General features: G+C 38.3%; 2 long non-coding RNA genes across 2 annotated transcripts; one reads left to right on the top strand and one right to left on the bottom strand.

The window, feature by feature from the left end:
* Positions 1–53173: 53173 nt before the first annotated feature.
* LOC140501713 (uncharacterized) lies at positions 53174–94290 on the top strand. Its single transcript, XR_011966330.1, has 3 exons — positions 53174–53350; positions 76106–76216; positions 93085–94290. It is a non-coding gene; the product is annotated as an uncharacterized lncRNA (long non-coding RNA).
* On the bottom strand, positions 93504–109810 carry LOC140501712 (uncharacterized). The gene is made up of 3 exons (XR_011966329.1): positions 109419–109810; positions 107371–107449; positions 93504–93588 (listed from the first exon to the last, which is right to left on the bottom strand). It is a non-coding gene; the product is annotated as an uncharacterized lncRNA (long non-coding RNA).
* Positions 109811–144179: the final 34369 nt, after the last annotated feature.

Here is a 144179-nt window from a genome sequence, read left to right as displayed (position 1 = left end):
TATTTTACCTATCAGATTTATAGATCAGGGAAGGATTTATGGTCAAATGATAGCGTTACAGGATAGAAAATGAATAATTTTTATGACATCAAATTGAAAAGTTTTTGCACAAACCAAACCAATGCAACCAAGATTAAAAGAAAAGCAGTAAACCTGGGGGGGTGGGGGTGGAGAGGGGGATTTACAGCAAGTTTCTCTGATAAAGGCTTTTTTTCTCAAATATGTAGAGAACTGAGTCAAAATTATAAGAATACAAGTCATTCCCCAATTAATAAACAGTTAAAGGATATGAACAGGTAATTTTCAGAAGATATCAAGCTACCTACAGTCATACAAAAAAATGCTTTAAATCACTATTGATTAGAGAAATGCAAATTAAAACAATTCCTAGGTACTACTTCACACCTGTCAGGTTGGCTAATATGACAGAAAGGGAAAATGACAAATGTTGGAAGGGATGTGAAAAACTTGGGATACTAATGCATTGTTAATGGAGTTGTAAACTGATCCAATCATTCTAGAGAGCAATTTGAAACTATGCCCAAAGGGCTATAAAACTGTGCATAACTTTTGACCCAGAAATACCACTAATAGGTCTACATTCGAAAGAGATAAGAAACAAAAAGGAAAATCTACAAAAATATTGATAGCAGTTCTTTTTGTGGTAGCAAAGAATTGGAAAGTGAGGGGATGTCTTGCTGTATCATGAGGTCATTGACGTCTATGATGTCTATTCTAGTTTTCATGGAGTCTATTATTTAGTTTACTACTTTCTATTCTAATCAATTTATTCTCCTTCTAATTCTTCCCTCCAGAGCTTTTTTTTTTTATCTATTGTATCATGTCTTCTAGGTTTTCATGTACTCCTTGCGGAAATTCCATTCTTTTTCTTTGACTATCCACTTTCATTTGTTATAGCTATTTATTTCTTCTTTGGAAGGAACTCTAGAGCTACAATGATGTTTCAGCAGGTTTGTGTTTTCACTAACTTACTCTTCTCAGCTTGACTTCCTGAAGACTCTGTGCTTAGAACAGGTTCTACTTCTTTCTGAGCTTTTGTGTGGAGTTGTCAACACAGCCAAGTCTTGCCTTGGGTTTCTGTGCTGACCTCCACCTATATGAGCAAGACCCTCATGGATTTTGGGGGTTCAAAGTGGTGGATTTTCAATACACAGATCCAGGTATCTCAGGGCCTCTGGGCCTGGACTGCTTCAGTCTTAGTGCTACCAAACTGCTTTGGGGATTCTAAAGTCTCTGCCCCATATCTTTCTGACCACCTTGGTCTTTCTGTACTCCCTGGGTAATTCCTGGGATGGGGATGGAGAGGCTCCACTTTGATGCCTCTGAACACAGAGCTTTCCATGTGTTTCTGTATTGTCTCAGGTCACACAGGGAGTTCAGGATTATTTCTCTGTGCTGATACTGGCTTTGCTGGCAGTTCTGTTTCCTATTGCCTGTCAACCTCTGCTTGATTTTGCACCCAATCCAGAGACAGAAGGAATCATTGACTATAGTTTCTCATTGGATTTCTTGATCATTATTTTTTGTGGTGAATTTCACATTTTTGCTAGAGTAGGTGTGTGGGAGTCGGATTGTCTGCCTCCTATTCAGACAGCCATTTGGCCAAAAGTCCTATTAATGAAATTTTCTGATCAATTTATAATTTTTTTAAATGAGAGAGAAACTCTTCCTTTGTTTGAAATCCTTGTTTCTCAAAGTTTAAGGGACTAGACCAGTCATTTTATTAGTGTAGGGAAATCCCAGATGAAGAAACATACTTTACCAGAGCAGGATGGCACATTTTAAGCAACACAGTCTTAGAGAATTGCTTATAGCACTGAGAGCTTGAATGAGTCCTCCAAGATCACATGGCTAGTACTTATCAGAAATGGGAGTTGAACGTAGGCCTTCCTGACTTTGAGGCTTGTTCTTTATCCACTATACCATCCAGTCTCTTTGTTATTGAAGGGTGAAAAAAAAACACTTTAAAATGTACTTATTCACTTATCTTCCCATATGTAGAAATAATTATCCTTTTTTTGATGATTCAAGTGCCTTATTGTAAGTACTGTGTATGTAAGAAGTTGGGAGATGGCCTAAGTGATACAAAGAAACACAGAATTTCAGAGTTGGAAAGGATATCATCTAGTCCAGGGGTGGGGAACCTGCTGCCTTACATCCTTGAGGCCACATGTGGCCCTCTGGGTCCTCAAATACAGCCCTTTGACTAAATCCAGACTTCACAGAACAAATCCCCTCAATAAAAGAATTTTTTCTGTAAAACTTGTACTCAGTCAAAAGACTGCACCCCAGGACCTAGAAGAACTATTATAGTATAGATATAGTATAGTAGATATAATATATAATATAATAGATATAATAAAACATAGTATAATAGAATTATTCTAGTCTAACATATACCTGAATGAGAATTACCTCTGTAATATTCCAGAGAAGTAGTCAATCAGTTTTTTCTTGGAACAGAAAGAATGTTAAGTTGTCCAAAAATAAGTTCCCTAGGATACATTCTAAAAGGGAAAGGAAGGAAGGAAGGAAGGAAGGAAGGAAGGAAGGAAGGAAGGAAGGAAGGAAGGAAGGAAGGAAGGAAGGAAGGAAGGAAGGAAGGAAGGAAAGGGGCAAGGAAGGAAAGGGGCAAGGAAGGAAGGAAGAAAAGGAGGGAGATAAGGGAAGGAGGGAGAAAGGGAGGGAGGGAGAAAGATCACATAGAATTCATTAGAGAAAAAACTTCTGGTTAATTGCTAACACTAGTTAATCAAGGTTTTATAGTACTGAGTTTTCAGATTCATATGAAATGCTAAATTACAACTTAGTAAAGATTCTTTGGCTTCTCAGATTACCTCTAGCTATGTATCAAACATTCTAAGTTTTACTTCAACCCATATGCTCTTGGACATGAACTCTTCTTAATTAAAAAAGAAAACAGCACAGAAATGATGGAACATTTTTAACCCATATCTACAATTTAGTTTGTGTTAAATGATACAGGCCATCTACATACTGGTAGCAATACTCATATTAAGTGCTCTGTATAATTAAAGCTATCTCCCTATAAAGCCACTCACAACAGACCCTGACTGGACAGAAATAGTGCCTCTTGGGTTATTGCTATAAAGTACCAGGAAAAAAATGGATGTTCAACATTGAGAACATAACAATTACAAAGGACAGTAGCAGTGGAAAGAGCACTTACTTTGCACTTTCAGGAGATCGGTTCAGATAGACCAGATTTTATTCTTAGATTTTCCTGCCTCTCTCTTATTGACATGAGAATTTGTATTACCTTTGATAAACACTGTTCATGAATCGGTAGGAATTCTATCCCCATGGCTTTATGCAAATAGTCATAAGTAATATGTCTAAGGAAAAAGAGTTTAGAACAAAGAAAGTTGAGAAACTACATTGTCTACTCTCAGCTGTTTTTTCTTGCTGTCTACAAATACCTAATGAGAGGAAGGGAAGTCATAAGCATTTACATAGGGACTGCCATGAGCTAGGCACTTTACAAATATTATCTCTTTTGGACAGCGAAGTTGTCTCTTCTCTTCAGCTACCTAGCCACAAGCAATAAGGCCACATCACAGAACCTTGCTCAGTGCCGCCTGACATGAATGATAGGAATAAGCAGGCTTGTTTCTCTTTCTTTTAACTTCAGGTGGAGTCATCAAACTTTAAGCAAACCTGGACTCCCCACAAAGAGGAAGTCCTGGGTATAAATTTCATCACAGGCTTCCACATGACATGCGAAGCTCAGCAGAGAGGGGCCAGGGATAGGAGGCATGTTCCTTGTGCAGCAGAGCCCAAAACTAGACAGCTGTTCACTGATGTCAAGCAGAGAGTCTGGGAAATTGCCAGAGGGAGTTCCATCCTGCGGGACCTTGGCTGAAAAATGTCTTACGTCAGTGTCCGAGGAAAAAAGAAAAGACTGAAAATGGCCAGCAAAAGGAACTAGACTAATTCAAAACATCTATTGGAGAGTTGGAAAAGCAACATTTTTCCTGTGGAATGAATACAATGTCAGTCCTATGAAACTTCTAATAAAGAGTGGCTTTGATCATTTTTCCTCTTTCCTTTTTTGTTTTTTTTTAAAGAAAACCAGAAAAATGATTTTCTAGCCAATTTACATCTATTGTAGATCACAGAATCATAAATCTAGAGCTGGAAGGAACCTCATAGATCTCCTACTTTACAAATGAGGAAACTGAGGCAGGTAAGTGCAATGATCTGTCCAAGGTCATACAGGTAGCAATATAGGTAGCATACAGGTAGCTGAGATATTTGAAAAGGATATTTCTTTTTCTGATAATTCATGAGGAAAAAGGGTCAGGGGGAGGGAGGGATGGGAGGTCCTGAAAGGTCACATTGCCATCGCAACCCAACAGTCTCACAGGTGACTCATACTACTAAGCCAGTTCTCTGCTCCCCATCAGGGACTGCTTTTGTAGACTTCTGATAGGACTTTTGAAGGAGCCCTGCCATCTTAAGAAGGGTTCCTTCAGTCCTAGAAAAATATGGAAATTATTCTTTGTGAAGGTTGGAAGTTCAATTCCGTGTGGACGGTCTCGGGCGGGTAAAGGTGGGAGCTTCTAAATCTTAGAGTTCTTACGAGGCCCCCCAGGAAAACAGCAGGGAATCGAGAAGGTCAGACAGAGCTAGCTCGGCTAGCTCGGGTATTTCCGCCTCTTCCCGGGAGATACGTGATGGGTGGAGCCTCCCTGCTCTTGAGGCTGTCCCGGATTGGACACACCTGTTGTCTCCTAACAGGCTCGATATTGTTATGTAAACTACGCGACAGAGGGCTTAAGTAGGTCCAGGAAAGCCCGAAAAAGCCTCTTAGCACGTGAGGAGCCAAAGAGGACACAAGGCTCCGCTTTTCCTCTTCTCCTTCTCTCCCCTCCCCCTCTCTCCCCGCTTGTACTTCTACTTCCAATCTCTTATTGTAAGATCTTTGCCTCCTTGGGAGATTCTTCTCTCCCTCCTAAGGAAGAATTCCCCTGCACTTGTAACTAGACCCTGAAATAAAGCTCAACCCTTGTTCGACTCTGGAACGTCCTTTCTCTCATACAAGCATCCGGTTTGGCCAACCGAAGACCTCGGGAGGTGAGGTAAGAAGACTCGGGTAGCCCACAGGCCTCTAGGTCTGGCAATTCTTAGTCCAGGACCTTCTTACAGAAGAGGAAAGATGGGCTCCCTAAGAGAACACTTACAGCCTAATTACATTACATCCTGTTAGATGCAGTTTCTTCCCCTGAGACACAATGGTTCTTAAGAGGTGCTCTGTGTGTTCCAGTTGCTAGGCTAGTCTGCGATCTTGTCTTTTAAGGCATTCTTATTCACTTTAGACATATCTAAATAAATCTAACACATGAAAATCTAGAATTACCCAAAAGATAAATTGGCAAGCAAAGTGAAATCACCTTTTTTGGAGTTCAATGATATTTATTTTTGTTAATCTCAACTTGACAAATATCAACAAACATGACCATTTCCATATGCCAAGAGGAATAGAAAAAAGAGAATTATAAATGAAATTGCAAATCCCTATCACACAGAGCTTGATTTTTTCAAAGTGTATATTAAATTCAGCATGCTAGATCCCAAGCTGATTTGCTTGCCCTGTCTCTCTCTGAACTTCCTTCTGTCTTCTGTTTATTAGAAATAATAATAAATACTTCATTGTTACTTTTTCCCTTTCTTTACCTTTGTCATCACCATAACCTCCATGTCCCCTATTCTTCTTCTGCCTCACCTGACACAAAGAAAACTTCTTTTGCAATAAATAAGTATAATCAAGCAAAATAAACCAGTATACTAGAAACATCTGAGAATGTCTGCCTTGTTATGCACTTCTAGGCAATCACTTCCTTGTCAGGAAGTGGGAAGGATGCTTCATTATAGATCCTCTGATGTCATGATTGGTCATTCATTCATCAGAGATCTTTAAAGACTGAGCTTTGTTTTCCTTTACCAAGTTGGAGTTGTACTATTCTCTCACCTCTGTTCACTTGACTCGGCATCAGTTCAAAGGCTCGTAGATTTCAGAGCTGTAAGGGTCCTTCCAAGTCACGTAATTTAACTCCAGTTCATAGAAGTTTAGAGAAGAATAATTTTTATAAAATATTATTTTATATAAAATAATATGTATTTACTAATATAAATATAAATATTTAATATAATATAAATTTATATTTACACAAATACAAATATTTACATAAAATATTCTTTTATAAAAGAATTTGACATAGAACTTTAAAAATCAAAGCTCTCAAAGTGAATTCAAAATATGGCTCACTTAACACTCAACTTTCAATCAAAATGATCAATAAAATACTATATGGAAAGCACTGCCTTTATACCTTATATTTTATACCATTTTGTAAAATGATGTACACCTTCATGAAATCAAACATCTCTGCCAGCAGTTTACAAGGCAAGAAATGGGACAGCAAATATCATTGCATTCAAAATGTTATTTTGCATAGAAGTAAGTGCAATAAAAAATAGCATTAGCTCTTTAGACAAGATATTGTCTTTGCCTTGATTTGTGGGCTTCCCTGCAGAACACCAGGAGTACATGGGTGTGTAATAAGTACTACTTGATGATGGATGACGTATTTGCTCACTGAAAGTACAGGAAAAAGATCTGTGTCTTATTGAACAGGGTTTCTCCATTGTTGGTATTACATCACAAACTCTGGGAAGAGTTGCCCACAAGGAAATCCTTCTGATGGAAAGAACACTCTCCTGGGAACACACAGAGGAAACTATGAGTGATAAAGCAGAACCAGCTAAGGAAACATAATGGATACTGGAAGCTGTTAGTGGAAGACAGGAAGATATGTAAGTGGCCAAGGAAGAACTAGAAAAACAAGACTGTTTAGATGGTATCAGTGGGAAGACAATTAAACCGGGAAATAAACATCAAATAAGAAGGGAGAGAATTTCACATCCCATCTCTGCTACAAGAATCCTAGCTAAAACAACCATATAGATTTTCTAGAAAATTCACCCTGTATACTACCATAGACTCTGTAGGAAGAGAACAATATCCTCCTCTAATCATATAAGCTACAGATTTCATTAATTAATTGATCAATCAATCAATGAACAAACATTTCCAACAGACCCTTGGATGTCCAAGGTGTAGAAGGCAGTCCTACTTTGAGTGGGGGGTTGCTTGGTTAGACGAGATGACATTTAAAGTTTCTCTAAGATGCAGAGTTTCTAAGTGTGGCAAAGTTGTTGTTGATTTTGCTGATTAATACAAGTAGAGATAACATGTTGTTGTGTTCTTCCTTCATTGCCAAAGAAGACCATGCCATCAGATAAAGGATGACATGACTTGCACTTGACTTTGTTTTGAGTGAGGGAGGGCTGTGCAAGGTCACCAGTCTCACTTTCTCCTCCTGTGCCATCTGGATCCAGTGACCAGATATTCATCAGGATGACTGGAGATGGCCCAGGATGCAATGGGAGACCTTGGCCCCTTTAGCCCAAAGTCTATTCAGGAACTCACTTAGGGTGAGGCAATGCCCATTCAGTGAATAGGCCTCTTTAAGAAGTAGCCAGTAGATGACCCCTTTAATGAGGCTTAGAAAAAAAAGGACATCAGGCTCAGAGGGAAACAGCCACTGTTACTACTGATAATCACTCTTAATCCAGGAGGGACCAGAAGAGAGCCCTTAGGCAGGAGCCTACTGTCCTCCTATGTATGAGCTTCAGAGTGCAGTAGGTTTAAGGTTTTCAGAAAAGAAAGGAAAAATGGAATGGAAAAAAGAAAGAGAAAAGCAAAAGAAAGGGAGGGGAGGGGAGGAAAGGGAAGGGAAGGGAAGGGAAGGGAAGGGAAGGGAAGGGAAGGGAAGGGAAGGGAAGGGAAGGGAAGGAAAGGGAAGGGAAGGGAAGGGAAGGGAAGGGAAGCCAGAGGTGCCTGAATGGGGATGCTAGCTGGGTAACTCAGCTCTTCCTCTGCTGTCTGTCTGACCCTTTTCTTCCTCCTCTTCTCCAAAGGAAGGCAAATTTGGATGGCCAGAAGATCTCCAGTTAACTTGGGTTTTACTGCCTAGATTCCCTTTCCTTTCCTCTCGTCTCCTCTCTTCTCTCCTCTCCTCTCTCTTCTCACCTCTCCTTTCCCTTTCCTTTGCTTTCCTCTTTCTTTTTTCCATTCCTTCTTTCCTTTCCTTTCTAAAAACCTTAAACCTACTGCACTCTGAAGCTCACACATTGGAGGACATTAGGCCCCTGCCTAAGGGCTCTCTTCTGGACCCTCCTGGTTTAACAGGGATTATCAATAGTAACCATGGCTGTTTCCCTCCCAGTCTGATGTCCTTTTTTTCCTATGCCTCATTAAAGAGGCCATCCTCTGGCTACTTCTCAAAGAGGCCTATTCACTGAATAGGTGTTACCTCACCCTAAGTTACCTCACCCTAAGTGAGTACCTGCATAGACCTTGGCCTAAAGGGCCCAAGGTCTCCCAGTGCATCCTGGGTCATCTCCAGTCATACTGATGAATATCTGGTCACTGGATTCAGATGGCTCTGGAGAAGTGAGGCTAGTGACTTGCACGGCCCTCTCTCACTCAAAACAAAGTCAAGTGCAAGTCATGTCATCCTTTCTCCGATGGCACGGTCTTCTTTGGCAACGAAGGATGAACACAACAAGCAGAGATATTTTTGGTTCATTTAGTTGTACTTTATTCACACAGGAGCCCATGATGAAATGGAAAGCTCGCTAGGTTTGAAGCCAAAAGACCTGGGTTCAAAAACGTTGCTCTTTAGCTAGCATAGTATCTTTCACACACTGTTGTTGTTGCTGCTCAGCCATGTCCAACATTTCATAATAACCCCATAGGATTTTCTTGGCAAAGATACTGGAGCAGTTTGCCATTTCTTTCTCCAGTTCATTTTACAGATGAAGAAACTAAGGCAAACAGGGTTAAGTGACTCGCCCAGGGTCACACAGCTAGTAAGTGTCTGAGGTCAGATTTGAACTCAGGTGTTCCTGACCCTAGGCCTGGCACCTAGCTGCCCACATCTCACTTCACTCATCCTTAAAAAAGAGAGGGATGGACTAGATGACCCAACCTCTCTTTCAACTATGGTCCTATGAAGTTCTGAGCCCCTACAGCATGCAAGGTACCCTTGGCTCTGTGAAGGACATAAAAATACTCCAGTCACTGAGTAAGCATTTATTAAATGTTGACTACATGCCAGGGAGCAATAGTAGGTACTAGGCATAAAAAACAAAAATTAGAGTCCCTACCCTCGAGAAGCTTACAGTTCTATAAAAAGAAGAATTAAAACAAGGCTGGTGTCCTCATATTAATTGGGGAAATAGGGCATCTATCTCATGAAAGTCTAAATCCAAAACTCATTTGCAAAATCTAAAATAATCTTCTAGGAAATGGAAAAAGCAAATCCTTCCATTACACCTTCGCTCACTTCCATTCATCCTTTTTCCTATGAACTCTTATCATTATTCAGGGATGTTTCAGTCATACATCTTCCACCAAAATCCTCTCTGGTACCCTATTGTGCCACTGGATTTGGGGTAATTAAAGTCTGTTCTAAGAGAATGCAAGACCCAGCAGGGACAAACTACCCCGAAAATTTTCTAGTGTAGATCCAACACCAGACTGTATATCTGTCATCCAAAGACCAAAGTCTACAAGCTCTGAGAGGCTTATCACCAGAAGGCTGGCCATCACATGATCACTTTTAGGAGGAGAATGAGGAGGTCACAGTGACTCATGCTGTCTCCATCATCTACCTCAGTGGAGAGAGTTCCTAAAATGGATGCAACCATAGATTTTATTTTTTTTAATATTGAAGTAAAGCATTTCTCCCATGTTTCTCCATGGAACATACAATTTTCTTTCTTTTTTGTCTAAGGCTCTTCAAAGTTTAAACTCAGTAGGATTTCATATGATTTGGATCTGGTTTGGTTAGGATTACATATAGTTTTACATTGAGGGAGGAGGACCTCTTGCCATTGTCACAGGTTTCAGTATTGAACGAGCCAGATCAGGACAGTCTGTCATATCAAACCAATGTCCTTTCCAAGCGCATTTTCTCCTTTCTTTTGGTTTTTAGTAAACATGTCAATCTGTTCCAGAGATCTGCTTTGCCTTAAGATTGTTACTGTCCAAATGGGAAAGCAATATGAAATCAAAGAATGAGAAAATTGTCCATTCTATCCTCACCCATCCTCTTCATTGCTCCCTGCCACCATCTACCTCCAGTTTATATAGCATATATTGTTGTGATCACAATGAGAAGCTTGATTAATAAGCAGAACCCATTGGAAACCTTACTAATGAGCAGAACCTGCTGGAGTATACTTAAGTTAGTGCACTTAAGATTTCTTTGGCTGCAAATGATTCAATGTTCTTAGTAACTCAATCAGTCACAAGTAGAAATTAGTTATTTCTGAAAAACACATGACATTTTCATATATTCTACCTCTCATATTCAATGACAAACTATCCTTAACAGGAAAAGGGAATGCCAGTCAAGTCTTATAAAGGAATCCACATGACCTTCCCAGATAGTGCTCACTACACTAAGGGTATCATGAATGAGATCACACAGCTTTGTGGGTGCTCTCTTGTTTGGCTTAAAGACTCCTCTTGAGGAATGTTTTGCACATGTTATTCGTGTATAACTTTGAAGGAAACAATTCCCAGATTTCTAATGACTTTCATTCTGACCCCTCTCAGGAGAGGTCAATAGTCCTAATGCACTTGCAAATGCCAGACAGTGCTTCTCTGGGACCAGAATGCTAGACAGCTCCTTTTCCAGATTGTGCAGGACAGACTCTGGAGAATTACAAACATGTTTGAGAATGTTTTCGTGTGGCCTAATCAGAAGGAAAATCAAGAATGATCAAAATAATCAAAAACTGCAGAAATTTAAATCTTGATATGAGTGGAATTAAAAAAAACATTTGTAGCATGTATATGCTTGTTAAAAGGAGATAGACATGTAGAAAGACAGACAGACAGACATAGCAATTATTCAGCTCTTACTATGTGCCAGGCATGGTATTAAGAGCTGGGAAGGCAATACAAGACAGTCCCTGACCTCAAGGAGTTTACAATCTAAAGGGGAGCTAGAAGGTAGGGGAGTGAAAGGTAGCCCATCAGATACCAGGCAACTGATGAGGAGCTAGGGAAATCATCAAAGTAGTTTTAAAAAACAGGCAGTTTTCCAATAGAGAAATCAAAACAGTTTATAGTCATATGAAAAAAATGCTCTAAATCATTATTGATTAGAGAAATGCAAATTAAAACTACTTTGAGATTAAAACTACCTCATTTTACACCTAGGAGATTAGCTAAAATGATTGAAGGGGAAAGTGACAAATGTAGGTGATGTGGAAAAATTGGGACACTAATTCACTGCTGGCAGAACTATGAACTGATCCAACCATTTTGGAGAACAATATAGAATTATGCCCAGAGACTTATTAAACTGCCTATACCCCTTGATCCATATTGTTTCTCTTTTACCTAGGAACCCTGGGGGTCTTCCCCTCCCAGTTTGAATTTTTTTTTTTTTTAATCAAAGGGGCCAACCCTTGAGTAACTACTTAAAGAAGCCCATTCATTGAATGGGTGTTTCTCATTCAAAGTGAGAATGTGACAAGACCTTAGCCTACAAGGGCCAGGGTCTCACATTGTATCCTGGGCCATCTCCAGTAGTCCTGATGAATATCAGACCACTGGACCCAGATGACTCAGGGGTAAGAAAATGAGGTTGGTGACTTACATAGCCCTCTCTCACTCAAATCAAGTCAACTGCAAGTCATGTCATCATCTAGATGTCATGTTCCTCTTCAAAAACGAAGGACAAACACAACAACCACTACTAGGTCTATTTCCAAAGATGATTAGGGAAAAGGAAAAGAACTGATATGGTCTAAAATATTTACAACAGCTCTCTTTGTAGTGGCAAAAAATTGGAAATTACAAGGATACCTGTCAATTGGGGAATGGCTGAACAAGTTGTGGTGTATGATTGCAATAGAATATTATTGTACTATAAGAAATGATGAGTTCATTGATTTTTAAAAAGCATAGAAAGACTTGCACAAAATAAAAAAGAACAAAATTAGCAGAACCAAATAACACTGAATATAATTAAAGCCATAAGAACAATAAGAACAACTTTGAATGAATAAGTTCTTTTGAGCTATTACAAATACCCAAATTAACTACAAAGGATGTATGTATAAAATAATATATATATATATGTGTGTGCGTGTGTGTGTGTACGTGTGTGTGTATGTATATATGTGTATATGTATATATGTGTGTGATTTTTTATGTATATGTGTTTGTGTATATGTGCATATATATACATATATATACGTATATATATATATGTATATATATGTGCATATATATACATATATATATACGTATACACATGTATACACACATATCCACACACACATTTTTGTCTAACGGTCTCTATCTCTAGGGTGGGAAAAGGAGGAGGGAAGGAAAAATAGGAAAAAATAAGAAATTTACATGATAATGTTAACATATATTTAAAAGGAATAGAAAGTTGTACATGATAGATTTGAAGTTTCATGTTCAATAATCTTTTTTATTCTATTCTGTTACAGAAAATCTTGTTTTATTTCTTAAATTAAGAATAAAATAAATAAAATTTTTAAAACAAAAGAAACTAATTAAGCCAGGAATGAAATGAGCATAGCTGAGTCCCCTTCAGAAATGGAGAGAGAAATAACATGTCCTTAACCAGAAGAACATACTTCAGGAAGAAGTTTCTTCAGTGTAGGAAAGCTGTTGAGTAGAGAAGTCCTGAGTCTGTGTCAGATTAGGAGCGAGTGATAGAATGAGCACAACAGAGACAGAGAACAAATGCAAAACAAATCTGCTGAGGGATATAACTGTGAATAGCACCTTTTTGGGTCTCCTTTAGCAAGCTGTTGACTCATTTTTCATGACTTTCTTGCTTCACTCTCATTTCTCTTCCCTATTTTCCCTCCACCTCTCTTACTTTACTTTCAAAATCCTTTTTGAGTTCTTCCACGGCCTGAGACCATTGCATATTTTTTTTGGAGGCTTTGGATATAAGAGTCTTGACCTCGCTGTCTTCCTCCAGTTGCAGACTTTGAGCTTCCTCTGATGGTATGCTTAGCTCTTACTCTTCCAAAAAGATGGAAGAAAATACCTTTATACCAAGATAGCAACCTTCTATAGTCTTATTTTTTCCCCTTTTGGGGGCATTTTCCCAGTCAATCACTTGAATTATGAGTCCTTTGTCAAGTGGAGGATATACTCCACTTGGTTTCAAAGGTTTTGTGCAGCTGTTGTCTGAGATATCTCTAGAGACCTGTAAGTTCTCAGTTCCTTCAAAGTGGCATAGTCAAGAGAGAGGCATTTATTCCTCTCCTGGCCTGTGCTCTGGTCTATGAGCAACCAAAAGCACTCTTTTCTGCCCTGGAATGGTGAGTAGAATTCCCTCTCCACAGCCGCCACCAGCTCCACCATGCCAGAGCTCCTCCTCACCCCAGGACCACTACTCAGGACTGAGACCCAGCTCAACCACTCAATTCTCCCACCGTCTGTAGGTCAAGAGCTCCAGAAGTGGCCAGCCGCTATGGCAGTGGTTGCCGCAGCCCTGGAGCCAGGGCTGGGGCCAGACTGTGCTCTTCTCTCACCCAGGTGAAAGAGCTTTCTCTCTGACATTTGAAGCTGACATTTGTGGGTTGAGAAATCTGAAAACCACAGCAGCTGCCCTTGATTCCCAGGCCCTGAAGCCTGCTCCAGTCCTATCTGTGCTTGTGTTGCCCATGCTAGGCTGGGCTGGGCTCTACCCCGAGCCCAGTGCAATAGACCCTTCTTGTTGGCTTTCCAGACTGTCTTGGGCTGGAAATCTCTTTCACTCTGTCATTTTGTGGATTCTGAGGCTCTAGAATTTGTTTAGAGTCATTTTTTATAGATATTTTAAGGACTTTGGGGAAGAACTCAAGCAAGTCTGTGCTTCTACTCCACCATCTTCAAAAGGAACATGTCTTAATGGAATGTGTAGTAACAAACATTTATTGAGTATCCCTACCACCACCACTGCGTGTAAAGCAAATTATTAGTAATAATGCCTTATATTTGTATAATTATAGTGAAGCTACATAATCATTTCAAGAGCACGGACTGGATTTCACACCAGATGACCTGGGTTCAAATTCTAGCTCCACTATTTAGCCTTTGTATGATTCTGACCTTCAGTCTCTTCATCAGTTCAATGAGGAAAATGAGGAAAATTGACCTTCGGAGTACCTTCCCATTCTACATTTTTGACCCTAAGCTCCTCGGGGTTCATGTCTATAGGCTACCTTAGAGTTTGCACAGAACTCTGGATGTATTATTTCATTTTATCCTCATAACAGCTCTGTGGATGAAGAATTATTACTATTATCCCCATTTCACATGTACAAAATCTGGTTCACAAAGGTGAAGAGATTTGTTCAGGACCAAGCAGCTGGGAAGTTTGCAAGAGAGGACTTCACTGTTTACAAGACCCTTTAGAATGTCCGAGGTGGTCATTTCTTTACTTGTCACCAGGCTGTACTCAGGACCCATGCTCCAGCATGGGGTACCTTCTTCCCCATCCCTTTTCCTGCTTCCTTGGTATATTTTCTTCCTCCATTAGAATGTAAGGTCCTTAAGGGCAAAGATTATCTTTCTTTTTTGGCTTGTATTTGTGTACTCAGTCCTAGCACAGTGCCTAAGGCAGCTTGATGACTCAGTGGAGAGAGCTCTGACCCTAGATGTAGGAAGACTGTTCAAATGCAGCCTCAGACACTTACTCCGTAACCCTGGACAAGTCACTTAATGCTATTTTCCTCAGTTTCCTCATTTGTAAAATAAACAAGAGAAGGTAATGGCAAACCAACACATGTCTTTGCCAAGAAAACTCCAAATGGAGTCACAAAGAGTCAGACACAAATGAAATGACTAAACAACAACAACAAAAAAAACCCCATGCTTGGCACAGAGCAGTTAAAAAATGCTTGGTGACTACGTAGTTCATTTTCCCACCTGTCTTCTCCTTTGATGCTCACAGTAACCCAGAGAAGTATGAAAGACTTGGAGTCAGGAAGATTTAGGTTTAAATCTTGTCTTAAATATTTACTAGTTTTTGTAAACTTTCCATGCCTCAGTTTCTTTATCTGTAAAATGGAAATGTTAACAATAGCTCCTGCTTACAAGGGCTTTTGCCAAGTTCAAATTAAATAACGAAGGAGAGTATTTTGCAAATCTTAAAGCACTATTATAAATATGAGCTATGTTACAGACGAAGACACAGGCTGAGATTAAGGGATTTGTCCCAGGCCACAAGTCAGGGCTAAAGCAAGGATTTGAAAGCAAATATGCTCAGTCTGATGCACTTTCCATTAGGGCATAAACATCTCATCTACTTCAGAGGCAGGGGTTAGCAATAAAAATTAAAGAATACACCTTCTACAGAGAAGGAGGGAAAAGGACAGTGGAATGGCACCTGACGCTATTAGAATGGTCTTTTTTTTCCCCTTTTTTTAGGAACATAGTTTTTAACCACAGCTAACTTATCTCTAGCATACAAGCAAACTCATTTGCCTTTTTTTTTTTTATCCAGGAGTGAATTTCAAAGTCCATTTAGCACAGCTGTTAGGAGTCTGTGACAAGACCATCTGGAAAACAATCTCCTCAGTAATTCTATTTAAAATGAAAATCCTGCGGTGTTAAATAGTCCCAAAGATTTTAGTAAGAAGGGGATTAGAAACTTTGTGTTCCTTAAGACATTCATTTGGAACGAATAGGACATTGTGATTGCTTTGAGTTATGTCCCCACACTGTAAATCCTGGGTTAGAAAGACAAAATTAAACAAGCATTTGTGTTTACACTCTAACCATCAATAATTTTATTTTCCACTGCAAGCCTTCTAGGGTCTGCGTCATGGGCAGAATTCAGTTTGTTAATACAGTGAAAATGCTTTATGGCTGCCTCCTTTTTTAACACCAAGTCCTTAATACAGGAAACCCTCCCCACATGCATGAGTGCACATGCTCACATTCATGTGTAGGCACACACAGAAGACATAGTGCTATTCTGTAGACAGGCCACTCCAGAAGACTGGAGAATGCCTGAATCTCCCAAATGATGTCAGTCATTTTAGCTGAATCCAAGATTTCTTTAGGAATAAGTGTATAGTGGTGATGGTAGAAACGTAAAATACTGACATAATTGACAATGGCCAGGTCAATCTTCACCTGGAATGAGGAAGCCATAGTTTGTTGCCTCCATAACTCTTTTCATTGTGGGAGCAGTGCAAAGTACCATAGAGAAGACGTGCCTCTTCATCCTCTGCAGTGCTTCTGTGAAAGCTTGACCCAATACCGGCAGTGAGGCTGGACAAGAATGACCTTGCTCAAAAAACATGGGCCCAGACCAAAAAAAGTGTGGTTTTTACCCTGACCTCTGACCTTCTTCCTGCTGAAGCTGCAGGCATAATGGATCTCTTTCAACATGGCTAGAATCCCTCCCTGAGCATCAAGTCAGGTCAAGATAGAGAGATGTGTGGGGTTTGTGACTCTCTTTTGCTGATGGCCACGTGAAATGAATTGGGCAGCTCAAGGACATCTGAAATCCATTGAAGTAAAGAGAAAAAAGGAGCACAGAGAAACACCACAATTCCATGATAAGCTTCACATTTCCTTTAGTTACAGAAAAGAGTTAGCCTTGGAACTGATCTGATTGGATGTGAAAGAAAAACATCCACCTGTGTGGAGATAATGGAAATGAACCAGCTGCCATGTGTGTGCCCTGTTTTGTTTGCTTCTCCAATGTTATTCAATGTTGGAGGAGATAGACTGTCACCAGATCTTATTTAGATTTCATCTAAGGGGCATACAAAGCAATGAGTGGAGCTATCTGGATAAAATAGGATTTGAATAGGATGTTGGAAACTCTCTGGCACTTACTTAACAGAATCTAAACAATCTCTCCTTAGACTGGCATTCTGTAGTATCCAGATAATAGTTTTCCTCATTCTGAGTCTCAGACAGGGAGAAATCTGATCTCCTAACACTCTGCAGCTTCCTTATGTGCATATCCTCTTCTAATTTGCATTCCTTTTGCCTGTGTTCAGGTCTTTTCACCTCCCCAAAAATTCTTTGAGATTTTCTTTTTTGCAACTCCTCCATCTCTTAGAGTAGGAGCAAGAAGTAGCTTGGCATAATAATGGGACAATACACTTGGGGTTAGGAAGTTCTGGATTCAAATTCTGGCTCAAAGCAGCGCTTGATGTTGGTTGTTGTCCTTTGTCTTTGAAGAGGACCAAAATGACATCACCATTGTAAAGTGAAATTTCGGTGTGTCTGACTGTGGCTGATCAGACCAACATGAGCTCAGAATGCTCTACCACAGGCTGGGCACAGATAGTCTGTGTGAATATTTGGGATGGTTACTCCAAATCTGCACATCCTGTGCCTACTTTGTGCTGTCTCAATTCTGCTTTGCTCAAAGGACATGGCACCTTTTCTTCTGTGGGCATATCATGCTGAGCGGTTCTGTGCCAGTGTCTCCCATGTTGCACAATCAAATCCAGAGTTCTTGAGAGAGACCTTGAGAGTGTCCTTGTATCATTTCTTCTGGCCACCATGTGATCACCTGCCCCATGCAAGTTCTCCATAAAATAGTCTTTTTGGCAAGCGTACATTTTGCGTTCTAATAACGTGGCCAGCCCATCAGAGTTGTGCTCTCTGAAGCATCATTTGAATACTTAGCAGTTCAGCTCAAGCAAGGACTTCAGTGTCTGGTACTTTATCCTGTCACGTGATCCTCAGAATCTTCCTAAGACAGTTAAAATGAAAGCAATTCAGTTTCCTGGCATGGCGCTAGTAGACTGTCCATGTTTCACAAGCGTATAACAATGAGGTCAGCACAATGGCTCTGTAGACCTTCAGTTTGGTAGTCAGTCTAATGCCTCTTCTCTCCCAAACCTTTCTTCAGAGCCTCCCAAACACTGACCTCACTCTGGTAATGCATGCATCAACCTCATTGCCAATGTGCACATCCCTGGAAAGTACACTACCAAGGTAAGTGAACTTATCCACAGCATTCAAAACTTCTCCATTTGTTGTAACTGATAGTTCCACATGTGGATGGTGTGGTGGTGGCTGATGGAGCACCTGTGTTTTCTTGGTGTTAATTATTAGGCCAAAATTAGCACAGGCAGCAGAGAATTGATCCATACTTTGTTGCATCTCAGCTTCAGAGGCTGCATTGAGTGCACAATCATCTGCAAACAGAAAATCATGCACCAACACTCCCTCCACTTTAGTCTTGGCTTGTAACCTTTTCAAATTAAAGAACTTACCCGCAGTACAGTAGTTGACCTTGATGCCATGTTCATCCTCATTGAAAGTATTTGCCAATATGGCTGAAAACATCATGCTAAAAAGCATGGGAGCAAGCACATGGCCCTGTTTCACTCCATCGGTGACCGGGAAGGCACAAGAGCTTTGTCCATTATCCAGAACCCAGGCAAACATGCCATCATGAAATTGACGTACAATATTGATGAACTTCTCCAGGCAGTGAAATTTTGACAAGTCACTAACTCTCTAAGCTTTAGTCTCTTCCTCTGTACAAGGAGGGTAAGAAGAACATCTGACCTAGGAGGGTTACTATGAGAATCCAATGAGATAAGGTACACAAAGTGCTTAGAGCATGTTAAAGCACTATAAATACCAAGGAAAGGGGGCTGAATAGTACCTTGAACAGAGTAGATGTTAAACAAATGTTTGTTGAGTTGAATGACCATATATGCATAATATACATTTGTCTATATGTGTATGTATAAGTATATATAGTGTATATGTGTGTATAGTGGGTGTATGTGCATATACATATGTGTGTATATATACATATATATGTGGGGTTGTTCTTGTAATTGCATGAAAATTCTTTAGGCTGATTACAAAACTGCCTCAGTTTGTATTATTATTATTTTAAACCTATTCTATAGCAAATTTTAACCAATATATATATATACATATATATTTGTGTGTATACATAAATATGCATATGTATATGTGTGTGTGTGTGTGTGTGTGTGTGTGTATACCATCATGCAAGTGGAAAATTAGCAGCAGCAGATGATGCAGTGACTAGAGAGCCAACCCTGGAGTCAGGAGGGTCTGAGTTCAAATCCAGCCTTAGACACTTGGCACTTAATAGCTGTGTGACTTAGTAGCTGTGGATAAGTTATTTACCCCCAACTGTGGAAAGAAGGAAAGAAGGAAGGAAGGAAGGAAGGAAGGAAGGAAGGAAGGAAGGAAGGAAGGAAGGAAGGAAGGAAGGAAGGAAGGAAGGAAGGAAAGGAGGGAGGGAGGGGGGAGAGAGAGAAAGAGAGAGAGAGAGAGAGAGAGAGAGAGAGAGAAAGGAAGGAAGAAAGAAAGAGAAAGAAAGAAAGAAAAAGAAAAAGAAAGAAAGAAAGAAAGAAAGGAGGAAGGAAGGAAGGAAGGAAGGAAGGAAGGAAGGAAGGAAGGAAGGAAGGAAGGAAGGAAGGAAAGAAAAAAAGAAAGAGAGAAAGAAAGAAAGAAAGAAAGAAAGAAAGAAAGAGAAAGAGAAAACTGATAAATAAAGAGATGGAATTAGGTTATCTGTGACCCTTTCAGCCCTCACACCCTATATATTCTAATGATAAGGTCAAGGCTGGATGACAATTATCGTGATCAGTAGAATGGCCAGGTCATGCAGCTAACATGCAAAGTCCAGCTGGGCACAAACATTTGGTACTGCTCTTTATGCCTAATAAATTGCAAAAAACTACTCTATAGCCCCTAGACCTAGATACAGTGAAAACCCAAAACAGCCTCTGAAGTCTGGCTGACGTTGGCCAACATCTGCCATAAATTCATCTGCAAACCTTCTTAAAGACAAGCAGGAGGAACACTGAGCTCAGTAAGCTTCCTGCCTTCAAAAGTCACACTAGGTAGCCAGGATATATCAGAAAAAAATGGATAAATAGACAGCAGGCCATTTCTATTTTTCTGAGGCAAAACACATGCCTCAAAATACTCATGTGTCTGTCTGGTGGTCTCTGATACCATAACTTTTCTTCAGCTTCATATTTTGTTTTTATTTCATTCATTTACCTCGTTTGGCCTTAGCTAATGGGTTGTGGAGATTCTATCTAGTCTACTTTGCCTATAATGTCCATTTAATCCCTCAGTAAATATTTCTGGAGTAGGGAGGTTAGGAGGAGAATGCATTATGTCTATAAAGCCACATTTTCGGAGTTTAAAAAGCACAAAGAAAAAAAAAATAGTGAAGCACACTTCATTGTAAAGATAGAGAGCCAGATAAAGTTCACTCAAGTGTAGAGATAAGTGATTTAACCTCATTGAATTTCTGATGTTTATTCAAAGCTTTTGTAGTCCCTGATCCAGATACGGCTCTATCTTCTTAAGGTCATGTATCCCCTACCCTTGAATTTTACTTAACATGTTCCTAGGACATCAAAAGCCTACCTTTCTCATGTTAAATGAATAGATTATAGAATATCACAAAATTTAGAGCTTAATAGCACTTTAAAGTCATCTAGTCTAACCGCATAGTGAGGGGAAAAGTTCTCCTAAAAGAACCATTGTACAATGAATGCACAAGAAGAGTTGTGGGTTCTTATTATATATTTCAGAGAGATAATTTCCTCAGTGTGTAAGCTTTCTCACTGATGAGATCACAACCCCACCACACCTTTTGTGGATGGTTTCCTGAGCCAATGTGGCCAAACAGTCATGCTTTGATTGTTGAGCATTTGACTATTAACCTCTTTGAAAGAACAAAACTGGTCCTAGTATGATGGTGACATAAGATTGGTCCATAATGCATTGATAAGTTCATCTGCTAATCATACTTATCAACATGCAGAAACCTTTTAATAATTTGTTTTATTATATGCTCGGCATAAGACAGTGAACACCAGAGAGCAATATCAGCAACCTTATTTGTCTTAGTTACATAGGTAGGATGGAGATGATTAAGTTTTACAGGGGGTTGAAAGAGAAGGTAAAGATTTACACATCAAAGAACAGAGAGCAGAAGGGGAAGATCTATATTAGGTAAAATAATAAACTGCCCAGTAAACACTAGGGATATAGCTGGAATTTGCAGACTAACCATTAACGCCAGAACTCTATCTTGTTACTTGATGTGCTCATCTTAAGTAAATAGAGGTAATAAGGCTGAGCTGAATTCTCTTATCACCAGCCAGAGCTAAAGTTTGACATTAACTAAATTCTCCAAGTTCTAACTTACTAAGACAGCCAGGTGCTGTCTTAAGGAAATGACAGTCATAGAGTCACTACAGAAAAGTGCTTTTATGACAGGAGACACATAGTCTATAAATGGGCCTATACTTAAAGCCTTTTTACCTTGCAGTACCTTGAGCTTGGCTGGCATAGCCTTTGAGAAACCAGTATGACAGTATAATCAATCAAATGTATTTATTTAACACCTACTATGTGCCAGACCCTGTGTTAGAGACTGGGTATACAAAAATAAAACAATCCTCACCCTCAAAGAAACATGTGCCTATAAAGGTGTATAGAAATACAAAATAAATACAAGGTAATAATCTTGTTGATGGGGCAAAGGAAAGCACTAGTAGCTGTCTGGATAGTCAACAAGCAATTATAAGTACCTACTGTATACTTGGCAAAATGAATGGTAAATGCTAGGAATACAAAAAAGAAAAAAAAAGGCAAACTCAGTCCCTGTACTCAAGGCACTCACAGTCTAAATCCGAATACTTATGCACTTAGAAGCTATATACCACATAGGCAGGTAGAAAGTAATCTCAGGAAAGAGGAATTGAGTGAGGGGAGGTCACAGGGAAAAGTCTTCTGTTTAAGGTTTTCTGCAGCGAGTCTTGAAGGAAGCTAGGGAAACTAGAAGGTAGCAGTAGAGAAGGAAATCATTCCATACATGAAAGACAGTCAATACAGAGAAACAGAGTCAAGATATACAGCATTTCTTGCGAGAAAGAGAGAATTTTATATTTGAATGAAGAGGTAATGTAGAGCCATTGGAGTTACTGAGGAGGGTGGGCAGCCAGATCTGCCCTGCAAATGAGTGTAGGATGAACAGGAGTAGGGAAAGACTTAAAGTTAGGAAACTAATTAAAAGATTATTGCAATAATTCAGGTAAGAGAAAATGAGGGTCTATCCTACGATAGTGAGGGTATAGGTAGAGAAAAGAGATTTACAAGAGATGTTAGAAAGATAGAAATAAGACCTGACAACAGTTTAGTTGTGACTGTGAGAGAAAACTAAGAGTTACACCAAGATTTCAAGTCAAAACAAGTGGAAGTTGGGAGTTTGGTCCAGGAGTAATAGGAGGATAGTGGAAAGGGAGAAGAAGTCTTGTGAGTGAGGAAGAAAAAGGTTAATATGGATAGACGGAAAGGAATGAATGCATAACGAGGCTGGAAAAGTAGGATGGGGCCAGTTTCTAGAGAAATTTAATGTCAAACAGTTTATATTTGACAATACCAGGCAATCAACTGGGGTCTGCATAATAGGGTTGTATTGATGACGAATTGGAGAAAGGAGAGACTGGAGAAAAAAAGGCCAATTAGGAAGTTATCATGATATTGCAAATGACAGGTAATGAGGGTGATGGCTGTTTGAGAGAAGAGAAGAAAATGGAGGCAAGAAATAACGTGGAAATCGATCAAATTGACAAGATTTGGCAACTGCTAGCATCTATCTCATGAAACGTCCCTTCTACAGGACTGTCATTCTCTGAATAATCATTATTGAAAGACAATCAAAAGTTTCCTTTGCTTTTGCCGCTCAGCTCAAGGTTCCAGAAACTTTTCACATAGTATGCCAAATAATCATTTGTACAATCCACCATCTTGTGCAGAAATGGCTGCCATCATCGTCATGTCCACTTGACAATCTAATTCAGACTAGGGAGAGTACTGATTCTAATAGAGAATATTAATAATGATAATGATTAATAATATTAGCTAACATCTATATAGTATTACTCTATGCCAGACATTGTACTAAACCCTTTACAATTAGTATTTCGTTTGATCCTGATAGCAACCTTGGGAAGCAAGTGTTCTTCTTATCCCCACTTTACAGATGATGAAACCGAGGTAAACATAATTCAGTGACTTGCCCAGAGTCATACAGCTAGGAAGTATCTGAAGAAGGATTTGAACTCAGAGCTTCCTGACTCTAGGCCCAATGCTCTATCCATTGAGAAGAATCTATAATTTCTTTAGCATGGGGAATTCCAAATGTGGAGATTTCCTTTACCCATCCATTTAGTAGATAAGTTCCCTAGGGAAGGTCACACTGCTAGTTAATGTCAAAGGACATTTGGATCTGGTCTTCTCGACCTCAAACTGAACCCTCACCCTGAGTTCAGGTTATTCACCCTTCTGCCTCTTTATTTAATTTAGTTAGATAACAACTATTTGTTAGTTATCTGCTGTGTCCAGAGCAATGCCCTGAGGAGGTACTTTGCCCTTATCTACACATCTACTACATGCACAGGGTTAGGTGGGTGCTCAACAGAGAACTGTAAATATCTTCTCTCTCTGGTTACAGGAGGGAGGATTAAGTGGAAAACGTAATATTGTTTCTTTGTTGTTGTTGAAATTGATGCGGATGTTGGTGATGATGATGGAATGGACCTCTGCTTTCTTTAATGGAGGTGTCTTCTGGTAAGGAATTCAAGGCAGATTGGCAAATCTCCATGATTTAGAGACTTAAGAAGTCTTCTGGAGCATTGAGAAGTCAAGTCATTTGCCTGAGTCACTTCTCCACTTAACCCAGGTCTTCCTGACTTCAAGGACAACTCTCAAACCACAGCCACATTGCATCTCTTCACAGATTGTAATTTTGCTTTGCTAGACATATAAAATAAAATAAATCAAATCACAGCAGTGGTATTTTGTAAAGGAAAAAGCAGTCCAGAGAAATGCAGGGAACTCATGACTTTAAAAGGTCACTGAGACTTATAATAATCATGCCTCAGGCAACCAGAATTTCATCTGTTTTCTTCCTAAAATAAATTAACCAGCCCTATTAAAAGTTAATAAATAAGAAAATAATAGAACCTTCATTTTATGTTGCTGTTCAGCCATTTCACTTGTGTCCAAGTCTCCATGACTCATCTGTGGTTTTCTTGGCAGGGATAATGGAGTGGTTTGCCATTTCCTTCTCCAGCTCATTTTATAGAAAAGGAAACTGAGGCAAACAGAATAAATTGGTTTGCCCAGAGTCACACAACCAGTAAGTGTCTGAGGTCCAATTTGAACTCACAAAGATGGGTCTTCCTGATTCCATGCCCAGCACTCTATCCACTACATCACCTATGAATGTTGGCAGCCTACAGCAGGCCCATGGCTTCATCTCCCCTTGCCACCAGTAGCCAGAGTACTGCTCTCCCTTTCATTTTATGGCATTCCTAAACTGGGCTGTGTGAGATGGGGTGTGGAGAGGAGAGGAGAACTCATCCACTCTTAACTCTTCCTTTTATCTTCCCCAGTGTGTAACTAGTCTTGTCTCATCAATAATGCTAAAATTCAGTCCCATGACTAAAGCAATGATAACCTTTTGTGAGATTTCTCCATTGCAGTGTGGTGGTTATTTCCACATTAGACATCATGTTTTTAAGACAGAGGAGTTTGGGGGATAAGATGGTGGTGAGGAGGAACAGAGAAAATGTAATGATTAGAGTTCTAAGGGACCTTCAGAAACATCCCATTCAGCTACCTCATTTTATAGATTTAATAGGATTATATAGACTGACAGCTGAAAGAGTTGTTAGAGGTCATTTACTCTAAACAACTACTACTACTACTACTACTGCTACTACTACTACTACTACTACTACTACTACTACTACTACTACTACTACTACCACTAGTACTACTACTACTGCTACTACCACTACTGCTGTTGCTGCTGCTACTGTTCAACATACACAAGGGACCAAGCAATACTAATGCACTTGGGGGTGGCAATACAGACAAAAAAAGGATCCCTGTCCTTGACAAGCTTACTGTTTTTAATAATCACTTATGAAGTCTCTACTCTACATAAAGTGCTATGCTAAGCATTTTGCAAATACCTCGTTTTGATGCTCACAACAACCCTGGGAGGAAAATACTACTATTACCCCCATTTTAAACTTGAGGGAACTGAGGCAAATACAGGTTGAGTGTCTTGTCCAGGGTCACACAGTTAGTAAGTATCTGAGGCTGGGTTAAAGTTTAAAGTTTAAAACTTGGGTCATCTTGACTTCAAGTCAATTTCAATAAAGACAAAGCACTAACAAGTGGGAGAAGCTCTGGAAAGCCTTGTTTAGGAGGCAATCCCAGTGATGAGCCTTGAAGGAAGAGGCAGAATTACATAAGAAAGGAGTGCCTTCCAAGTATGGGAGACAGCCATCTGAAAGGCATGAATGATGGAGTGTCTTCTACTTAGGAGAGCAAATTGGTTAATTTGGCTGGAACATGGTGAATGAGCACAGAATTTTAGGTACTAGCAGGACGTGAAGGAATATGTATGTGCGTACTATACATACATACGTATAGTACATAGTAACATTTAGAAGTATGAGAATGAAGCTAAAGACAGATAATGTGTGTAAATATGATTTGAGAGACCTCCATACGGAGGAGATAAAGTCATGGGAGTGGGTGAGAGCCCACTGTAAGAGACTATAGAGAGGAAGAGGCTAAGGAAAGAAATTTGAAGGATTCTAATGGAGAAGTAAAAAAGAAAAATGACTACATAATTCAATGAAATGGCTGTCAGACAGCTGGGATGGAAACCAGGAAAAAGGAATTTTATAAAAGCTGAGAGAAAGAGAGAGAGAAAGAGTATAACAAAGAGGGGTCAATAGTGAGAAATGTTCCAGAAAGGGAGAAGAGAATATATTAGATTTGATCATTTAGAGGTCATTGCTGATCTTGGAGAGAGCAGTTTTCAGTAGAATCATGGAGACAGAAGTCAAACTGCAAGGTGGGATGAGCACAAGGCAAGCATGGGGAGGCAGTGAAGAGAAACTGATTTTTAAAAGTTTATCTGGAAAGGAGAAGAAAAAGTGAAGATCATAGAGAAACTATTGAAGGAACTAGCAGGGTAAAATAAGACCCTGTAGAATGGGAAAGATAGAGGCAGTATGTTATAGCGAATCACGGATGACCTCAACTTGGAGGCAGGAAGGCCTGGGTTTGAATCTTGCATTAGTAACTATGTGATCCTGTGCACTATCCTGTGTCTCAGTGTCCTTATCTGTAAAATGACAGGGGTGGAGCTGATGACATTTAAGTTAAATTTTTGAGTCCATTATATACACTAGGAAACAGAAAGTGACAGAATCAAGGCATAGCTTGGGTAATAAAGATAAGGAAGAATATTCATTCCTTCATTTTCTAAAATTAGCTATAGCTACTGATGCAGCAGATAGAGGACAGGGTACTGAATTAAATATAACCTCAGACATTTACTAGTAGTATAACCCTGGGCAAGTCACTCAATGACTTGTTTTCTCAACCGTAAAATGGGAAGAATAACGGCATTTTCCTTGCAGGGTTATAAAGATCAAAGCTTAGCATGGCATCTGGCACATAGTATAAATCTTCATTCATCTCCCCTCTCCCCCATTCTGAAACCTGAAGAAATATAAGTGAAGATATTTGTAACATTTATTTATATTTTACAGCTGTAACTTTAATTTTTTTAGAAAAACTTTCCTATTTTATGTCCACCACCCCCAATCACTCAGTTTTGTTCCTCTCACTTATCAAGAGTTATTGTGTATTATAGTTATCTGACTTTTCGCCTTATCTCTCCACTAGAGTCTAGGGTTTTTTTATCTAAACTTGCAACTACCCAAGGGCCCCAGGATTCCTTACCTGTTAAGGATTTAAGAAATATTTCTTGGAGGAGGGGAAGGGAAAGGAAGAGAAAAGAAAGAAAGGAAAGGAGAAGAAGAGGGGAGAAAGGGAAAGGAAGACTTTTAAAGAAAGCTTATGAAGGGTTCTTTTTGCTGAACTTATTTTTTGTTTCGTTTTCTCTTTTAATCTTTCTTACAAGGGAAAGTACTCTTGGTAGGGAAAGAAAATGGATACACTAGAAAATGGATAATACAAAATCCAGTTATCCATTTTTTTAAAGGCTATGAAGGAAGGGAGAAATGTAATTAAGTTATATAGTGGAAAGACCAGCTGGAAGAGACTCAAGAGACCTGTGTTCTAGTCCTGATTCTGCCACTAAATTTATGTTTTTCTTTGACCAAGCAAATCAGCAGCATCTCTCTGAACCTTAGCTATTTTTCTCTAAAAAAAAAAAAAAAAAAAAAAACCAAAGTTGAATTAAATGATCTCTGAGGGTCTCTTCTAATTTTAATGCTCCATGATTTTGTGATTCTCAATGTAAATGGTTTATTAAGGTAATAAATGTAATAAATGCCAAGTTTGCACCTTTATTTTGCTATTCTAAAACATACAAATCTAATTTTTGTGTTCTCTTCTGTATTCAAAAGATCCTACCAAAATAAAAGTGGAGAATGTTAAGAGTGTAAGCAGGGAAACACATCATACATAAGGATGAGAGAAATCACAAAGAAGTTGAAAGCAATATTGTTGTACCTGGCCTGGGGAAAATTGAATTCAGATCTTTCCTCTGACACTTAATAGCTATATGACCACTAAACTTCTCTGAACCTTAATTTCTCTCTCTGTAAAATGGACATCATAATATCTGTAATGCCTCCCTCCAAGGTCTAGTCTAAAGAATATGTGGCATTATGTATATAAAGGACTTTGAAAATCTTAAAATGTTTTAAATATCAGTTATCATGATGATGATGAACAATCCTATATTATCCCAAATGACTCCCTGATTGGAAGAGTGAATGCTCCTTCCAATTCAATTAATTTGATTGCTTGACTTCCCATCCTACAGTCTTCCCCCCTCCCCTCATCTCCTTATCATCTGTCTCACCATATCCCTGGATCCCTCTCCTACTTCTTTCTCTGGAAACAATAATGATATAAATACTACTACTACTTTTGAAGGCTGAATGCCAACGATTCTCCAGTGGTTCTACAACCTTGTGACTTCCCAAACCAAAACAGCATCCCCAGAGCAATACTACCTAAGATATGTTTTCTTCCTCCACTAGAAGATAAGCTCATTGAGAACAGGAACAATCCTGCTTTTGTATTTGTATCCTGAAGGCTTAGCATGGGGCTTGGAATGCTGGGAGCATTTCCTTAGCTGCTGTGGCCTTGGGCTCAGAGCCCTCTTGGCTATGGACCTCTCAGAACTTGACTAAGCTAATACTTGGAGAACGTGCAGTTAAGCAAAATAACACTCAAAAAAATTAGTGCTTAAAACTGAAAATAGTGTGATCAAGCATACCAGCTTAGGAGATGCTGTTTGTACGGTTACTTTGAGGTTTTTTTCCTATTTTCTCACCCTAAAAGAGAAAAAGAATTGCTATGCAAAATTGGAAACCTCTCCAGCCGAGTCCCCTACATAATGAGCTTATTCCTTACTTGTCCACATGCCTTGAAAGGGGGGTAGGGTGCAGAGGAGAGAGACAGACACCGCTATAGATTAGGTGGTAGCTTTTTGTTGTTGTTGGCATAAATAGCATTTCTTTAACCAGAGCAATATTATCTGCTTTCTCAACTGATGCTATTGGCCACGGTATTTTCAGTGTTGTGCCAACCATGTCAACAGGTTGGGATGGATTTGCTCTTGGCAAACTTCAATAAGCAGAAGGCTTCCAACCCTACATGCTTTGATAGCTTATCTTTTCCTTTAGACAGAGACAAGCAAAAGTATTCAAGCAGAAATCCTCTTTTACCGTGTCCAAGTTTATATCTACAATCTGACCTGATTAAGGAGGCAAGGTCAGTAGAAAATACCATTTGGAAAGGAATACAAGGTTAGAAATAGAAATGAAACTTCAATGCAATCCAAACAGTATTCATTGAGCATCCTTAGAGCTTTATGCATGATCTTATTTTCATTAAACAAAGCATCATTTAACTCTTATTAGACATTAGAAAAAGCCCCATTTATTTTTATTTGTGAATATGTGGCCACAGTATACAAAACTACACAATAATTTGCATTGGCAACTTCATTTTTATTCATAAAACATAAAGCTAAAACAATCTTAGGTTGCATCAACAGAAGTAGAATGTCTAGACAAGAGAGCTAATAACCTCACCATATTTCACCCTGGTCAGATCATATTTGGAATACTCTATTTACTTCTGGGAATCACACTTTTAAGGGAATGTTGACAAGCTGGAGCACAGAATAAGGGAAGTAACCTCTCTGCACTCCCTTCTGGTCACATTACACATGGAGTCCTGAGCTGAGTTCTGGGAATCAGACTTTAAGAGGATGTTGACAAATTGAAGCATACCCAGAGGTATTTGGTCTACATCATAAAGACTCAAAACCATCTTATCTAAAGAAGAGTTGAAAGAATTGGGGTTAGTTAGCCTAAAAAAGAGAAGCAGACTAGGTATTTGTCCTAACATACTTGAAGAAAGAGTAAGTATACTTTTTTTTTTTTCAAATGATTCCAGAATGGAGAAGCAGAAGAAATAGGTAGATATTTTAAGGAGATAGATTTTGTCTCTATGCAAAAGAACTTCGAAACAATTAAAGCTTTCCAAAAATGCAATGAATTGGCTGTTTTGAGAAGGAGAGAATTCCTAGTTCCTGGAGCTGTTCCAGCAGAGGGGAACTGACCACTTGTAAGAAATATCATAGAAGAAATTCATGCTTTAGGTAGAAACTACACTAGATATCTGAGGTTCCTTCCTACTGAGATTCTGTGATCCTATGAACATTTCTTGTATCTGCTTAGACAAGCTGAAGTCAAAAGGCCAGAGAGATTTAATTTGAGGAGGTAAAAAGATGCAGCATAAAGAACACTAGGTTAGTGTAAGAGGCCTTGGATTCAAATCCCATCTTGGCCACTTATTACCTAAATGACCTAAAGAAATTGACTTAAATTTTCTTATCCTTAGTTTTCTCATCTGTTAGTCAGTCAGTAAATATCTGTTAATCAACTGCTATGTGCTAGGCATTGTGCTAATTTCTAGAGATACAAAAAGAGGCAAAAAGACAGTCCCTGACCTCAGGGAACTCACAATCGAATGGGTAAGACAATTAAGTAAATATATAGAAACAAGTTTTTTGCAGGATAAATGATAATTAGAAGAGGAAGAAAATAGAATTAAGAGGGGTTAGTTGCAAAATGATAAGCTCTTTCTTCAACTTTACTGGAAAACTTCCAAATTCAGACAGTAGAAAAAAAACAAATCTTTATATTCTGAAGTTATGTTAAATCTATAATATATTAACAATTGCATTCTTTTCATGATGTTTAAAAGCTGAAGTCAGATTGTGTGACTTTTATCATGTCCCTGCCTTCAATGGAGGGTGTTAATGACTAGAAGTCTTAGAGGGATAGATAAAGATAGGTAGATAAATAGATAGATAGATAGATAGATAGATAGATAGATAGATAAATGGGATTTAACGGAAGCCACACAAACCAATAGGAAGAGATGAGGAGGGAGAACATTACAGACATGGGGGACAGTGAGACAAAATACCCAGAGCTGAGAGATAGAGATGTTCATGGAACAGAAAGGATTTTGTATTTGATCCTAGAGGCAATAAGAAACCACCAGAATTTATTAACAAGAAGGAGTTGTTATTGTCAGACCTGAACTTTAGGAAAATCACTTTGATGGCTGAATAAAAGTTGGATTGGAGTAGGGAGAGACTTGAAGCAGGTACACTCACCAGGAGGTTATTGCAACAGTTCAGGTGATGAGGGGATTTGGGCCTGTACTAGGTTGGTAGTAGCATCAGAAGAGGGAAAGGGGCATGTGGGAGATGTTGTAAAGGTGAAATCATTGAACATGCATAATCTATATTAAATTTCTTATCATCTTAGGGAGAGGAGAGGGAAGGTAGAGAGGCAACAAATTTGGAACTAAAACTTTAAGAAAGAATAGTGTAAAAATTGTTTTTACATGTAATTGAGAAAAATAAAACATTTTTTTAAAATGTGAAATCATCAGGCCTTGGTAACATATTGACTATAGGCACTGAGAGATAGTGAGGAGTTCAGGATGACACCTGGGTTGTGAGGAGTTGAGGATGATTGCCAGGTTGTGAACCTATGGGACTGGAAGAATGGTGTTGCCTCCTACAGGAATAGGAAAGTTGGCTGGGGGCAGGATCTGGTGGTGGAGGGAGGGAAGGAACAGGGTTTAGGAGGAAAGACAATGAGTTCAGTTTTGGATGTGTCGTTTAAGAGGCTTACAGTGATGAGGGAGCATTAGTGTTTGGCTAGATGACCCTTGAGTTGCTTCCAGGTCCTCAAAATATGATAATATTGTAGCCCTCACAATTGTATCATATTGTAGCCCTCGATCTCTCAGCTTCTACATGAAATCTTGAGTTGAGTGTTCAGTGAAGTACCTATTACTCTAGGGGTAACCCACTGGATGGCTACACTGGTTAATACAGTTCATGAGTCCCTACTTGTCTGTTTCACATTGGCAATCAGCCAGTTTTCTTAATTAGGTTTCAGCAAAGGCATTTACAAGGGTGACTCAATGAGAACTGTTGGTACCAAAAATTTTCCCCAAATACCTGGGGTTTACTCTTCCACAAATACACACAGTATGCAAGGAATGGGCTCCGACTTGGAGTGCAATGGTAGTGAGTCATACATGCAAGATACAGGTGTGGCAAAGGTAACTCCTGGGGCTGCTTTGCTGGATTAGGTCACAGCTAGGCTCCAAGAGTCTATGTCTTTCTTCACTCCATATTTGGTATTCTTCTTTCCTCTGAAGGGGGTCCACACTCCTTGAAGTATCTTAGTGACTGTTCCTCTCTACCTCTGTTTGTCTTTGATTATATGTCTCAGCTCCTAATTGGACTCATTGTCTTCTATTAGCCCTGACATGGTTGTTGAGATGGAGGTTATTGTTCATCCTTGGCTCTTGAAGAGGATCAAATGATGTCAAGGTCAAATGGGGTCAAGGTACAGTGTGTTCCACTGCAGCCCATCAGTTCAATATGAGTTCAGAAGGTTCTACCACAGGTTGGGTACAAATAGTCGGTTTGAACTTTTGGGGATGGAGATGTCTCTAGATTTGTGCATCTCAGGTTTCTTTTATGCTACTGAGGTTCTGTTTTGCTCAGAGAACGTAGCACTTTCCTTGATGTAGCTGGATAGTCCTGTGCCAACATCTCCCATGTCTCACAATCAGTATTAAAGTTCTTCAGATGGCTCTTGAGAATGTCCTAGTATCACTTCTGTCCTCCCTGTGAGTGTATGGGGACAAGAGAGAGGAGAGAAAATCTCCTCCTCTCCACTTTAGGGAAATCTCCCCACAAAATATCCATGAGATAGTACTACCTAAATGTTGACTGGCTTTTTGTTCTTATAGATAAGCCCAAAGTACATGACTGATTCCCTGAGTCAACCACCAAATATTTCCTCTATGGTAACAGTTACCTTTTTCCCTATAATCCTTTCAAAATGATTAAGGATTTTATTAACACAGTGTTGTGAAACTGTAGGAAAAGTCTCCCATATCTACTTTATACTTTATGATTACATTCTGGACTCACTGATGGAATGATTGATTGATTCCCTAACTACATAGATGGCAGTGGGTAAAAGAGAGGAAACCCTTTCCCTCACACTATGAAAGAATAATGAAATACATTTCTAAAAGTAACCTGAAATTTTCCTTTAGTCTCACCAACTGACCTAGATTTTTTTTTTATTAGAGCTGTGATTTCTTCCATACTGAGGCGCTACATTCAGGACAGCTGAGGCAACTAACTGGTTGGATAGAATGCTGGGCCTGGAGTCAGGAAGACCTGAGTTAAATCTAGCCTCATCACTTACTAACTGTGTGACCCTATACAAGTCACTTAACCTTTGTCTTACTTTCTTCAACTATAAAATGGGAATGATAATATCATCTACTTCACAGGACTATTGAGAGAAACAAATGAGATAATATTTGTAAACACACTGCCTGGTGTACAGTAGACACTGTATAAATGCTCGTTCTTTTCCGTTCTTCCACTCTTGATGATGAAAATTATTTTTACCAATGCATACTGGCATGGCTCTGCAATTTACAATTCTAGGGAATTACTTTGGCTTCTGAAAGATTAAGTGGCTGCTGGGGAACTCTCAGTCAGTATGTATCAGAGGCAGGACCCAACCTCTAACCTTTCTGAACCTGAGGCTGGCCAGCATTATGCCTCTGTCACACAGATTGAACTGTATGGGACCCCATGTTATTTTGTGCTATCAGCACAATTTAAAATTGGAGCATCATCATAATTTGTTGCAAAATTACAAGCTCTTTCTTCAACTTAATTGGAAAACTTCCAAATTCAGGTAGTAAAAAAGAAGCAAATCTTTAGATACTGAAGTTATGTTAAACCTGTAACATATGTATCAAAAAATAATTGCATTTTTTCATGATGTTTAAAAGTTGAAGAAGTCAGATTGTATGACTTTTATCATGTCCCTGCCTCAGTGGACGGTGTTGATAACTACCACTTCTAGATAGATAGATAGATAGATAGATAGATAGATAGATAGATAGATAGATAGATAGATAGATAGATAGATGATGGATAGATAGATCATAGATAGATATGACATGATATGATAGATATGATATGATATATGATATGATTCAGAAAGACAATAGATAGAAAGAGAGAAAGAAAAAGAAAAATAGGCAGAGAGATAAATGGGTAGACAAGTAGATAGGTAGAGAGAGAGATATCAATAAAGATAAATAGGTAGACAGGGAGAAAGAGAGAGGTAGATAAAAGAGAAAGATAGGTAGACGGAGAGACAAATAGATATAGAGAAAGATAAATAGGTATACATGTAGATAGGAAGAGAGAGAGATAGGGAAAGATAAATAGGTAGACAAAGGGAGAAACACGTAGATATCAACAGAGAAAGAGAAAGATAGGTAGACAGACAGAGAAACAGAGAAAGATAAATAGGTAGACTGATGTTAGATAGATAAACAGACAGACAGATAGATGATAGATAGACAGACAGATAGATAGACAGACAGATAGATAGATAGACAGACAGACAGATAGATGATAGATAGACAGACAGACAGATAGATAGACAGACAGACAGATAGATGATAGATAGACAGACAGACAGATAGATAGACAGACAGACAGATAGATAGATAGACAGACAGACAGATAGATAGATAAACAGACAGATAGATGATAGATAGACAGACAGACAGATAGATAGACAGACAGACAGACAGATAGATGATAGACAGACAGACAGACAGAGACAGACAGATAGATAGATCTCTACTTTTTTATTTTGCAAACGCTTGGCTGTCGTTAGCTACTGCCGCTGGGAAGCTTTGATTTTGTCCATCAGTTCCCTAAACAACCAGTTGATAGGGTCGGCAAGTAAAATAATTTGTCACTTGACTGGGAGAACAGTTAGGACTTTTTGATCTTTTTTATTCTTTAGAATTTTGCTCCAGTTGTTATTCCCACATTTTATACTTTTCACCCAGTTATATTAGAATCCTGTCAACATGGCTTTAATGTTATATAATATATATATATACATATAACTATGTATATGTGTGTATGTGTATATGTATATTACATATAATACAAAACATATTATATATGTTTTGGAAGAAACAAAAACATTAATTTAGCTGAGTTCATTCTATGTCATTAAGTGGGAAGCTCCACATTTCTAGCCTCTGGTTTAGCCGTCTATGAATTCATAGAATTAGATCAGGAAGGCTCTCTAGTCTTCCTCCTCTTCCTCATTTTACACATGAGAAAACTGAGGTCCATGACACGTAAGTGACGTAGAATTGAAACTCATATTTGTGAGGAAATTGAATCTCTTGGTAAATTCCTGTCTTTCACTCTTACTCCAACACACAAAACATAGGAAATGCATTCCGGGCCAACCTTACACTAGAAGACTCAGGAGAGTCATGCTTTCTTTCCACTGAAGTCTTATTTTCTTAATAGTTTTTGAGGACACTATCAGCCTGTAATCTCTGTTTCTCTCTAGGGTGAGGGCATGTAAAAGGAATTGCAGGGGAATACTAATGTCATGTTTCAGAGGTTTCACTCTTTCCTCTTAGGATGAGTGGGTCATGATAGATATGTCTGTTGTCTGGGAGCATTGCCAAATTCAATGTGGCTAACTCTTAAAACACATGTAAGAAATTGGCTCTAGCTCCTTCTCTCAGAGACGGAACCTACATCTGCCCTTCAGTATTCCACAACATAAGCCCTCAGGGTTCCACAGGATAACCCTGATGGGCTGAGGGGTTGGGGTATCTCTACTTCCAGCAGCTCCATCCCCCACTAACTTTATTTTCTCCGTTGTTACGGGCCTCCTGAGTAGCCTCAGTTTTATTTAACCACTTAAATTAGCTTTTACAGAGGGATAGTTGCTTCAAATATATAACAAAAATAATTTAAAACATTTCTCCCAATAGTTCCAGGGCATACTCTCCCCTACACCACCTAGGGCTGGAGAGTAAACTCAAAACTTAGCTTAGTTCCTACGAAGCACTGGTCTGACCAAATTCATGTCTAGATACAGCATAACTTTCAGATGAATCCTTATCTTAGCTTCCACTGGCTTGGGTCCAGAGGGTCACTCTTTGCTCTTTAAGTCACTAATATAGGGCTGGCTGCAACATCTGCCCTGGAATTCAAGCTCAGAAATGCTGAAACACCAGAGTGCCCTCATGATGGCTTTTCCAACTCTCAAGGATGTGAGAATTCACTCCCTTAGTCTAGAAAAAAGTAAATGGAAAGACCAAGAACCATGGCCTGTTTCTCAGGGTCACATGGCCTCAGAGATGAGAGGACCCTGAGGCCTTTCCCCTTACATAGTTTCTCATCAGACTTTAAAAGGAGTCATTGGGATTTCCCCCAAAAGAGTGACTGAGTCAAAAGAGGTGGTTAAAGCTGAAAGATTTTTTTAATGCCTCTGTAGCCAGTCAAAGAGTCTCCCTTTTACCACATGATTAGTCAACCAGAAACTGCCACAGAATATCTTATGTGTGCTCTTTAATCTGTCCAAGGCACTTTTCTTGCATAGCATCGCAATTCTTCCAGAAGCAAGTTCCCCAGCATCCTCCACATGGAAAGACTTCCTGAGCCAAGCAAGATGGTGGGGTCTACACACACACCAGACCTCCCCTTCCCCCCACCCCCCACTACACTCAAATAAGGCTGCTCTCAATGTTTTTCTTTTTTTGCTATAAATATATATTAATATAAATTATAGGCATTTTTTCACTTTAACATTAGACAAGGACAGATTAGCAAATATTGAAAACAAAATTTCAAAATGAAAGCCAAGTTATTAAGTGAATATATTAGAAACATGACAGCTATAAATGAATTAAGTGTTATCAGTCATTTAATTTATAACATTTATGTAATAAACATAATGCTAACATTTTTATAGAACTTACTATGTGCCAAACATTGTGCAAAGCACTATTCAATTATCATTTCATTTGATCCTCACAACAGTCCTGGGAGGTGATATTATTAACTTCATTTTACAGATGAGGCAAATGGATGTTAAGTGACTTGCCCATACAGCTAGAAATTGCCTGAGTCCAGATTTGAACTCAAGTTTTCCTGATTCCAATCCTGGCTCTACCCACTGTGCTTCCTATACACTCAAAAAAAATTTATTTTATTTTTTATTGATCAAGTATTTATTTCCTCTTCCCCCCAACACTTTCCCACAATTTAAAAGGGGAAAAATAACTTGCAAAATTATGAATGCTAATAATGTAGATGATTTGTCCCTTATTAATATTGTTTGAACCTAATTTCATGGAACTAAAAATTGTTTGAACCCAGAAGGATACCCTGACTTCAGTAACTTTCTAGGAATGATAGAAATGGCTATTTTTATTTTATTTCTATCTCATTAGGAATTTTGAGTTCCCTGGGTCCTGGAACCACTCAAAACATTCACATTTTGGATCTCCATACTCATGTCCTCTTTTGGGTCCACCCAAGCTTGGGTCTTGGTTCTCTTTTGTTTTGGCTTTGCCCAAATGTTACTGAAAGTTTACATTTACTAATGGTTATCTCAATTTACCTTCCTTTCATGGTGCCCTCTCATCAAAATTGCTTAGCTACACGCATGTGATTTGTGTGTGACTCATATTGGGGTATACTTGTCAAAATTCTGTATAATGTAAATCTTCCAGAACCTGGAGAGAGGAAGCCACATTTCTTTTCCAGCTCACTTTCCTCTACTACCAAATGACCTAAGAAATTTCTTTCTAAAAGTATTTGAGATTTTGGGGTTTGTACTTATGAAAAACAATATAGTGTCAGAAGTAGAATAAGTTGGAAGTTGAATAAGTCTCTATGAGTTTAGGATTGAGCATTGGTCACACCTGACCAACAAGGGATCACATTGAACACAGCAACTACCTGGTAGTTCCATTGGGTTCAGGTTGGGAAAAGTCCAGGCCCTGACTCCAGTTATTCAGAAAGTTAAGAGGCTATGATTGGCCATACCCTAGGGAAAGACTCAGGCAGGGTTGGAATTAGCCCAGGTTGTCCTAATGGGTCAAAGGAGTTGACTTGATAAGTGTCCTGACTTGAACACTCAAGGGCCTGGTAAGCAGCTGCTAAAATCTTCAAATCTGGTTTAAAAAAAAAAAAAGAGACTGGTAGTGCTTTTGTCTTTCTTTATTTCTTTCTCTTGCCATCTTTTTTCTCAACTCTCCCAAGAGACCTGGTCTAGACTGGCCAGTAGTGGTCTGGATATCCTGGTGAACCTGGGCAGTAGTTCTACACTCATTCATTTAGAATGACTAGGTTAGTGAGAGAAACATATATTTCAGGCAGAACAGTGAGTTTTAATGGAGCTTCTACTTCCAAAATTCTCTAGCTAGTATAAGATCTTGTTTATCTTGGAGACCTTTGAAGGGGAACACTTAGTCAACCCAAAAAGTGCTGTGAGATGCATAGAAAGGGAACTTTGAAGCATGGGATAGACTAATGCAGTCTCAGACCTAAGACAGCTCTCCAAGCAGGAAATTGCTCTCTTACTGACTTTGATTTTCAATGGAAGATAAGGAGGGAAAACTGCAAGATTCTTTCTGTCTGCCTTCACAGTCTCTACCATGCTGGAAATTGTAGAGATAAAGACAAAAAAAAAGAAGATAATCTTTTTTTCTGGTTTTTAGGAATTTACAGCTTTATAGGACACCAGTGTGGCACAGTAGATAAGGTGCTGGGCCTGAAGTCAGGAAGACTCACCTTCCTGAGCTCAAATTTGGCCTCAAATACTTATTAGCTGTGTGACCCTACGCATGTTACTTGACCCTGGTTGCCTTAGTTTCCTCACCTGTAAAATGAGCTAGGGAAAGAATTAGCAAACCACTTTGCCATTTCTTGGCAAAGAAAGCCCCAAATGGGGTTATGAGGAGTCAGACATGCCTGAAATGATTGAACACCAATACTAACAATAGTATGTGAAAGATACTATGCTAAGTGCCAATGATACAAACATGGAAAATAGGATAATCATTGACTTCAAGAATATTATAGACTTCCCTAGTTGATAAATGGTCAAAGGATATGAAGAGGCAGTTTTAGATGAAGAAATTAAAGCTATATTTGGTCATATGAAAAAATGCTCTAAATCAGTATTGATTAGAGAAATGCAAATTAAAACAACTCTGAGTTACCACATTACACTTATCAGACTGGTTAACATGACAAAACAGGAAAATGTTAAATGTTGGAGAAGATGTGGAAAAATTGGAGCACTAATGCATTGTTGGTGGAGTAGTAAATTGATCAAACCATTCTGGAGAGCAATTTGGAACTATGCCCAAAGGGCTATAACACTGTGACCCCTTGACCCAGCAATAGCACTTCTAGGTGTATTTCCCAAAGAGATCATAAAAATGGGTAACGGACCCACAAGTACAAAAGTTTTTAAATCAGCTCTTTTTGTGGGTAGCCAAGAACTGGAAATTGAGGGGATACCCATCCATTGGGGAGTGGCTGAACAAATTGTGATATACATCAGAAAAACCTGGAAAGACTTGCATGAACGGATGCTGAGTGAAATGAGCAGAACCAGGAAAACGTTGTACACAGTAACAGTAACACTACGTAATGACTAGCTTTGACAGGCTTAGCTCTTCTCAGCAATGCAATGATCTTTCTAAGGAAATTCCAAAAGACTCATGATGGAAAATGCTATCCACATTCAGAGAAAGAACTATGGAATCTGAATGCAGACTCTTTGCTCTCTCTCACTCTCTTTTTTTGCTTTCTCAGTTTTTTCCCCCTTTGGTTCTAATTCTTCTTTACAACATGACTAATGTGGAAATATGTTTAATATGATTGCACATATGTAGCCCATATCAGATTACTCATCATCTTGGAGGGGAGAGAGAAAGGAGGGGGAGAAAATTTAAAACTCAAAATTTTATAAAAGTGAATGTTGAAAACTAAAAAAGAATATTTTTAAAAAGAATCTTACAGACTTAGAATTTTATCTAGGATTCTTGCTCCTGGGGCAAATGTATTTGTGAGGGTCAAATGAGATATTAATTGTGAAATGCTTAGCACAGTGCCTGGCACATGGTAAGTACTATATAAATGTTCACTGTTACTATTTTTTTTAAGTATAATGACTCTATGCTGGTATTTTAAGGTGATTGGCATAAAAATGCCAAATTAACAAATCAAGATTTTCTATATAGGAGAATTCTGGCAGATTTTAAAGTTTACTGTTTGAGAAAGGAATGTTTGAGCATCCGAAAGTAATTTCACTTTTTGTCTGCTATCCTTGCTGACTGGTGATACATAAATACATAATGGTACATACCTGGTGATACATAAATCTCTCCCCCAAATCTCCATTGAGAGATTCTAAAAAGTTTAATCTATAACCTCCTTTACTTTACCTGTAGAATCTGTTTAATGAGATTTCCTTAAGGGATGTATGATATTATAATGGTATAACTAAATTTGTTCAACTTTTATGACATTGAAGAAAATATGGAATTATGTTTTTGTGATAGTCATGGCCAGAGTGCATTTGTCTTTTAGTGTAAGTTTAATTCCTCTGATTTACAGTCCCTCAGACTAATTGATCCCCCCAGCTGTGAGACACTTGAAAAAGTCTGTCACTAACCTGGCCCCATCCATCCTTAAATGAATTATATCAAACTTTGGACAAGATAAGTAATGAGAAGGATGCTTTCATCGATTCAGGTTATTTTAATGAAGTCTCATTGAAATCATAAGACAGCTTTCTGCTTCTGTAATTCTGCTTTTGCTAGTATGCAAATGTTGGGCTTGAGCACCAAATAGGGGATTTGTGGATTACTATTTACCTCTCGTTAACCTTGTTGGAAATTAACTTCATGTAACTAGAAATCATTTGAACCCAGAATGCTGCCCTGATTTCAATAACTCTCTAGGAATGCCAGAGATGGCTATTTTTATCTTATTTTATTAGGAACTTTGCATTCCCCCTGGTCCTAAATCTACTCAAAACATTCTTCTTTGGGTCTCTATACCCATGTCTTTTTCTTAGTCCACCCAAGTAGCTCCCGTCTCTTCAGAAGCCATAGCAACAGGTCTCAGAAAAGAAAGGTATTTCAAAGTCCTTGGCTTTGTCAGAGGGTTCAGCATCTGAAATGTATATGGTTTTACCAATGGAAATAACACTCAGTAAAAGGTGTTACCATCTGCTTTACAGCTTCAACCAAAGAACCATAAGATCCTTTCATTTTCTTTGAAGCTGAAACTTTCTCTATGTGTTGTCTCTGTCTAGTAGAATGTGAGATCCCTGAAAGCACAGACTTGTCTTGCTATTTTCTATTGATATCCTAGTATTTAGCACAATGCTTTGCAAAGAATAAGCCCCTAATAAATGTTGCATTCATCTATTCATTCATCCATTCCTCAAGAATCAATTTAACTTGAAGCAAAGTAAGAGTGATGGACCACAAGCTGGTCATGCAACACTCCCTCTCTACCTCTTCTCCCTTATGTTGTTTGTGAGAAGTTCAGAGAGGACCAGCACCTCTGGTGTGAAGGTTTGCCAAGTCCTTTTCAGGGCTACTTATCCACCTTTGGTGTCCATTCATCACCCAACTCCCACCTGAGATTCCAGGAAGCTGTAGCATGCACAGTGGCCACACCCCAGGAAAACTGTCTCAGCAGATGGATTGAGGGTTACTGACTGGCCTCAAACCTCTTGGTGAATTAGGGAGATGCCTGCTCCAAGTATGTGAAGTTTTCCCTTAGTGGAATGGGCAGATAAGAATGATTTGTTCCAATGGCCATGAAGGAAGCTGAAGCAATCACTAAGGAGCACTTAGAGCTTTGTCAGATGTCAAAGATACCAAGGTCGTCTACTGCATCCTAGGTCCTCACCGGTCATCTTGACTTTTGTCATGCTGCTGGACTTTGATGAAAAGAGAGTGAGGCTGATGACTTTGTGCAGCTCTGTCTCAATGAAGTCCAATTCATGACCAACTCAAGACATCACCCCATGATGTCTTTGGCACTCTTCAAAACAGAAGGATAAACACCAACACCACCCCTACAATGAAAAATTACACACACAGGGTAAGAATCACAGGAAAATTCATCTCCAAAATCAGAAAATAATATTTTAAAATATTTAATATTCTCTAAATTCCAAAATGAACATCTGCCCAACTACTGTTTGTTTGTTTTTTTAATTTCTCTTTTCTAATGAGGTTTAGTCTAAATCAAGTAACTTTCAGTCACAAAACAATCACAAATGCATGTTTCTTCCCCTGGATCTTATTATTTTTCCATCTTTCCTCCTCTTGCCCCAGTGAAATAAACTTGCAGTGAAAAACCTATCACACTCCACACCTAGAGAAAGAATGTCTCTTAATCCTTTAGCAAGACTGAATAAAGGATCATTTAACCACTCCTCAGGTATAAAGAGTTCTCATTTCTCTCAGTTCTATGAAGGAACATGTACTCAGTGACTTCTCTGATGAGCAGTCAAGCATGTGCTGGAGCCAGCCTGAGTAGGTTGAGGAGAGTCAATTCTAAATTTTTACTATAAGCATTTATGTCTTGGAAATAAGGAAGTGGCTACAAATTATGACTCAATTTACCATTTTGCTGATTGTCTAGATTAAATAAAGTGATAAAGAAAATGTTACTAATGCAGATTAAATTTTAAAAATGTGTCCTGAATATAGGGTTTTTTCCCCTACAGAGGCAGTTGTTAAATATTCACCACCACACCCCTCTTAATATCCCATTCCTCACTCCCCAGGAATAACTGATAGATACAAACTCAAATGAAAATGCAAGTCAAAAGGACCTCTGTGTGGTCCATGTAATATACAGTAGTAGTTAGATGGCAGAGCAGATAAGAGTACTAGACTGACTCCAGTCTGGAAGACCTGAATTTGAACTTGCTTCAAGATGCTTCTTAGCTATATGACCCTAAGCAAATTGTTTAACCTTTGTTTGCCTTAGTTTCCTGATCTGTAAAATAGGGATAGTAATAGCATCTGCCTTCTAGAATTACTGAAAAATTATGTTGTATAAAATAATATAATATTTGTGAAGTCTTTTACAAACCTTAAAGTACTGTATAAATTCTGTTAATATTATCAATAATGAAACAACCTGGAGAGAAGATCATAAGCTCATAGGATTTACATCTGGAAGGGACCTTCGAAATAATCTAGTCCAACTCTCTCATTTTACAGAATGGGATGTAACTTAGACTGAAAGAGTAAAGATAATTTGCCCAAGATTTCACAGGTAATAAGTAGAAAAGCTAAGATTTGAACTCAAGTCCAGTGACTCCACTAAAACCACATTTAGACTCAAGAACAATTTAATCAAAGTCTATAAAATCATAAGGGTCATCAGTAGGATGCATATGAACTTTTTCACTCTACTTGACAGTAGAACATTGGATGAGTACTTCCCTGAGATCCTAACGAGTTGGATTCCAGCCTCAACTGATCAGTTTTTTGACCTTGAGCAAATGACCTCAATTCTCTGGGCTTAAGTTTTTCCTCTGTAAAATGAGAGTGTTGGATAAGATGACCTCTAAGATTTTTTCCAGCTCTAACATTCTATGAGCTCCTTAAAACCTAATATTGGGGAGGCACTGCTATTCCTCCAACTAGAGAGAAGACTTCTGGACCTTATCACCTCAAAAAGTGGCCTATGTTGAAAACATAAAGTGATCAAACAACAGTTTTGATCATTTCAGGGGTGACAGATTCATGATGAGCCGTTAAGCTAAACTAGAATGTTTCTAGGAATGATTTAACCTTGAGGGACACCTATGGTCTTCCCACAGCATATCTTCATTAAAGACCATGGACAGCAGAGACCATGAGCCTAACCTAGTACAGTCTGGCCATATTTATGTCATTAAATATTAGAATGCTAGAATAGGAACTCCCTAAGGGCAGGGATACTTTCAGTTTTGTTTGTGCATCTCAATAGCCTGTATCAGTGACTTACACACAGTTGATGAAAGAAACCTTACTGAATTGCTATTGCATTTGATGTTGTCCTATCCCTTTCTTCTATACACTATCCACCTCCCTCCCTGCTGCCACACTACCCTTCAGATAGTTGAAATCATTGTCCAATAATTTATCGATACTCAGTTTCCACTTGTTTCTACTTAAGTCAAAGAAATTAATTATATATCAAGGTCCCTTATAATGAACTTCAACAACCCGTTTCTTAACCTCTGAACCATCAAATACATATATTTGGATAATTGTATTTTGGTGAAAATGGTTTCCTTTGAAACACCACATATTTTATTTTATGCACTTAAAAATATGAGAAGGGGTCCATAGGCTTCCCCAGATTGCCAAAGGGGTCCAAGACATACCTCAAAAAAAGTTAATGACCCCCTGACCTTTAGTTTTTTTATTTTTATTGTTGAGAATCTTTCTTCCACTAAAAATCAATCATAATGAAAAGACAATATTGAAAAAAAAAGAGCAATTTACAAGCATTTATTAAGTGCCTACTATATGACAGATACTGTGCCAGGACTGGGGAAACAAATATAAAAATATAAAAATGCTGTCTAAAGGCATCTTTCGTTCACTGGGGGATGGGTGTGTATGAAGTTGATATATAAACATATGAGCATTTACTAAATAAGTGTGCGTGTGTGTGTGTGTGTGTGTGTGTGTGTGTGTGTGTGTGTGTGTGTGTGTGTGTGTGTGTACGGCTAGGAAATAAATAGACTATCAACCAGCGGGGGAAGCGTTTCAGCTTTTCCGAGGTTTTCTTATATTATTTGTCTAGCACAGATTTTTCAGTATGGCTACAAAATGCCTGAATACTAACCCAGTGTAGAAAGGGGGTGTGTTCTTTAGACTTTTCACAGCTAGTAGGCTTCACTTGCACTAAAGAAATTGTTTAAGTTTCTGCAATATCCCCCAAACTCACAAGCAGGAGAAAACAAGGAAAAAAATAGTTACAGTCCTAACTTCGTTAGCAGGTGAACCCCATTTATCTTCCAAGTTGTATAGAGCAACAGTTTGTAAAGGACTTTTGAACTTCTGAGAGGTGGAAAACATCAGCACCAACAAATCTTCAGGGAAGGGCAGATCAGTAGTGCAGGAGCAGGAAAGGCTTGGCACTTTTGCCTCAGAAAGGCAATCTTAGCTAAGGTATCAGATGCAGGTCTACTTCAGTCAGAATTCCCTGGAGAAAATCACTTATTTCTCTGATGGCATGGTCTTCTTCAGCAATAAAGGACAAACACAACAACTTGTGAATAGATGCAGTTGCCTGAATGGGGACTGGTGACTCAGCTCCTCCTCTCCTGTCTGCCTATCCCTCCCCTTCCTTCTCTCCAAAGGAAGGTAAATTTGGATGGCCAAAAGATGCCCAGTTGACTTAGGTTTTACTGGCTAGTTTCCCTCCCCTCCCCTCCCCTTCTCTTCCCTTCCCTTCCTATTCCTTCCCTTCCCTTGCTGTGATTATCAATAGCAGCTGTTGCTATTTCCCTCCCAGTCTAAAGTCTTTCTTTTTCTTTGCCTCATTAAAGGGGCCATGCCCTGGCTACGTCTTAAACAATGCCTCACCCTATGTGAGTAACAGCAAAGACCTTGGCCTAAAGGGTCCAAGGTCTCCCACTGCATCCTGAGTCATCTACATTCATCCTGATGAATATCTGATCACTGGATTCAGATGGCTCTGGAGGAGAAGTGAGGCTGGTGACCTGCACAGCCCTCCCTCACTCAAAACAAAGTCAATTGCAAGTCATGTCATCATTTCTCTGATGGTATGGACTTCTTTGGCAACAAAGAACGAACACAAAGAAGGTAGACAACTGCTTAGGTCACAACTCAAACAGGGTTCCCAGAGAAACTTTTAATATTACTTTCTAGAAATGTGTATATTTTTAATAATATCACTTTCTAGGTTCCATTAATTTAGTGAAAAGTTAAGTTAAATGTGTTATAGTAAAACCAATAAAAACTTGCATAAACAGTAAACGGACATGTCTCAAGGTCAGGCATTTATTTTCCAAATGCCTGGTTCTGGCTCTAGGTGCAACTGCCTTCCTTCTCTAGAAACAGACTGATGAATGATCAATCAAAGGCAGATTTATTTAAGGAGGTCCCAGTCATAAATAACCTTTAAGGGGATCTGACCAAGTTTAATGTTATATCTGACCCAGAGAACCTTGGGAGATTGGACTGGTTTTGAAAGTAAGTTGGAGTTTTATGTTCATTTCAAGAATACCATGAATTATGGTATAGCTGGACTTGGAATCAAGACAGGTCTGCATTCAGATCCCTTCTCCAGCACTCATGATATGTATACTGCCTAACACTTAGGGTAATTGTATTTGTTTCATATATGTATATACATATATATGAAAATTTACAATTTTATTATGCTTTGAGGTTGTACAGTATTTTCTCTGTGAGCAAAGTCTCAAAGCACAATTTAAATGTAAGTTTTCATATATATGTATGTATGTATAATGTGTATATACATACATATATACAATTATTTACTGCCTACTTATTTTAATCATATTTTTAGTACTGGCACTCTCTCCATCCTCACTCAGACTAAAAGTTTCCTTTAGACAGTGACTGTAATTGAGTTAGGTAATGTAAAGATAATTTTCCTCATTTTATAGATGAGGAAATTGAGGCTCAAGAGAGTTTAACTTGCTCACTTGAGGCCTGTGAACATATATATATACATATATACACACATACATATATGTATACATACATATGTGTATTATATGTATATTTATGTATATATGTCCATACGCACACATAGAGAATTGTGTTTTAATGCAGTTGGTTTCCTTTGTAACGCCACGTATTTTATTTTATGAAGTTAAAAACATTATTCTAATAGGTATCCAGAGGCTTTAACCGACTACCAAAAGGGACCAGAACACACAAAAAGTTAAGGAATCCTGATCCGTACTTTCTTTTATTTTCGTTGAGATTCATTCTTTTAGTAGAAACCAATCAACCATATTGAAATAATCATATGTAAAACATCAGAATATATTATGTACAATATATACTCTATGAAATCATACGGTATATCACATATGAATGTTATATATGAAATGATACTTTACGTGTATATGTATTCTTTTTCAGACTGGACATGTTATTCACCAATACAGAGAGCTCCAGGCGAGGAACTCCTTTTTTCACAGGAGGTCAGCACCTACTCTACAATTTGTTGTCTTAGAAAGTTGGCTAGAGTAGTGCGAGATTCAAAGACTTTCCAGGATCACAAGGTAAATGTCAGAAGAACTTTGTGCCACCAAAGTTGGCTTTCTGTGTAGCATTGTCTCCTGCAAGGTATTATTAACAGACTACATGTTAACCCCCACTTAGTCTAACAGAGTACCAGGGTTTAGGGACAGTGCAGGACTGACTGAAAGCTCACATGATCTGCTCCTCTCCATCATGGATGAGGTGCAGTTCATTCTCCTTTTTGTACTCCTCTTGGTAAGACTCAGCAGCGGTTCCTTTGACAGTAGATTCTAAGAATGGGTTGGAACCTGGACTGGGAAGGAGAGGAGATATAAAATCACAGGGTTTCAGCGTCACACTTAATTCCTTCCTCTCTAAAAGTACATGTTGGTAAGAAAAGGCATAAGATGACTGTGCCTGGGCCCTGGCCTGAAACCTCCCAGCTACATATTTCCTTTTGTTTTTAAATCTTGCTGTCAAAGCAGCAAACTCGAATTTCTACTTTTTGAAAAAGGAAGAGACTTGTAAAGTCTTGTCATTTGGTTTCCCAGCATGAGCCTCCAGGCTGACCCCATAAAAGCCATCAACACTTTGTCATAATGAATTCCCGTCAATCTGGAAAATAAAGGAGGTCCTCATTTGTCGTTGCTTCTTCATCTTTTCTAACAATGACACTTGAGGAAGGAAGAGAGAGAGCTTTTTAAATACCTGCCTGAAGGAAATCAAAAGAAGATGAATATACCACAATTTGAACGAGTTCACATAATTCTGCTCTGAAAGTTGGAGCATAAGTGGATGGCGGCTCCTACTGATGATATTGCTTCCTCAGATTCTCTGGATTCTGCCAAGACAGACAGTGTTTAAGTACAACTCGGACAACCCAAATCTCTTAAAGCTTCAAAGATTGCTTATTACCCTTGACTCTTTGACTCTTGCCAAGCAGAATTAGGTAGGGAGATGGGGTGCTAAAGACAGTGACTGATTTTTCCTCAGTTGTGTGACTACAGGCAAGTCACTCAAATTCTCCTAGTCTGTTGTCTCACCTACAGCATGGAAATAAGGATAACAGTTACCTCCCAGGTTTTATGAGGAACAACTAAGAGTTAGTATAAAGTGCTTAGCAAACCTCAAAGCACTACATATGTGCTATTGTTATCCAAATCCTATCATCTTTGTCAAGTCTCTTAACCCATCTGTGCCACTTAAATAAACTATCATGGCCTAGATTTTTTGTTAAAAAGTAGAAGCATATTAAATAATTCAGAACAAGAGCCAAAAATATGACAGATCAGTTTGTGATAAAAACTAAACCTACGAAACACTAAGGAAGGAATTCATAATTCAGTAAAACCTCTCTGAAAAACTAGACAGTTGTGTGGGAAACAAATAAATCTCATTCCATCTACAGCTCAGACCTGGACAATAATAAATTTTGAATGGATTGATAATCCAAACATTTTTTAAAAAACATAAAAAATCAGAATGGAATGGTGTGTTTTATCTATTGCAACTGACTTCTTCAGGAAGAATTTATAAAGTGCCTACTTTGTGTTTTACAAATGTTATCTCACATGATCCTCACAACAAAACTGGGAGGTAGTTGCTATTATTATTTCCATTATGCTGTTAAAGAAACTGAAGCAAACAGGGTTAAAATGACTTGCTAGAGGTCACACAGCTAGTAATTGTCTGAGGAGGGATTTGAACTCAGATCTTTCCAACTCTTAGCCCAGTAGCCTTGCCATTATGCCACCTAGCTGCCTGCTTTTGAAGGGGATGGGAGTGGGCAGGAGAATTACAAGATGACTCTGTTGTCTCTTCTCATTGACCAAGTGATGACCTTGTGAATTTTGAAAAGTCTGAAAAATTAGAGTTCCAATTCTAATCAATAGCAGCGTCCTCGGAGCAGCAAGGCTGATGATCATGATGGCATTTGGTGCTTTGAAACGAACCAAGAACAAATGACACATCGAAGGAAAATAATTTCAGGATTTTACAAGGGCACTAAAGCAAAGAGTTGCCCAAAGGGCACCACATGAGGACTCCATGAAGGTGTTACTCTAAGTTTGTACTGCTATGTGTTGGTGATACTGTTCTGTTGGTCAGGTATACATTAGACTGTTGCAGATTCTGAGATCCCTGGCAAATCAAAAAATTCACAGAACAAGTTGAAAGCCTGTTGTTTTTCCAGCTCCTCCTCTGGACCCTTCAGAAGGTTTAGTACTGCCCATTCTAGTAATTTCCAGAAATACAAAAAGCAGTAAAATTATCTTTTTTCCCTCCTCTCCATTTTTTTTTAACTAAAAATCAGCAATCAATTTCTTGAAGGGTGTTTTTCAACAAATGTTAATTTTCATTCCTCAGGGCAAAACTGACAATAACGGAATGAACTACACAGCTCCAGACATGCCAAACCATCATGACCCAAGAAACTGGGACAAGTGGGAATTTAATTAATTTATTTAAATTGTAAATGAGATTTCACTTTCCTTCCCAGAATGGAAATATAGTTATTACAAAATATATAACCAACAATGAGGGCTATTCAGATGTGTTTAATGTTCATCAGTTGAGTAGTGCCTTAATAGCCAGCAGCTAGAGTTCTAAATAAAATTATCAAGCAGGCCCCAAGAATATCTTCTTCAACCTGTTGGCTAGCATCCCCCCAAGTTAGGATGTTTTTCTACCTCCTGGCCCCTCTCCTCCTGCTGTATGTTGCAATACCTCTCCCCAAGATGACCTTCCTTGCACTATATACAATCCAATAAATTGTTTTTAAGTTTTCTCAACTTTAAAAAATTTTCTCAACTGTAAAAAAAAAAAAAGTTTTCCCAATTGTTAAAAAAACCACAACGACAAAACCTCATCTGTGCTCCTATTCTTTCAAGGTCACTCATCTTATAGGGTGGTAACAGGAGGCAAAGAATGGCTGGAGGGCTAGCCCAAGCCTTCTACAGGTTACCTATGTGACCCCAGGCAAGACACTTAATCTCTCACTTCCTCAAACAACTTTCTAAGAATATGAGTTACAAGCAAGTTCAAGCTGCTGATCCTCATTCATAGACAGAGGTTTCCACTTCAAGAATTCCCCTCATGCATGAAATCACAGGAGCAAACCATCTCCCCAGGCCCTGTAAACAAAACACACACACACACACACACACACACACACACACGCACGCACAAAAACGCTCTTTTACAGAATGGCTATACAACTCTAAAGCACATTATGTACAAATAATCATATTGGATCCTCAAAACATATCTTCAAGCCTGCCAAAGGGAGGGAATAAGCATTTTTAAACACTTCTTAGGTACCAGGCACATACAAATATTATCCCATTTAATTTTCACAACAACTTTACCAACAGCAATGGCTAACATTTATATAGCACTTACTCTACATTAGGCACTGTGCTGAGCACTTTACAATTACTATTGCATTTTATCCTCACAACAACCCTGGGAGGTAGGAGTTATATCCCCACTTTACCAGTTGAGTAAACTAAGGCAAACTGAGGGTAAGTGACTTCCTCAGGGTCACACAGCTAGTAAGTATCTGAGGCTGAACTCATCTTCTAGACTCCAGGCTTATAACTCTGTCCACTGGACCACCAAGCTCATCAAGCATTATCCCCCTGTTTTTTAAAGAAGCTACTGAGGCTCAGAAAATTAATGTGACTTTCCTGAGTTCACAAAACCAGTCAGTGATAAAGTCACAGTGTGAGCCCAGGTTCCATGTCCGACTCTTGTCTATTGCTGCCATACTCCATGTGCATTTCAAAATGGGCCTTCCAGAGACTTAAATTTAAGCAGGAAATTTAATGGTGAAAATTTAAAACAGGTGGCAGGTCCATGAGGGAATTGTTTGAGAGCAAGCTCCCCTTACAGCTAGTAAGAACAGGATTTAATTCCAGCCAGCTGTTCCTGACTCAAGTCTAGCACCTTATCCATTATGACACACTGCCTATCTTTTTTTTTAAGACCCAAGTAGGACAAAAGAGGGTATCCAGAGCCAAGCAATAATTAATTGTTAGTTTTGCATTAAGACATTAAGGAAGATTTTCATATAAATAAAAACCCTTAATCATGAACATATGGGTGACCTTTGGCTTAAAGAATCCTCCAGGACTCTGGATTCCAGACCCAGATTCAAGTCTACAGGTCTCATCCTCAAGAGAATCAGCCTTGCTTTTTTATTTTTGCTTCTGCCCTTTCCCTTGAAATCTAGGGAAATCTGAGATTTCCTGAATTCAATTTAGGTGTGACTTGGTTCTAGGTCTCCCCAAATGCAAGTCAGTAACAGACTCCCTCAGTCTCATCAAGGCACTCATCATACAGTGTGGGTAGAAGATATGGGACAGACTTCTTCTTTTCTCCCCTGCTCCCCCACCCACCCCAAAAATGAGTGTGATACAAAGTGCTCACAGCTGTCATGAACAAATACAGAAAACACCAAAGATTCAAACAGTTCTTTGGAATCACTGGCCACTCCAAAGAGGTAAGGATACCGTGTAGGACTGTTAAACAAAGACTCACCTCACACATGTACCATTTGAGTAATTTCACAGAACGCTGGAAAGTTCCAGATCCATTGGCCCCTTAAGGACATAGCTTTTTAGTTCTTTGAGGGGAGGATCTGTTTTTGCCTTTCTTTAGAGCCTTAGCTTTTAGCAATCACCTTGAATATAGCATCCATGTAATAAATGCTTGTTGATTGACTGACTGATTTCACATGCAAGCCGGTCCTCTATAGAGGATTCTTTTTTCCTCTAAGAATTATGCTATTTGTTAAAGAAATCTCCCTCTGGAGATTCTGACTTCTGGAATTTTGGAAGATAGCCTTACTTCCCAGATAACATTTATGGATGAAAATATCTGTTCTCAGGCTTTCTACTATTTGGCTTGTACTCAGAAAAAAAATCTAGGAATTGGCAACTCTGAAATTCCCCTCTCAGGTTTGTCTGGGAAGCATAACAGGTCATTGACCATGTGCTCCTCCTGCAGGCTGCTATATTTTAAGAGGGTGGGATGAGGAGGGGGGGATGAAGTAGGGAGGAGAAATTTCCTCTTTTGCCTTAATGAACTTTGATCTGCAAAGAAAAGAGGGGGGAAAGGAATTTAAGGGTCTTGCAACATGCTCTTATACACTACAAAAAATCAGCTCCTCCAAAAAGAAACTATCCTCCAACATCCACCAATTATCATGAGGCAGCCCCAGTCCCTAAGAGCCAGAGGGATTCCCTGAGTCCTCTCAGCAAGGTACCAGAGCACATGTCCTACCTGTGTAGGAGGTATCTCTTCTCACAAATTACAGCCCCCTGTGATCTCAAGTTGATTAGAGGGGAAACTCATAAAGTGACTGTCCCCCCCCCCCCCTCACCTTATGCAAGTTTTTTTCTTTCATTTTTATTGACTCAAAATTCTGAAATGTTATCAGTACATAAGCATGAGATGAGTTGGAGTTGGAACTTAATTTCATCTCCTCTAAGTCCATCAAAATAGCATTCGTAGCATCACCATCGTCCCAATCAAATTTCTCTTAAATAATTTTCTAATTAAAAAGAATTGATTAAAGTTTTATAAAAATATTCTAATAGCTCTCTCTGTACTCTCAATAGGAAAAAATGTTTGCACAGTCATTTCTACTTCTTTCAAAATAATATCTGACACATACAAAATTGTAGCATATTGTATTCGTGATCAAACTCCCTTTCAAAAGGTGATTCATCAGACACTTAAAAAATGTAGAGATGCCAATTTCTTTTATTTTTTTTTTAAAGGGAGATCTGCCAAGTTTTGAGTGCGATTTGTGTATTAAAGCAGATAACCAAGAGAGGTGAAGTTTTTACTTATCCTGGGGCGGGGGAGGGGGGGGAGGGGTTCAGCTGGAGGTAGCCAACAACTCAAAAAACAAAACAAAAACAAAAACAAAAACCCCGCACAGGCATGCTTTCTGAACAGAAAAGGCATAAGTTAATTAGCTATTCAGTTCCCACTGTCACTTTCTGGTAAGAGGTGTCAGCTACCTGCCTTCCTTCCCCAGGTAAGGATTACTCATTTCCTCTGACAACTTCAAATGTTCTTCTAAACTTTGGATGACATAATCCGTTGCCACAGCAACTTGTCCTATTGTGTCAGATTGTCCACAAGTCAAAGATACTTGGTTCCAACTTGATTTTGCCCAGACCTGAAAAGACTTACACCCAAGTCCTCCTAGACTCCTGAGTTCAGGAAATTCCTCTGTGTTTGGCAGCTAGCACTCTATAAATAAAAGTGTGAAGACTCTCACCCCTTTTCCATCAGGACTCAGCTGCAGTCCAAGAGATAACAGCATCTTGCTGAGGAGGGAAAATGCTTTCTTCCACCCCAGAAATAGTTAGAATTTGCTAATATATCACTTGAGTCATGGTATATTACTATATTTTCAACCTTAATTTTCAATAGGATTCAGAATCAGTCCTTAGAGATCTTAGGATAGATAATTTAGCCCACCCTGCTGCTCCCCATTTATAGATGAGGAAACCGAGGTCTGCAGAGGTAAAATGACTTTCTCTAGGTCATACTGTGCCAGAAGTAGAATTCAAACTCAGATTCTCTTACTTAACATCTATTTTTATCAACTCTAACATAACTTCCTGAGTAGTCACATAAGAAAAAAACTTTTTTTCATAAGAATTAGTGTCAGTTGCAGGAGCTCACTAAACATGTCAATAGTTAGAGTGCTGGGCCAGGAGTCAGGAAGATCTGAGTTCAAATTTGACCTTAGACACTAACTGTGGACCTCTGGGCAAGTCACTTTTTATCTGGTGCCTGGCACAGAGTAGGTGCTTAATAAATGCTTATTCCCCTTTGATATTACACTGTTTGGACTGATCAATCAAAGTTGCCTATTTTGAATTTCAAACTAAAAAATTGGTTACATCACTCTTGGAGTGACTCGGTTTCATCTATGCTATTTTCCTGCCATTAGAAAGATGTATACTTTGAAGTTTTGTTTTGTCTGTTTTCTTCCACTAGAGGCTAATGGTTACACTAAAACCATCCATAATCTTCCACCCCCTCTTCTGTTTTTCCTCCCCCACTCCCATCTTCAATAATCAATTTGTTAATTGATCTTGATTATGGATTCATAGCCTTTTTCAAAAACTCTTTTTCAAAATGCAGATTTAAAACTTTCAAGAGGTAAAGTGCATTAGTAATCATACTTGCAAAATTATACTTGGCTTGTGAGTTTTTGTCTGTCAGCTACTGCCTGACCCATCCAGGAATTGAAATCTTGCCCCATTACCTCACTCTTCTATCCCACTGAAATTAATAGACCAGATAAAAATTACATAGTACTTTTGATCCCACAAAATAAATTCAAGATCGACTTTTGAAATTTTCAAAAATCATGCTTTCCACCAGATAGTACTGCTGGGTTCTGTTGCATGAATACCATGAATGCAAACAAGGAGAATGTCCCATAGGAGCTCAGTGCCTTTCCATTCTTGTACACACACACACACACACACACACGTACACACACACAAATTTTCCATGCTCCCCCATGGTCTCAAGTGGTAAGTCAACAGGGCAAACAGGAAATTGAGTGGCACAAGAGAGGGGAATAGGCTTGTATTTTGCCCTATACTGCTTCCTCAGAATGGGGCCCCAGATCAGAGCTCTTGCAAGACTGCTTAGAAGTTATCTCAGAGAAAGGGAGGGAGGCGCCCAGAGGCAGGCAATGTTTCTTGGTTGACTGATGAGAAGAGAGAGGAAATAGGAAGAGAACAGGAGGGGGCATCCTGATGGGAAACAAGCAAGGACAAGTGGGGGAGGGGAAGATTGAGCCACAACTTTTCTTTTTTTAAGGGAAAGACCTTTGATAATAAACAATTATCCATCATGTGCGCAAAGGAAACTGAAGTCAGATGTCAAAGTATTTAGTCAAAACAATGTAACTGCCCTAGACAGCTACTCTCCTATTCTGCCCTTTCCAACCTTGATGTTGAGGTATATGAACATCTGCATGCAATTACCTCTTGCTTTGATGACTGTTCTTGATTCTTTGAGGACTTCTCTGGCAAAGGTTGTGTTGAAGAAGAAAGCCCCCTTTCTTTCTCTCCCCTCTGTCCCCACCTCCTTTCCAGCCCTCCTTCCCTCAGACCAAGAATACAAGAACCTCCTCCATCTCTGGGCCATAGCTTCTCAGGTTCCATCCTGTATAGGGCAGCCAGATGAATCCTCTTTCCAGCACTTTCATCTCGTCACACTACTCCTACTCAAGAAATTTTCAGTGATTCCCTGTCGCCAACTGGATAAAGTCCAAATTCCTCAGTCTATCACTTACGACAACCTCCAAGATTTTGCCCTTTCAAACTTTGTCTCCCACTCCTTCCCTACTCGGCCCTTTCCCCACTCTTGTCAGGAAAATATACCTCTGTCTCTCTGTAATGCTTTCCACGTTCTTCATTTTTCTCCACCTGCTAAAATTCAGTGAGTTAGATCCCCACCTCCTCTGTGAAATCTTTCTTAAAAAACACATCTTGATTGTCTATGCCTTTTTTAAAGAAACATTAACTTCCAAACTGAAGTGCTTGCATTTCTTCTACTGGTAATAGGGAGCCACTAAAGGTTCTTGAGCAGGAGAGTAACATGGTCATTATTTAAATACAGAGGGGATAAGAGCCTACTGTATCTCCTGAAGTGTTTTAGTACCTTCTTAAATCTTATGGAATCTTCAAAAACAAGTTGCATGTCCAATGATTTGCCTCAGAAGTGATAGGAATTGAAAGGGAAAATGAAAAGGGGGACATGTGTTTATTCCCAACCTCAGAAAGACTCAGCAGGAGGTATTGATCATGGTAGGATAAAGGTAGCTCCCATGTGGCACCTTGATACAGCAGCTAATCACCATAATTAAACTGGAGAACTAAAAATTTTAAAGCTATATATATATATATATATATATACTTCTACCAGTCAAGGTAGAGCTGTAAGGGTAATTAGAAATGGAGCTGAGAATTTGCTGACTGGCCCCAGAGTGTATTAGTCTAGACCAGGGGCGGAGAACCTATGGCCTTGGGGGCACATGTGGCCTTCTAAATCCTTGTTGTGGCCTTTTGACTGAATCCAACTTTTACAGAACAAATCCTTTTATTAAGGGGATTTGTTCTGTGAAATTTGGATTCAGCTTGGAATTGGATTCAACTCTAGACTAACTCATAAATAGCAATTACATTCTCTCGAAGCGTTAGACTAGGTAGGAAATGCAATATGGCAAAGTTTTCAGAGAACAACAGCACAGGAGAGAAGTACCAGACTTTGAAGGTGGGTCATAGCTTTATATGTTTGGTTTATTATATAGCAGAGTTTATCACTTTATCTGTTTGGTTTATTTTGATTTACTAACCTGAAACTGAAACTTTTTTGCTCATCACTCTGCTTAATCCCAAATTTCTTGAGTTCTACTGTTAATCTCTCTCTCTCTCCTCTCTCTCTCTCTCTCTCTCTCTCCTCTCTCTCTCTCTCTCTCTCTCTCTCTCTCTCTCTCTCTCTCTCTCTCTCTCTCTCTCTCTCTCTCTCTCTCTCTCTCTCATTTGTTTTAACTATAATCCCTTTCCCAACTCAGTCAAGAGTGTGGGGGCTAATCCTCTCTGTTCTCCTACCTCAAGCTTTCATTATCCCCTTCTTTAATTCCAATAACCTTAAATAGTAATGTTGTTTTCCAAGAAATAATACTTTCATTTGGATCTTTCTTACCTCCTTCCCCTTTCTAGGTTACTTTAGAATGTCTTCCTAGGAATGCTAACTCTGGATGGAAAATAGAGGCCTAGACATAGATCCTAAGGAGATTGCAGGTGGAGGGAAAGAACCCTTTTGTACAAGAATATCTACACCAACTTTTCATAGCAGCAACAAACTGGGCGGCGGGAGGGGGGATAGTGCCCTTCAATTTGGGAATGGCTGAATAAATTGTAGTATATGTATGTTATGCTGTTGTGCCATAAAAATGACAAATATGGCAGATCTGGGGAGATAATAGAAGATATGTATGAACTGATGCAGGATGACAAGCGCAGAATTAGAGGTATTTATGTGATGACAATAACAAAAAGGAAAACTGAAAAATCTCAGAACTTTGATCAAAACAGCAAACAGTAGTAACTTCAAAACACTAATGATAAGACATTTTTCAATTCCTAGAAGAATTAATGTATGTGGGATAAAAATGAAACATATATATTCTCACACCTTGGTAATATGTTGATGTGTTTTGCTAGCTATGTATATTTATTACTAAGGAATACATCTTTTCAGGGTAGTTGCTGTGGTTAATGGGTAATAACAATAATATACAAAAAGGAGCATTATTATAGTTATTATTTATAAACATATATATACACATGTTCATCTATCTATCAAAGTGAAATCATAACGTTATTTTCATTTGAATTTCTCTTATTATTAGCAATTTGATCATTCTTCCATCTGGTTGTGAGATATTACATGTGTGTGTGCTCACACACATTCATGTATACATATGCATGTATAAACTCTGAGTACTTCCCTTTGTGACAGTTCATTTAGATACTTCCATGCTTCTCTGTATTTATTATGTTTGTCATTTCTTACACCACAGCAATTTTCTATTACATTCAAGTGCCATAATTCATTTAGCCATTTCCTAATTTGTGAGTATTTGCAGTAATTTCAATTCTTTGCTACCACAGAGAGCTATGGCCATTTTGGTGTATATGAAAACTTTCCTCTTAGTGACATTCTTGGGGTATGAGCCTACTAGTAGAATCTCTGGGTATAGACTTTTCAGTCACTTTATTTGCATAATTTCAAATTGCTTTCCAAAATGGTTGTAATAATTTGCAGCTCCACCAACAATGCACTAATGTGCTTGTCTTCCCATGTCTCCTCCAACATTGACTACTCCCATCTCTGATCTTCTTTGCCAGTTTCCTGGATAAAAAGTAAAGTCTCAAGATTATTTTTGTTTTAATTTCTCTTGTTATTAGTGATTCTGAGCATTCTTCCATACAATTATTAATAGGTTGCAGTTCTTTTGAGAATTATTTGCTCCTATTCTTTGCCCATATATCTACTGGGAATAGCCTTGTTGTATATGTTTTAGTTGTCTGTATATTTTCAGTATATATAGAAGGTGTAGGGTGTGTTCAAGGAGGAGAAGTAGTTTTGATGTGATGGCTGCCAAGCTCTTTTCGGGGCTCTTTTCACCTTTGGTATCTACCTGTTCCATTCAACTCTCACCTGTGGCTCCAAGAAGCTGCAGCATGCACAGACCACACCCGGTAAACCATTTTGGCAGATGGGCCCAACCAAGTTAAAGGTAACCAAGTGTTCTCAAACCCACTGGGGAGTTAGGGGGGTGTCTACCCCAAGTATGTGAAGACTTCCCCTGGTAGATGACCAGATGAGAACAATTTGTTCCAATGACCATGAAGGCAGCTGAAGCAAGCAATGTGGAGCGCTTAGAGCTTGGTTAGACATCGCAGACAGCAAGGTCATCCACTGCATACTGAGTCATCGCTGGCCATCTTGACTCTGTCCTGCCACTGGACTATGATGACTCTGGAGGAGAGAGTGAGGCTGACGACTTCGTGCAACTCTGCCTCACTGAAATCCAATCTATGCATGAATCAAAAGGCATCACCCATACCATTTTACTATAATACCTCAAAGTCCTGTGGTGACAGACAAGTGATGAAGCAGCAGGTGCAGATGCACTGGGAGCTATAGTCACCCTGCACACAGGCGGCCCAGATCATAGGGCCATTTCTTGCTGGAAGCAGCAGTGAGACTTGGCAGCTCTATGGGTGTCTGAGCAGCCTTTTCAGAATCGCACTGCTCATCTTCTGGTGTGATGAAGGGGGCTAGAAAAGGTGCCCTAAACTTTGGTTGGTCTGCTTACCCAACCCTGGCCTAATTAGTACAGCAGGTGGGGAATCCCACTGTGGTTGAAATACAAAAAAAATACAAAAACATCTGCAAAGATGATTCCACTCACCATCGGCACATGCTGAAGTTGGAGGTGGATACACATTTTTCTGAAGTGGTCACAGTGAAGGGGAGTGTTGTGAAACTTGCTTAGGTTTTGCAGTCAAAACTAATCTAGTCAGCAAGCTGGTATACCTTCCAAAAGGAGTGAATGACAGGCTCATGACAATGAGATTGCCACTTACAGGAAAATGCCATGCCACCATCGTCAGTGCCTATACTCCCACCATGACACACCTTGATGAGGTCAAAGAAAAATTTTATGAAGACCTAGCGACCCTTATCGTCAATGTGCCAAAAGAGGACAAGCTTATAATTCTGGGTGACTTTAATTCTAGAGTAGGCTCTGACTACCAGATGTTGCAGGTAGTCCTAGGGAGGAATGGAGTTGGAAACAGCAACATCAATGGTCATTTATTGCTAAAGACTTGTGCATCACATCACCAACACTGTTTTCCATTTACCTAAACACAATAAAGATTCATGGATGCACCCTTGCAGCAAACATTGGCATCTAATAGATTATGTAATTGTAAGAAGAGACAGACAAGATGTGAGAGTGACAAAGACAATGTGTGGTGCAGAGTGCTGGACTGATCATAGACTTATCCTTTCCAAGCCAAATATTCGCTTTCATCAAAAGTGCTGCCCCCAAGGCAAAATGACTACAGAAGAATTAATGTCAACAAATTAGAGCTCTTCTCTGAGTGTGAACAGTTTGTTGCTAACTTGGAGGGAAAGTTGAGCCAACACAGAGTTGGCAACAGTGGAGCAGAAAAGAGTGGGCAGCTTTCAGAGATTTGGTGTACAGCATTGCATTTCCTCACCTGGGTCAGAAAACTCGCAAACACCAAGATTGGTTTAATGAAAATGAAGCTGCTAAATGAAAAATGAGAACTCCACAGGATTTGCCATCAGGATAGTTCATCCACCAAAGCAAAGGACAAGCAAAGCTTAGAGAGATGCAGGATTCCTGGCTCAGTAAGAAGGCAGATGAAATTCAGTTTTATGCTGATGGTAACAATCCAAAGAACTTTTATGATTCCCTGAAAGCTAGTTATGGACTAAAAATCTATGGTGAATCACAGCTACTCAGCACTGATGGAGCTACATAAGGACTTGATCCTAGAGAGATGGGCTGAACATTTCCATAGTGTTCTCAACATACCATCATCAACCAATGGTGAGGCCATTGACCCTTTACCTCAGGTTGAAGTCAATACCTCCTTAGCTAAACTTCCAACTGAAGAAGAGGTTTTGAGAGCCATTAGGCTCCTTTCATGTGGCAAAGCACCTAGTGCTGATTCTATTCCAGCTGAGATTTACAAGGTAGGGGGAACATTGCTCACACAAAAGTTGACTGAAATTTTCCAGATTATATGGCAAGAGGAGATTGTCCTCCAGGAGTTCGAGGATGTCTCCATTGTCCATCTCTATAAAGGTAAAGGGAATAGATAGTCCTGCAACAATCACCAGGGTGGGGGGGTCGTCTCTCTCTTAGTCATTACTGGCAAAATTCTTGCTACAGTCCTCCTTAATAGGCTGAACCTTCATCGGGAAGATGGTGGGATATCTGAGAGCCCATGTGGCTTCAGAAAGGGCAGAGGAACAGTTGATATGGTGTTTGTTACCCAACAACTCTAGGAGAAAAGCCAGGAGTAGAGTCAAGGTCTGTACACAATGTTTGTAGATCTGACCAAGGCTTTTGACACTGTTAGTCATGAGGGCTTTTGGAAAATTGTGTCAAAATTTGGCTGGCTGGAGAAGTTCATCAGCATTGTATGTCAATTTCATGATGGCATGTTTGCCCAGGGTCTGGGTAGTGGACAATGCTCTCGTGCCTTCCCAGTCACCCATGGAGTGAAACAGGGTTGTGTGCTTGCTCCCATGCTTTCTTAGCATGATGTTTTCAGTCATGTTGTCAAATGCTTTCAATGAGGATGAACATGGCATCAAGGTCAACTACTGTACTGATGGTAAATTCTTCAATTTGAAAGGCTACAAGTCAAGACCAAAGTAGAGGGAGTGTTTGTGCATGATTTTCTGTTTGCAGATGATTGTGCATTCAATGCAGCCTCTGAAGCTGAGATGAAACAAAGTATGGATCAATTCTCTGCTGCCTGTGCTATTTTTGGCCTAATAATAAACACCAAGAAAACAAAGTGTTTCATCAGCCACCACCATACCATCCATATGTGGAACCATCAGGATATGAACAGGCAATTTTCAGAGGAAGAAATTAAAGATATCTATAATTATATGAAAAAATGCTCTAAATCACTTTTGATTAGAGAGATGCAAATCAAAACAACTCTGAGATACCACATCACACCTATTAGATTTGCAAACATGACAGAACAGGAAAATGATAAATGCTGGAGAGGATGTGGGAGAGTTGGAAGACTAATTCATTGTTGGTGGAGTTGTGAGCTCATCCAACCATTCTGAAGAGCAATTTGGAACTATGCCCAAAGGGCTATAAAAATGTGCATACCCTTTGACCCAGCAATATCTCTTCTAGGACTGTATCCCGAGGAGATCATAAAAATAGGAAAGGGTCCCACATGTACAAAAATATTTATAGCAGCACTCTTTGTAGTTGCCAAAAATTGGAAATCAAGGGGATGCCCATCAATTGGGGAATGGCTGAATAAATTATGGTATATGAATATAATGGAGTACTATTGCACTATAAGAAATGATGAACAGGAAGACTTCAAAGAGGCCTGGAAAGACTTATATGATCTGATGCTGAGGGAAAGGAGCAGAACCAGGAGAACTTTGTGCACAGCAACGACCACAGTGTGCGAGAGTTTTTTCTGGTAGACTTGGAACTTTGTACCAATGGAATAACTTAAAAAAAAAAAAATTCCCAAATGGTCTTCAAGGCAAAATTTCTTCCACATTCAGAGAAAGAACTATGGAATTCATTCGCAGAATGTAGCAGATCATTTGTGTGTGTGTGTGTGTGTGTGTGTGTGTGTGTGTATTATGTTTTGATTTGTTATATGATTTCTTCCATTTATTTTAGTTCGTCTACACAGCATGACTATAGTGAAAACATATTCAATAGGAAAGTATGTGTAGATCCTATATAGAATTGTATGCTGTCTTGGGGAGGGAGGGGAGTGGTAGGGGGTAGGTAGGGGGGAAAAATCTAAGTTTTATGGTAGTGACTGTAGAACATTAAAAATTAAAAATAAAAAAATATAAATAAAATAAAATTTTTAAAAAAATGAAACATTAAAAAAAAAAAACATATGTGGAACCATCAGTTACAACAAATGGAGAAGTTTTGAATGCTGTGGATAAGTTCACTTACCTTGGTAATATGCTTTCCAGGAATGTACATGTTGACAGTGAGGTTGATGTATGCATTGCCAGAGCTAGCTCAGTGTTTGGGAGGCTCCGAAGTAAAGTTTGGAAGAGAAGAGGTATTAGACTATCAGACTGAGGGTCTACAGAGCCATTGTGCTGACCTCCTTGTTGTATGCCTGTGAAGCAGTCTACCAATGCTATGCCAGAAAACTGAATCGCTTCCATTTCAACTGTCTTAGGAAGATTCTGAGGATCACCTGGCAGGATAAGGTACCAGACACTGAAGTCCTTGCTTGAGCTGAACTGTCAAGTATTCAAACTATGCTCTGGAGAGCCCAGCTCCGATGGGCTGACCATATTGTTTGAATGCAAAATGTACACCTGCCAAAAAGACCATTTTATGGAGAACTCACATGGGGCAGGCGATCACATGGTGATCAGAAGAAGCAGTACAATGACACTCTCAAGCTCTCTCTCAAGAACTTTGGATTTGATTGTGCAACATGGGAGATACTGGCACAGGACCACTCAGCATAGTGTGCCCGCATCAGAAATGGTGCTATGTTTTATGAGCAAGGCAGAATTGAGACAGCACAAAGGAAATATAGGATGTGCAAATTTGGAGTAACCACCCCAAATATTCACACAGACTAACTGTGCCCAATCTGTGGTAGAGCATTCCAAGCTCATATTGGTCTGATCAGCCACAGTTGGACACATTGAAACTTCACTTTATCATGGTGACATCATTTTGGTCCTCTTCAAGAACGAAGGACAACAATCAACCAAGCAATATCTTCAGTATCAGATGCTTATATGAGAAATTTGGTATTGTGCTGTTTTTTCCCCATTTGACCACTTCCCTTCTTGTCTTAGAGATATTAATTTTGGCCTGATGTCAGGAAAAAATTCCTAATAATAAGAGCTATAAAAAAGAGGAGTGGCTACTTCAGCAAATAGCAGGTAGATAGAGTGAAGGCTACATGACTAGTGTTATAATGAGATTCATTTCAGGTAGGGGTTAAACTGGATGATAACTGGAGTACCTGCTAACTCTAAAGGTCTATTAATTCTTTGATTCCATTAGCGTATTCTTTTTCTTGTATTGAGCATCTCTATAAGTTTTACCCATTTCTCCTAGTTTTGCACTCCAGAGCCAAGTGGGGCAAGTCTAATCTCTCCTCCACATAATAACCCTTCAAAAAGCCTTGAATGTACTTATCCTGTCCCCTGAAAAGCATAGTGGGGTAGTAAGCAGAGAAATAGCCATGGAGTTAGAAATACCTGATTTTAAAGCTTATCTGGAACATATACTGGGTATGATCCTGACCAAGTCAGTTAACTTCTTAGGATTCTATACAACTCTCTAAGACAGTAAGAAACCAGCATCTCCTGTCACCTTTTCCAGTACTGGCTGCTCATCTTCTCACATCCTGTAACAGATATGACTAGTAGGAGGATTTGGCATCCTCCTTGGTCTCATTGCCGTGTTCAGCTTCTTACTGAGTCACTATCAATCAGGAACCACTTCTCTTTTATTTTGTTTTTAATTTATGGCATAAAGCAAGTATTTCCATAACACAGTACAATAAAAAAGTTGAGTGGATATGAAACTGCAAGTCTACTATGTACAAGTTGCTATTCCTTTCAAATGTACAACAAAATTATCATGTAATTTTCTTTATTCTTCCCTCCCTCCCTCCCCCCTTGCCCTAGAGGTGGTTCTCATTAGGCAAAAATAGGTATAGGTATGTACATGTATATGTATGTATATATATATGTGTGTGTATATACACATACACACATACACATATATGTGCATACATATAAGCATCGTGTAAAATTATTGTATATATACTTCTATTTATTAGTTCTTTTTCTGATTATAGATAACATCTTTCTTCAGATGTCCTTTAGAGTTAATTTGTGTGTTAATAATAGTCAAAATAGCTTATTCTCTCAAAGTCATTCTTAAAACAAAATTGGCGCCACTGTACACAATGTTCTCTTGGTTTGGCTCATTTGCCAGGCTCTCCGGATTTTCCCCACTTCTCTTTTAAAATTCAATCCATCCTGTCCAGATTCTTGTTGCTGACACCTACAAACCTTCAGTTTCCTGTCCAATCTCGCTAATAAACTGAGTATCTGGCTTAAAATTTCCTCTACCCAAGTGCCTGCACCCTTCCAACATCTTGGCCTCACAATTTCCTGGTTTTCTCAATGCACATGATCTCAATCTCCAAACTATTTCAACAATCCATAGAAGCTGTCCTAATTTATATCCTCACACTCTCAATTTGTCCCGAGTTCAAGAATCCAAGATAGAAATAACACCGGTAAGTCTATAAGATTCTTGAGGGCAATGACTATATTATTTTCCATAATTTTGTCTTTGGTGGTTAGGAAAGTGTCTTTCACATGCTGTTCCTACTGTTATTCAGTCATTTTTCAGTGATGTCCAACACTTTGTGACTTCATTTAGGGTTTTCTTGGCAAAGATACTGGAGTGGCTTTCCATTTCCTTCTCTAGCTCATTTTATTCATGAGGAAACTGAGGCAAACAGGGTTAAGTGACTTACCCAGGGTCACACAGTTAGTAAGTGGCTAAGGCTGGATTTGAATTCAGAAAAATGAGCCTTCCAGACTTCAGGCCTGGGACTCTATCCTTTATGCTCCCTAGCTGCGCCTTTCACATACAAGATACCGAATGAATGTTCATTAAGTTAAATTAGATTAAAGTAAGATATGGTGACAGACAAATCATCATGCTTGTATGATGGTGACCAAAGAAAGGGAGACTGAAAATACTTTCTCTTATGTTCAAGGGAGTGACCCATTGTGATTTTAAAGAGCTGGTTGTGAATCATATATCCTGTTGCTCAGAGCAGAGGTGGTGGACTATCAATGCAGAATAAGCATGCATTTTAAGATATAGCCCATGTGTTGATTTCTCTTTGAGCCTGATTTGGGTCATTTATTCCAAAGACTTCTATTGAAGTAACAATGATATAAAATGAAAAAAAAATTTTTTTTAAATTGTTTTAAAAAGAAAAGGAAAAAAATTGCTACTTAACAGGTAGGTTCTTGAGACTTTCAAACATATGGATTCCCATGAAAGCTAACTTGGAAAAGCTACTTGGGGATGTGAATATGTGTGTGGGGGAGAAAGACTTGGTTTGATTCTGTTAAAATATGAAGTTAGCTTCGTATCAAGAGGTTTCACTGGCTTTTAGACAAGAGTTTTCTCCAGTGGGATGATGGAATGTAACAGCAAAAAGTTCATAAATTGCTCCAGACATCCTGAAACCATTTATATTTTCCCAGAGGTTGTGATAATTAATCCATCTGTAGACATGGACAAGTTGTTTTACTCCCAGGTGACATCATAGTATCAAGAAACAGACATGGAATCATAGTGTTGGAAGAGATTTCAAACACTCATCTGGTCCAGTCCCCTGCTATCAGTTAGGTCAATGTCTAAGTCACTCAGGTGATAACATTTTCTGATCAATGTAGTGCTGAATTTTGAGAACTTGCATCTTGCCAAATATGCTAAATTAATTTGCCTTTTTGAATTCTGAGTTTTCCTTAGTTCAGTTCCCAAACATCACATAATATGTTTTCTGTACTCCACCATGTTTCACTTATTCTCCATTTTCCTAACACATACTTTAGCAAAATAAACATGCAAATTACATAGATGGATCACATATTTTTTATTATTCCCCATTCCTTCTCCCAAAGTCTACTCCATATTTTGCCTTAATTCACTTTATGGCTTATAATCAAAATGAGTAAGGGTGCTAATATAATTAGTAGGAAACCAGAGTTGAATTCCATTAATTCCTATATACAAGCATAGAATATTAGGGCTTAGAGTCAGGACCAAACTCTATACGTGTACTGGGATCAATGAAATTAAAACCCAGGGAACCAGAGGCTCTGGAGCATGGATAACATTTCAACCTCTCTATGAGACACTTCCATTTTGAATCTTTCCAATAATTAGATAGTTCTTGACTGTGACCCAAACAAAATACATTTCTTAAAGCTTCACCCTATGGATTTTAGTTTTGCTTCAGGGAACTATATTGTTTAGTAGTTTCTATTCAGTGGTTTTTGTAATGTGCTCCCTAAGTTTCATTTTGTCTCTTTCACTATCCCCAAAATGACATTGTTTCATACCTCCAGAGAACCTGCATTCCTTCCTCTGACCATTCTCAGATCTGGTCAAAATACATGACCAGTATAGGAAACTCCCAATATGGGAACCCCATAGCCAAAGTAGATTTTGGCACCTATTTTATCTATGATCTCCCTGATCCACTTATCAGTTTACTTTGTTCTGAACCAGTTCATACAAATCCTCCCAAGCTTCTCTGGATATTTTCAATACTTACAGTGCAATAATATTCCATTAGTTTCATACACCACAATTAGTTTAGCCCATCTCCAATTAATGGATACCCACTTTCCTTCAAGATCTTTGCTAGAAGAAGAAATTCTGTAGTAAATAATTACATGTGAAGACAAATTCAGATTCAGCCTCAAACATCTTTACTATCTGTATGGCCCTGGGAAAGTCATCTAACCTCTGTTTTGCCTCAGTTTCCTCACTTGTAAAATGGGGAGAATAAGAACATCATGGTTGTGAGAATCAGATGAGACAATACATATAAAGCACTTAGTACAGTGCCTATCACATAGTCATCATTACTTAAATGGTGCTATTATTTCTTGTTGTTCAGTCATTTTTTAATCCTGTCCACCTTTTGTGACCTCATTTTGGGTTTTTCTTGGCAAAGATACTAGAGTAGTTTGCAGTCTCCCTCTCCAACTCATTTTATAGATGAGGAAACAGGCAAACAGCATTAAGTGCCTTGCCCAGGGTCGCACAGCTAGTAAGTGTCTGAGGCTGGATTTGGATTTAGGAAGATGAGCCTTCCAGACTCCAGGTCTGGCACTCTATCCACTGTGCCACCTAGCTGTATTATTATTATTATTACATATATTTAAATATTTTCAATGCATACTATAAATATTTTGTATGTAAAGATATTCATATACACACATAAGTTTCATTCATATATGTATATACATGGTATGCATAATGTACATGTATCTAACATGCATATATTTACATCATTATAATACATACATGTATAAATACATGCACACTATATTGTGTATGATGAATATATTTGTATGTGGGTATATGCACACAGATATGTATTTACATAGGTGAGTGTAAATCGCACTGCATGTAAAATGCATATGCATGTCTGGTGTGTATGGGTACGATGTATTGCTATATACATACATATAGACACATGTGTGTATGTAGGTATATATGTTGGTAAAATGGATAGAGGGGTGGCTTAAAACCAGGACAATTTGGATTCAATTTGGATTGGACTTGACATGTACTGACAGTGTGACCCTGAGCAAATCACTTGATCTCCTAGTGCTATGGGTAGCTCTCTAATTCTCTAAGACACAAAGAAGGTACCTATCTGCATTGATGGAGGAATTTTTTTCATTTGGTTGTTCCCTGTAGTGACAGCATCATAGAACTAGTCCATGCCCCCATGTCCTCAACATATTTTACAAAAAAAAGACATACATTTGCTTTATGAGCACTTGGAAAGGGATCACTAAAAACTCCCATTGGTCATAACCTTTTTCTCTGTCTTTGGTCTCTCTCAATTATGTGGAATGATTTACTCTTGAAAATAAGCCCACTGGATTTGCTAGTGTAATATTTTTGCTCCTTAAACAGTTTGGACAAATGACAGGATTTTTTATCATGATGGGTAGGAGAGTGTATTCCTTGGCGTCTGGAGGCTGGGTGGCAGAGCTTTCTCTGAGACTAACTCAGAGGACCATGGACAAGTCATGTCACTTCCTTGATCCTATTTCTTTACCTACAAAATGAGGGGGTTAAACTGGATGATCTACAGGTTCTTTTTCATCACTTATTGTTTGTTGCATTCTCTCTGGGAGAGCTGATATATCTCTAGTTTTGGTTTTTTTGGTGTGTTTTTTTTCATTCTTCCACTGATCGACAGTTTCTTCCTTCTTCTTCTTCCTCTCCTGGCTCCTTTCAGTTTCCCTTCCTGGGGTAAAAGCTCCATTTTCTTAGCCCTTCTCTTCACCTTGTAGAAGACCAAAATTAGAAATGCTCAAAAGCCACCAGCAAACTTTATTGTAAATAAGAATGAAAATCTTCTTCTGATGTCCACACTCTCTATGTGTCAGCAGGCAAACTCATCAGCTACAAATGTCTCCTTGGGAAGGAAAGGGGAAGGACTCTGAAAGTAGGATTTCATTGAAAAACCATGTTCATCATTTCATTTTGTTATGAAAAATCTTCATTGAGACCTGGAGCATTGCAATACCCCCTAAATGAGATTCAGATTAACACATAAGAGGTCAACCTAACTGAGCACACTTGAAAAAACCAAGTATTATCTATTGTCCAGATTTTGGACAACCCAATGTATCTGGACAAATACTGTAGATAAGCAATAAGCTGGATCGAGGATTGAATAGTCAAAGGAAAAGAGTCTGGATTGTCTTTGGGCAACTGCACAGTGTTTTTAATGACTCAAAATTTTTACCCTGAAACCATATCCCATATTTTTAGTATTAATAGTCTCCTAGGGATGCTGTATGGCAATGAGTCATGGAATATAACAGTCTACAAAAAATTAAGTTTCAGGTCACCCCCAGGACAATAGAGAGTAAACAGGCTGCAGTATATTATCAATGAAGAATTGTGCAGAAGTGTTTTAAAGATTATCATCAGAGAGAAGTATGAGCATAATATGAGGCAGACTTGTAATGAAAGCTAGGAATAAGAGGGACAGAGCCAAGATGGCAGAGTAAAAGCAGGTTTGCATATAAGCTGTCCCGCAAGCTCCTCCAAATACCTTTAAATGACTCCAAACAAATTCTAAAACAGCTGAACCCACAAAAAAATAGAGTGAAACAAATTTCCAGCATAAGACAATTTGGGGTTGGCAAGAAAGGTCTGTTGCACCAGGGTGAGAGAGGAACTCAGTCCAGCAGAGGCCGCACCAATTCAGAGTGGGCCCCAGCAATGCAGGAGCAGGCCTCAGAGCAGCTGAATCACTGATAGAAATGGCTCTTTCTATACCTCTCACCCCACAGACATCAAAGACAACTTGGAAGGTCAGCGGGAAAAGTCTATCATACCCAAGTCAGAGTGGAATGCAGTTCAGTGCAGGCCCCACCAGCATAGCCCTGGCCTCCACAAACCAGGAGAAGACTTTGGGAAAGTGGTTGCTTCCTGAGCTTTCAGCCCACAGATGGTGAGATGGTTGAACAACTGGTCAGAAGGAGATTAAGAGTTTTTTTGCTAGCACTGAGGCAGGACTCTGTTGCTTTGCCCATACTTGAATCTGGGTCTCAGTCCTGGATGGTAGTCCCAGGAGGGGAGCATTAGCACAGCAGAGCTTGCAGCAGCAATGGAGGGTGACCCTCATCACAATTCCAAGGCAGAAAAGAGTTCTTATGGTCTCTCACGGACCAGAGCACAGGCAGGGAGAATAGTAAACACCTCTCCTTAGATCATACTACCTTGGAAGAACTGAAAATTTAAAGGTACCTAGAAGTATCTCTCAAAGCAGCTGTACAAAAACCATGAAGCTAGGGACAGTTTGCCCTCCACCCTGGAGAGTACCCTACTTTAACAAACAGTTAAAAATCAAGTAATGGGCTAGGAAAATGAACAAACAACAGAAAAAAAAAATTCTGACCATAGAAAGTTACTACAGTGATGAGGAAGATCAAAGCACACACTCAGAAAAGATAATAAAATCAAAGCTCCTACATCCAAAGCCTCAGAGAAAAATATGAATTTGTCTCAGTCCACGGAAGAGCTCAAAAAGGATTTTGAAAATCAAGTAAGAGAGGTAAAGGAAAAATTGAGAAGAGAAATGAGAGTAATGCAAGAAAATCATGGAAAAACAAGTTTAAATTTTGGTAAAGGACACACAAAAATATACTGAAGAAAATGACACCTTAAAAAAATAGACTAGGCCAAATGGTAAAAAAAGGTTAAAAAAAAAAGCCAAAAGTACAGGTTCTGGGAACCCCCTTGAACTCTCCTTTAATCTTCCCACTTGGTCTGGCATTTGCCTGAGACCATAAACCTTTCATTATCGCTTTGTCCAATTGCCCCAGCTATTTCCCACCCTTAATCCTATCAAAATATCTATGCCCAAATCTGTTACCCTTAAAATAGTCTAGCCTTCTATTGTCTGTTCCCATCAAGACACTCCCTAAACTCTTCCTCTAGTTACCCCAGACTATTTGGCCAATCCTAGATCCCTATGCATTTTTCTGTATATAAGATCTATCTTTTCTCCATGAAGGTGCTCAGATTCAATGTGGCCCATCACAGAGGTTCAGAGTCTATCTGGCCCGCATGGCAATATAAGCATCACAAATGCTCAGATTCCTTAAGCTTCTATCAAATATGGCAGATATTAAATTTTACTTTGGCTGAAAAAAAAAGTCAATGAGGATAAGAATGCCTCAAAAAACAGAATTAGACAAAAAGAAAAAAAGGCACAAAAATTTACTGAAAAAGAAGTCCTTAAGAAGTAGAATTGGCCAAATGGAAAATGAGGTATAAAAGCTCACTGAAGAAAACAATTCCTTAAAAATTAGAAATGAGCAGATGGAAGCTAATGAGTTTATGAGAAATCAAAAAATGATAAAATAAAACCTAAAAATAAAAAAAAAATAGAAGACAATGTGAAATATCTCATTGGAAAAACAACTGACTTGGAAAATCAATCCAGGAGAGATAATGTGAAAATTACTAGACTACCTGAAAGCCATGATCAAAGAAAGAGCCTAAACATCATCTTTTAAGAAATTATCAAGGAAAACTGTCCTGATGTTCTAGAACCAGAGGGTAAAATAGAAATTGAAATCAAAGAAATCCCAAAATGAACACTCCCAGGAATATTATAGCCAAATTCTAGAGCTCTAGACATAAAGGAGCAAATATTGCAAGCAGCCAGAAAGAAACAGTTCAAGTATCATGGAGCCATGGTCAGGATAACACAAGATTTAGCAGCTTCTGCAATAAAGGATCAGGGAACTTATAATATGAGGGCAGAGGAGTGTTCATTACAACCATGAATCACCTACCAAGGAAAACTGAGTATAATCTTTCAGGGGAGAAAAAGTGGACATTCAATGAAATAGAGGACTTTTGAGCATTCTTGATGAAAAGACCACAGCTGAATAGAAAATGTGACTTTCAAATACAAGACTCAAGAGAAGTCTAAAAAGGTAAACAGGAAAAAAAATCATAAGGGACTTAATAGGATTAAATTCTCTACATTCCTACATGGGAAGATGATACATAAGAACTTTCTAATTATAAGGAAAGTTAGAAGGAGCATATATAGATAGAGGACACAGGTGTAAGCTGAATATGAAGGGATGATATCTAAGAAAATAAAATTAAGGGGTAAGAGAGGAATGTACTGGGAGAAAGGAAAAGGGAGAGGTGGAATGTGGTAACATCTCACATAAAAGAGGCAAAACAAAGTTTTTACAGTGGAGGAGAAGGAGGGGAGGTAAGGGGGAGTGAATGAACCTTACTCTCATTGGAATTGTCTCAAAGAGGCAATAGCATACACACTCAATTGGCATAGAAATCTATCTAGGATGGAAGGGGATAAGAGAAAGGGGGAGGTGATAGAAGAGAGGGCAGATTGGGGCAGGGGGCAGTCAGAGAAGCAAAGCACTTGTGAGGAGGGACAGGGTGAAAGGAGAGAGAGAATAGAATAAACAGGGGAGGAAATAGGATTGAGGGAAACACAGTTAACAATAGTAACTGTGAAAAGAATTTTGAAGCAAGTTTCTCTGATAAAGGCCTCATTTTTCAAACATAGAGAGAACTAAGTCAAATTTATAAAAATAAAAGCCATTCCCCAACTGATAAATGACCAAAAGATATGAAGAGTTTTCAGATGAAGTAATAAAAGTTATTGATAGCCATATAAAAAAATGCTATAACTCACTATTAATTAGAAAAATGCAGATTAAAATAATTCTAAGGTACTACCTCATACCTATTAAATGGGCTAATAGGACAGAAAAGGTAAATGACAAATGATGGAGGGGATGTGGTAAAAAATAAGACATTAATGTACTGTTGGAGTAGTTGTGAACTAATTCAAACAATCTGTAGAGCAATTTGGAATTGTGCCCAAAGGGCTATAAAATTATGTATAGCCTTTGACCTAGCAATACTACTATTACATGTTCATCCCAAAAGATTTTTTTAAAGGAAAAGGACTTCTATGTACAAAAATAGTTATAACAGTTCTTTTCTGGTGGCAAAGAATTGAAAATTGAAGGGATACCCATCAACTGGGGAATGGTTTACCAAATTTTACTATGTGATTATGATAGAATACTACTGTGCTATAAGAAATGACAAGCAGGATGCTTTCAGAAAAACCTGAAAAGATTTACATAAGCTGATGCAAAGTGAAATGTACCCTGTGCAAAGTAGCAGCAATATTGTGAGATAATCACCTGTGAATGACTTAGCTGTTCTCAGCAATACAATGATCTAAGACAATACTGAAGGAGTTATGATGAAAAATGCTATCCTTACCCAGAGAAAGAGCTATTGGTGTCTGAATATAGACTGAAGCATACTTTTTTACTTTATTTTCTTGAGTTTTTTTTTGCTCTATTTTTTCTGTCACAATATGACTAACATAGAAATGTCTTGCATTACTACACATGTATAACCTGTATCAAATTGTTTGCCTTCTCAATAGGGGAGGGATGGGAAGGGAGGAAGAGAGAGAATTCGGAACTCAAAGTTTTAAAAATGAATGTTTAAAATTGTTTTACATGTAATTGGGAGAAAAATAAAATACTAAATATTTTAAAAAGGAAGCTAGGAATAAACAGCTGGTACCCATGCCATGTCAAGTGATGTATAGCAAGAATTACTACTCTAATGAGGACTCCCTGTAGGATATTTGGTAGTGGTTATGGATAGGAATTACATGGGATGAGCATATATGAATGAGTTGTGAGAAGTACTGGTGGAGGAATTATCCAAAATGATGAGATCACAGCTCCACTGGAGTAAAGGACAAATATGATGCTCATGTCCAGGTGAATCAATCCTTTTTATTTACCAACAATAAGTTTTTGCTTTAGGCAAGTGTGACCAAAACATTTTGGGAGAATGTAGAAGTAATTCCTATATTAAGGGGTATGGTTTGGGAATAAGAAGTTTGGACCAGATTCCTTCCACGGTTCTTTTAAAATCCTAGTTTATATGATTCAATGGATAAATTCCTGAGTCCCTTAAAAATGTGTGTCAGGAAGAAGGAAAGGGAAGTAGGAGCAAAGAATGATGATGGGCCTGCTTTGATCTAAATACTCTAGCAAATATTCTAAAGGTAAATGACTGTTTCTCTATCACTTGACAATGGTAGATTCAGAGATCCAAATGATCAAGCAAAAAATAAAAACTCTACCCCACTAACAGAGTTCTCATGGTCAGGGCTGAATTGCCTCACCCTTCTTATTAACGGAAAATAGCATTTCAAGGACCTTCTTCCCAAGCATCCCTAGCAAAAGTCTTAGACCTGAAAGTTCATTCTAAGTAATCAGTGTTATAACTTCCATAGCCTAGCAGGACTGAGTGATGTTTGAGTGCATTCATGACTTACTGGCTGCTCTTCTTGAGAAATGGACACCAAATGGACTAGATACTATTTTTTCTGAGATGAACAAGTGACTTTTCTAATCACAACTTTATGGAACCAAACTTTTTTCTAGCAACTTTGCTAAATTCAACTCAGTATTTCAACACCACATGTTTGTACGGGTATCTAGGGAAACCAGAATTTTATTGATATTTCTATCTCAATTAATAAGTTTGTTTTGTTTTTTTTACTTAGGAGCTAGGTCTGGTTGTTGTGGGGTTTTTCTCTCTCTCTCTTTTTTTTCTTTTTTAATTAAAAGCCTGGAGCAGCTACAAATGACATGCAGTTGCTTTGTAACTCAGGCAATGTGCTTCCCTTCCAAATGCCACTTTCAAATGCTATGTCACCACCATGGCAGGAACTGACTTGTCAGTCCTAGGATTTTCCCTGTAAGCATCTCTTTGTTTTATCTAGCCAGGTCGAGACCAGGGGACAGAGGAAGGCTATAATAACCTCTAATAGGCCAACCAATCTGTTGCTACATGATTCCAATGTACTTTTTCCCCCTTTGCAACATTCTTAGTGAAACTCTTCAAGGTATAATTACCATAATGTGCCTTTTGTGCCAAGTTTTATGAATCAAGTCCTCAAACTAAACAAGTCAAAAGAACTCTCATTTGGCACTGCTCAGCAAACACAATCTGCAGAATTGCTTAAAAATAAGACAGGCATTTTTTGGGGGTAGCGAAGGGGACGCGTTTTGTGAAAATATGTTTTTTTTCACAGAGAGAAAAATGGAAGGAAAAAAACCAATATTTGCAGAATGAGTATTTTAGTTACTATAAAAACTGTGCTGCACCTCAGCTCTACCCAGTCTTTGGGGGTGAAACAATGAGCTCTTTGTGACATTGGAACATCTAACTTAGCACAAGGGCTTAAACCAAAGGAGCATAACAGGAACTTGAACTCTCCCAGAACTTTGGGCTGCTTTGAGCAACATGGAATATTTGTACATATTGTATATCTAAGTTCCCGGTTTTCAGAATATTCGAGTTGGAAGGGCCCTTAAGAAATCAACTAGTCTGGCACCTATTTTATAGTAAAAGACCCTGAGCACCATAGGGGTAAAGTAACATGCCTACATGGCAAGACCCCAAGCTTTTAACTCCTGATCCTACATTCTTTGTGTTTCACTTGGCAGCAATGAAAATACAAAGCATTCAGCTCATATTCTTCGGTTGCATAAAAAAAGACTGCAAGTCATGATTTGAGATGGAGCTGTCATAACCTTTTAAAAATTGTGTACCCTGTTAACTAATAGCAAACTAGACAACAAGCATTTATTTAGCTCTTACTAAGGGTCATGCACAACACTAATCCAATCATCCAAATTAATAAACATTTTTAAAACAACTATTATGTGCCAAACACTGAGGATACAAATATAACCAACAGGAACAACAGTCCCTGCTCCACAGGTGCTTGCAATCTAATTGGGAAAGACAATACACAAAAGGAGCTAAAAAAACCAAAAGGGCAATGGAGGGGCATCAATACATGGAACCATGAAAACATGGTCATAAAGACTGGTAAATTAGAAGCACAGCCAGAAGGAATACATATTTTGAAAGACAGTGTGGATTCAGGGGTTGGCAGACTACAGTAAGAAGGCCAAATATGGCTTGCTGCCTGTTTTTTTACAGTTAGTGACACAGTTTGCAGGGAAAGCTTACGGGACCATACAAAAATAAGAGGCGAATGGGATTTGGCCTTCAACTCATAAGTGGATAGAATGCTAGAATTGTAGTGAAAAAGATCTAGATCTGAATCCCACTTCTAACACCTAACAAGCTGTGTGAACTTTACTAGGTCACTTAACTTCTCCAAACCTCAGTTTCCTCAGTGGTAAAATTAGGTATGCGAGTCAGATGGACTTAGAGGTCCTTTTCAGGTATAAATCTATGATTTTATGAGCATGCTAGGTACAACATGAGGTTTCAATGGGTCCAAATGAGATGAAATGATGATTTGTTCATTCAATGAAATAAACATTTTTTAAGTATATACTATGTTTCAGGCACTGTATGAAGTTTTGGGGATACAAAAAGAAGCAAAAAACAGTCTCTGTCCTCGAGGAGCTTATAATGAGGGAGACAAGCAAATAGATACCAAGCAAGTTGTATACAAGGTAAGTAGGAAATAATTAACAGAGGGGAGGTACTGCAATTAAGAGTAGTTAGGGAAGGCTTCCTGTAGAAGGAGAAGTTTTAGTTGGGACTTAAAGGAAAACAAACAAGGCAGTAGTCAGAGCAAGAGGGAGAGTGTTCTAGGCATTCGGGACAGCTAGAGAAAATTCCTGGAGCCAAGAGATGGAGAGTCATATTCAAGCAAAAGCCAGGAGGCCAGCCTCACTACATTATAGACTATATGGTGGGGAGTAAGGTATAAGAAGATTGGAAAGGTAGGAGGGTGCTGGATTATGAAAAGTTTTGGATACCAAACAGAGCATTTTAAATTTGTTCCTGGAGGTCACAGGAAGCCTCTGCAGTTTACTGAGTAGGGAGGTGACATAAGCGCACCTGTGCTTTAGGAAAACTACTTTGGCACCTAGATAAAGGATGGATTGGAATGGAGAGAGACTTGAGGCAGGCAGACCCGCCAGGAGGCTGTTACAATAGTCCAGATGTGAGGTGACAAGGGCCTACAGTAGAGTGGTGGCAGTGTCAGAAGTGAGAAGGGGGCCTTTTAGAGAGCTGTTACAGAGATGAAATCTATAGACCTTGTCAATAACTTGGATGTGGGGGAATGAGAGATAGTAAGCAGAAGGGGATGACTCCTAGGTTGTGAGCCAGAGGGACTATGAGGTTTCTGTTGTCCTTTACAGTACAAGAGGGAAGGCAGGAGGTGAGGAAAAGATAAAGGGGGAAAAATGATGATTTCTGTTTTGGACGTATTGAGTTTAAGATGTCCATTAGACATCCAGTGCTACTAAGAATCACATGACCCAAATCGAAAACATGGTTCAACCTGTATTAAATGGGTAATTTATGTAAATAAACATGGGATGGCATTGAAGACATTTCAACAGGATCATAACTCAGTGTAATTTAACAAACATTTACTAAGGGTCTACTAGGCACAAGGCTCTTTTATGTTGTAAAGCAGTTGCTAATGTGCATAGAGAGGGGGAAAAACATCACCAAGAATTCCTTTATTTGACCAAAAGACTTCTGCCACTCTCTTCAATGTATAATGTATAGGATACAATCATATGCAATCCTATGGTACAGGATAAAAAGAAAAACAAAAAGATCCTTGTCATCAAGAGGTTTATAATCTATTGGGAGGATAGTAAAATATACGTTTGTAAGTAGTAGGTGATTTGATGTAGGAGACAGCACTAACAATTGAGGGAGGGGAGTTATAAAGAAAGGATTCATAAAGGAATGACCACCCAACCTGAGATGAAAGTCACAGGAATTCTAAGAGGGAGAATTGAGGATTAAGTAATTCCAGGTATGGAGTACAGGGCGCAAATGCAAAGAGAGTGGAAATAGAATGGTGAGTTTAGGGAAACAGATGGCCATTTGTATGGAATCTCAAGAGTAAAGAGAAGTAATATGAAAAAAAGGTCTGGAAAGTTAGATTGTCAATAAATTACAGAGAGCTATAAATACCAGACTGATGACTTCATATGTTTTGCTGGGGCCCTGTAGGAAGCAAATGAAGGTTCTTGAACAGGAAACTACCAGAGTCTTCACTGTGACGTAGGAAGATTATTTTGGTACTCATGCAGAAGGCAGAGTCTAGGGAATTGAGCCTGAGAGCCTGGAGGCTATGACAACAGTTCAAATAAGAGGTGATGAATGCAATGAATGAGTCTATTGATGATATAAATTAATAGGAGACAAGTTTGTGAGAAAATAGAAATAAGAAGAAATAAGGACTTTTGAAGGAGAAATGAGGTTAAAGTGAAGATAATCAGGTCTGTTTGGGATGTTGAGTTTGCAATGCCAATGGGACATTCAAGGACAATTTCCTGCAGTCAACTGGTGATGATAGGTAGAGTTCAGATTGGTGATTAAAGCTGAATATTCAATTTTAGTAGAAAATTTAATTGAAATTATGGGAGCATGAATATCTAATGATAAAAAATGGAAAGAAGAAGGAAGGAAAGCAGGAAGGAAGGAAGGAAGGAAGGAAGGAAGGAAGGAAGGAAGGAAGGAAGGAAGGAAGGAAGGAAGGAAGGAAGGAAAGAAGGAAGGATGCATGGTTTTGTCAAGTATCTACAATTTAATAGGCACAGTATTAAGAGCTTTACAAATATATCATTTGACTCACAATAATTCAAGGAAGTAGATTCTATTATTAACTCCATTTTGTAGTTAAGAAAACTGAGTCAGAGATTAAACAGGGTCAAACAGCTAATAAGTATCAGATTAATTAGTTCAGATCTTCTAGTGTTTTATATACTAGGTCACCAGCTGCCTAGGACAGAGTACCCAGGTTGGAGCTTAAGCAGACAACCACATTTAGGGGGTAAGAGTTGAATAATGATCCAGAAATGGAGAGTGGAGAATAGTAGATAGGTAGGAACAGAACTAGAAAAACAAGTCAATAATCAATTATTGAATAATAAGCATGGGCCAGACCCTGTGTTAAATACTAGGACACAAAGACAAGCCAAAACAATCCCTGACCTTAAGTGATTTACATTTGAATGGATGAGATAATATGTAAAAAGCTAAGTCATATGAGATTTATATAGGATAGATGGAAGGTAATCTGAGAGAGGAAGTCTTTGGAAGTGACAGGGGCAAGTAGGTGCCACAGTGGATAGAGTGCTGGGCCTAAAGTCAGGAGGACATGAGTTCAAATCCAGCTTCAAACACCTACTAGCTGTGTGATCCTGGGCAAGTCACTCAATCTGCCCCAGTTTTCTCATATGTAAAATGAAAAAAAGATGACAAACCACTTCAGTATCTATGCCAAGAACTCCCAAAAGGAATCACAAAGAGACTGAACAACCTCAGCAGTGGAGAGTTCTGAGAAAGGACTCTTGAAGAAGGTAAATTTAAGATGAGTCTTGAAAGAAACCAGAGAAACTAAGAGCAAAAGTCTGGAAGAAAAACATTCAAGGTATGGGGAATGGTCAATAAAAATACATGGAGTCCAAAAATGGAACATGAAGAATTCAGAGAATTCAAGAAAGATGAGGATTGAGAAAAGGTCATTATATTTGATAATTAAAAGATCCCTGGTCACTTTGGAGAGAGCAGTTTCGGTTTAATGATGAAACTAAAAACCACTTTGATAGCTTAATGGAAGACAGACTGGAGTGGGGAGAGGCTTGAGGAGGGCAGACCCTCCAGCAGGCTGTTGAAGTCTAGGCATGAGGAATGAGGGCCTGTACCAGGAAGTTGGCAGCATCGGAGGAGAAAATGAAGCATATTCGAGAGATACTGCAAAGGCGAAATTGACAGGCCTTGGCGACAGGTTGGATGGGAGAAGGAGGTGAGAGATAATGAGGAATTCCAGATGATACCTCAATTGTGAGCCTGAGGGACTGGGAGGATGGTGGTGCCCTAGACAATAACAGGAAAGTTTGGAGGGGGTAAAAGTTTGAAGGGGAAGATAGTGAGTTCAGTTGTGGATTTAAGATGTCTGCCAGACATCCAGTTTGAAATGTCTAAAAGCAGTTGAAGATACAAGACAAGAAGGAAGCAGAGAGGTGAGGGTGGGATGGGTAGATCTGAGAATAGTCAGCATAGATGGTAAATCCAGGAGAGTTGATGAAATCACCAAGTGAAGTAATATAAGAGAAAAGAAGAAGGCCCAGGACAAAGCTCTGTGGGTCACCTATGGTTAGAGAGAAGGTCCTGGAAGAGGATCTAGAAAAGCAGACTGAGGAGTGGTTATATAAGTAGGAGTCAAACCAGGAGAGAAGTTTCCCAGAAATGTAGTTATAAGAGTATCAAGGAGGAGAAAATAATCAATCTCATTAAATGCTTCAGAAGTTAAGAAGAATGAGTGGAATCAATTAGATTGGACATTGTATGGTTCTCAGCTGAGAGGTGGAGGAATGAAGAGCCACTGGAAGTTTGAAGAGGAATGAAAAGGTTGGAGGAGCCCCTGAGGTGAATGGCATAGTAAGCTGATAAAAAGAAGCATAAAAGGATTATTGTCCAACCTCAGCAAGGGCCTTAGATTGGATGATTGTGTTTTTAAAAGTCAAAGGCTAATTACAAGCCAAGGCACTGAACTCATTCCCGTTCTCTCCCTCTCCCTCTCCCTCTCCCTCTCTCTCCCGCCTCTCTCTCCCCTTTCTCTGTCTCTCTGGCAGAGAGACAGTATATATGCTTATAGCAGTAACCACTAATGAGGTCAATGACCACATCAATTTAATGACCAAAACTATTAATGAAGAGCTAGTTTCTTATGTAACTGAGGTGGTTTAGTCCCAGATAACCAATGGCTTATTTAAAGAACAAAATTCTCTGGTACAACATTTATTACCCTTTGCTTGGATCCAGGATCCCATCTGGCTCTTGACTCTACCACATGTGTATTTCTTGCAAATAGTTATTCTTTCCTTTACTAAAGTTCTACTCCATTCACTCAATTAATGTGTGCTTTATTCTTCCTGGTGTGGAGGTGTCTCTGGGTTTTCAAAGTCTATGCCAACAGAGTATAGGCTCTGGCAAGTTTTGGAAGGGCTTTGAAGATGAACCCAGTAATGGGTCATTGTCTACTGACCAAGAATCAACCTCATTAAGTCACAAAAGCTCATCACCAGGTTGATCTCAGGGTGATAAAGTTTTTCAACAACTCTCCAAAACTGTCCACTGAATTACAGAGGTACTGTGGTCTGATTCGATGATTTTCCTCCTTATTCTACAGGAAAAAAAAGTAATATTGAAGCTGCACTGCTGTCTCCTTCAAATAATATAAGGAATATTATTGTAGTATAAGAAATGATGAGCTCAATGTTTTTAGAAAAACATGGAAAGACTTGCATAAAATAATGAAGAGCAAAAAGATGAGACCCAAGAGAACACTGTATACAGTAACAGCATTATTATATTAAGAATGACTTTGTGCATGTTAATTATTTTGATTATTATGAATGCCTAAATTAACTATAAAGGACATGTGAAGAAAGATATTATCTGCATCTAGAGAAAGAACTGATAAATAGAAGTATGCATAGAATAATTTTTCATATCTATACCTATTTGTGTCCGATGGTAGCCATCTATAGGATTTGGGAAGAAAAAAATTCATATGATATTTTTGTTGTATATTTGAAAGGAAAAGAAAGTTGTGCATAGTGGATTTACAGTTTCATATGCAATCATCTTTTTTTAAACTGTACTATATCAAGAAAATGCTTGTTTTATTCCATAAATTAAAAAATGAGTTAAAAATAAATAATAATCACAAAGTGGAACAGAATATAAGCTCCTAGATTGCTTTAATATTATCTCCAGATTCCCAGTGCTAATCACAGCATTTTATGCATAAGAAATGCTTAATAAACATTCAAGGAATTGAATTGAATGGATGTATCCCCAGGATAATCAACATTGGTTTGATAACAATTTGAGTAGGAGTATCTATTAAAGTTATGTAGAAATCTATGCTTTGCTCTGTCCTGATCAACATTTATACCTAAGAAGTAGGTAAAGGAATAAATGACACATTTATCAAATTTGCAGATAGCACAAATGATGAGAGAACAAATGTTCAGTGATGGCAGTCAAGACCAAAAAGATCATAGCTAAAACACTGTAATACAACAAAATAGGGATAACTGTAAAGTTTTATGCTCCCATTTAAAAAGTCACTTTCAGAAGTACAAAACAGGGAGAAGGTGTCTATCAGGTTAGTAATCTCTACAAGGGGTGTTGATCAAGGGAGTTCTCTGGTTGAGTTCAGTCTGATGACTTTATAGGACAGAATGCCTTTGTTCATATTTAATAACGTTTAATAGCCACCTCTCTGTGTATACAGGTATGATCACTAATATCTTGATAATAGGGCAAAGCCAAGTCCTGATTGGTTTCAAGTGACAGGGATTGCCCCTAAGATGATTTAATTGGCTAGTACACTTGGGAAGATGGATTCTAATTAGAGAAGCTACTCTTCTGTGCCAGCCTAAAAAAGAGAGATAGAAGAGTGTTTAAGTCCTTTTTCACCTTGTCCTTTGTCACTTTCTGTCAAAGTACATAAGTGGAAAGTGGAGGGGACTTTCTTTTTTCCCCAATATCCCACATGGCAATAGCTAATAGCTAAAGAAGCATGATATGGACCTCAAGCCTATGTAGCCGAAGAGAAGAATTACTGGACCCAAAGCCAAAATAGAGCATTTGGGGAAGTGATGGAGTGACATGAGCTTGTGAAAAAGCAACAACATGCTTGACCATGAGACCTGAGGGGAAAGTTCATAAACAATGTTACTGACACCCAACCTCCTCTGTAAAGGAGAAACCTAAATTTTCTGTGCAGCATAATCATGAAATCTAAATTTATTGCAGAGAAGAGAGATTTTGTGGGCCCTTCCAACCTTGGAGAGTTTCCTCTAGAATATACCCAAGGCAGAGTTTGGAGATCTGACCTTTTAGAGAGAAAGGGGTAATTTCTGAACAGTGTTCCTCTAGGAAGGAAAAGATGATTACAACTCACCCAAACACCCTTTCGTAGCTGGACCATGATAACAACATGGAGTAACAAGAGATAGGGACCATGACATCCCCCTTCCCCACTATACACACTATTCCAGTCGTAGAGGGCAGGTATGAAAGAAGGGAGGCAGTGCGTAAGTAGCATATCAGAAATATATTTGTCTTGGAAGGGGAGTCAGAATCAGAAGATGGTACTATGAGTCTGGGAGGAGCTGTGGAGGTGTCAGGGGTCTCACTGGAATTCACACATGTTGCACCAATGGCAACCTTAGGTTTAGTTTCCTTCATAGAAGAGTTTATGAGCTACTATGGGAACTTCAGGAGTTTTTGTGTATTTGTTTATGGGTTCCTTTGAGTATTTTACATCTTTTGAATTTTCTGGAGGGGAGGGGAAGCAGGGGAACTTTGCCCTCTACCCAACATGCTTTTATTACATAGAATGCTTGCATAGGAGCTAAAGACTCTATCACACACATTTTTTGAATCCTAAACAAAAGAATATTTGGAGATATCTCAATGTCAGTTTTGGTTAGTGGCAAACAAGCCAAAGAATCTAACTGATCTTTTGGGTCAGTCTTCAAAATCAGACCCAGTTCATGTGAATTTCAGGGCTTAGGGGAAAGAGAGGCTGGTTAACATAGCATACCTATTGGAAAATAAACAAACAAGAAACATCTAGCTTCTTTAATACAGTAAAGGTTCAATATGAGTTAGAAGCATGATACGGCAGCCCAAAGCAACAACCACAAAAACAAATGATAATCATAAAGGAAAGGTCCAGAATGAATGCAGCGATAGCCTCACCTTACTCTTACCTAGTTATACCATATCTGAAGTGTTATATTTGGTTTTGGATGCCCCATTAATTGAGAGTATCCAAAGCGTCCATCTAAATGGTTAAATAACTCAATATGATGGCAGATGGGGATCAGTCAAAGGAAATAAAAATGTTTAGCTCAGAAAAGATTAAAGGGAGGCATGACTGATGTGTGTATGTATATATGTGTGTGTAATACATATATATATGTATTACACACATACATAAATACATTCAAGTCTGTCATGTGGAAGAAATGCTACTTTGTTCAACTTGGCTCCATAGGCCAGACCTAGGAGCACTGAGGATTCAGAGATGCATATTTCAGTTTAATGTAAGGAAATTTTTTTAATAATAAGTAGGTCATAGATTTAGAGCTGAAAGGGGCTTTAGAGGCTAGATAATCCAACCCTCATTTTGCAGATGAAGAACTGAGGCCTAGAGAGGTAAAGATGACACGTTCCAGGTGACAAGAGAAGTGACAGAGCCAGGATTTAAGCCTTGGCCCTCTAATTCTAAATCTGAAAGATCCAATGGCCTTGTCTCTGAAGGTGATAGGTTTCTAACTCACCAGAAGATTTTAAACAAGGCTTTGTGATCACTTGTCAGGGGTATTAGGCATATTTAACTACCAGTGGTATACCACATAGAGTTCCAGATTTGTTCTAGGAAGACTTTGGATCAAATCCTACTTAGGTACTTATTAGGTGTCATTTATTTATCCCTGGATGAGCTCTCTGATCCTCATCTGTAATATGGGGATAATAGCAACTGTCTCATAGGGTTGCTGTGAAGGTCCAAAGATACAATGCATATAAGGGGCTTTTCCAATTTTAATATGTTATATAAATAAGTCACTTAAAAAAAGGTCAGTTTGGGTCTGGCTAGCCGACTTCTGAATGTTGTTACTTTCATATGGTATTTTTTTTTTCCAAAGCCTAATGCTCTTCTCACACAGTATCTAATCTAGTCTCACTGGACCCCTAGGAATTAAATATGTAACAAGTATCTTTATTTTGAAAAACCTGAATATCCACTGATCTCACAGTTGGTGATAAAAATTATGAATCTGCTATAAATCATATCTAGACAGAAACAGTACATCTGGTATGATTGGAGATGGGGCTATTTGCTGGCCATCAGGCATTAAATTGGTAAAACTTCTTACCCTTTTTACGGCTTGATATTCAATTTCAAATGATTTTTCACATCATCACACCATCACAGTTTTCATTTGTCCTTCACAATGAAAGAGGACCAAAATCGTATCACAAGCAATGCCTTTTAACTCCAACATAAATCCATAAATCCAATAATTTAAAGTAAAGATAAAGGTACACAAAGTTGTAGGTCCCACTCTCTCTTCCAGAGTCATTGAAGTACAGTGACTAGACAAAAGTCAAGACAACTGGTGATGGCCCAAGATGCAACAGATGGCGCTGACATCTTAGGTGTCTGACAAAGCTCTAAGCGCTCCACAGCACCTGCTTCTTCTCCCTTCAGGGCCCACTGAAACAAAATGTTTATATCTGCCTATTCTACCAGGGAAGTCTTCAGATTCTTGGGGGCAGACACCCCTCTAACTCACTGAGGGATTTGAGGCCCATCAGTTACCCTTAACCTGGTTTAACCCCTCTGCCAAGAGAGTTTTGCCAGGATGTGGTCAACGCATATATTATAGCTCCTTGGAGCCAAAGGTGAAAGCTGGATGTCAAGTGGGACATCAAAGGTGGATAACAGACCTCACACTAGAGGTGCTAGTCTTCGTTTGAACACCTCAGACACCCTGAGCTCATTGTCTCTTCCATTCCCCTTCACCTGTCACTAACTAGTTCTTACATCTTCCAGCCCATCCTCCAGTTTAGCATTCAGAGTGAGAGTGGAGATGATGGAGGGAAAACAATTTCTCTTTGGCTCTGGAAGCCATATTGGTTCCATGAACCTATGTAAAGAAGCATGATAGGTTTGGCAGTGATTATGCTATTAATAGAAATACAATTGCAAAGAGAAATTTTCAGGATGTAAATTGAGTGCAGAGAGAAAAGGAAATTAACAACATGAAAGGAATTTATCAATCCACTTTTATAGATACGATGAGGAAGAAGCCAAAAAATCTGGACCTGAGACTAAAATAAATAGTCCATCTAGTACATTAAAAGTAATCTTTATACCCAGTAAACAAGCAGTATATTAGGTTATTTTATACCAGATATCTCAGTACTGCTGGGATTTAGTCAGACTTATATAAATCTGATCCTAGGAAGATGGAGGCAAGTCCACAGAATCAACCAAGGGTTAAGCAGTTACCAGAAACAGCTCAGTGTTGTGTCTTTGACCAGAAGGCCAAAGGGATGCCCTAATCAATGGTCAATTCTGCCCATCCAGACACTATATTCCATGGGGGTTGGGAACATAAAGTGGTGTGTGTGTGTGTGTGTGTGTGTGTGTGTGTGTGTGTGTGTGTGTATGTGTGTGTGAGAGAGAGAGAGAGAGACAGACAGACAGACAGACAGACAGAGAGAAAGAGAGACAGAGAGAAAGAGAGAAAACCAGTTCAAAACAATGTAACCACTGGCTATAGTTAAGGAATTGCCTTCCTGTTCACTCATTTTGCCTAGTAACTAGACAGGAGCTATATACACTCTAGCATGGAGAAATGAGGACTAAAATTCAGAAGACAGAGTGCAGAAGAAGGGCTGAGTGTGAACCTTACTTCTGTAACTTGCTAGCTGTGTAGGCACAAGCAAATCACTTAACCTCTCAGAGCAGGTTTCCCAATCTGTAATGTTTGCTTGCACAGTGTTGAGGAATGGTCTATCTAAATGTGAGCCATTATTACAAAGGAAATTCCTTTGGCAAAGCCTCATTGAACATATACTTCCTCTTCTTGAATTCTGAACTATGGCAGAAAATCCAGGACACAGGTATATGACCAAAGGAATGATGTTAGATGTTAGGGGAAAGAGGTGCTCTTAAGGAAAGAAGGGAAGCAGAGTAGTTGAAGAAGACAAACTGTTGATTTTCCTTTGCTTCCTTTGAATTTATCCATGATAACCAGTGGAGAATTTAGCTTAAAGTCTACAAATATTTCACATTTGCCTAAGCTAAATGCCAATGTGTAATTAAAAATAGCATGATTATGCTATTTAGGTCAAATATATGGTGATTTTTATATCATGCTGGGAAAGTTAGTTTGACTTCTGGTTGGCCAATTATGTCCAACGGATAGGTGGAGCATCCAATCACTGGTTGGAGGTGGGGGTGGGGATCTGAGGGGTGGGGGTAGACAGTGAGCATCTGCTCCTGTTTCTGATAGAGGGCTTTGGTTTGATCACAGAGCAGACAAAATAAGATGCGGGAATGCCAAAGTCACTGACATAAATTTTTGAGTCTTACCTCTTGACAAAACCCGTGACGCAGTGCTGTTTAACACAAGATACTACAAGAAGCAGTCTTCAACAAAATTGGATTTCATTAGGTTAGATCTTTAAAGCTTGAGCCAATAGAGTGACAGTTGCTGAGGCAACTTGCAATTTCTGAAATATCTGGATGCAATTATTCCTTTCTTATTTACTTACTCAAGCCCTGTGTATGGTTGGCACCAGGAATTGCCTCTCATGTTATACTGCTCTCCTCAGAACTTCAAAATTTGAAGAGTGGTGCTAAGAATCTGAAGGAAATTTCCCTCCAGACCAAGGTAGAGGTAAATATATTTACCAGTTGTTTGAAGGTCTCAAAACTCTCCTTCCTTAAGAAAATAATAGATTTTAATGCTAATTAAGATTTAAGTTGGGGAAAATGTAGTCAAATGTTACAGCATTTGAAGCTGAAGATGGATTTTAATATGATGGAAGTGGGGAGGTTGGTTCATTAGGGAGCTCAGAAATAGATTTTTCCCTCTACCTATCAGAACCATATTGGCAGATTTCTTCTACCAAATGTTTTAATTCTGGGGAGTAGGGGTGGGGACAGTATCATGAAAGAGATTTTCCCCCCTTTTCTGTCTAAATCCATAGCTTCTCTCTCTGAATGCAACTTCAGTCTGCAGCACTGGCAGTAGCCCTGGCTGTGAATATGGTAATTTCAAAGGGAAGTAGGGAGTTAGCACCATGGATGGAGAAAGGAGGCTAGATATGGACTCAGACTACCTGGGCTAGAATCTTGGCTTTGACTCTTACCATCTATGTGACTCTAGGCAAGTCACTTGACCACTATAAGCCTCAGTTTCCACGTTTCCAAATGAAGAGATTGGGCCAGGTGATCTACAAGGTCCCTTATGCTTTAAACTCTATGATCTTATGCTCAGAACTAATGAGATATCTGCCTTAGGGGAGGATGCTCAAGTACCCAGCAGAGGCGTAAGGGCTAGGATTAGCTACAGAGTGTTCAAAGCAAATGTCACTGAAATGAATGAAGGTAGATTAGTTGACTATGACCCAAAAAAGACATATTTAAATTGCAGCTGGGTGTACGTTAATAAACTAACAAATGAATAAGTAAACTAATAATAATATCACACCACAAATTAATGCAGCTTTTTGGTGATGGTGGGAGATTTGCCACTGTTGCCACCTCTGCCAAAGGCATGTGGTAGCAGCACTATGGCAGGCTCATAGAATGAATCCTTTCGGTTTTGACAAGGATGGAGAGCTAAGTTTACAAAGTTTCCTGAGCACTGCTCAAATAGCTAAAGAAGGAAAAAGAGGAGTCTATCCTGATCTGATCTGAGGATTATCAAATATTGTCTCTGCCTCTGTCAAAGAATCAGTGTTTGCTGATTGCAGGGCTCTGAATTTCAACAGAGCTGGAGTTGGATCCGTCTTACTTGTGATTAACCTGTGAATGGAGAGCAATGCTTCCCTGCAATGACACTGGGCAGAGTTAGGAAGATGGAAGTGAATTCTTCTCTGAGTCATCTGTGTGGCCATAGTGAAGTCATGGTAACCACCCTCGGCTTCAATTTCTGCACGTGTGTAAGGAGGCAGTTGGAGAAAATTATCTTTTTATTATTTTTCCAATTAACAGGCAGTCATTTGCTTGTTGTCCTCTCTCTTCTCCTCCTACCCCCCCCCCCCCCAAGAATAATAACAATAACTGAAAAGAAAAAGAAAAACCATCATAACAAATCTACATGGTCAAGTGAAGCAAAATCCCTCACTGGCCATGTCCAAAGTATATAACTCAGTCTGAATTTTTCGTCTGTCTTCTCTCTGGCAGGAAGTGAGTATCATCTTGGTCCTTTGGAACTGTGGTTTTCCATTGCATCCATTAGAGTTCCAAAGTCTTTAAAATTTATTTTTCTTTATAATATTGTTGTCATTGTATAAACTGTTCTTCTGGTTATAATCAATTCATCCAATATCAGTTCAAAGACATCTTTCCAGCTTCTCCCAAAACTCCCTTCAAGTTACATGACTCTTGGGAATGATAAGAGGTCATGAGAATTCAGTGAAGAGGCCAGTAAAGTCATTTGTCCAGACATAAGATGAATAGGTTCTAGATCAGATCTGATTTCACAGATCACAGAAGGTCAGAGCTAGAAGGGACCTTAGAGATCATCCAACTGGACTCCTACATTTTACAGCAGAAGAAATTAGGACTCAGAGAGTGATTTATGCAAAGTGACAGAGCTGAAGGAACTTAATCTCATGCCTAGTCCTGACAGAGATCCCATGAGGCAAGGATAATAAAGGGAAATGGTTTTGAGAAAATGGATTGGTAAATATTATGCCCCCTGGGATTTTAAGATTTATTTCTCCTCAATGCTTCATGTGCTTTTCTCTTTTGGTCCAAATCCAAGCTTTGTTTTCAAACAATGATCTATTCTAAAATTATTCTGGAAGAGAATCCTGTGATATGAAGCACAGGGCTTAGAATTCTTCATAGAAGAGAGCTGAAGAGTTTCTCCTAGAACTATACAGGGTAAGAATCTAGCCTATCAGATTTCTGGCCTTCCCTTCTACAATACAGCCTGTATCATGGAGCCAGCTGTGGCTCTGCCTGGTCATCCCCTTCTGGCAGAAAGCTGGCTCTTAGCTAGGCCAAACTATGAAGTAACTCATCCCTCTTCACCAGTTCAGTGAAATGAAGCTTGATTTATTGGAAAAGTGGAAATTTCTACTATTGCCCACAGAGCTCAGCCTATCAAACTCATACAATGCCTCCATTTCTCCCCCCATAATGTAGATCTTTGGCATGTACAGTGTGGCATACTTTCTTAATTTAATTTGGTTGAGTGTATGATAGTTCTTCAATTGTCATTATAATTTTACCAGTTCTGATTTCCATGCCTTTACTCATTCTAGACATTATGCCTGGAATGCCTCCCCACACTCTTTACCTGTTGAATCCCTATACATTCTTTGCAACCTAGCTCAAATACTTATTCCTTCATGAAGCCTTTTCTGATTCCCCCAAACATTTTAATCAATTATTTATTATAGCAATAAGCATTTATTAAGCACCTACTGTTTACCAGTCACTGTACCAGACTGAAATGATTCCTACACAAAAGGAGCTTGTGTCCCCTTCAAACCTCACATGGACCTTTGTTTTACAGATCTCTCATGTGCTTATTATGTCATATTGAATATTATAAATGTGTCTGTTATCTAAGACCTGAAGTTCAATGAGAGCAGGGACTATGGCTTATCTAAACAGCTTTTAGTACAATGCTTTACAATTAGCAGATACTTAATAATTGTTGAATAAATCAATGAATACAAGAATCAGTGCTCTTTAATTATCCCCTTTGTATGGACCCTATCTATTCAACTTCTCTCTAGAGAGTTTAACCTAGTGCCTTATATAAGTAGGGCCTTAAGAAATTTTAAAGGTAAAAGAGGAAGTAAAAGGTACATTATTTGTTATTTGATAGATTTGAGTCCTAAAACCTATGTCCCAAAGAACGTTTAAAAATCTATTTTGGAAATTATACCTTTGATCAAGAGGGAAAATTCTTTCTGGGCTGAAGAGGAAATAATGAAGAAGTGTGGAGTAACAGTTCATGTAGGTCCAATGGAGTCCCATCACATGCATTGTTTCAAGTACATTCTGGGCATTTGACCTCTCCTTCTCTGTTACTCCCCTCTCTCCAATTCAGCCTGGATTTTTGAAAGTTATTTTTAATTAATGTGCTTTGTTTTTGTTTTTTTTTTGGGGGGGGTGTGGTGGGAGGTGTTTGTGATTGATGGGTAACTGCCTCTACCAAAATCAACCTCATCACAATGTGGGAGTAACCTTGGTGTCCTGAAGAAGACTATGCCAGCAAGGCATAACCTTTGGCAGGTCTTATCAAGCTAGGAAAGGGTTTTTGTTTTGGGGTGAGGGGAAGGGAAGCACTTACAGATTACATGCCCTTTGTGGTCTAAACTAAACAGATATAGAGAGGCTCATCTCTGGCTTGTCCAGAAGAAAAATTCTCTGGCCACTGCCACTCTTCAAGATCGTTACCATCTACCACGTCAGAGAAGAACTGCCATCCACAATGAAGGGGTTGATCAGGCTGATGCGGTTCAGACTCTGGGAGCCCCCTTTGAGCTCCCTTTGAATCTCCCCACTAGGTCTGGCTTTCCATACTCAAATCTGCAGCCATTGTCTATTAACTCTTGATTGCCCCACATGCTTCCCACCTACCCGCTCCATTGTCTGATATCTCTTGATTGCCTCCAGCTGTTTCCAGTCTTTGACCCTCCTTGGATTCCCTCCTTGGACTTCTCCTTGGGACCTTTCCTAGACCCCTCCTCCCATCACCCTGGACTGCCAGACCACCCCCAGATCCCTCCTATAGTTTTTTTCTGTATTTAGTTATATCTTACCTCCATGAATGCTCTCAGATTGAATCCAGCTCAGACTCTGTCTAGCTGAGATTCTATCTAGCCTGCTTGTGAACACAAGCATCACAAATGTTTAGAGTCCTTAAGAGCCAACCTAATTTGGTGAATCTTTAATAAATTTTGTTTTCTTGGGTTTTAAGAAGGCTTGAGTCGAATTCATTTGAGCCCGACCTGGACTATTGGTATTTTGGGGTCCCCAGCACCCCTAAGCCTCATCAAAACCAATGAAACTTCAGGTCCTTGAAGTTAAAAACAAGTGCTGTTTTTTTTTTTTTATTTCCTCTACCCCATCACCAACCTTCACTCCACTCAGAGTAAACAAGAAGAAAACAAACAAACAGATCAAAGTTATAGTATTATATTAAGGTGGCCAAGATTAGGAAGCAGAAAACATGTGGTTTTATTTCTACTCACACAACCATCCCCCTCCTCCCCTTATGCCTGGACCATTGCACTGACATTTAGTCTCCCTGCCTCCCCTCTTCACCTTGAGTCTATCCTCCCCACCCGGAAGTGACTTTCTAAAGCTCAGGTCTGACTACGTCACCCCCTTACTCAAAGAACACGAGCCACTGGTTCTCTATCATCTTGACAATGAAATTTAAAATCAAATTTAAATTATTTTGTTTGGCAATGAAAACTCTTCACAGCTTGGCCTCTTTCAAGCCTTTTAGTTTTCTTATCCATTATTCAAATATTCGTTGATGCAAGGAGGTAAATATGCCTCTCTTTTATACATGAGGATGCTTCACCTTTGCATTGGTTGTCCCGCATGCCTGGGATGTGTTTTCCCTTATCTTTGCTTCTTGGAATTCTTGATTTTCTCCAAGAGAGTCCAAGCACGACTTCTCACATTAAGCCTTCCCTGATTCTCTCAGCTTCTAGTGCACTGTCCCCACAAAAAAACTTTGTATTTATTGTGTGTATAACACATATGTATGTATACACATGTATGTATGTATATTGTATACACACACACACACACACACACACACACATACATTTGTTGTTGTTCAGTCATTTCAGTAGGACGTTCAACTTTCCATGGCCCCATTTTGGGGTTTTCTTGGCAAAGATGCTAGAATGGTTTGCCCTTTCCTTCTCCAGTTCATTTGACACATGAGGAAACTGAGACAAATTAGGGTCAGGCTGGGGTTGAGTGACTTTCCCAAGTGACAGAACTAGTAAGTGTCTGAGGCCAAATCTGAACTGAGGAAGATGGATCTTCCTGACTTCAGGCCCAACACTCTACCATTGAACCACCTAACATATACGTATATAGCATTACATATTATTTACATGTATTATACATCATATATGCACTGAATCGCATGTGACATATATACCATACCTGTGCATATGTTATATTGTGTGCATATGTACATACCATATAAGTATATGTGAAAATACATACAAATGTGTTGGAACTCCCATTAGAATGTAAATTCCTTATGGTCAGGAACTGCTTCACTTTTATCTTTGCATCCTCAGTCCTTAATAAGGTGTCTGATATCTATTAACTACTTTAAAAAAAACTGTGTTGATTGATTCTCAATGTTCTCAATGAATTGTGTTTAGTTATTGATTACAGTTTGAGTATAGTTTATAGATTATAGATTGAGTATAGTTATGTATTTAGTTATCCATCCATAATGGATCAGGGACCAAAGAATGTGACCTTGAATTTGACACTGCCCTTTTTTTCTTTCTCTCTTCACAGGAAAGGATTTGGATTCCTCCACAAAAGTTCTGATTTCTACCTGGCCAGGGTCAAAGTGGAGGCACTTTAGTGGAAAGGCAGGCTGCACAGAAGAGGGAGTAAGATTCCTATCTCTATCCCAAACCAGATACTAAGTTAGAGGGTGCGGTCACTCAGTGCAATTGCAATTATAATGAAGAATTGATCAGGAGCAGATCAAGATGCCATATTGCAGGAGAGGAAAAACCCAACATCCATTACTCATGCCCACTTACATCAAATATGGGTCAGATTTTTGTTATTGTACAAACCCAATGCATCACTTCCCATCTGCAAACTGTCTCAGCAGCCTTTGTGAGTCCCATGCTGGGAAGAAACAGAAAAAAGAAATGAAGATACAGTTTACCTTCACCACCATGTTCATTACTTATTCACTTATCATTCCTCCCAAAACCAGTTCTGACTTTAGGAAGCCATCCTCTTCCAAGCAGTCATCACCACTGGCTGTGGTCCCAGATCTTCCTTCTATCAGGAAATGCAAAAATGAGTAAGTGAAGCTCTAGCCAACATCATCATTTTGTAGCCACCATATTTCTTCTCTGAAAAGATGCTTTGGATGGGCAGAAATGGTTCTGTGAATTGACTTAGCTCAGCCCAGCTTTGTTGCTGTCAGGTGACTTGCTCCTACGTCTACAATAATGAACCTTACCTATGTAGGCTAGAACAACAATGCCAAGACCTGAAGAACCTGTCTAGGGATGCTCACGTGGCTGTTTCTTACTCCCTCTCTTCACTACTCCAGTGCAATCTTTCCTGTCACTCTCTGGGAACACAAGCAGCCCTGCTCTACAAGCTCAATGCATTGGTAGCTGAAAGAAAGTCTGTTAAATTCCACTGTGACCTTTCAAAGGCTATAATTTGAAATCACATTCTGAGCCCTTTAGACACACTGTGCACTCTGGACTGTCCAATCATGCCCTCTGGTTGATGGATGCTAGTTCTCATAAGCCTCTCACAAGCTTCTGCATGATTTTCCTTAGCAGATCCAAAGCCACATGTGATTTGTTGTACTTTTGGTATTATTGTGGTGGTGGTGGTGTTAAGCATTCTTTCTGAGATGCAGGGTTGGGAGTAGGTGGGAAAAGGAGTGAGGAGGGGGCTAGCTAATAGATTTAGAATCTACAAATACAGCTAACCATAAAGAGCGAATAGCCTGCAGAGAGCTACTACTCTGATTTAATCTCTAATCTGTTACCCACTCCCACAATCAAGCCCCAATTTTTCTTGCCCCCTTGTTACCCATGGAAAAACAAACGGATGTTGAGAAATGTTCCTGATGGAAACTGAAATGAACCTCCTTTCAAAATCCCAGCCCAAAACAAACACAGCCTGGAGCTTTTTCCTTTTTTTTTCTCAGTTGGGGATCAGAGTGAAGGAAAGATCATTATATCCAGAAAGCAATGGAAGCTACCCTGAGGGAAATGTGAGACAATAGCCACAGAGAGCCAAGGGAAAAGCCAGGGCACTGGGTTTAAAAAACCAGTATCTAATACTCTCCTAGAGCCAAAGGCCTCTGTGGCTGCTTAGCTCAGCCTGTCCCTGAGGAAAGACTGGTAGAGAACAGTTGGAAGAGTGGGGTGCCGCCTCAGCAAACCTGGCACCCCCACAGAGAAAACTGGGCAAAAACTGCTTAGTTATTCCCAAGAATGTCAGAAAAGTGTCTCCCCTGGGGTGGGGAGTGAGGGAAATGGGGGCATCACATAAGACTATTCATTTCTCAGTGGGTTTGTTCCAGACCATTTCCCCAGAGAGAGCTTTTTTCCTCTTGGGGAACTGGGCAATGCTTTTTCTGTGTTAGGAACACAGCCCATTAAATCACAGCAAGTTATTTGGCCTTTCAATTTAACCCATTTGGGGCTAGCAGAGATATAGTTGAAGTCATAAGTATTTTCCTATTATCCAGTGAAATGGCTAAATGAGGATCACCCAGTCCTTTCAAAATCAGGACCTAATGTTACCTAGAGGTTTCTCTCCCCAAGAAAATGGATTTTCTTTCTTCCCTAGAGTTTTCCCACTCTTATCTCCTTATATATCAAAAGTAGATCTGTGTTTAATGGAGAAGGAAAAAAGGTGTGTAAAGGTTCTTCATCTGAGGACCATCTGATCGATATTTCCTTGTGCTAAGAAGTAATGCCTTGTGTAACCAGCAGTAAGTTATTTCACTTCTCTAAGCATCAGGTTCTTCACCCATAAAAATGAACTGGTACACTGGAGAGAGCAACAGCCCATCTCTTGTTACAGGTTCACATGCTCCTTATGAAGCTATGCTATTGGACAGGTGACTTCCCTTGTCTGGATCTCAGTTCCTTCATCTTTAAAATAAGGGGGTTTAACTAGATGGCCTTTAAGATCCCTCCAACTCTAAGTCTACAATGCTATGGTTCTAGAACAAGAGAATTGGGTTAGCTGGCCTGTGAGCTCCCTTCTAGCCAAGGGTGTCATAGAGCCTTACACTGCTAAATTATCACTGTGAACATTTACCTTTGGAAACCAATAATAGCTGCAAATCAAGGCTTGATCTATTGTTTCATTGCTTGTCTAGACAAAGAAGTAAGGGAGAAAATGTAATATTGCTAATTAAACTTAAAAGTGTGTCTGACATGCTTATTTATTCATTCATTCATCGATTTATCTGTTTATTTATTTATTGATTTTACAGATGGTCATTTCTGCAACCTTTGCCAGCACACCATTGCTTTCAACTCTAGATCTGTGACACCAGAATTGGAGTGCTTAAGACCTTTCCAGCTCTAAGGCCAATTCCAATACTGTTTTTTTCTTCTCACCCCCTCCCCAGATTCCCTGAGCTAGCCTCTCTCTTTCTCTCTCCTCTCCACATGTCTTTGCTGGGTGAATTGAATGTTCCTTGGTGGCCTCAGTGGGGAGTGTCATAGGATTGTCAAGGAATCTGTGTAACTCATTAGGCTTTAGTGTCTGGACACGAAGGCAGAGGCTCCCCATGTTTATCCATCTCTACCCTTGAATTTTCTTGTGACCTGTAATTATCTGTGCTTCCATTCTTTCCATCTGTAAAAACTGAAGGAACAAGTAAGGCGACTTCCTATTCTGGGAGGTACACAGAAGTCACAGCAATAAACACTGAATAAATAAGAAATACAAAGACCACTATACACCCATATACGTGAAGAAAACAGCCTAACAACTGTATTCAGTGAATCAGCAGAGACTGGTGACTATAATATTTCTGTATATTTTTAATCTCCCCATAATTTTATGGATTTGTAAAAGAAAAAAATATTATAGGAGGGTGAAGAAGGAGCAGCTAGGTGGCACAATGGATAGAGCTCAAACTCTAGAGTCAGTAGGATGTAAGTTCAGCCAGGGATGGGGAACCTGCTGCCTCAAGGCCACAAGTGACCTGCTAGGTCCTCAAGTGCAGCCCTTTGGAATCAGTCAAAGGTTTGCACTTGAGGACCTACAGGGCCACACGTGACCTCAGTGCTGCAGGTTCCCCACTCCTGCACAACATTTACTAGCTGTGTGACTCTGGGCAAGTCACTTGACCCTGATTGCCCCTCCACCAGAAAATGAAAAAAAAAAAAAACGACCACTGCGATCTGGGTATATTCATAACTCCACCAAGCTCTGGGGATTTCATGTGCTTTTACTTAGATAGCTCAAATTACACTATTCAGAGGCAGTGTCATGCAGTGGAGAAAATACTGGATTTGGGGATCAGAGGACTGTGACTTGAGCTATAGCTCTATCCATGCGACATGGCATCATCTCTAAAAGAAAGGCATTGGATTTGATAATTTCAGAGGTCCCTTCCTTCTTTCAATGTTTGATTCTGTGATTCTGGTCTTCTCTCAGCCTTGACTCTAACAAAGCCTTTCCTATTCCTTTGTGGGATCTGTTTTCATTGGGAAAAGATGAGAAAGTTCTTAACTCTAAAATTAAAATTTTCAAACCTAGAACCACACAAGTTTATTATATATTTGTTCAACAAAATCCAGATGCTCTCATGAATGCTGTATAATCACACTGGGAATCCATCAGAATCACAGAATTTCAGGGTTGAAAGGAATCTCATAGGGCATCTTGTCAAATTCATTCAACCACACCAAAATGCTCTCTGCAACACAACTTATGGGGGGGTTTGCTTCCTGTGAGGGCAAACAAAAAGCTTCCACTTCACTTTGGATAACTAATTGTTAAGATTTTTTTCCCTCACCCCAAACATGAAATTATCTTTTTGTAATTTCCACTCATAGCTCTTTGTTCCACCTTCTTGTGCCAAAGAGCAAAGGGAACAAGTGTAAATCCAAGATGGGTTCAACTCGATGGTCTCTGAAGTCTCTTCTAGATCTAAATCTATGATACTATGATCAGCCTCTCAAATACTTGAAGACAACTTTCACTTTCGTAGACTTCTCTAGACTTAATCTCACATGGCATTAACTCAAGGCCCTTCACCACCTCCTTTGGATATTCTTTGGGCTATTTACATCTTTCTTAAAATGTGGCACCCAGAACTAAACACAGTACTCCAGTTGTGGCCTGACTAGGGTTGAGTGTAATGGGACTATCATTTTCTTAGCCCTTGATTTTCTACCTCCCTCAATGCCATCCATGATCATATTCAGACTCAAGAAGACATAACAAAAATGACCTTTGAGATGATACTCAAGATAGGGAAATTTGTATAATGAAGAGGTTTGACTACAATGGCCAAGGTTGTTTCCAGTTCCTTGTAAAAAACACAAGCTCTTTGATAACAGGAAATGTTTCATTCACTGCATTTGTGTCCCCAGTGCCTAGCAAAGTTTTTAATGCATAGTGGGTACTTAATAAATACTAATTGATTTCTAGTTCTTAATAATAATGATAGTTAATAATAGCTTGCATTTATACAATGCTTTGAAGGTTTACAAAATGTTTTTACAAATAGTATCTAATATTATACTCACAATAACCAAAAGGAAGGTGCAGCATCCCTATTTTACAGTTGAGGAAACTGAAGCAGACAAAGGTCAAGTGACATTCTCAGTGTCACACAGTAAGTATATGGGTTTAGATTTGAACTCAGGTCTTCCTGACTCCTCAGGTTCAATGCTCTATCCCCTGAACTACCAGCTGTCTCTGTCACTGGATACTAATATTTTTCTTTCCTTCTACTAAAACAACTCTTCCATATTAAACCATATGATCTTAAATTACCAACAAAGACTTATTTTCAGACATATGGCACTCTACTATTGTAATTTCTCTAATTCCTATCTTTTAGCTTTATGTCCTCTGCAAATTTGATAAATGGTGACATAGCTGTCTCTCCTGTGCCTAGTATGCTATTAACATTTGTTATATCAGAGTTGTGGTAGTTTGGTGTGGTGCAAAGATTTGTTCATTCTATGTTCATTTATTCAAGGGCTGCAGAGTCTTTCACATGAGCTATGACTTAATGCTCCTACTTATCCTTGAGCTCAGGCCTCTTTAATGATATTTCTGCCACTATGGCCACTCTCAGTTCAGAGCAGGAGCCAAGTTAGGGTGTGGGTATGGGTGGTGGTTAGAGCCCCATCAATACTCGTGAACCACAAATAGGTGTCCAGAACAACTGTTTCATGAGCTATATATAGCTCACCTATAGCATGACGAGTAGACCAGATCCAATCTATTTTGGTATATTCTTGTTATGTATGAGTCTCTAGGCACCAAAGTGATGGATGTCATGTCATTATTTAAACAGCTAATTGATATTAAATGGGTCATCACATTTTTGGTGGCACTGAATTGAATCCTCTTAAAAATATGCAATAATTAATGAGCCTACACCAGATGAAAGCTTTCTAGACTTTGAGAAATATCAGCTTATCAGACCTTCTGTGTAAATATAATCTTCATGGCTATTTGTCTGGAAAGTATTATCACTTGATAAGTCTGAGCCTCACTTCTTCTCTGGGACTTAGGAAAGATTTATTAGAAACAGAGGTGTGGTGGTAGGTATTCTTCCACATCTTTACTGTCCCCTGAATGGTCCTGCCCAGCACTCACCACCTCCTACTCAACTGCAAAGCAGCCAACTCACAGTGCTTCTTGGGAAGCTCTACTGTCATAATCACAGAATAAGGTTTGGAGCAGAGCAACCCAAATTCCATTCCAGGTTAGGGAGAAGACTTTGACCAAAAGCCAGGTAGGGGCAATCCAGTAGAACCCAGCAAGGAGGCTCTACAAATATGGAGGAGGGTAGGCCCTAGTTACACATCAGGAAAGGAGGAAATGGCAATCGTGGTGAATGTCCTGTGCCTGGAGAAAATTCTTTATTGATAATTTCAGATCATTCCCTTTAGTTTAAAGAATCAAGCTCAGGATATGGAGGCAAAGGACATGACCATTCCATCCTAGAATGGAAGAACTAAAAGGGGAGGTAGAGATTGCCTAGTCCAATTCCCTCATTTTAATGATGTTCAAGGAAATTAAATGATTTTGTCTGAATCACACAAGTTAGTAAGTAGCAGAGCTGAGACTTGAACCCACGTCTACTGATTCCCAGCATACTACACTATACAGTGAATTTTCTTGACTAATAAGGCTATTTTGTCCATCCACATATGTTAATATTGCTTTTTTTTTTTAATGCTGGATGTTTCTATTATTTTAATTCATGAAACTGCTAGCTTCTACCTGATGAAGATATAGTTTTGAAACTAATTTAGTAGAACTCTGCCCCTTTGCCCAATGAAGCTTCTTTTCAAAGAGACATTATTTACTCTATTCCTTGAAGGACACATTTTTTTTTTGTTTCTCCCATGGCACTACTCCATAATGTCTTCAATATTATATATCTAATAAAAACATCAAAGCAGGCCTCTTTAAAAGTCAACTCATTATTCTGCTACCATAAAAACTCTCCTCTATTCCAATGGTTTCCATTTTCTTTGCATAACTGAACACAAGCAAAGTCAAATTTTACTAATCCTCTGAAGAAGAAAATGAGCTTGTGAGATAGGATGCTTCAGGCAGGAATCCAGTAATCAGGAAGATTGAGAAGTGAGGACTGAAGAGTATCTTATGGTAAGTCAAGAAGTTAATGTATAAGAGATACCATGGTAGGGACACTGAGTCCAAAAAGCACAGAATCTCAGAAGAATCTCATATGCGTACATATATGTATACGTATACATATATACATATATGTATATATGTACATATATAATTTATTTGCATAATTAATTTATTTATAAAATATATTTCATTTATTGTATTCTGAAGTTACGAAATAAAATAAGTATTTCCATAACATAGCAGAAAAGAAGTGGTTGCTCATGAAACTGCGAATCTGTTATGTACAACTTTCTAGTCTTTAAATACATAATAAAGTAGGGGCAGAGCCAAGATGGTGGAGTAACAGCATGAACTTTCCTAGAGCACTCCCACCAAGCCCAGCCAAATGCCTGTAGAAAATGGCTCTAAACAAATTCTAGACCTGCAGAACCCACAGAATGACAGAGTGAAGAAAATCTCCAACCAAAGACAAGCTGGGGGGTTGCCAGGAAGTGTCTATTGCTCCACTCTGGGAGCAGAACACATTCCAATGTGGGCGATGCCAGCACAAAGGGGACATGAGCAGGCCTTGGGGGGACTGAATCTCTCACACCTCTGTTGGTTTCCAGACTTCATTACCCCAAAATAATGGGTACAAATTAGAAGGTGAGTGAAAAAAGCCTGTGGGACAAATGTAGGAGAGTGGAATCACCTGGTCCCAGCCCCAGGGCACAGAAGGTAGAGGGGGTGGAGTAGGCCCACAGATTGTGAGGAGATCCAGTGGCTGACAGTGAACCCCACCCCCACTGGAAGCAGAAATCTACCTTGACAAAGAGCTCAAAAGTCAAGTAAATGGCTGGGGAAATAAGCAAAAACCAAAAAAAGAATCAGACTATAGAATCTTACTTTGGTGACAAGGAAGACCAAAACACATGAACTGAAGAAAACAAAGCCAAAGCTCCTCTATCCAAAGCCTCAAAAAAAAAAAAAATATGAATTGGTCTCAGGCCATGGAAGAGCTCAAAAAGGATTTTGAAAATCAAGTAAGAGAAGTAGAGCAAAAATTGGGAAGAGAAATGAGAGTAATGCAAGAAAATCGTGAAAAAAGAGTCAACTGTTTGCTAAAAGAAATCCAAAAAAATGTTGAAAAAAATAACACTTTAAAAAATAGACCAACTCAAAAGACAAAAGATATCCAAAAAGTCAATGAGGAGAAGAATGCCTTAAAAAGCAGAATTGATCAGATGGAAAAGGAAGACCAAAAGCTCACTGAAGAAAATAATTCCTTAAACATTGGAATGGAGCAGATGGAAACTATTGACTTTATGAAAAATCAAGAAATTATAAAACAAAACCAAAGGAATGAAAAAAATAGCAGACAATGTGAAATATCTCATTGGAAAAACAACTGACCTGGGAAATAGATCCAGGAGATACAATTTAAAAATTATGGGACTACCTGAAAGCCATGATCCAAAAAAGAGCCTAGACATCATCTTTCATGAAATTATCAAGGAAATTGACATTCTAGAACTGGAGGGTAAAATAAATATTGAAAGAATCCACTGATCTCCTCCTAAAAGATATTCCAAAAGGAAAACTCCTAGGAATATAGTAGCCAAATTTGAGAGTTCCCAGGTTAAGGAGAAAATATTGCAAGCAACCAAAAAAGAAACAATTAGAGTAATGTGGAAATATAATCATGATAACACAATACCCAAGCAGCATCTACATTAAGGGATCGAAGGCCTTGGAATATGATATTCCAGAAGTCAAAGGAGCTAGGATTAAAACCAAGAATCACCTACCCAGCAAAACTGAATATAATACTTCAGGGGGGAAAATGATCATTCAATGAAATAGAGGATTTTTAAGCATTCTTGATGAAAAGGCCAGAGTTAAATAGAAGATTTGACTACAAATACCAGAATTAAGAGAAGCATGAAAAGATAAACAGGAAAGAGAAATTATAAGGGACTTACTAAAGTTGAACTGTTTACATGGAAAGATAATATTTGTAACTCTTGAGACTTTTCTCAGTATTTGGGTAGTTGGAGGGATTATATACATATAGACAGAAGGGTGAGTTGAATAGGAAAGGCTGATATCTAAAAAAATAAAATTAAGGGGTGAGAAGAATATATGTGTTACTTCAGATATTGTCTGACTATAGCAGAGTATGATCTATAATATCTCTAGTTCTGAACAGTGCATTCACTAAGATAGTCTAAGGTTGCATTACCTTTATTTATTTATTGCTGCTATATCATACCCTTTACTCACATTGAGTTTTTGGTCCACTTCAATACTCTTTTTCTTTTTGAGAAGCTTCTATTTGGACACGTCTCCAGTCTTGGAATACTGAAAATGATTTTTGGAAACAAGAAACAAAGTTCTGCATCTATCTCTGTTACATTTCATCTTGCTGGATTTGACTCAGTGCTTTTTCTTGCTAATAATCTTTTTGGAAGCAGAGCCTGTGATCCAATGCTATATAGTTATTTCCGAAAATTTGAAAGGCATGCCATCTCTTCCTTTATCCAAGTCAATCATAAAAAAAATTCTTGTTAAATGACATTGTGTCAAACATAGATACCTAGGGCATTCCATTAGAGACTACTTTCCAAGTTGACAACAAACTACTAATACATACAACATAGGTCTACTAATAAATACAACACAATAAATACAACATTCCACTATTTCTGAATCTGCCTAGCACGAAGCTCCCATCGATCTATCTTGTCTACTAGATATTATTCTATGAGAATAATATGGGAGATTTTGTCAACCGCATTGCTAAATTATATGTAAATTTTCCTGCCTCTTTCCCTGATCAATCAATCAATCTAGCAGTCTCCTACCAAAACAGAAAAATAATGTAGTTATGTTCCTGAGAAGCTATGGTTAATTCTTGCTTTTCAAAATCTTCACTAAAAAAGAACCCCCTTAATATTGTTCTACAATTTTCTGAGGAATTAAAGATCAGTTCCCTGATTTATAGTTTGCAAATGACTTCTAACTACTTTGGAAAATTCAATCATTTGCCCTTCTCCAGTCCTGCAAAATCTCTTTCCTTCTCCATGAAATTTTATCTTAAAAATATTTTATTTTTTCTAATTACATGTAAAAACAATTTGTAACATTTTTTTAAATTTTGAGTTCCAAATTCTCTCCCTCTCTCACTCCCCTCACACCACCACCCTTGAGAAGGCAATTTGAGACTTATAAATGTGCAGTCATGAAAATCATATTTCCATATCTGTAATGTTGTGAAAGAAAATAGAGATTAAAAAAACACCCCATCTTCCCCTCCAATGTAAAAACTTTTTTGTGCCTCTTTTATATGAGATAACTTACCCTATTCTCCATCTCCTTTTCCCCTTCTCCCAATGTATCTCTCTTTCTTATCCCTTAGTTTAATTTAATTTAATTTTGGATATCATCCCCTCATAGTCAACTAAAGACTCTCTATGTATAGACCTTCTAACTGCCCTAATAATGATAAAAATTCTTAGGAGTTACAACTATAATCTTTCTATGTAGTCTTAGGAATTACAAGTATCATCTCAGGTAGGAATGTAAATAGTTTAACTTTATTGAATCCCTTATGATTTTTCTTTCCTATTTACTTTATTATGCTTCTCTTAAGTCTTATATTTGAAAATAAAATTTTCTATTCAGCTCTGATCTTTTCATCAGGAATGCCTAGAAGTCCTCTATTTCATAAAATATCCATTTTCCCCTTGAAGGAATATATTCAGTTTTGCTGAGTAAGTGATTCTTGGTTATAATCCTAACCCCTTTGGCCTCCAGAATATCATATTCTAAGCCTTTTAATTCTTTCATGTGAAAGCTGCTAAATCTTGTGTTATTCTGACTATGGCTCCATATATTTGAATTGTTTCTTTCTGGCTTCTTTCAGTGCTTTCTCCTTGACCTGGAAGTTCTGAAATTTGGCCATTGATTGGTTGTTGTCATTCTCAAAGAGGATCAAAATAACATCACCATGTTGGAGTAAAGGTATAGTGTGTCCAACTGTGGCTGATCAGACCAATATGACCTTGGAAGGCTTTGCCACAGGCCAGGCAAAAACAGTCCATGTGAACATCTGGAGTGGAGATGTCCCTAAAAGTCCTAGGAGTTTTCATTTTGGGATTCATTTCAAAAAGTGATTGATGGATTCTTTCCATTTCTATTTTGCCACTGGTTATAGGATATCAGGGATGTCTTCCTTCACAATTTCTTGAACTATGATATCAAGGCTCTTTTTTGTGATTATGGATTTCAGATAGTCTGATAACTCTTAAATTATCTCTCCTTGATCTATTTTCTAGGTCAGCTTTTTTAATGAGATATCTCACATTTTCTTCTATTTTTTCATCTTTTTCATTTTGTTTGTTTATGGATGTCTCATGGAGTCATTACCTTCTAGTTGCCAGTACTCTTCTTCAGTGAATTTCTGTACTTCTGTATCTTTTTTCATTTGATCAGCTCTGCTTTTGAAAGGGTTTTTGTGCCTCTTTTACCATTTGGCCTGTTCTGTATTCTAAGATGTTATTTTCTTAAGTATTTTTGGTGTCTTCTTTACAAAGCTATTGACTATCTATGAATTTAGAAAAGAGCACTGACAGTGGCTCAATAATCACATCTGCTAGTTATTTCATTGCCCCAGAACTTAATTAATCTCAACCTGAGGGCAACTAGTAACTTGAATTCATCAGGGGCAGTCGGCTATTGACTTTTTTCCTTACCATGAGTATTAAGTCATTATAAGTAATTTTTGTTCTGTATTTTTCAGTCCAAAGATCATGTTCTTTGGCAGAGAAAACAGAAGCCAAATAAGAATTGAATAGATTTTCCTTCTCTCCATTGTTCCATTCTCCTGAATAGGAATTTTATGACTTTTTTGATCATGCTCTTTTCCCCCAATATAGCTCATATCATCATCATCATCATCATCATCATCATCATCATCATCATTATTGCTTTTAACTTGCCTTGTCAGCCTCAGCTGTAACAGAGTTTAAGCTATGTGATCTTGAGCAAGTCATTTTACCTTTCTCAGACCTTTTTTTCAACTATAAAATGGGAATATAGTGGCAGTTTACTCATGGAGTTACCATGAGCATCAAATGGGATAACTTGTACAGTGCTTTGTCACCATCAAAGAAAACCTCAAATAGTTACATAAATACTAGCTGGTATTATTATTAGTATTAGTATTAGTATAAATACTTCTTGTAATATTTTATAAACTACATCCTGCTTTTATATTCACCCTCCATCTTGATACATCTTATGTGCATTTCATTTTAAAATCTAAATTAGGCTGACAACTTCCTTGCATAGACACTTTGTCTCTTTAAACAATTTTCCTTTTTGCTCATCAGAACTGTTTCTCTTTGTGTCTTCAACATTTCATTCTTGATTATAATCTTCTCGTCTTTATTGGCCAACTTTTTCTACAAAATTTTAGTCTGTGGGATCCTATACCCCCTTCTCTGAAGTTTTTGAAATATATTCATGTGAAATGTTGGCGATACAATATATAGAGCACCAGTTCTGGAGTCAGGAGAATCTGAGTTCAAATATGACCTCAGACAATTATTAGCCATGGGAACTTGGGGCAAATCATTTAACCCTGATTGCCTTCAAAAAAAGGAAAACAAAAAAGAAATATGTTCTCCTAAAATCTTCTTAAAGATTAAATTAGCATAAAGATTAAAATATCATTAAAGCAACTTGAGAAATTATTAGATGTTCTGCTTTGGGCAAAAAGAAAGCTCCTAGAGTGGTCTGAATTATGGAAGTCACTCGTCACTACTATTAGATACTGAACCATTTTTGTGGTCTATCTCTTGAGCTCTTCTATTTCTTTGGTCAGGTGACCTGTTGTATGTGTTGAAACTACAATTGCTTCTTGTTTCCACTGGTATTTCTCAGCATGTTCTTACAAGGTTCTCCCATTTGATCCTTGTAGTGTCTTGTACAGATATATTTGTTTAATATATAAAGTTTTTTTTACCCCCACTTCAGTAAAGTCTATTCCTTTAAAATCTGGTAAATATCTGTTCAGAGAAAAATTCCAGTCCTGGAATCTGAGTCTCAGTGATATCTCACCAAGCCTCAAAGATAACTAGTCAGTCAAATTCATTGCCTTTTATTAGAAATCCTAATTCTCCTTGCTTATTATTCATTTTTTTGTACATTTGTGATCATGTGTTTTATTTTTTCTACCTTTCTTGGATTTTGTCGTTTGCAAATTGCTAGGTATCACTAACGCTCTTCCTCCCACCAATTCAAGTGTTCATTTTCTTAGAGAGTTGCATGGGAAAGAATTGGATTCAAGGTCCATCTCTGAATACTTTGGCTTTGTGACCATTAACTTCCCAATATTCCATGTAACTCTCTCTAAGAAAGAATATTTGTATTGATAGAGGAAGTTCCTCACTAAGAGTTCCTTAAACCAATGAAATTATGGGTCTGGTTTCCCCCATCCCTGTCTATCTTCCAAGAAAAAAAAAAACCAAACAAACACACACACACACACACACACACACACACACAAACAAACAAAACTATTATTGGTATATAGTTGTTGCTATATCTGTTTTATCTTTTCCTGGCTAGGGTATCAGGATCACATTTGTCTCACAGAAGGAGTTTGGTAAAATGTCCTTTCTTATAAAGAGTATCTGTAGTATAGGAGTGATATGATCTTTAAAACTTTGCTGGAATTTACTTATAGATAACAAAATTGAATACTTTCAGAATATGAAGGAACTTTGGTGACCATACAATATAACCTATATCCTCCAATAGAATTCTCACTGATGCACACCTAACAAGCGGTCATCTGACTTTTGCTTAAAGGTCTCCAATGTTGAGGAACCCACTTCTGCCCAATGCAGTATTTCAGTTCTTGCACTGCATCCTGGGCCATCATCAATCACCTTGACTTTTGTCTTGCCATTGGGCTCCAATGACTGGAGGAGACAGCAAGGTTAATAACTTTGTGTAGCTCTGCCTCACTTAAATCCAATTACACTTAAATCGAGACATTGCCTTCATGATGTCACTGGTCTTCCTCAACAATGAAGGACAAACAGCAACAAGAAGAGCTCTAATTGCAAGGAAGCTTTTCTTTCAGAAGCCTAAATCTGATTTTTTGCAGCTTCTACTGATTGTTACTGGTTCTAACCTCTAGGCCAAAAAAAATAAAAATAAAAATACACTCACCTTCAGATATCCAAAGACAACTATTAGGGCCTGATTAAGTGGTCTCTTCTCCAGGCTAAGGATCCCAAGGTCCTGCAACCTGTGTTAATATGATAGGAATTCAAGGTCCCTCATCATTACTGGTTGTCCAACTCTAACAAACTCTAACTTGTCAACGTCCTTCTTACAACATGGAACCTAGAACTGATACTTCTCAAGTGTCAGGGCAGAGTAAAGCACAGCATTTTACTTCCTTAGTCCTAGAAACTATGACCTTCTATACACATCCTAAGACCATACCTCTCCGTATATTCATATGGGGTATGAGTATGCTCATATGTACTCATATGCTCATAAAACTCTATTTTTCAAGTAAAGTACAATAGAGAGAGCTCTGGGCTCATAATCAGGAAGACCTGAGTTCATTGCCAGTCTCACTTAATAGCTATGTGACCTTGACCAAGTCATTTACTTTCTGTTTGCCTCAGTTTCCTCAATTTTAAAGTAGTGATAAAACAGTACCTGCCTCCCAGGATTATTGTGAGTATAAAATGAGATAATATTTGTAAAACACTTAGTACAGTGCCTGGCACATAGTAGGTACTGGACAAATTATCATTTGTTATTATTATTATTTACTACCCTAGCCATACTTTCCTCATTTTGTGCTTATAAAGTTAATACCTGGAAGTCAAGTATTAGACTTTCTATTTACTCCTAGTGAATATCATATTCTTCAGTTCCACCCAGAGATTTAACCCATCAAAATCTTCTAGTGTCTTCTAGTGTGAAATCCATCCCTCCAAGTTTTTAGTCATTTACAAATGTGACAAGCATGCTCTCTATGACTTCATCCAACTCATTAATAAAAATGTCAAATAACACAGGAACAGGTGCAAATTCTGGAGTCACTCCACTAGAAATATGTTTCCAAATTGGCTCCAAACCATTTCGTTTGTTTTTCTCTTCATCTGCTCTCCTTAAAAAAAGTTTATTTTTTTCCTTTAAAATAATAATAAAAGATGTTCATACAAGGTATCTGCAGTCTATAATGCCAGCAATAATCTGATCCCAGGTTCCTCCCTTTCTTTCCCCCCTCCCACTGCAGACTCAAATCACCAGGTCCAATCTCTCTATTCTTTTGCACCTTTCGAAATCAGCCCTTGGCAGTTGTAAAGCAATGCTCCCTAAATTCCTCATGGAAGTATCATTTGTGCCTGCATGAATCATCGGCGATGGGTAGTCATTGGGTTGACAAGTCTTAGGAGGTTTTCCACAGCATCCTGGGCACATGCCAGAGGAAGAGAGCAGACCTCTCTTGAGTCATTATCATACAAACAAAATACATCGTGTGTCCCGCCACCTCTCCCCCTCAGCAAGGAGCCACCCCCCCACCTCACACTGCCCTGCTCTAGCTCTAACCCTTATGGTGTGACCTCTCACCTTGAGGTCACTCTTAGACCCACACCATCATTCTTTGGTAAATCAGCGTCTGCTTCCAGTTCAGATGGTCTGACTCCTACAGCTATTGTGCAGCACTTCCAGTCCATTAATTAGCTCCTTATAGTCATAAGGCCTTCTTTCATTGTTTCCCAATGCCATATTCTTCCACACTCAAACCTCCAGCACTTTGCCTGATTCTCATCTGCTGCTCCAGATTATTTTTCTTCCTTGTTTCCACACTGAAGCTTTCCTTTCCATTTTTTTTTAACTTTTAGGGAACATTTCATTCTTGGTCCCTAAAGAAGAAATATTCTTCCTGCATCTCCTTTATTTTCTGGGATGGAGACTAGCCTTTGTTATGAGCATCACTTGAGAATTACTAGGCTGTGAGTATTTTGCTTCTATTCAAGCACTGATGTGTAAGCCAGGAGAAAACAAGCCTCCTACTATTAACTATTAACATAATTGACTATACTAATAATAAAAGTAAAAAAAAAATCATATGATTATTTCAATAGATGCTGAAAAGGCTTTTGATCAAGTACAACACTCATTTCTATTAGAAACACTTGAAATATAGGTATAAATAGATTTTTCCTTAAATTGATAAAAAAAGAAGTATTTACCTAAAACCATCAGCAAACTTTATTTGTAATGTGGAAAAGTTAGAAACCTCATCAAGATCAGATGTGAAACAAAGATGCCCACTACCACCAGTATTATTCAATATTGTATTGGAAATCCTAGGAATAAGAGAAAAAAAGGAATCAGAATAGGAAATGAGGTAAGAAAACTATTTTTATAGATGATATGATAATATACTTGGAAAATTCCAAAGACTCAACTGAAAAGTCATTTGAAACAATTAATGATTTTAGCAAGGTAGCAGGATTAAAAGTAAATCCATATAAACCAACAGCATTTTTATATATTATGTCAAAACCCTTCAAGAAGGGATCATAAGATAAACCATTTAAAATAACTCTAGATAGTATAAAATACCTGGGAATACACTTGCCAAAACAAACTTGTGAAGTATATGAATAAAATTATTTTTAAAATACAAATAAAATCAGATTTAAATAACTGGAGAACATTAATTATTCACAGGTAAGTAGGGCCAATATAAGAAAAATTACAATTTTACCTAAACTAATTTATATATTTAATGTCATCCCAATTAAATTACCAAATACTGAATTAGGAAAAAAATAACAAAATTCACTTGGAAGAATAAAAAATTCAAGAATATTAAAGGAACTAATAAAAATGCAATGTAAGGAGGTTTAGCAGTACTAGATTTAAACTATATTATGACTGTAATCATCAAAACTATTTGGTAATGGATAAACAATAAAAATGTAGATCAGTGGAACAGAGTAGACATACAATTTATGGCAGCAAATAAATATAGTAACCTTGTATTTGACAAGGGTAAAACCAAATTTGGGGAATAAAAATTCATTACTTGGCAAAAATTATTGGGAAAACTGGAAAGTAGTCTGGCAGAAATTGGGCATAGACTAATATTTTACACCATTTACCAAGATACTATTAAAATGAATATATAACCTAGATATAAAGAAAAATTTTAACCAGAAAATTTGAAGGACATGGAGTATGTTACCTATGAGACTTGTGGATAGGTGAACAATTTATGAAAAAAAAAATAAGAGATAGAGAGCAGTGTGAGGTATAAAAAAATGGATAACTTCAATTTCCCTAAATTCAAAAATTTTGGACAAATATAACAAAGGTAGCCAAGATCAGAAGGATAGCAGTACAGTGGGAAAAAATTTTAAAAGACAAAGTCTCAGATAAAGGTCTCATATTTCAAATATATAAAGAACTTTATCAAATCTCTATGAATACAAGTCATTTCCCAGCTGATAAATGGTCAAAGGATGTAAATGGGCAAGTTTCAGTGAAGAAATCAAAAGAATTTATAGTCATATGAAAAAATGCTCTAAATCATTATTGATTAGAGAAATGCACATTAAAATAACCTTGAGATATCATTTTACATCTATTAGATTGGCTAAAATGATTGAAAGGGAAAGTGACAAATATTGCAGGGGATATGGAAAAGTTGAGACACTGATTCACTGTTGGTGGACTGTAAACTGATCCAACCATTTTGGAGAACAATGTAGAATTATGTCCCAAAAGTTATTAAACTGCTTATACCCTTTGACCTAGCAATACCACCAGTAGAGCTGTTCTCTAAGATGATTAGAGGAAAAGGGAAAAGGACCTACATGTTCTAAAATATTTATAGCAGCTCTCTTTCTGGTGGCAAAGAACTGAAAACTGAGGAGATGGATGACTGTCAATTGGATGATAAGTTGTGAAATATGATTGTCATGGAATACTACTGTGCTGTAAGAAATCATAAGCTTGATGATCTTAGAAAAATAGATTTGCAGGAAATAATGAAGAGCAAAATGTACAGAACCAAGAGAATGTTGTATGTAGTAACAATATTGTTTTAAGAACAATTTTGAGCAACTAAGTCATGTTAACCATTATAAATACTCAGTAACTATAGAGGACATATGAAGGAAGACACTATTTGCATCCAGAAAAAGAAGTGATTAAGTAGAAGTATTTATAAAATGGTAGTGTGTGTGTGTGTGTGTGTGTGTGTCTGTCTGTCTGTCTGTCTGTCTAATGGGAGGGAGGAAAAAAACAAAGTTAGATGATAACATAATTATGTATTTAAAAGGAAAGCAAGTTGTACAGAATAGGTTTGTAGATTCATTACAACCATCTTTTTTTCCCTATTCTACTATTATGAAAATATTTGTTTTATTTCTTAAGTTCAGAATAAAATCAATAATTTTTTTTTAAATCAATCTTCTTGAGGGTAAGGACTCTCATTTTTAAATTTGTGTCCTTAGCTCCTACCACAGGGAATCATATTCATTCTGTGCCAAATAAATGTTGATGAATAGAACTGCAAAATTCTCCTGGCTTTCCAAACTTAGCATAAAATTAGATTCTCAGTCTTTTCCTGCTCCACTGCTCTCTCTAGGCAAAGCAGCCACCAAAGCAGAAGTGTTCCAGGATTTTATAAAGAAATGGACTGCCCACAGTTATCTTTAGGAATAGGCCATTATTTGCAAAATATACAAATACACAGAAATGCAAATCACTGCACTCAGAGTATAAAGCAACCCCTGTCTTTTACACCTCATCAAACTTTCTACTTTCTTTCAATGAAAGACTGCCTCCAACCAACCCCTGAAATACTTTATATATAATATAACTTTTATATAGATATATATAACTTTTTATATATATAAAAATATATATATAACTTTTATATATAACTTTTCTCGACTTGAAATTAATTTGGTGATTCCTCATTGTCCCCAATTTGTCTACCCTAGTCCTTGACATTGCTAGGCTATGCTTCTCCAGGATTTTTCTGTATTCCCTACAAAAATATTATCACTGGTGCTTGTTCGTAATATTAATGGGGGATTCAGTATCCATTGGGTTCAAATCCTGCCTCATATTGGCTGTGTGATACTGAGCAGCTCACCTAAACTGGCAGCCTCAGGTTACTAATCTATAAAATTAAGTTAATAGTAACCGCATTACCATCACAAGGTTTGAGGATCCAAAGAAATAATGCGTAGAAAACATTTTGTAAAACATAAGCATCATATAAATGTGAATTATAATGTACAATTCCAGTTCATTTACCCTAAATGACTCTCTCAATTTTATTTCCCAAAAAGTTTTGGAGTCAAATATGGCACTATTTCTGGAATGGACCTCTGAAAGGGGATGCTGGAAAGAATACAAGAAAGAGGAAAGAGTCAGTGGCTACTGGGTGACTATGAACCATGTTCCATCCTGTCAACATGTGAGAATTCTTTATAACCACCCTCTGCTCCTTGCTATACATGACTTGGAACTCTAGCAACAACATGAGATGTTCATTCTTCTATGTGAGGAGGCTACAGCTAAAAGTGAGGGCAACAGAGACCCAGAAGTGAAGGGAAAATGACCACAAAAGAAAGTGCTTCCTCAACTCAGCCTATGGACATTGAAGGGAATTTTACTTTACACTATTGCCACCAATATTTTTCCCTTTGTCTATCTCTTTTACTTTATTATTTTATTTTCTATTCAAAATTTTCTCCCTCCTTTCTTCCCCTACCCCACTCACTTAGAAGATAAGAAAAACAAAGTTCATTCAAATATGTATTTTCATGTAAAACAAATTCTTGCAATAACAATGTCCAAAAAAAGTTGAAAAAAAGAAGGGAAAAATATGCTTCAGTCTGTACTCTGAGTATATATGGAGGTGGAAAGGATGTTTCATCATTAGTCATTTGGAATTGTAACTGGTCTCTGTGCTGATCAAAGTTTCTAAGTCTTTCAGAGTTGTCTTTACAATATTGCTGTTAAGGGATAAATTGTTCCACTGATTTTGCTCAGTTCACTTCGTATTAGTTCATAAAGGTCTTCCAAGTTTTTCTGAAAACATCTCTTTCACCATTTCTTACAACAATAATATTCCATCACATTCATATACCATAGCTTTTTCAGCCATTCCCCAAATGATGGGCATCGTTTTAGTTGTCATTTCTTTGCCGCAACAGAATTCATTGCCACCTGTCTTCAAAGCAGGTGATTAACAGAAACATTAAGACAAATAAAAACAAAAAGTTTTTAAAAAAAGATAAATGACCAATAATGCCCCAGATGACTAATGATAAGACATACTATGTGCCTTCGGATAGAGAGGTGAACAACCTGGAGTACCAAATGAGATAGAGATAGAGATATGGATATGGATACACATATAAATGTTTGGACATGACCAATGCAGACTATTTTTTTTTTTTTGCTTGACTACATATTTGTTTTTGTTTTTTTCTGATCTTAATATGAGATGGGAAAGTAGATTTTTGCTGATTGAAAAAATACACATATGTGTATACATGCACACGTATATACACATATTCACATGCAGATGTTGGAAAAGTTACAGAAGCAACTACTAGGAAACCTATAAACCTAAGTGTAATGAACAGAGAAATTAAGAAGTAGGACATGGATACATTGTATCTTAGGTGATTTAATTTGTAGCATTTTATGCCACATACAAACTATCATACACTTCTCCTTGATATTACTATGATTTTCCTAATCTAATTAAACTGTCTTGTCATATTTAACAATGGCTAGATAGAAAAGGTGAGAATGCAAAAGAACTCTCATAAAATACTGGATCCTCAAGTATATTCTCAGTGAGTAATGGAGGGAAGGAGGGATGGCGTGAAGCTTTATTACAATATTCTTTTTATAGTTTTACTGTTATGGTCATGTCTATTTTGTATAGATATTTTATTTAATCAATATTTTCTGTATTTATACTTTAACTACTACAGGGCAAGAACTATTTTAACCTATTTTATTTAATGTAGTCCCACTATGCCCATGGGAAGAAAGATATAAAAAATAAAATGACATTCGGGGGGTTTTGACCTAGACTGACTTGCAGAAGGATGCCTCTTCTCTGGACTTTTTCTCTCCTCTTGTCCTCTTATGCTCCATACCTGTGTAGACAGGTTCTCACTCACTAATACCTAGTGTCTCCCTGTCTATAGTAGAAGACAGGAAACTAATCAGATGTTCCTAAGTGAAAATGCACCCCTCCCTATAAAACCTGTGACCCTTTCTTATCTTAGCCAGATGTCCTATTTTGTGGGGGTGAGAGGACCTAAGTCATACCCCCTTTCAACTTGGAGGAGTGCAGAGACCTAAAGAGTTGAGGTCTGTCAAGTTCAAGGGCTAACTTTCTCAAGTTCCACTGTCTAATTATCCCCCTGACATAACCTGATATTTCCTGCCAACTCTCCTTACTGTATCCTTCTCCCCTCGATGTGTCCTTTCAAGCCTTAAACCTTCCCTTGTGTGAATCTGAGCATGAAGTAATGAAGGTGGGCCGATGTAAGCATCATTAGCTTACCTAACTCTTTTTTCTAAGATTTTCTAAGTTTCCAAACATTGAATCAGATATATGGGAATATATGGGAACCAAATCAAATGTTTTGGATGATGTTGTGACCAACTTATCAACAATAATAAATAATAATACAATGTGATGTATAATAATATGTTCTGTACCTAAAATGTTTTATATAATACCCATTTATCAATAATAGTTAATTAATAATACAATGTGATATATAATAACATACCTGAAACTAAAATGTTTTATATAATAATAATATTCCTTATCATAATATAGACTTCAAAGTCTTCAAGGTACTTCTTAAGATTGCATTTGTTCCTCACAATATCCCTGTTACGTAAGAAATGTAAGTATTATTAGTCCAGTTTTGCAAATAAATAAACTGAGGCTAATAGACCCTCTCAAAACACATGCTAGGAGACCCAGGTTCTTGTATCTGATTTGCTGAAGGAGAGGAAAACCTTAGAAAACCAAAGCTAAGATACACACACACACACACACACACACACACACACACACACACACACACACACAAATATACACATGCCCTTCTTCTATATTGAGACAATTCTTTTTCCTGAAAGCCAGCCTCACAGAGTCTCTGCAGATGGCAGAAGGCTTGATAAATACAATAATATCACTAACATTGTCACCTTTGCAAACAAAGGGTAGAAGTATGCATGCCCTTGAAACGCCCAGCACATGGGGTTCCTTGTTACAGATGAGTGAACACTTTATGGCACAATACATGGAAAACAACTGAATAAACCATACTCTTCATCATCACCATTAATCAGTTTCTGGAGATCACTTTATTTTAATGCTGGAAGAATAGGAAAGCCACCTGGTCAGAAGAGTGGAATGAAAAGACTGCAGGCTATTAGCATACTGATGGTGGCATAATCCACAATTTCTCATTCACTCCTTGAGAGGTCGCATGGAGGAGCAGGAGGATGTACAGAATGGAATTCTGTGGTTCACCATGACTAAGGACCCCAAAGGCAAATAAGTCCAAATGCTTCCTACCAAGTCCTCTTTGGCTAACAGTTGTTACACATTGTATACATAAGTTCAGACCTGTTCTAATAAACTCCTATTTACACTTTCAATGGCAAGGGATCTTAATGCGCCATTATCTCTCTCTTTCAGAGGAAACTATTATTAATGGAAGGCATTGTCAGTGGGCTAGAGGAAAAATCTAGATTACTGTGTTTCAGGGAGAGGAGAGAAATAAGAAGTCATCACAGAATTCTAGGAATTTAATTTAGTTGAGTGATACCATCACCTAACTTGGTTACTATTTCTCTTCCAGCCAAATAGTATTTTCATATTACATTTCTGCTTCCATTTTCATCACTAAAGTAATTCTATTTGCATGTACACTCTGTTTTCCATTACCAGTCCTTGATTACAATATTAAGTTTGAGTGTCCGAGGGACAGATAATATGTTGTGTCTAGGGCACTGTTTATTTTGCCCCAGATTTCCAGAAAATGGGCAATCTGGGCCAGTAGCTAAGTTTACCAATACTAGTAGTGTTGGAAAGCATTACTAGTATTTAAAAATTATATGGATAATCAATTCTTTCTTTCCTCCTATGCAGGGAACAACAGAAGGTAGTCTGCAGAGCCTGATTCTAAATGGCCAGCACTGAATTGTAAATGGGGAAAAGTGATCCCACCCTTTACATGTGGGTCATTCTGTACCTGTTCTTTGGCTAAAATTGTGAATGTCTCCAGATGGGGCAAGAGTAAAAGGGAGTGGGACAGAAAATTACAGGCCAATTCTTCCTTTGTACTCCTAGAAGTCTTCACAGACACACACACAGACACACAGACACACACACCATAACCTGTCATTTTCACATATGTTTTATTAATCTGAATATCACCACACTTTCTTACCCCTAGTGTAGCTTATACAAATCCTGAACATGATCAATAAGCCCATTCAGTACTAAAGGATGGTAGTAAAGATTACAAAACTTTCCCTTTAGATTTTAAATCCAAAACTCTAATGACAATGATAAATTTCACCTTTCTATCCACAGTTCTTTGGTTCATATTCTAGCTCCAGTAACTATGTGCAGAAGACTGGACTAGACTATTTCTAAGATCCAAAAATAACACAGTGGAACAAGTGCTCGTTTTTGAGTCAGAGGCCCTGGGTTCCATTCTGGTCTTCTATTTACTAACCTGTGGGACCTTTTGCTAGTTACATGACCTTTCTGAACCTCATCTGTCAAATTAGGGGGTTGGATGACTGACCTCTGACATCCTTTACAGCTCTAAATCTATGACCCTATGAGTTCTAAGATTTACGCTTCTAATGTAACTTTCAATTCTCCCCTCCTTTGTTTCTTTTCCTTACTACCCCCTTCCCTTATTTTGTCTCTTTTCTTTAAAAACATACTCTCGTAAAATTTAATAAACATGAAAACCAATAAAATAAACATTAAAGACAAGGAATACATATGTACATAAAACCACTGGCATCTAATATGGTAGAAATAAATTAACAAAAAACAACAAAAAGTTTCTGTTCCTCCCTCCCTTTGTTTCCTATTGCCAACTATATATTCATTTCTCTTGTTTTTTAGGTTTGCATCACTTCGTGTAGATTTTTCCATATTTCTTTATATGTTTCATATTTATCATTTTTTGATTACTGCCTAAGTCTTTACCTCCCGTGAACCCATGATGGAGATAACCCAGTACCCTGACCCCAAGCATCTTGGTATAGCAATGCTCTCTACATAACTGCTCCTTTATCTAGCCTGAACCTGCCACCATCATTGAGGGGAGAGATCACTGTGAAGGGGCCCATCATCCTCTCTACCACTGGCACTAACTCTCAATGAACTGAGATAATCCCAAGAACTCTGGGAGTGGCAGTACCCCTACCTCACTCTTCCGTTCATTGGTCCAGCCCAGTTCTCATCACTATCGACCTGGGAAGCAACTCCCAAAGATAAGAGACCTGGCAACTGCTAGTATAGGTGGTTCTACCCAGAAGAATAAAGTTCTCACCAGCAAAGTCTTTGACACTGACGTTAAAGATGAGGCCATCTATCTGGGTACTGCTCTCTAAGGAAAAATGGACCTTTAGTAGATCATATTTTCTATATGTACTGTTTCCTCCATGATAATGTGTCTTATTTTTCTATTTGTATTCTTATCACTTAGCATAGTTTTTGCATATAGTAAGCACTTAATACATGCTTTTTCATTTCTCTTTCTTTCCCTCTTTCCCTCTTTGGTTCTTTCTTTTTCTTTCCTTTCCTTCTTGCTCCCCTTCCTTCCTCCCATCCTTCTTTCCTTTCTCTCTCTTTTGCTCTCTTGTTCTTTGTCTCTCTGTCTCTGTCTCTGTCTCTCTCTCTGTCTCTCTGTCTCTCTCTCTCAGCACCTATTTACACTAAAAAGTTGTTAACACAGTTTGCTCTTTTTTTTTTAAAGGAGTATATCCATAGGATATGTATGAGAAAAGTATCAGACAGATTCAATAGATAGATAGATTTGCACATATAAATATATATAAGCATTTTATATATTATAAACTTGCATTTGTATATAGAAATGTTTTCTCTAACTATATATACATATGTGTATGTATATATGTATGTGTATACACATATATAATCTGAACCTGAGGCAGATCTGGAAAAATTCTTAGTTTTATTCAGCACACCCAGCATCTCACTGAAATCTGGGGTTATTGGTTCTTTGTGCACCGCAACACAGACCTTTTGTTCTTATGGATTAGGCACCCTGCGTGCTGTTGATCTCTAGAGCTCTATGAAAGGGATAGCATATTTTTTTTAATCAGAGAGATCCCAATAGAACCCAAATCCAGAAAGGTAAGAATAATTCCTACCCCACCTGTACTTTTTCCAGTTGATTCAGATGCTTTGCTGGGTGGTAATCTAGGTAAAATAGGTATGAGAGAAGGTTTGGATATTGAACTAGATTTTTGTATCTAGGTGGAGAATTGCCAGCATGTGGGCCTTGACTAAGAAAGTAAATTAGCCATATTTTAAATCCTTAGGCAACCAAAAATCTTTCTGTTTATTCACATATTTAAATAGGTTGGCAATCATCCCTACATTGTTCAACCTGAAATCTAAACTTATTCCTCAACATGCCTAGGAAAAAACTTACTAAATTCACCCATATATTCAGGAATCATAATACTATATCTGCATACTAAAATCAACAAGCCTTAATGAGGACCCTAGACTACCTTTAAAAATGCTTATCACTGTTATTTGTTACAGGGACAGGGTGCTGAGGGAAGAGATAGAGAGGTATTTTAAAAAAAGAACATTAATAAAGCAAAAACCATACCAAGTAAAATAAAAAGTGTAAAAGGGGACACAAACAAAAATATTTTGTTGCTACAGTGTTAGATTTAATAAACACTTTAAAAACAACCTAAGAGATGTTCGTGGGTTCACATACAATCTACTTGTTGTTCTTTGTATGTTGAAATTTTCGTGTATGTTGATGATAAGTTCATAATAAAAAATTTAAATAAATAATCCTCATCTTTAGAAAGTGGGTTTACTGATCTCATGGCAGATTGGAAGCTTTGTCTTGCAAAGAACTTCTGTTCCATAGTGGAAACATGTTCATCACTATTTAACTTTTGGAGTTTCACTTTCTATAAAAGATGAACTTCCTTCCTGCTTTCACTGACCTTTAGGATTTAAGTTTGATGACCTCCCCTTGCTTCACCTAAAAACATAATCTAAATTATTGGAAACGTCAAAATATGCCCAAAATTATATAAATATATATGTATTTTAAGTATCAATAACAATATCCCAATGCTAGAGGAATCTAAGCCACACGTTTATAAGATTGCTATCTTGTCTTCATGATAATAGGTGACGTAGATCTATCTACATAGATAATACAGAGTCTAGGTCCCTTTGATTTCTCTTTGATAGACTATAGAACCTCAGTTCTGTGTGAACTAGGCAATCGAACAGGACTTTTTCATCACAATTCATACAATTCTGGTAACTCAATGGAGCTTGGCAGAGGATCTGGGATCTGGGGCCTCTCCAGGCAACTCAACAAGCTGAGTTATAAGTATCTGTCTTGCCAAAGAAGCCACTTCTTACACGACCATCACACAACCAACTCTAAAAATGCATATGTCTCTTCTTCCTGTCTCTCTGACACTTTGATTGTAGCACTGGCTCCAAGGCTATTTCCATCATATTTACTCTTCATCACTCAATACCTTCTTTTCATAGACTCAGTCATAAATCCACACATTCTGTTCTGGCTCACTCTTTCCCTTTTCTCCTTCATTCACTAAATAACTCTTCTGTCTTCCTTCACAAGAACAGCTGGAGTTGGATTTCACTATCACCATACCAATCACCAGTCTCAGGAGAACATCTTTATATTTCTTTATATATCAAATATATATGTTATCAAATAATTTTGGACAGTTACATGAATGAGTAATTTGTTCATCTAACCCTCTACCTTCCTCTAGTCATTTCAGCTTTAAAAATCACTCATATTTACATACTCCTCTGAGGTTTATAAAGTACTTACTGGGAAGAAGATAGTACAACTATTGTGATTTGCACCTTAGTGAGAAAGAAGTGACTTATTCATGGTCACAAATGACAGAACCATGATTCAGGTCAGATTCTCCTGACTATAGGTCCAATACTTCTTCCATAACACACAAAACTAAACTCCTTTTTATAATACACAGCCAAATCTTAACATAGCCTACCATATTCATAAGCAATTAATTAATATTTTGTCATTGATTCATTCAACTACTTGGAATGTGCCCCTGTCCTCCCTTAGTCACACAGCTCCATTCTGAAATACTCTAGTTAATCGTCTCAAATGATAGTTTGGCTGAGTATAGTTTGGAAGAAATGATTTATAATCTAAATTCTATTTCAGGATGATCTATTGGCTCACTGTGTGAGGCACTTGACCTACTTGGGACTAACTCAAGCCCAGCAGGGAAACGGCCCAAGCAGGCCCTCTCAGGGAAGCTGTAACAGCATCAGAGCTGACACTTCCTGGTAAAAAGGAAATTTCAATTTTCACGGAATAGGAACCTAAAGTAATTATTTTGTTTTGGTTTTTTGGATGAGTCAATCTTGTAGCACCATTGTTTAAAAAAAAATTAATTAAGGAATGGGAGGAGGCGGTACAATTTTGGAATGTATAATGAGAGAATAGGTAGGAACGGCACAGTGACCCCATTTATAGCCCAGACCCTCACTAGAAGGCTGTATCCATTCTGGTATAGGTTTGAACAGGATATAAAGGAGTGGAGGATTTAGAGGGAGCAGTTGTGGAGATGGTTAGAAGTATGAGGAAAAGTTAGAAGAAACACACCTAACAGGAATGTACTATGTGCCAAGCACTGTGCTGGGCAGTAGGGATACAAAGACAAAAAAATGAAACAGTCCCTGCTCTCAAGGACCTTACATTTTATCAGTGGAGACAATATGTATACATAGAAGCATATGCAAAAAATGTGAAAATAAACACAAGGTAAATTTTAGGGATTAAAGCACTAACATCTAAGGGGATCAGAAAAAGCTTCATGTAAGTAATACTGATTTTAAAGACAATGCATAGAAGGGCAGCTAGGTGATTCAATGGATAGAGCACCAGAGCTGAAGTCAGGAGTACCTGAGTAGAAATCTGGCCTCAGACACTTTCTAGTTGTGTTATCCTGGGCAAGTCACTTTAACCCAGATTGCTTCAGGGAAAAAAACAAAAAAATAATGGATAGAAAGCTGGAACTGGAGTGAGAAGACCTGAGTTCAAATCCAGTCTTAGACACTAGCTATGTGACCCTGAGCAAGTCATTTAACCCTATTTGCCTCAGTTTCCTCATCTGTGAAATGAGCTAGAGAAGGAAATGGCAAATAACTCCAGCATCTCTGCCAAGACATGATTGAAATGACCCAACAAAAACAACCACAGCAACCACAAAAAGGAACAGTGAGGTAAGAATGAATTCTAGATAAGAATGACAGTGGACAATGGGCAGCCACTGCACCTCAAGAATAAAAGATCTTGGGGCAGCTAAGTGTCACAGTTAGTAGAGCACTGGCTCTGGAGTCAGGAAGACCTGAGTTCAAATCTGACCTCAGACGGTGAGTGACCTTGGGCAAGTGACTTAACACCAATTCCTTTGCCTTCTCCCCTCCATAAGAAAAAAAAAAGAATAGAAGACCTTGCTGCAAGGCAAGTAGAGGGCAATGTGGTTGAGGGGGAACAAAGCACTGGATTTATTATCAGGGGACTTGGATTCAAATTCTGACTCTACCCACTTATTCCCTACAGACATCATCTGGACTAAATGGTTCTAAAATCCCTTCCTGAGGGTGATCTTAGGAGCTTAAAGATATGATTAAAATAGACACATCAGAAGTCACAGAGAAGTAACAGGAAAAACCAGCAAGGGTAGAAAAAGGAACAAAAAAGCAAGTTTGGAACAGAACAAAGGACTTTAGAAATGAAACAGAGCTCACGCTATAAACATCTAGCATTTATTAGATCTGAAAGGCACTTTAAAGGCATTGTTTGAATGGTCAAAGGAAGAAAAAGTAAAACAAATACAAACATCTCCTTATGAGTTAAGGGAAATCCTTCTTGACAGACAAGTGGTGAACTACCGAAGCAGAATGAGGTAGACATTCACATTCACGGACATAGCCACTGACTTGATTTGTTTTGCCTGATTGTACCTATTTATTACAAAGGAGAATTCTTTGGGGGGAAATGAGGTGGACAGGGTGAAGTTGATGGTGACACTGATATAAGAAAAAATCAGTATTTTTAACTAAAATTTTAATTTTAATTAAATTTAATTTTAATTTTTAGTATTTTTAAATTGTTAATAACTTAAGTTACCCACAATTTTGCTTCCATTTATAGAGTAATATATAAATGCCCATGGAACAAAAATCAGGATGGAAGAGTCAAAAATAAAGGCAAAAATACTATAAAGAGGCAAAAATCTTGTCCAACAAAGGAAATGGATTAAAATTGAATCATAGGGGACTTTTGTTTGGTTTCAAGGACTAGCTTCCTCTCTGTAAGAGTTACCCTAATCAGCAGAGGAAGCTTGTGGAAGGTGATGGCAACTGTTTTGGAGAAGTTAAATAAGGTTCTTAGATCTCTGGAAAAACCTGCCTGAAGGCATAGACTGGAGTCCCAACCTATTTAGGAGCTTGTTTTACAGACTTGGTTGTGACTGCCTGCCACTGTCATCGGTCAGAGTCACAAGATGTAGACCTATCGAAGTGGCATGCAGCTCACCTGGAATGCAGTTTGTTAGCAGCAGGGACCATGTTGCAAGAGAGATTGTATGGCTCCTTAACAGAATTCTTTCCTCCCCTCCATTAATATGACTATTTCAAATGAAGGCTAGATCACGCAGAGAATGGCCTGCTGGCACTTCAAATTCAACATGCCCCAAAGAGAACTCACCATCCCCTCCCCAAAACCTTCCCTCCCTCCCATTTTCACAATTATTAATTTCTGTTGATGGCATCAGCATCCTCTCGGTCTCCCAGCCTCTGAGCCTCAGTCATTGTTGGCCTTCTCACACATATCACATCCAATCAGCTTCCAGGGACTTTACCTACTTTTACCCGTAGAGCATCTCACATCCATTCCCTCTCCTCCATTTATGCAACTACCCCCTTAGTCAGAACCTTGTTACTTCTTACCTGGTGTTTATTTTAACTGCCCATGAACTGTTCTCTTTGCCTCCCACCATGCTCCTCTCTAATCCATCCTTCAAAGAGCTACCTAATGCACAGATCTGAGGAGGCCACTTCCTTGCTTCAAAACCCTCTTCCAAGGCCCAACGCAGATGCAACCAAAAGTATTCTTGTCCTATGCAATTTTTCCTTAGATAATTTGTCTAGGTCTTTTCTTTGGTATTTTCACATTCTAACTTATGTCATATTTGTACACATCTTATCCTCTAATAGACTATAAACTTGAGAAGAGGGGTTATGCTACTTTTCATCTTTATAGCGCCAGTACCTTGTATATAGAAGTTTAACTCTCAGGTGGTGTTTCTAGCCACGACCTGATCTTACTAAGCAAAAAGAACCTAATCCAGGGAGTCCCTCACTCACCCAGTATGTACTCCTTCCTCCTCATTGAGCTGCAGTATAGAAGTGCCTGTAATTGTTAAAGACTGGATGGATGACCTTCTATCACTCAGCTCTGCATCTTTCTACTCAACAACATTCTCAATGGAGTGGGTTTTTTTATGATTTTATCCAATCACTTTACCTCTCAGTCCCAACTGGTAGACCTCCTTGAACCTACTATATTTTACTGAGTCTAGTCACATGGTGTTGGCATAATGGAGTATCTTCCTATACAAAGAAACACAATATGCATAACTACGTATGGTGTTATTCTTTCTGCAGTGAAACAATAAAACAATATAATTCCTGAACCTAGGAATTATAGGAAAGGCATAGTACAGTTCACTTAGTGCTCCCACCATCTTCCCCACCCTCCAGCTCTCCTTCTGCCAGTGGATAAAGGGGTATGGGAAACACCACGCATTTTCCAACTAAACTTAGATTTAAATTTATTGTAGGACCTGTTTCAAGTGAAGAATCAGGAACTCCAGCTCTGGAATCGGATTCTTCCTTTCAGCCTAGAGACATAAACCGGGAACCTGATACTAATGGAAGCTCCCAATTGACTGATTTTCATACGCATGTATACACAAACATACACATATGTATACATACATATGTGCACATGCATTTGCATGTATATGTGTGCATATTTACAGATATACATATACATTATGTGTGTGTATGTATATATACATATATGTATATTGCATTTGTATGTGTCTGTGTATATGTGTGTATATAATTATTATTATATTGATATATATTTTTAAATTTTATTTATTTTTAATTTATGGAAGAAAATAAGCATCTCCATAATAGTCTAATAAAAAACATGATGCTACATGAAACTGCAAATCTACTCTGCACAACTTGCTATTCTTTTCAAATATAGAACAAAATTATCATGTAAATTTCTTTTTTTCCTTTTTTTCCCTCTCCATATAATATTTCTAATCAATGTACACACACACACACACACACACACACACACACACACACAACTGGCAAGTATTTCCAATTATTCTTCACCCTTACTAAAATTCATTGTTCACGAATCAGGGGAAGTGGACTTAATGGAAAACCCTGGCAAGAACACTTTCATTCTACCCTGGCATCTTCCTGATTTGGAGACCTTCAGTTTAGGTATGCCACATCCCACTTAGTCTCTACCCTCCTTAGCTTTTTGGCATTACATGCAGGGCCAACCTGAGACACTGGGTCCCTATTACAGTAGGAACCTAAAAAAATGTTTTTGAACCACCATATTTGAGTTGAAATGTGCAGGATCACAGCTTTCAGGAGACAACAATGTTGTAGCCTTCTAAACAGTTAATGAAAAGAGCAACACAATAGCTTTGCTGAATCCAATTTGGCCGACTCCCTTGGTTCTGCATTTGGAAATAGAGCTCTTTTTTTGGCAGCTGCAGACAGAGCACAAAAGGTTAGGAAATAAAAGACTAATTTCAGTCTCATCACATGGAATCTGCAAATTATCCTTTGCCTTTAAAAGGAGTAATACTGAGCTGTTGTAGACCTCTAGAAATGGCGGCCCGATGAATGCAAACAAATCAGTTCAGATGGGTCAGGTCAACACAGAAAAATCAGCACCTCACACACGGGCTTTTAAGAGTAATGTTGTGAAAGGACACAATGTCAGAGTGGGGAACCGACCAATCACTACTTATCTACCAAGTTGGAAAATGCTTGTTTTCTTTTTAACATTACTGATTCCAAAAGAGGAACATGCATGTGTTCACTTTTAATTCTTTTGCAGTTGATGTCAATGCATGACAACAGGACCCTACCTTCTAATGAAGGTTCCTGAACAAAGGTGGTCCCATTCTTCCACCAGTTGCCTTGTGCATACGTTGACTATGAATGAATGCTACTGATGATTACAAAGCAGTGGAAAGAGTGAGAGACTTGAAGTCTGGAGAGAACACGTTACTAGTTATATGGCCTTGAGTAAAGCATTGAGTTTCCTAAGACATGGGATAATAGAATTATTCAATTCAATTCAGTGCAATTCAATCAACATTTATTAAGCACTATGTGATATGTGCTAGACACTGTGCTAGATACTGGGGATACAAAAAGAGCCAAAAGACCTTTTAGGAGCTTACAATCTAATAGAGAAGACAACGTGCAAACAAATGTATACAAAGCAAGCTATATACAGGATAAATAGGACATAATTAACAGAAGGAAAGCACTAGAATGAAGAGGGGTTGGGGAAGGCTTCCCATAAAAGGTAGGATTTTAGCGGGGACTTCAAGGAGTTATGGATTTAGAACTGGAGAAGACTTTAGAGGCCATGAATTCAGCCCTTTACATTTTGCAGAATAGGAAATTGAGAAATACAGAAGTTAAATTACTTAGTCAAGGTCACACGGCTAGTAATTGGGATCTGAAGAGGGATTTGAACCCAGGACTAGTATTCTATCCACAACACCAAGCTTCTTTTTATAAAACCTTGCAGGATTGTTTTGTGGATCACATGAGATAACTTACATAAAACCTGGAAGTTCTATATAAATGTCAGTTCTCATTTTTTCCTCATTAGCACATTAGGGACAGATTCCATGCTGGACCTGGGATTTCACTGACATTGTAAACTCCTAAATAAGGTCACTGCTTCTATCAATGCTGGTCACCACCTCTACAGCTTATAGCATTAAAGAGCTATCTAGAAAGCCAAGACATTAAGTAACTTGCCTGAATCACAAAATGTGTCAGAGACAGAACTGGAATCTGGTTCTTGCAGATGCTTGATGTCAGCTCTCTGGCTCCTGCTACATGGATTCTCACGAGCTGCCAACAGAAAACTTTCAGTTATTTCTCATGTGTTTTCAGATGCTGGAAACCAACTGTCCCAAAACTGATATAAATTTGTCCTTCCTACTCAGTTCATGAAAGCTGCGTGAGCCCACGTGTGCAGTTTGTTTGTTTTGTTTCAGTTTAAGGAAGCTGAGTACACCCTGCCTCCTTTGAACATGACCTATCCATCCATCTAATGGGGAAGATATGGCAGAGAAGAACAGAGCCACCCACCTATTGTTGATTTTTTTTTCTATCTATTCATTGTTTTGTCTTAATAATATGTTAGGTGTTCTCTGGAACTGTCACAACAAGAGCTTTTCTATAAGCCCAAAAGATGAACCAGCGATTATATTAGAGGTCTGTTTGTTCCATGCACACTGAACCACACAAATCATACTAATGGCAGTAAGTTCTGCAAAGTGCTTTAGAGAGATTATTTCACTGGAATCTCCTAACCTCACTGTGAAGTAGGTATTATGTGTATTCTTATGCCTATTAGGACTTAATATAGAATCAGAGGACTTAGGTTTGCTGTTTACTATATGTGTTAACTCTGGCAAGTCACAGAGACTTCTCTGTAAAAGGAGGGGGTTGGACTAAATAACCTTTAAGATCTCTTTCAGCTCTAAATGTATAATTCTAAGCAGCTAGGCAGTACAGTAGATAGAGCACCAACATTTTGAATCAGGAGTTCAGATCTTACCTCAGACATTTCCTGTGGCTGTGTCTACCTGAGCAAGTCACTTAACCTCTGTCTGTTTCAGTTTTCTCATTTACAAAATGAGGATAAGGGGGAAGGTAGGTAACACAGTGGATAGAGCATCAGCCCTGGAGTCAAGAGGATCTGAATTCAAATCCGGCCTCAGACACTTCCTAGCTATGTGACCCTGGGCAATGCGCACGCGCGCGCGCACACACACACACACACACACACACACACACACACACACACACATCTGAGGAAAACAGCAGCACTTACTTTACAAAGTCATTGTGAAAATCAAATGAGACCACGAATGTAAAACAATTTGTGAACGATGATGCACTACATAAATGCTAGCTATTACTATTCTCCTCCTAAAATGAAAAACCGAGGCTAAAATATGTTAGAAACTACAAGACTTGCCCAGGGTCATGCAGCTGCTAAGTTTCAGAGGGAGGATTGGAATCTCAGCTTCTCCAGATACCAAGTCCAAAACACCTGCTCCTCTGGGACCCCACGCTTCTGGTCTCAGACATTACAAAGTCTAAATTGTCATGCTCAGAGTTCCGTAATGTCATATTTTCACTATGAAAGAGTTTATCCCTCTCTTTTCCCATTCTCTCTATTTCCTCTTCCAACCCTGGCTACACCTCTCTTCTCCCAATATTCCCTTCCTGATGTGGGTGCAAAACTTCCCATATGACAAATAGGTGTTTTTATATCTCTTTGCTAATCTTACTCCATATAATCCAAAAAATAGTTATTAGTCAATCAGTATGTATTTATTTACTGAGCTCTTACTATATGTCTAAGACGCTGTAAGGCATTGTGAAGAAACAGGAGACACGATCTTTGAACTCTGAAAATTTACACCTAGATCCAAAGACAAGGCTGTCATACACTCAGCCTGTAGAATCACAGAAACTGAAATGATGTCAGAAGAGATCTTGGAGTAGTTTTAGTCTAACCTCTCCAAATATAGAAGTACTTTCCATAGTATCCCTGAGACATGGTCATTCAGCCTTTCTGTGACACTTCCAACAAGAGGGACCTTGATACTTCGCAGTCTGATCTCTACCATCAATAGGCTGCTCTTGCCCTCAGAAATATTCCCTATACTGAACAGAAATATATAAATTTCCTCTGTATATCTCATATGTACCTAGTTATTTTTACGTTTGTTTCCCCCAGTAGCATGTGAGCTCCTTGAAGACAGGGACAATACTTTTGCCTTTCTTTGTATCCCTAGTGCTTAGCGAAGTGCCTGACACATAGTAAGCTCTTAACAAATGTTTATTTACTAAACTGATTGAAAACTGCCTTTTTGCAATCTTTCCACAGTGATCCCAGTTCTGCCCTCTTAAGACACACAGAAGCAACTTATGCCCTCTCCTCTATGATAGCCCCTTAGATATTTTCAGATAACAGACAGGTACCTCTCCCTCCCTGCCTCCATGAATTTTGAGAATTCCTTCAATATAATAAATTGTCCAGATACTTCCCCATTCCTCTCCTGAGTTCTCTCTAGTTTGTCTGTGCCTTTCTTGAACTCGCAGCTAGACACAATACTCAAATGTGGTAGACATACAACAATGAGACTATTATCTCCCTGGATTTTAATACATCTTTTAATGCAACCTAACAAAACTAGAGGAATAATACACTGGGATTTTTAATAGCTGCGTTACTCTGATAGGGCATATTGAGATTATGATCAATTGAGAAGGCAAAGCTTGGGGCCAGTTGAGCCAGGCTTCCTCTATACCTTACTTAGAAGTTCTTGGGATTCTGAGAAATGTACATCTCCATTCTTCTATTACCATCCTCTTTGTAAAAGATTTCTTAAAGATTGCCAACAATAATTCCGCAGTAGAATTTGTAATTGACTTAGTACCCTGAGACACATAGAATTATGGAAGGTTAGAACTGGAAAGGTCTTAGAGACCATTAGAATCTAAAATCTCCATCTGACAGATGAGAAAGCCAAGGCCTAAGCAAATTTTAAAAATCTGCCCAAATGGGTACAACTAATTAGAGACAGAACCAGGATTAGAAACCTGTTTCTATGTTCTTTCTAGTAGATCACAATATTACAATTAGAGAATGATTCGATTAATATAGGCAACTCCCTCTCCCAATGCTGGCCGTCACTTCCTCTGAAACTTATCATCTTAATGATTTGATTGGGACAAGAAGTTAAGTGACTTTTGCCCATTATCAAATAGCCAGTGTAGGTCAGAGGCAATATTTGAACACAGGCCCTCTGGATTCTGAGGACAGCTCTCCATGTACCAGAATAGATCATGCTTCCTCTATAATGACACACAACCTCATTAGAAATGGGTGCTCCATTGTTTCCTTCTCCCTAATGCTAGACTTCAACACCCTCTTAATAATGTTTGCCTACTGCACAGCAGAGAACAGAAGAAAACTTACAAGGAAGCAAAGAAATGATGGACAGCTCTCAACACAACCTGCAGCATTTATCACATAAGCTTTCTTGAAATGGAAATTTATTCCTGCATAGTTTGAATCCTCTCATATTCTGCTGTGCACATGACAATACTTTTTTTCCCTTATTTTGTATTTAGGCTTCAATATTTAAATTTATAATGTTTCTTTTTCTATTCCTTTTGCGTATTTAAGTTTTAGGATTTAAGTCTAAAATAATTTTTTAAAATAATGTTTGCCTATGAACTCCATAACTGTGGACAAATTCTCAGCCTCTCTTTCCTCATCTGTAAAACAGAGATAATATCACGTACACTACTAACTTCTCAGTGTTTCTGTGAGAACAGAACTTTGTAAATCTTAAAGCACTATAAATGTACGAGTTATTCTTCTCATAATTCAATCCATTTTATAGATTGTTCTCCATGGTGAAGGAGATAAAATTAAGAGTTTCTCATTTCTGCTTTCTATCTGTCCTCTCTGTCATCTTCCTCAAATGATTGTCCCAGCCTTTCTTTGTTAAATCTCCTTGTTGTAAGTACAGCTTTAAAAAAGGGGTGTTAACTCGTTACTATTAGCCAGTTATAAGTTTTGGGGGAGAGGGGGTTGTAGTTGGGTTTTTAATGGGCATTATCTTCCCATGATTACCTTATTTTGTGTATAAAAACAAAAGGCATTAATAAAAATTTAAAAGAAATTTTAAAAGAAAAAATTAATAAAACAAGCAATCAACCAGTATAAAGGAACACCAATCAATCGGTCAACTTCTTTCTGAACACATAAGAGGCAGCATGGTACCAGACAAAGCATTAATTCTAGAGTTCATTTAAATCCAATCTCTATCACTTAATCTCCTTGTGTCACAGATTCTTTATTTTTCAGCCCCAGCTGTAGTCATTTTCTTTCCAGGGCCAGAGACCATGTTGAACATTCAATGTCCTTCATATCCTAGACTGAGTTTCCTATCTTTCCAGTCTTCTTGCATCTTACTCTCTAGAATGTACTCTTCAATCCAGTGACACTGACCTGCTGTATGTTCCACAATAAATCAATAAATTAATAAATGAATGAATGAATGAGTAAATAAATGAATGAACAAATAAAATACAACTCCATCTCTTGGATCCCAGCATTCTCTATAGCTGTGCACCCCCTTTTCCCATGGACTCCCCTTTCTCCAATGCCTGGGACAATCTTCCTCCTCTCTTGTGCTTACTGAGCTCCCTAGCTTCCTTTGAGTCCCAACTAAAAATCCCACCTTCTACCAGAAGGCTTCCCTAACTCCTGTTTATATTAGTGCCTTTCCTCTTTTAATTTTTTCCTATTTATCCTGAATACAATTCATTTTGCATATATTTGTTTGTATGTTGTCTCTTTCGTTAGATTATAAGTTCCTTGGAAGCAAGGGCTGTCTTTTGCCTCATTTTATATCTCCAGCACTTAGTTGGCACATAGTAGGCACTTAATAAATGTTTTCTGATGGACTGACTGATTGACTTAGAACTACAGTGATAGGAAAAAGAGAGGAAGGGATTGAGATAGGAGAGACATTTCAAAGGAGGAACTGGCAGGACTGAGTCACTGACTGTACTCCCAGGGAAGAAGGAAAAAGGAAGGGAGGACTCCAAGGTTTCAAAGTGAATAGAGTGCTTATTACAGGGCAGCTATAAGCCCTCTTTTTCTTCTCACCAGCATACCCACCACAGTGACCTTCATTGAATAAGCAAACCCCTGTTTCACCCTTGTACCTAAGGCTCTGAAACTTGGGAAGTGAGAAAGGCAACAGAATCCGGTTAGCTTATTAATTTCCTGAGAACTAGGACAAAGTTGTTTCCTGCATTCTGTTTCTTGAGGCTTTTCCCAGGCTAATTTATGTGATGCAACCTTTAAGAGTTCATCTACTCTACTTTGAAGGTAATTTCATATGCAAATAATATTCACAGGTAGAAAATTCTTTCATAGATTCACACCATGGTTTTCATGGGAGGTAAAACATTATTGCAAACAAACAGTATTACTTATGCGTGGGTGGGGCAATAGAGATGATCCCTAATAAATATATTGTGAGCAGCTGTCAGAGTCCTGAAAGCATTACATGAGAAAAGGGGAGAGCTAAGAAGACACTTTTACAAGCCCAACACATAAGAGCATAGTTCGGTTGTTAAGTTGAATGTTGACAAGGCAGGCAGTAATTGGACAACTTGATTGTTAACTGAGCTTGTAGCAGGAAGGAGAATCATTCCCAAGGAACTCCAAGAGTATTTTATAAGACCATAGGACTTAGACCTGGAATGTACTTTAGAAATGGTTTTAGTCCAACCAATTCATTTTGCAGTGGAGCAAACCACTTCCAAATTGAGCAAAAGCTATTTTCCTAAGGTCACACAGCTAGAAAAGAGCATAGCTAGGATTGAAATCCAGATCTTCTGTCTCCAGACACAAGAAGATGCTTTTCCTAACATGCCTCCTCTGCCTCATCATTGTGGTAATGATAATATTTTCCCTCTAGACTATTATCTATTGTTGAGTATTTGACTGACTCTAATTTGTCAAATGTTTTGGAGTCTGAATCTACAGATTAAGGGCTGAAGGAAATAACTTGAAGGTCATAAAATGATGACTGTCAAACATTTCAAAATATAACTGTCCCAATTAAGGTTTGAAATACTGTGAAACTATGTCCATTAACTGTGCATGAAAGTAAGCAACCAAGTTAAGTATATACAAGGAGTTTAGGCAACCAGTAGCTGGGTGGATAGAGTACTGGGCCAGGATCAGAAGACCTGAATTCAAATGCAACCTCAGATACTTCCAGGCCCTGTGACCCTAGGCAAGGTACTTAACTTCTAATTGCCTCATAAAATGGATGCACTGGATCCACTGGAGAAGGAAATAGCAAACCACTACAGTATCTTTGCCAAGAAAGCATCAAATGTGGTCACAAAGAAACAGACACTACTGAAATAACCGAACAAGAAAAGGTAGTGTAAGTTCCACATGTGCAAAAAAAAAAAAAAATTCATAAAAGCACTGATATAGTAGCAAAAAAAAAATATGGAAACAGAAAGATTGTCCCTTTATTGTAGAATGGCTAAAGAAAGAATAGTATATGGCTGTACGAATGTTAAGGAACCATGCATAAGATATGATGAATATGAAAAAATCAGAGAAACATGGAAAGACATCTGAACTGATGCAAAGAAAAGTACTGTAATCAGAAAGAGGAGAATATGCACAGTGATTACCATAATGCAAATGAAAAGAAAACTATAATGAAGCAGAACTTAATGTGATGATAATGAATAGCCAGCCCTGAGAAAAGATGAGGAAATAGATGGCCTTACTTTCAATAGAGAGGTGGGGGATTCTGGGTGCAGAATGGTGGGTATAAGGTCAAAATTACTATTATCAGTTGGTGCTGCTTAAACTTTTTTTTTCCTCTTTTTTAAAGAAAAAGCTCAATGGATCAAGGATAGGGGTCGTTTGTCCAGAATTAACTATCATATAAAAAAACCCAAAAGCATCAGTACAAGTAAATCACAAGAAAAAAATAGAATATATAATACAAGATCCACCAGAAGTTTGCTGACAGTTTCTTACTGAACACTGAACAGGCACATCAGCACGAGAATCCCAGAAGTGTCTAGAATCTAAGGACATAGAGTCAAACACAGCCTTTGTCGTTTAACATTCTCATGACCATGGATCAGACACTGGGGCAAGCTCTAAATTGATCTAAAGTTGAAAATGGTCCTCACAAACCATCAAGACCACACTCCTCATTTTGTTGTTGAGGAAACTGAGGAACATGGAGGTTGAGTTGCCCAAGGTCACACAAGCTATAAAGGAGGCAGAGATCTATGATTCTGTGATCTAATTTTTACCTAGCATGATGATTACTTCACCTTTCCAACCACATAACAGACAAATTCATTCACCTTTCAGCCTCAGCTTCCACATTTGTAAAATGAAACGAATGAACTAATTTTTTTTTTTTAGATCCTTTGGCACTAAAATTTTTAGATGTTAAGTTGCTCGAAGTCACACACCCAAATAATGTTTTCTGCTACCTGATCTAGTGGATAGAATGCTAAATTTGTAGTTAGGGAGGACCTGAGTTTGAGTCCCACCCCAGGGCCTTACTAACTCTGTGACCCTGTGCAAATCATTTGATTTTCATCTTCAGTTGCTTCATCTGGAACATGAGAATGATAATAGGGCATACTTCACATGGTTGTTGTGAGTTATAAGTATTATAAAATAATACTTTATTATTATTAATATTATTATATTAATAAAATAATACTGCTGCTACTGGTGATTACTAATACTATTCATTATTATTATTTATAAGGGCTAAGCACAGTACTTTCCCATATTAAGAACCCCATGAATGCATGTTGACTTTGTTGCTTATTGTGAAGGACTCGGTGCTGTCTCTCTAACCAGAGGAGATCATCGCCTGGAGTCTGAGATGCTGGGAGCTGGGTTATAGAGGTTGTTCATTTGAAGCCCTTGATTCTCACAAGTAAGTGGCTGATTACACTGGCATTTTTATAGTGACGTTCAGTATAGTGACATGAGTGGTGGCAGAGGTGAAGACCAGTCATTACTTGGTAATAAAAAAAACTTACTAAGGAGAAAACAGAGGGGATACCAAGCCAGGAGATGTTGTAGTGAAAGGAGTCCAGATATTAACTGACAATCATTTATTAAGTTATTATTAGGTACCGGGAACTAAGTACAGGTGATACAAAGACAAAAGTTAAATAGACCCCACTTTTAAAGAGTTTACATCCTAATAGCTTACACAATATCTCTATCTATATGTATGAATAATATACACATATGCATATGTTGTGTACATATATATGTACATGTATATGTATAACTAGCTGAGATACACACAAGATAACTTAGAAGAGGAAGGCAGACGGGAAAGTCTAGGGCAAGGTTGGGAAACCTGTGGCCTCATGGCCCTCTAGGTCCTCAAATGCAGAGGTAAATCCAAACTTCACAAAACAAAATCTCCTTAATAAAAGGATTTGTTCTGTAAAACTTGGACTCAGTCAAAGAGCCACATCCAGAACCTAGAAAGTTACAGGTGGCCTCTAACCCATAGCTTCCCTTCCCCTGGCTAAGAGAGCAGAAAAGGCCAACCAGAGTAAGGGGCATTTGAGCAGAGAATTGAAGGGGACCAAAGATTCAGTAAAGATCAGATCAACAGAGACAGAGGAGTATAGGGTTGTGGGTTCTAAAAAGCAAATGCCTGCGGTGTGTAGATTTCATATCTGGGTTTTTCGTGTTCCTCCAGGGAGGGCCCTTTGTTGCCATTAAACCTCCCCCACATTGTATTTACTGTTGTGGAAAGCAGGAAGCAATGAAGCTGGGATACTGGATCCAGTCTGAAGCTATTTGTAGGAATTGTACCAACTGAGCCTGCTCTTGAGAGTTGTGCTTATCTCAGATTGTCACCACAGACCACCAGTTATATACCACTCCACCTGAGAATAAATAAAAATAAGAGTATGGAAAGAGAAAACAAAACATAAAATGACCATAATAAGGAAAATGGAATCTCTTCTTTCCTTTGTGGCTAAATTCCTGAAAGGTCTTCTACAACAAGTGCCTCTATTTTCTCTCCTCTCAGTCTCTTCTTAATCTAAAACAATCTGGTTTCCAGTCTTATCATTCCACCAAAACTTCTTTCCCCAAAGTTGCTAATGATCTCTTAGTTGCCAAATCCAATAGCCTTTTCTCAATCTTCATTCTCCTCAACTTCTCTGCAGCCTTTCATAGTGCTTATTACCATCTCCTCCTTAATACTCTCTTCTGTTTAGGTTTTTAGGATAACACTCTTCTGGTTCTCCTACTTATATGACTGCTCCTCATTCTCCTTTGCTAGATCCTCTTCCAGATCAAGACCTCTAATCATACATGTCCTACAATATTCTAGACTGGGGCCCCTTCTCTTCTCCCTCTATATTACTTCACCGGTGATCTCATCAGCTCCCATGGATTTAATTATCATCCCTATGCTAATGATTCACAAATATACCTGTGCTGCCACAGCTTCTCTGCTGCCCTCCAATCTCACATCTCCAACTGCCTTTCAGAAATCTCAAACCAGAAGTCCAATAGACATCTTAAATTCAATACATCCAAAACCCTCCCCTCCCAACTTCCCTGTTATTGTGGAGGACATCACCACCCTTCTAGTCCCTCAGGCTCAAAATCTAGGAGTCATTCTCTACTCCTCATTATCTCTCATCCCAAGACCTATTGATTTCACCTTTGTAACATCTCTTGAATATGTCCCCTTCTCTCCTCTGAGACTGCCATCATTCTAGTGCAAGACCTTGTCACCTCGCACACTTGGAATATTGCAATAGCCTGCTGGTGGGTTCACCTGCCTCAAGTATCTCACCACTCCATTCTCCCTTCAGCCATCAAAATGATTTTTCCCAAAAAACAGATCTAACCACATCACTCTCCTACTCAGTAAAATCTAGTGGCTCTCAGTCACCTCCAGCATCAAATACAAAATCCTTTGATATTCAAAGCTTTTCATAACCTAGCCCATCCTACCATTCAAGTCTTCTTACATCTTACTTTCTACCAAAATCTCTTCAATGCAGTGATACTGGCCTCCAGGCTGTTCCACAAATAAGCTACTCAGTATCAAAGCTCCAGGCACTTTCTCTGGTGGTCTCAAAGCCTGGAATGCTTTTCCTCCTCATCTTAACCTGCTGGCTTCTCTAACTTTCTTTAAATCTCAACTCTAATCCCATCTTCTACATGAAGTCTTTTCCAAATTCTCTGAATTCTAGGGCCTTCCTTCTGTTAATTATTTTCTACTTAACAAGTTTATGGCTTGTTTGTACATATTTGTCTGTGTTTACCCCCTCCCACCATTAGATTGCAAACTCCTTGAGAGCAGGGACTGGTTTTTTTTATCTTTTCGTATCCTCACACTTAGCTTAGTGCCTGGCAAATAGTAGGCAATTAATGAATGTTTTATTGATTGACTGAATAGCAAAAATCAAAACTAACCACCGCATAATTGTAACAATTAAGTTTAGTTAGCTGGAAGAGATGCAACAAAGTATCTTCCTCCTTTTTTATATATTGCCAGACTTGATAGATACTTTTGTTGCTTTTATTTAACATTCTCTCCTTTTCTCTCTTTCTCTCTCTCCCCCAACCTCTCCTCATTAAAGGGATGACTTTCTGAGTGGGAAATGGAAGGATATATTGGGAAATGTAAAAAGGACACACAAATAAGCATTTTAAAAATAATCATTGCAGTTATTTTTTAAGTAATAATAACAGTAACCAAATAATTAAAATGGAACTTTTCTGACAATAGCTAAACAGTGATAATGATCCTAATAACCAAGGTGGGGTGCAGTAGATATGAGGTGACTATCTATCATTGATAAGGTGTGACAGTCATGAAAAGCACTTAAATTTTTATTAAATGATATTTTGAAAATCATTTGCAAAATAGAGCTGAACAATAAGTTTCCTTAATATAAAAGTAGTCTAAATTGATCACCTTTCACACATTCAGGACTTTATAAGACATAGAAAGTACATGTAGTATAAAATGGCTCCTGAATAAAATACAGTGATGATATTAAATTAAGATTCTAGAGATATTTTAGTCATTTTTATAGCTATTGTGTGCCTATAACTTTTTTTAAAAAACTTCCTTTTTTAAGGAAAAGGAAGGCAGGAAATTTTCTCCATTATTTCATTAGGGATAATTTATTACCACCAGTACTCTCTCTCAATAAATTTGCCTACAGTTATACAATTTGTCCATGGCAGAATTCTACTGAGTACATGTGACTCAGGATTAGTGGAGACAATGCTGAACACAGTATTATAAGGGGCAGAGGTGGTGCAAGAGCTTTGGAGAGGAAAGATATACTTCTTCATCCTTTTTTTTTTTTGAGAGTGAAACAGAGACAGAGACAGACAGAGACAGAGACAGAGAGAGAGACAGAGACAGAGAGAAAGAGAGAGAGAGAGAGAGAGAGAGAGAGAGAGAGAGAGAGAGAGAGAGAGAGAGAGAGAGAGAGAGATTTACATTTTCCCCACTCTCTTTGGGACCAGTTCTAAATATGCAGAGAGAAAGAAAACAGACTTGGAAAGAAACACACATATAAGGGAGGCTAAGTTTTCAACATATTCCTGATTTCCGGCTTACATTTCTAGACTTTGGGAAATTTCCCCTTTGGTAAGACTGGAGCTTCTCTTTTGATTGAGCTAAGATTTTATGTTATTCCCATCTGGAGAGCTCATTTAATCTTGTGCAATTTTGGTCTATTTCAATCAATGTAATTTCTCCAATTTCTGTTTGCTGTTTCCTTGGATAAATTGGTTTACTCACTATTCACTTTTTGTGAGAGTCTTTTGTGTTACCAGAGTTTAGTGGGAAAAGGAATTAAACTGGTAAATGTAAGCTTAGAGACTATAATTTCCCTCCCCCCATTTAAGGGATAGTAGTCAGATAAGTGCCTTTGTTTTAAAACTGTGTACTCCTATAATAGCAAGATTTAGGAAAGCAGATAGATATAATTTAAGCCTCTTACCCTTTTTAGATACTGAAAGAGTACTACAGTTTGCAGTGTTCTAGGGGCTTGTCTGTCTCTCCCTTCCAGTTGTTATGCTGAGGTGATCCAGACCTCAAATCATATCTATCTATGCCCTCTTATAAACTACTTGTCTATATGTTTAAATACCCTATGTGAACGTCTATTTGTCCATCTCTATATTTATCTACCTATTTATCTAGATAGATCTTATGAAGGCATAGCATAGGCATATATATTATATATAATTCTGAGGTCAGAATAAGATGGGGGGTGGGCGAACAGAACAGGCATGAGTAGAAAAGCCCAAAGAGGGTCTGCATCTGAGTAAGTCCTTTCCCTCTGGGTGACAGAAAATACATATGGGAGCATGCCCTATAACACATAGAAAGTACTTGTAGTATAAAATGCCTCCTGAATCAAACACACAAAAGATAGTAAATTAAGGTTCTAGCCATTTTTAGTCATTTTTATAGCTATAACTATATCTTAAGAAGACATTTTGGATAAAAAGTGGCCAAAAGGAAATGTTTTCAGATAGAAAAATCATGATGTAATACAAAAAATAAAACTTCTAAGTAAAGCAGCCAGAAATGATTTGGAGTCATTGAGGCAAGGAGACCATGTTGTCTATTGGACACCAAGAAGAGTTAGCAGCATATGGGAAACTGCAGAAATCCTACTGACCACTAGTGCCAGAGTACCATGGAGCTATAGGACCATGATGAAGAAAGGCGACACAGACCTATGGAGAGAGCCACTGTTTCCATCCCTGGAGGAGGAAGAAAAGAGTTGACTCTGATTGAGTTTGGACGTGCAATAATATGCTGTGCACAAGACTGATACTTTACTAATTGGTACTATCCCTCTAGAGGCAAGGGAAAATGCTCATTGGAAGAGAAATTTGTTTTGCCTTGGAGCTAAGAAGCTAGTCCTTTCCTATTCTTTACATGCCTTTAATAAATCTGATCTATGTTCATTGCCTTGGGAGCCTCAGGGCTTGCAGAAAGTGAAGACTTATTTAGAGATTTGAACCAAATTCAGATATTCTCAGATAAGACTTCCAAGTGAAGAATAAGCCATGGAAATTAGTATTACTGAACAATCCCCAAGAGGGTGCCTGATCTCTTTGTCAAACTAAATTGAAACAGAGGTTACATGCATAAAACATGTTACTTGGGCCAAAGATTTATCATCAGGATTTATTTATGTCGAGATAAAGACTACTGTTTCTGATGCAAAAAATAATGTCCAGCTCAGGAAGGTTTAATTTGTTGATTTTGGTCCTATTTAAACTTGTATTATTAGCCTGGGCAATTTTTTTTTCCAGGGAGGCTTTGTCTCTATAAAAAAAAAAATAATTTGATTTAAAACATATAAATCAAGTAAAAAATACTGATTTATCAATTAAGATTTAGAAGAATTGGCTTATAACAGTGGCATCAAACTCAAACAGAAATGGATGAATTCCTGTAAACCACATATTGACTCAGAAAACCATGAATTATCAATTATTTCCTGTGTTGCATTATATTTTTTTATTTTATTAAACATTTCTCAATGAAATTTTAATCTGGTTTTAACACTTGAGAGTTTTGTAGGCCTCTGCAAGTTTGATGCTTCTGGATTATAATATTCATCTTTTCATATTGTGATTTAAAACACTGGACTGTACAGAGCAAAATGATCATCTACACTTAAATATTATATTATTAAATATCATTTAATCATTAATATTAATTTAATTAATTATTAAATATTATATTCCAAGCAGCATGTGAAACCACTGACAATTAAAGAGTGAACTCTCCCACTCACCCTCCCAACTATTCACAACACTATTTACTAGACATTCCAGGAAAACAGTTGATATCTTGAGGGTCCACCTCACTTCTATCCTGCCTGGGGTTCTTCAACACAACACAAATGGTCATAGCTTCATTGAGAGAAAGTGTTTTCAGCAGCACACAACAGCTGATACTCAGAAGATAGAATATATCAAAAAGCAGGCTATCACTCCCCAATATTACCTATTCCAAGAAAAACTGAAAATGTTGCCTCTTTTTGCAACAGCATTTATCATGAAATAATTTTAAAAATAATTCTATTCTTATAATAAACTTTACATTGTTGTGTTGTCAGTACCAATAAAGCAGAGAATGAAAATGTTGATACGATCTTTGCATTTCATAGTGCCTTCTTTTTTGAAATCTTAGATTCAATAACTCTTTCTTAAAATTAAAATAAAAAGCACTTTTATTTAATATGCAAAATATATCAAAATAACAATTTAAGAATGTTTCAGTCATTGCTAGAAATCACATACTTCTTTAGACCATGGAATTTTTAAATTTATGGTTACAATCCTAACATTAACGATTATGATATATTTTTAAAATAAATCTCAAAGAAACAGTGGCTTATTTTTGTGAATCATTAAAGATTTAGAAAATGTACCCAGAATTTTTAAGCAGCAAAAATGGGACATATTAGAAATTCTAAGAAGCAAATGCAAGGACATCAAGACTGTTCAGAACGTTAAGATATGCTACTAATACTAATACTATGTGATTAATATTCTCAAACTAAAATGTTTTTATATATGTGATATATACATACATGCTATATATGTATATGCATACATGTGTGTGTATATGTGTATATATATATATAATATACATATACATACACACACATATATACATACACCATCCTTTTTCCATTCATTCCATCCTTGCACAGGCTGTTTCCCCCCATGGGGGTTGGGGTGGGTGGGAAGGAGGCATGGAATGGGTGTCAAGTTGCTTTATTAACAAGTGTTCTTACTATAGCTTAGTAAATACCCTTTCTTTTCTTTCTTCCCCTCTCTCTCTGATCTCTCTGTCTCTCTTTCACTTGTCTCTCTCTGTCTCTATTTCTGTCTCTCTGTGTCTCACTGTCTCTCCCTCTCTGTCTCTCTCTCTCTCTCTCTGTTTGTCTCTCTCTCTCTGTCTCTCTCTGTGTCTTTCTCTCTCTCTTTCTCTTTTTCTCTGTCTCTCTCTCTCTTCCCTCTCTCCACATAGTGTACCATACTCTTACCTACCAGAGGGAATGTAAATTTTAATCTCTGAAACTTTTTTTTATTTCATTTTTTTTCTTAAAGACCCGAATCACTTCAGTCTGACTGTCAACGCTTGGCCAACAATACTTCCCAGTCCCAGCCCTACTTGGTCATTGTTTGGGCCCTGACTGACTCAGAGTGAATATAAATAGCAATTGTTTCTGTTTTGGCCAGAAACCCAGAAGGTCATCCCCTCCAGATAGATTTTTTTTTTTTTTGACTAAGTAAGGAGGCTGTTCTCAGCTTCATTTCTTATTAAGCCCTAATTACTGAATGGGCACTGCCTCAGTCAAACTGAGACCTGTACCAGACCAAAGTTGGAAAGGCCAAGGTCCCCCACTGCATCCAGTTCTGATCTACAGATGGCAATTGGACCCAGATTGCTCTGAAGGAGAGAGTGAGACTGCACAGCTCTGCCCCACTTAAATCCAATTCACTTGTAAGTCAGGGCATCACCTCCCTGAGGTCAAGGTCATCTTCTAGAACAAGGACAAACAATGACAACAATCTGTATTAATCTCTCCATAGGAATATGCAAGCTCTTTGAAGTGAGTCTTTTGCATCCGTTATCTCCAGCACCCCTCAGTAACAGATGCATAAGTAGGTTCAATAGATGCTTCTTGATTAGGCACTAATTCTGCAAAGATAAAGGTACAATCCTTGCCCTCAAGGGGCTTACAGCTGAAGACCGAACATCTTTATGTAGAATGGGTTAAGCTGAGGCGAGGTCCAGATACCGAGCCCAAGAAAAACTGAATGGGAAGAGGCCAGTCTAGAGATGAGGAGGAAGGACATTCCAGACTAGGGGGGATAGGAGGGGGAAGACCTCAAATACACTGAGGCAGAAGAGAAAGAGTTTGCAGAATAGTTCCTACTCCTGTCTGGCTGGAACATAACTATAAAAGTAGATGCAACACAAAATGTAATAGCAACCAAATACAAATACCAACCAAAAATGAAACTCAATAACTCCACCAAAGAAATCATATAAAAAGCAGTAAAAATATGAGAGTTAGGTGGTAGAGTAAGAGCAAGTAAGTAGAGGCCTTTGAGCCAGGAGGACCTGGGTTTCATATCCTGCTTCTGACACACAAAGGCCCTGAGAACTTGGACAAGTCCAAACCTCTAACCTCTCAAGGTAACTCTCCAAATCTGTATCTTGCAGAGAAGATGCAGGCCTCCTCACCTTGGAGCCCCCATACCAATGAACTCATCAAGGTAGTCTGCATCATAAAAGTTATTACCCTGTGTGTGTATATATGTGGTGGGCAGGGGAATATATGGATGTGTGTGTGTGTGTGCGTGTGTACATGTATTGGGGAAACTAGGTGATGCAGTGGGTAGAGCACCAGTGCAGGAGTCAGGAGGACCTGAGTTCAGATCTCAGCTCAGGCACTTAACACTCACTAGCTGTGTGACCTTGGACAAGTCACTCAACCTCAATTGCCTCATTCTGGGTCATCTCCAGTCATCCTGAGGAATATCTGGTCACTGAATTCAGATGTCTCTGGAGGAGAAGTGAGGCTGGTGACCTGCACAGCCCTCCCTCACTCAAAACAAAGTCAAGTGCAAATCATGTCGTTATTTCTCTGATGGCATGGTCTTCTTTGGCAACGAAGAATGAACACACACACACACACACACACACACACACACACACACACACACACACATATATATCCAAACGTACATATATATCATCAACATGACCTAGTATTGATTGTTGCCTGGTGCATCTTTCAACAAAGTCTCTAAAAAAGTTCATGTGCTTGGCTAGTTACATAAGCTAATTAACTGAATAATTAATTACTAAAATAATGATAATTATGTCTGTCCTATTTTCCAAAACAGTTTTTTAATAATAAAAAAAACTTAATCATTGTTCTCCCAAAAAAAAGTGACACCAAAAGGTTTTTGTACCGTTAATGAATAAAATATTTTACAATTGCCTATTTCACCTTTATTGCCTTTTTAATGTCTTTTTTGTGTGTTTTGTAACACGATATGTTAGTATAGCACACATGTATTTAACTTCTAAATAAATGTTTGTTCTTTTAACTAATGGAAGGACACAATCAGATGAGTTTGGGGAACACTGGCCCAGAGCATTGAGATTGTAAGTAATTAGCCTCGAGTCACATCAGAGGCTGGCTAGCTCTAAACCAAGCTGCCTCACTTCACACTAGGCGGAAATCTGCCTCTCTGGATATTACAGCTACTTTAGTCCATTCTGCTCCAAACAACAGAGAACAAAAAAGGATATTTCTAAATCCAAATTTACTATTTCCAAAGTTTAAAGGAGAGTAATTAGGATGTCTAATCTAGGTAGCGTTGGACTTGGAGTCAGGAAAACATGCGTTCAAATTCATTCTCAGACACTTACTGGCAATGTGACTCTTGGGATATCACTCAACTATTCTCACCCTCAATTTCCTCACTTGTTAAATGGGGATAAGAATGTTCTGAGATTGTTCTGAGGATTGTTCTGAGGATGAAATCCAGCAATAGGTAAACCGCTTTGCAAACATTCAAATTCTATGAAAATGCTAG

The sequence above is a fragment of the Notamacropus eugenii genome, chromosome 4 (assembly GCF_028372415.1).
Source record: "Notamacropus eugenii isolate mMacEug1 chromosome 4, mMacEug1.pri_v2, whole genome shotgun sequence".
Classification (NCBI taxonomy): domain Eukaryota; kingdom Metazoa; phylum Chordata; class Mammalia; order Diprotodontia; family Macropodidae; genus Notamacropus; species Notamacropus eugenii.
This window is presented reverse-complemented; position numbering and strand designations above follow the sequence as displayed.